The 128,607-nt window shown below is 40.0% G+C and overlaps 1 protein-coding gene and 1 long non-coding RNA gene across 2 annotated transcripts; both read right to left on the reverse strand.

The window, feature by feature from the left end:
• Positions 1-252: 252 nt before the first annotated feature.
• On the reverse strand, positions 253-68,272 carry LOC309792243. The gene is made up of 3 exons (XR_014291651.1): positions 68,212-68,272; positions 2,983-3,027; positions 253-297 (listed from the first exon to the last, which is right to left on the reverse strand). It is a non-coding gene; the product is annotated as an uncharacterized lncRNA (long non-coding RNA).
• A 31,916-nt stretch (positions 68,273-100,188) lies between these two features.
• Positions 100,189-110,326, reverse strand: RP1 (RP1 axonemal microtubule associated). Its single transcript, XM_082601716.1, has 3 exons — positions 109,658-110,326; positions 108,817-108,991; positions 100,189-106,713 (listed from the first exon to the last, which is right to left on the reverse strand). The coding sequence occupies exons 1-3, from the start codon at positions 110,294-110,296 to the stop codon at positions 101,105-101,107; spliced, it is 6,423 nt and encodes a 2,140-aa protein (XP_082457842.1). The 5' UTR covers positions 110,297-110,326; the 3' UTR covers positions 100,189-101,104.
• Between the last annotated feature and the right edge of the window lie 18,281 nt (positions 110,327-128,607).

Below are 128,607 nucleotides of genomic sequence, written 5' to 3' on the forward strand. Positions count from 1 at the left end.
AGAACAGAACAGGCTATGGAGTCAAACCACCTGGATTCAGATTCTAAATCTGCTATTTCCCACCTGTGTGGCTTCAGGCAAGCTAAACAAATCAAACAAACAAAAAGCTTCTCTGTCCTTTAGTTTCATCACCTGTACAATGGAGCAGTGATACTACCTACTTCATGTGTTATTGTGATGATTACATAAATGAATACATCTGAAACACTCAGCACCGACAGAGCAAATCCTGTATGTGTTCACTACTAATGTTGCCATTACTGCTTCTCCACGTTGTACCAGGGACCTAGACAGCATCTTAGGACAAGAAAAGGTGCATGATTATTCACACGTGATATGGCTGCTTTTCCAGATCATTCAAAAGTATCTTGTGAAAATTAGAATTAGAATTAATTTAAATGTACTTATTATTATAGGATTAATATAAACTTATTGGCATTAATAAGAGGGTTTAGTATAGTGGCTAGCTATAAGAGCGTTACACAGAAGGCACTGACAAGTTAGAAAATTCAATCCAGGGCTTCCCTGGTGGCGCGGTGGTTGAGAGTCCGCCTGCCGATGCAGGGGATACGGGTTCGTGCCCCGGTCTGGGAGGATCCCACATGCCACGGAGCGGCTGGGCCCGTAAGCCATGGCCGCTGAGCCTGCGCGTCCGGAGCCTGTGCTCCGCAATGGGAGAGGCCACAACAGTGAGAGGCCCGCATACCGCAAAAAAAAAAAAAAAAAAAAAGAAAAAAAAAGAAAATTCAATCCAGCAATATACATTAAAAATATTATCTCACGACCAAGTCCAGTCTAACTCAGAAATGCAGTTTTACTAAGGCAATGATTTTACCTATAGAATTATATTTATGTTTATAAGGTGTCAAGCTTTGGAAAATATGTCTTAGATAACTGTGGTAGTTCATTAAACATGGCACAGAGTTAGTGGTGGTACCTAATTGTACTTATTATTAATCACCCCAAAATGAAATTAGCTCAGCTGATGCCTTCTTTTTCCTTTCCTTCTACCATTACACTGAAATAGCATATTTTATGCAGCAACATAAAAAGGGATGAATTATGTAAATGGGCTTCATATACTTTCAAAATCTAAGGCTCATGGTTGCTCCTCAGCACTTAACCACAAGGGAACCCTGCCTCATCAGGTTAGACGTCCTAACTTCTCAAGGTTCTTGCCACACCATAATTTAGCTTATTCACCTAACTATAAGACTATCAATGTATTTCTAGAATCATATTGAAACGGAGCACGGACCCCACTTTCGGTAACAATATCCCAAGACATATTAAATATCATATTTTTCAGAATTTAAAAATGAAATAAAATAAAAGAGGATCACTCACAGACAAATGATAGTGTCTCACAAACTAAGGTCTGTGATTAATCCACATTAGTACTGTAAAAAACAAAGACAGACCTAGAGTCTGTCATATAGAGTGAAGTAAGTCAGAAAGAGAAAAACAAATACCGTATGCTAACACATATATATGGAATCTAAAAAAGAAAAAAAAAAAGGTTCTCAAGAACCTAGGGGCAGGACAGGAATAAAGATGCAGACATAGAGAATGGACTTGAGGACACGAGAAGGGGGAAGGGTAAGCTGGGATGAAGTGAGAGAGTGGCATGGACATATATACACTACCAAATGTAAAATGGATAGCTAGTGGGAAGCAGCCGCATAGCACAGGGAGAGCAGCTCGGTGCTTTGTGACCACCTAGAGGGGTGGGAAGAAGAGGCAAGAGGGAGGAGATATGGGGATATATGTATACATATAGCTGATTCACTTTGTTATAAAGCAGAAACTAACACACCATTGTAAAGCAATTATACTCCTATAAAGATGTTAAAAAAAAGAAGACATTTTAGTGAGGCCATAAGAAAAAACTAAAACCACAGAAATAATAACCAGAAAAACCACCTTATAATAGTTTATTTTAACAAAAATAACACTGATAAACTATATCTACCAAACTCCTAGGTAAACACCTCTGCTGTATAATGTAACTTCACTATATTCGGTAACACTTATATTGATTACATGGCTAATATTATTAACAAAGGAATTTCAACATTTCCATCCTTAATTAGAATCTTCAGTTTAAAACTATTAGCCTCTATTATTCATATATGCCCTGCCAAGTTCTGGAATTAATGGATAATTTTCTACTTAGAATGTCATTTCAAGCTTTGTTACTTAAGGGCTTATTGTAAGACACAGACCTTTTGAGACCCCTTAAAATTACTAAGTGATTCCAGAACATTAATAAAATTCTGTCCATATTAATACACACACAGGCTTTTCTCTATACATAACTAAAAAACATAAAGTAAAATATAAGCCAAAATGCAATTTCTAATATCAATAAATGCAAATGCTAATTATCAGCTTGGACATGATGCTTGCATCTCAGCAACCATCCTAGTCGGTACAGGACTTTATGAGTATCATAATGCTAGCATTAAACCTTGCCGGGCTTCAAATTACCACACACAGTACAAACATTTTTGAAAACATAGAGGTTTGTTGACTTGACATGCATATTAGGAATCCATATTTACCTCATTCAGATCAGCTTTAAAGTGTAAACATAATAACACAGTTGCAAGTTGATTTTAAGAGGATCTAATAGCAAAAGCTAATCTCAAAGGACTTAAAAACAAAACTGAGAAACCAATATGCAAATTTAGTGGTTAAAAAATGTATATTAATAGAAATTAATTCTTTGAAAAATAATTATTTCCCCATACATTTAAATTATTGAAGGGAAAAAGCTTTTGTGGCTAAAGTTGCTTATGCTCGTTTCTTTATAAATCAAGCTATAATTTAATACCTGTTTCTAGATTCATTTTAAGTATTTTTAATCAATAGTTTAAACTCAATAAGAATATATTAAAAATTGTACAAGGCAGGTAATCTTAAAAGAGAAATAAATTATTTCAGATAATTAAAAAGACAAAGGGTGGCAATAACACTTACCATTTGCTTCCTCTTGTATTTTAGCTTGATGATTTATTTGCATTTCTGAAAAAATAAAAGCGAAGTGCAGTTAATGATAGATCTGTCTGATGACATTATAAGTGGGAGAAAAAATAAGTGTGACTTTAGCAGGCAGGTTCTTAACCACTGTGCCACCAGGGAAACCCTGAGCTTTATTTCTTAAAGCTGGATTCCATGACAGTCACGTTCAAAATTGCCATTTCTAAAATTAGCTTTAATGAATTTCTCATCCTTGTAACCAAACCAGGATTTATTGACTGACCAATTAACATTTAAAAAATCATACTCTAGTCTTGTCTTTTGTTCAGTCTACCTATGGAATGTCTCTTCTATGATTTCTCTTCTTTCAGAAACTACTGGACTAAAGCAATGCTCTGGCCCTGAAAGCCACAGAGACCTCTGAGCACTAGATATCTACTAAAAATAACTCCCTCTAGATGGCTCCAGGTTTAGATTCTTATACACTTGAAATCATCAAAACTGTTAACTCTTAATTCCCTTCAGTGGCCATCATTTCTAAGGGATTTTTTAAAAATTAGTTTTACATTGCCATCAGATCTTTCCTCATGGACCATTTCTAATGAATAGAACAGGACAGATTTTAGCTACTTAGATGAGAGTCATTTGTAGGGCACACGTAGTTTATTCTGCATGTGCCTCTATCTACCTGCCTACGCACGTGTCTGCGCCGATCCTTCAATTTCTACCCCATCATGTGCTGCAAAAGAAGCTGAGTGAACTAGCCAAGGCCAGTGGTTGAGGACTGTGAACCACGTTTTACATCAGGATGCGAACATCCCCCCAAAGCCAGTGAACAGGTGGGAGTATTAGAGCAGCGAGCCTGGAGGGAGGCATGGTGATATTAAAGGAATGGAATCAAAAAGCCAACAGCAGGAGCTTGCTTGCCCAAGAACACCATACACATTATGCAGCCACAGCAAAAGCTCACTTCAATACCCCCAGGTCACCAGGGAGTTCCCTTTCACTGGGACAGCTAGGAAACACAAATACAGAAACAAACAAAAGTTCTCTAGTCTTTCATGATTAAAGTAGACAGCCATGGAATGTGTTTGTGTGATGTGGCCCTAAGACACGTGGGTTGTTTTTGGTGGAGAGGGGGTGTAAGAGGGTGGTAGAGATTAGATTTTTTCTGAGATACATTTCAGATATGGCAACCACTCACTCATGCTGCAAACAGCAGAAGAAGCCTAAATGCGTGTAAGAAGGCTCTGTGTCTCCACCCCCACCCAAAAAATGAGCAAGACGCATCCCTGCACCTCATTCTGTCAGCTTCCACCACCACCACTTGTCACTTTCATACCAGGGAATGGCTCAAACTGACAAAGAAGAGCACAGAAACCTGCAGCAGCACAAATACCATGCTCAGAATAGCAAGAAATGATTATAGTGGCCTCTTTCAGGAGAAAAAAATCAGTGAAGTTAAATGATTGCTCACTGTCTCATGATAATTTTTATTATTCTCTCTTCCCTATAAAAATAGTATTTTATATTTCTGTACTTTATCAAAATTTCAACATCCTTTCTTATCTATGTAACATCCTTTCTTATCTATGTAATTTATCATTTCCCCCTCTTTCCCAGAAAGGGAAAATAAAACCACTTGTACATGGGCTGAACTATTTTGAAAGTAAACAAATATATAAACAATTTTTGATTGACACATCTGAGGACTGTTACAGAGGGAACTGAGATTAGGTGATCGCTAAGGTTTTCTCCAGCTTGGGATTCCACTGTGTTTTTCATTATTCCTCCGTTCCTGACACTCCTTCCTTTCTTCCTTCTTTCTTTAACTACTGGCCAAGTCCCTACTTGGTGTAAGAAACCATGCTGAACAATGAAAACAAATGTCCATGAGCCTACCCTTAGGAAGCTTATCATCTAGTACGTGAGACGAACACGTTGACGACAACAGTGGCCGCCATCCTGTGTCACTACTGTGCAGAGGTCTAAGTAAAGGCTGGAGAACTTTCAAGAGAACAAAGACGAGTTCCCTTCTGGTTGGATAAGAGGAGAAAGCTTCACGACATGGACAGCACTTTACCTTGAGCCTCGAAGGATAAAGATGTCCTCAGCAAGCAGGGGAGAGAATAACCCAAGCCAAGACACGCAAGGTAAGAGAGTAGTAACGCCCCAGGAGGATGCCTAGGGCGGGAGCAGAACATACTCTACTGGGGAGAATTGGGAGGGGAGCCCAGAGAGGTTGATGGAGAGGCAGGAGGGATGCACTCATCTTAAGCCTGGCGCCAAGCTTCACACATGGCTGGCCTACGCGTGCAAGCTCCCTTGTCAGTGCAGGTGTGCCATAGAGGGGCGCTGCTCACGTGCGGTCCCCCTGGTCTTCTCCTGACCCTCTCCACAAAGACGCATTCAGACCTGAGCTGTGTATGACAGTTTATGCTTTACACACTCGTCAATTTAGCACATACTTCCTGAGCATCTACTATGTTCTGCTGTAGGTTTGTCCCATGGACACTGAAGGTCTTTGACTACAACCTGCCAAGGCCATGGACCTCCCTGTGTGATTTTCTTGGAGTAACTGCGAGAGCTGGCATGAAGTAGTCGAGCAAGGAAAACGCTTTGTGAATAATAATGGTAGGATGGGAGGAGGTGACTAGCAGTCTTGCTTCTGTTCAAGAATCTGTTGCATCAGGATGCAGCCCTGTTAGTGCTTGAGGCTGCAGAGATGGAGCCATAGAAGACACACCTCCCCTGCAAGACAGTGAAGGCAGAGAAGTCCCCGCGGCAGTTGACCAACCAGTAACTTCAGTTTTTCCAGACTGAGATATCTTGGAGTAGCTCTAACAAAGTGTGTTTTGCCTAAATATCTATACCAGTGGCACAGCAGACTTCTTAACTCCTGTGCTAATTCCAAGAGTCACTCTTTGGTACTGTATTAATACTTACAAATGAATATTCCGTGATAATTTTGTTTACACCTCTTAGTGAGATTAAGACGTATTTAAACCTTTTAGATTCCAGGTTCTAATTTCCAATCCCCTCTTTCATGTGATTTCCCTTAGGGTTTAAGGTGTCTTCACGAACACACGCCCTTCGGTTCCATTGAACATGCAATTTTAACCTGTTCTATTCCAGGGAACGTGGTGGGGCTGTAAGTAAAAACGGAGACCAACTGAGCTGACCTTGAGGAAAGTCTTCCGTGACTTGGAAGAGGAAGGCTAGACAGAAACACAGAAATAGGAGTAGGAAGCACCGGGTTAGGGTTATGGGCTTTGGGAAACGCTTACGGGGAAGCGGCACTTGGCCCAACCCGAGGCCGCAGGGAAGGCTCCAGGCAGAAGGGACACCCTTTTGGGAACTCACAGTAAAGACACCGTGAGGGCCCGCTAGGCTCCAGGTACCGGGGAGGAGCAGCAGCGGGGCGAGCTCAGGTGCAGCAGCACCAACAGAGAAGGGCACTGGAACCGCCCAGGAGCACAGGGAAACCGAGTCTGCGGCCTCTTGGCCTGGCAGCGGCCCCAGGGTGTGGCCGAGGCCGCCTCCAGGACAGACAGCCATCCCGAGGAGGGCGGGGGGGGGAGGCCGTCCTACCCGCCTCTACTCGAACGCTTGCCTCGCCGGCCTGCAGGGAGGTGAGTCCTCTTAACGGCGCAACAGACCCTCTTTCCAACATTAGCAAGAAGGCACTGAGGATTATGTAATGGGGGCGTGGCCTGGAGCGGGGAGTGGGGGGGGCATTCACCTTCGGAAAGTATCCAGGACTTGCTGGGGGTCTACGTCCGTAGAGGGCACCTTTCCTTCCATTTTCACACAAAGGAAATGATCTCAACCTTTCTCAAAAAATTTTTTAAAAAGCCTCCTGACCAGCAGCGAGGCTAGAACACTTTACAAGTGTCGGCTGCAACCTCAGCCCTGGGGACACTGTGCAGCTGCCTGTCCTCCCTCCTTAGGGCAAAACGCCTTGGGGTCACCCCACATATCTGACCATGAATCTGACCATGATTTGGTTTTGTGAAGACAAAGCTGGTCGTTCTGCTGTGCCCTGACAAGTCCAGCCAGGCAGCTGTTTTAGGTATCATTTATCTGTACTTAACTTTTCAGTTCCTGCATCCATAAATCTCCTCCCATTTAGAACTGCCCACAGGAGGCCTTTATTTCAGATAACCTGCTCGCACCCACTCACGTCAATGCCACTTCCCAGACCAGTCGGGAGGAATGGAAGGCGACACTGGGAAGCTGCCTCGTCCTGAAGCTGAAGAACTTTGCTACTAACTGTGTGCGAATCTAGACTCTTCTAGGTCAAGTGGGTTAATGAATATATTCATAAATGACATTGTTGCTATTTAAAGGTAGATACTAACTTCTTTTAAATGATTTCATGAAGGGTCTACACACACACACACATACATACATACACAGGCACGTGTACACAATACCACAAGTTTGATGACAAACAGAAAAGTCTAGAGATACCTAATTTACTGCTAATAAACTTGCAGTGGGTAATACACTGGGGGGTCCACTCAAATAGTACACTGGATTAAACAGTGCCCCCCAGATTCATGTGCGCTCAGAACCTCAGAATGCGGCCACATTTGGAAACGGCTCTTTGTAGATGTAATTGATTCAGATGAGATCAGACTAGAGCAGGGTCAGCCCTCAGCTCCAGGTCCTCAGCAGAATAGGAGGAGAGACTGTGACGACAGAGGCAGAGGCTGGAGCGACGCAGCTGCAAACCCAGGAGCACCAAGGACTGCGGGCCGCACCCAACCCGCAGCAGCGCTAGAAGGGAGCACCCCAGAGACTTCAGGGCCCGGCCTACCTGGATTTCAGACTCCTGGCGTCCAGAACTGTCAGAGAACACAGTTCTGTTGCTTTAAGCCACCAAGTTTATAGTATTTTGTTACAGCATTCATAGGCAACTAATACAAAAAGTAAATAAGAATATTTACTTCAATTCATAGTCAGTTGAATGTTTGCCCCATGCAAATGCAAATTTTGCTTGCTCCAAACCTCAAATAGCTAAATCTTATGTGTAAATGGTAGAAATTCAGTGCCGTATACTCTATTTTTGCAGAAAAGGCAGAAAAATAAAATCTTCAGGTATAGAAATAAAGCCATAAGGACGTGGGTGTTCAGTTGAAGAGGAGATGCAAATCGTCGCAGGAGGCGTCTGCGGTGCACGAAAGAGTCCTCGCCCGGTCGCCAGGCCTTGTATTTCGGCCAAGCCTCTTCCTCCCTTAAGTTAGGAAAGGAACGAAACGTCGGTGGGCTTTCTCTCTGCCTCAGTTCAGCTGTGCTGTACATTCTTGTCCGTGCGGAAGCTTCCGGGAGCACGACTGAGATTGCCTTTCCTTTCCCCCGCTGATGTGCGCCTCTGCTGCCTGCGCCCCAGATCTCATTCCCACAACGAGCGCGCCTCGCAGCCCAGCTTGGCCCCTGCCCCCCACGCCGCCCAAGGTGTGACAGGAGGCAGGTGGTTCAGGTCCCACCCCAGCGCCCGTCTCCTCAGCCGTCGGCACAGCCTTCTAGGCTGGCACCTGCCTCGGGGGAAGCTGTCCTGGACCTTTCACGCGCAGAGAGAAGGCTCTGAGGGCACAGCGGCAACCGCGAGCGGGTCAGGGCAGTCCGCTTCTGTTGTAGAAAGGGTCGGCTCCGCCTGAGAGCTACCTGGTGCCGCGGCGCTTCTGCTTCTCTAAGCAAGTGGGACCTGCCTTGTCTCCGCGTCTGCAGGCGGGAGGGAAGGGGGGCTGCAGCTCGCTCTCTTCAGCAGGTGCTGTGTGAGTGGCACCGGCTGCCGTTTCTTCGGGACCTACCGCGACGGGCAGAACATCAGAGCAGCGTTTGTTACGCCAGGACAGTGCGTCCCTGTTATATGACATGTGGTCCCTTAACGTATTTTATAATTAAAATTGTTTCAGCTACAACCCACTGAAACTAAGTTAAGCTATTACTTTGGTGTCTTCCTTCTAGTCGAGGCCATGCTGGCACAGTACAGACACGCGCTGAGGGGATGCAGGAGGTGATGGGAGCGGGAGGGGCTGGCGGTGGTGCCGGCACGGCAGTGTGATGAACGAATCCAAACTCTCTCCGGGAGATTTCACGTTGGACAGAAATCAGCTGTAACGTGGATGGGCCTAGGGATTATCACGCAAAGTGAAGTAAACCAGAGAAAGACAAATTGTACATGATATCGCTCGCATGTGGAATCTAAAAAAGTGATACAGATGAACTTACACAAAAAAGAGAAACAGACTCACAGACATAGAAAACAAACTCATAGTTACCAAAGGGAAGAGGGGGGAGGAGGGATAATTTAGGAGTTTGGAATTAAATTACACACACTGCTATATACAAAATAGATAACCAATAAGGACCTACTGTATAGCACAGGGAACTCTACTCAATAAATTGTAATAACCTATAATGGAAGAGAATGTAAAAAAAGAATATATATATTTATATATATGTATAACTGAATCACTTTCTGTAAGCCTGAAACTAACACAACATTGTCAATCAACTGTATTTCAATAAAAATTAAAAACAAATATAAAACTAAATAAATCAGCTGAGTTAATGTGATAAAGTTTGTCAGAACCTAGGAACCTGAAAAGAAAACCCTAGATGAATCACTCCCTAGCTCCTCTGCTGTGGGGAATAAATGCAGCTGCCCCCAGCCCCCAGGAGGCCCGGTGCTGGGGTGGGAGTGGGCTGGGCTGTGATGCTGAAGCCTCTTCAGTGCACCTGCCACTCAGCAGCCGGGGGCGTCTGCGCTGAGCTCTGAGTAAGCTCGGGAGGAGAGAGACGCTGTTGCTAATCGGGCCAATTCGCTCATGCGAGCGGGCGGACTCTGAGTGGGAACTAAAGGGTGGGCAGGGTCAGGACACTCAGAGCAGAGCGAGGAAGAGCGACCCGAGCGAAGAACAGCGCGCTCCGAGGGACTGAAGGAAAGCGGTGAGGTTAGCTGGTCTAACTCCACTGAGCTCCTGCAAGAGGACAATGAGAGCCGCAAACTGGAGGGGAAAGAAATGCAGTCAGTTGGTATGAAGCCTTGAATGGAAAGACCATGGAGTTTGGTTTTGGTTTTGGGAGGCAATGGGGATTAATACAGATTTTTGAACGGGAGGATGATGTAATTAAAACACTGCTTTAGGAACAGGATCTCCCCCCCCACGCTTTTTCTTGAAAAAATTTAGGGCAAAACTATACAATATAATGCTAGAGAATAAAAGTCATAACAGAGCAAAGGAAGAATGAAAGAGGAAAAGACAAGCTAGAGTCCGAATGAAGATCAGTACAGTAAGCACCAGAGTACACTCAGCTCGGACGCCGTGCGCGGGGTCGAGGGCGCAGAAAGAACCAGGACGGTCAGAAGACGGCTCAGACCCAGGCTGAGACACAAGGATGCTGACTAGGGCGGAGGAAGTGGCAACAGAGAAAGCGGGATGAATTCAGCGGGAACTCTGAGAAAGCGAGTGACTGCGATTAGCGCCAGCCAGGCGAGGAAGAGGCGGGCGAGCCGGCCCTGGTTCCCACGGCTCCATTCATGGCTCCATTCACTGCAGCCCCGCCAATCACCTTTGTGTTTGTAGTTTTTGGTGGTATATGGTGAGTATTTTTAGTTGAACTGACTCATTGTTTTTTACCCGCTTTTTGCTTAGTAATTAAAGTTATAGTGGTTTTGGCATCTCCAAATCTGCCCCCTTGAATTTTCCAGTGCCCCTGTCTGTGCCTCATTTCCTGTTGATTATCGGTTTGGAAAGATAATCTGTCTTTATCTGGAAAGATAAGGCTGGCCCCAACACTGAGGGTCCAAAAGTTCAGAATAGAGCTCAAGGATTCTCACTCCATATCCACGATAGATTGGGTTTTCATGGAGAAACCTGTCCTGTCTTGGGTCTGGGTCCCCTCCTGGCCCTGGCCGGCTGAAGCTGGGTTTTCCTGAGAAAGGAAGGGATCTAGAGAGCAAAGCTTAACCTCAAGGCTGTAGGGTCAGATCAGAAACAGAGGGAGTTGCTTGCGGTCTGTCCCTTATGAGGCCGGAGGGAAAGCCCGAGCTATCTAGGTTTCCATCTTTGTCTTTCTTATGTTCTGAGAGTTCCCTCTAAAAATCTCCTTGCTTAATTCGATATGAAATTGTTAGAACGCTACCATTTTAGTAATGTAAAGGGACCAATATTTAAACAAATATTCTCATGTTGTAGGCAGTAATTTCCAGTGTGAAACTTTGGGTCCTTTTGTGACTTAGAGTGTGTTGAAATAATAAGAAATTACAAGGTAAGATGTCCTTACAATGCTTAGCAATAGATTATTTACTGAAACACTCGAGTGATACGTGATGTGGAATACTGAGGAAATGACACAAATCCATGCACCTAAACACACACACGCACTCACACACGCTGCAGTTCCATCTTCTGAAGCGGCACGGGGACAGCACTACCTTTCACAGGAGAAGGTGGGCGCGGACGCAGCCCTGGCTCCCTGACCACCACCAGCTTGCAGCACCAGCCCTGAGACTTGTCACTGGCCTCACAGCGCCACAGCGCCTTCTGCAGTTTTCCAGGCGACACTGCTTCCACTTGAAATGTATCGACCCGGTGTCGAAGGCGAAGAAAACCCCACAGAGGATAGCGTGAGTCCAGCACAAGACGAATGGGGGCAATAATAACAGCCCGAGGAGTGCGGAGAGCAGCACGATACTTCAGCAGAGATGCTACTACAGTTAGCATCCAACGGGGCAGTAAGGAAAGAAAAATAAGCAAACTGCTTTTTTATCTATTAAAGATGTATTTCTGGCTATGCTTTTTTCTCTCCTGGAGTTTTATTTCCTCCACTGTGGTCGTGTCCAGTGTAACAAAGAAACAAACCCTAACACAGAGGCCTCCAGTTTGGCGCTCTTCTCTTGCTTAGATTCCTGCCCCCCGGGATGCAGTTTGCTAGATGGTCAGGTTGGCGACCACGGGGCCTGATAGCACACTTACTTTCCATGAATGCTGATTTTCCTTGAGGCACGGAGGAACAAGTCCCTCTTTCTCTCCCTCCCTCCCCTCTTTCCTTCCTTCCTTCCTTCTCTCCCTCCTTTCTTTCTCCAATAAACCTTCTTGTACACCTTCTTCTGTAAATAATGTGAAGCACATTCTCGGGTTTGTTGTGAAACAGCATCTTGGAACCTTCATTTTGTCATGTCAAAAACTCACTGAGGTTTCCAGAGACGCAGGACCTAACGTAGTTGCTATGCTGGTTGGAAGAGAAAGTGGTGCTACGCGTCACTTCCTCACAGATTCCTGCTGAGAAAAGACCACTTGAAGATCATCTGAGGAAAGGGTCAGGAATTTAATTAAGTCTGAGACGTTCCCAGAAGTGACAGTTGAATATTAACTACTGTTCCACTACTTTGTGGTAAAAGTGCAAATCCAGTATCACTTGTATTTTCTTGTGGCACAGGTTGTCTAAACAGCTGCCTGCACGGGTACTAGAGTACATTTCAATTTCATATTTGAAGACACACTACCTGGCATCAACTGTTGGTTCCACGTTGTTGATGGAAATCTTCTCTTGTTTAGGCCAAACCAAAACCATCACTAGTCCTGTGATATTTTGCTCACCAAATTGTGACTGTGTGTGTTCCTGGTGTCCCTGCACAGTCTCACCATCACTCTCCTGCACCCCCAGTGTGCTTCAAAAGGGACATTTCCTGATACATGTCACCTGTGGTGGTAGATACGACTGGGCCCCAGCCCTGCCCTTGGGGTCATTTGTGGGTCCATAGTGCAGGCGTGCTGACAGCTCTCCATCTCAGACCCCTACACCTCACTGCTTCTTCTCCTGAGGGTTTCACTGGTGGGGCAGTGTTGAGGGGTGTCCACAGGGTTTCTCTGAAATTCTCTAGCAAGAAGTCCCAGTAGCTACAGCTCAGTACTGTCTCTTCTCGGGCTTTTCTCCATTCTCTTCAGGTCACACTGGGATCCCCTCCCAGATCAACTACGCTGGTCTTCACGTTCTGCTTCGAAGCAAATCTGAATGAGGATACCTCAAGGTCAAGAAAGATTGCCTGAACCAGCTCTACTGTTTCCTCTTTTTTCTTAAAGTATCTTTAGTTTTGAAGACAGAATTAAACTAGTTCTATTATGTGTGCGGCTGCCTTTTGATTACACAGCGGTACACTTTGTAGAGAAAACGACAACAACCAGCCCAACAGTGGCTAAGGATGTGAGCTGTGGTTCGTGTGGAATCATTCTGGCAATTTAACTACAAGATCGTTGCCACAGTTTCTTGCAGCAGAACTCTTGAAACCATTTGGCATTTCCATTACATTCCATCCATTGAGGAAGATAATAGAGAACTCTAAAATGAACTAGGGAAGAAAAGCAGTTACATCTCTGACTCTAAATTATAAAACATGCCACTAAACCTACACTGTTTACTTTTTTTTTTGTGATACGCGGGCCTCTCACTGCTGTGGCCTCTCCCATTGCGGAGCACAGGCTCCGGACGCGCAGGCTCAGCAGCCATGGCTCACGGGCCCAGCCGCTCCATGGCATGTGGGATCTTCCCAGACTGGGGCACGAACCCATGTCCCCTGCATCGGCAGGCGGACTCTCAACCACTGCACCACCAGGGAAACCCTCTTTACTCTTTTTATACACTGGTTGCAATTATACTTCGTGTCCAGTATATAGATAGATAGATACATAGATACATAGATACATAGTTACATAGATACATAGATACATAGATAGATAGTTTTCAATCTATAATACACCCTTCTCACTCTCTGGGAGGTGCTGTTCACAATGATGAACTGAAGACGATTCACCACGAAGATGTTTCACTTGCAAAACCTTAGTTGGTAATCCCACACCATGCCGCGCAGGCCCACCCACCAGCAGGCGGCCAGGAGAGATGGCACCTTCACCAAGCACCACCAAGTGGGAGGGCCAAAGCGTCTGGGAATGAAAGCCAGGACAGCTTCACTGATCACTTGGTGTAATATTAATAATAATATCATGGCATCTAAAACTTTGTTTCTGCTCAAAATTAATAATTCACTTGTAACAGCAAAAGTTAGACATAATTTTGCATTTTCCCTCATTGTGATGAAAGCTGTGTAATCTGCACTGACAAATAAAAGGTTTAGGTGAGCTTTAAGAGCTCTGATGTTTCAAAATATTCCATAAACTACAAGTACAAAACAGTTTGAAAAATAGCACTCTCAAACTGGTTCGGGAGTCTTCTTTCTTAAAAATGTACTCATGCTTTAGATAATCCCTATTCTTAATCTCAGACCCCAAATAGTACTTTTTTTTCTATACACAACAAAATAACATTAAAAATTAACTGGGTTGATTACATACATCACTGCAATTCCTCAAACATCAACTACACAGAAAGACTCATATGTGTATATAAAGGACAAAAGGGAATATGAAGGGCTTTAAGGTGTGAAAATAATGTATTTGGCTCCATTCAAGATATTTTTTTAAAAAAGGGTATTGCACTATTCTGTGAAATATCCTATAATGGCCCTTCTATGACTTGGCCTTTTAGAATAAGGCTTTGTGCTTCCCAGTCCTGACAGGGTATGTTCACATATATTTTTCCCTGATATAATCTCATTTTTTTCTTTTACTTACACCCTCACTAATTTTTAATGTCTTTTTCTTTGTTCTATTATTCATTGCTAGTATAGTGTGTCCCATTTTTCTTTCAAGAAAAACTTCTAAAACAAAGCAAATTAGGAAGTCAGGTCAGGAAAACTTGTGCTGAAGATGTTCTAAAACAAAAACTTGAAGGGTGTCAAGCCCTTTTCAACTTTCAATCATGTATGGCCATATTTGGAGAGATTACTAAGAACATGGGAAAGTTATTTGTGCAGACACACCTGTCCTCTTTGAAATTTTACTGGCATGTTGGATTTGTACAGCAGTCTTAGACCAGAGTCTCACCTCTGAGACACAGTGTCCCACAGAGACACAGGGACACTTCGGCCTGCATTTCTGCTTGCTTCAGTTGCCCAGTATGGACGTCAGCAAGGTATCTCACTACTGACAAAGCAAAGGGGAGAGAAACAAGGAAATTAATCACCTGGGAATTCATACAGACAGAACCCAGATCCATGGGCCCGGCTACAATAAAAATCATTGTATGAGAATTCCTCTAATCTGGACTTGCTGTATCTATGGAGAGATTTTTGATCTTTCAATCATTAATTTTAATTATAAATGGGCATTTTTCCACCATGAGCAAATGCTCCGAAAAAGCAAATAGCTTTTTCAAAAAGACAAATGAAAGCTTTAAAAAAAAAAAAAAAAAAAGCTGTTCTTTTATGTATGACATAGGAGGATATTTCATAATTAGTATTTTATTGGCAAGGGTGACAATATTACTGTACGTGATGTTTAAAGTTTAAAATGATGTAAGGTTTGACGAGGAAATATATCAAAAGTGAAGTGGTGACATGAGGAGGCCAAGCAGCCACAGGCAAAGCCAGACAAGGCACAGACAGGACTTCTTCCTTCGCACGGCCTCAGCCCCTGTGACTGTATCTAACCATAAGGATCTTTCTGAGATTATGTTTAATCCCAGACCCACCAGTGACTCATTCTGTGAAGATGAAGAAGGCGCTTTTCTTTTTTTTTTTTTTTCTTTTTGCGGTATGCGGGCCTCTCACTGTTGTGGCCTCTCCCGTTGCGGAGCACAGGCTCCGGATGCGCAGGCCCAGCGGCCATGGCTCACGGGCCCAGCCGCTCCGCGGCATATGGGATCCTCCCGGACCGGGGCACGAACCCGTATCCCCTGCATCGGCAGGCAGACTCTCAACCACTGCGCCACCAGGGAGGCCCTGAAGAAGGCGCTTTTCAACGGGTCAAACGACTCTCTTAGAAGTAGAAAAAAATATTCTGTAACTAGATAGTTCAGAAGCAAATCTAAGCAGCTATAAAACATTTGCACATGCAGTATATGCTCTCAAAGGGTAATGACACACAGGGAAAAATAGCTGTCCTCCTTGTACCCCAGGGAGCTCACAGACAGCGTCCCCATCTGCTTGGATTCGAGACAACCACGCATTTGCTGCAAAATCTAGGGTCTTTTTGCTCTTCATATGCTGCATGGTCACCTGAGAGTAGAAAGAACAATGACCAACTTGTGTGGTTTCCAATTCCCCAAAGAGCCGAGGATTCATACTGCCCCCCGGGGTTGCCAGAACATGCTACACGTCCTGGGGCTGGTTGTTAGTAGTACCAGCAGTGGCTGTTGCTTATTAGGCAATTATTATTTGCCAGGTATTATGCTAAGTGTTGTGTTTTAACCATATCTTTTAACCATCACCAATTGCATTTGTAAATTTCTTATAACTTTATAGATAAGAAAACCGACACTTGGAGGTTTGAAATGGACTCTGTCTGATTCAAAGCTCTCGATTTCACTTACAGGAGTTGCTAAAAAAGCAATCTATATGAGGGACCCCGAAAGAGATTTTGTGTTCATCTTCCTCACCAAAGCAGGCATCCAGCAGAAGTTTTAAAATTTCGAATGCCCTGTAAATGTGTTCATAATCCCCGCAGGCTGAGGAGTAGCCCTCGCTGCCGCAGCCAGAGCACCTACCCTTCCCAGTGCGGTGAGCTGCCTTGGCCTCCCTGCTCGCTAACCCTCAACAGACCCACAGGAGCTCTTCTCCTTTGGTGTCTGTTTCACAGGAAGGTGCCCTTCCCTTCGTGTCTCAGCAGGTGATTTCCTGAAGGAATTTCACAGTCACCTGCCTTTCCTCCCATCACAGTGGACTAGATGCCGTCCTCCGTTTAAGATACCAGTTCGTCTCCTAAATAAGCCTCTGTCCTCCTGAACTTCCTCGGCTCCCCGGCCCTAGGAGAGGCCCCATAATTTCGCAGCGGGCTCATGCCCAGCACTGGCTGCACCCACCCACTACGATCTGGCCATACTGACCTGTTTATTGTCCCCAACCCGGCCACCTGCCTTCCCACCTCAGACTCTCCACACACTTGAACCTCTGCCTAGAACAGCTTTCCTCTGACTCATCAGCAGGCCCAATCTGCCTATCCTCTGATCACACAGCTCAGGCAGAACCTCTCCTTGGGGCCCCCAGTCTGGTTAGGTGACCCCACATTGTGATCCTTCGTGGTCTACTCCCTCGTGACTCTGACCTAACACCCGGTATCTGACTGACTGACTGAAGGCACCATGTCCTATTCCTCTCACGACTTCCACAAGCTTCTACAAGGAAGTCCTTAGGTTGTGTGTTGAGTGAATGATTAAATGAATAACAAAGTGAAATGGGTATTTGCCAACAAGGAAATTAAACTAAACCAGTCCCCCCTGACTCTACTTGGATGACTGGCCAGGGTACTTTGGGAAGACAGAGCAACGCCTCCTTCACCTCTCCTTCCCCAAAAGCCACCATGAAGTAGGTCTTCCTGCATCCTGCCCTCTTCTGGGTCCCACCCTGAATTCTCTAGCCCAGCAGTCGTAAACAAAGGCAAAACCCCTAACTTCAGAAAAACAGAGACCTCCGAAGTCTTGGGAATCCAAAGCTATCCTCTAAGCTCTCTCTTTTGCTCATCCCATCCCCAGTAAAGCACTAAGCACCTAGATTCCTAGTCATATAATCCTTGCGTGCTTTCTGTGAGGTGGTTCCCATTCTGATCCTTTGTGACGTCAGGCAGGAACACATAAGGAAAAGGCTATTCATTTTTCTAAACCGAAGGGCTGGCACTGTCCTAATGTCTCTCCATGGGTTTACCTCTTCTGCTCATGTCCTCCCTATTTGCCCCTCAGAGGTGGCCCTGTAGCCCTTTCCGTCCATGTCCTTAGGGCCTATCTTTAGTGCCAACCAGGACACCTGATGGAGGAAGGATGGGGTCCAGGCGGGTGGGAGCGAGGGCCATCACTGTGGCAGGGGCACACCCAATCAGGACGGCAGAGTAGGCCAGCAGCCCTCCTCCCTGGCCCAGGCTCACATCTTCATTTCCTGCCTGTGAGGACTCAGACTAAATGCAGTTCTAACCAACAACAATTACCACCACCTATATTTATATTCTACCTTGTTTTATGAAACACTCTTCACGTGTATTATTTAATCCTAAATTTAATCTTATCTTTTCTTGGAAGAGAAATGATATACAGTCAAAGTCAACAAACACATTCTTGAGGCTAGTTGTCTGCTGGACACTGGATATAAAATACAGAATGTATTAGGATGAGAAAAGTTGAGGAAGATGCTTTGAGAAATCCTACTCTGAAATATCATAAACTTTTGTTGTAAATATAAAGCAAAAAACACTTCTACTCTTATTATGTATTCAATTTGTCCAATGCTTCTTACAAATATGAATAATAAAGGTAACTAGTCACCAACACATTCTTGGGCACTTCAAGTGTTTATGGTGTTCTACAAGCTCTGGTAATAGGGACGGAGGTGCAAGTACTAATGCCAGTATTGATGCTTTCTTTCCGGAGTTGGAAAGCTGAAAAGAGAGTAAGGCTTAAACATGTTCTCAGAGAACACTCCAAGCATCGTTGCAAATCAGATACAAAGTCAAAGCCTGCTTCTAAGTCTCCTTATTTCTGGTCTGTTCCTTATGATAATACTCTATTTGTTTCAAGGACTATACAAGGAGGATCAAGTATGGTAATTGCAACTGACTGAGGAACTATTAAATGCATGAATTTATCTTTGGTTCAAATGAACTGGAACAACTTTTAGAACGTTTCTATAAACTTCTGGAGTCTTTTGAGATTAAACACTTGACTGGAGATTTTGTGAGAAGAGGAAGCTGGTGCTTCCTGCTATTCATTGAACTAGAAAATCGTCAAAAACAAACTATTTTTCTTACTGCATTTCAGAATTTGCTCTTTCTCTTTTGTGGTTCTTTCTAGAATCCTGAAGTGAAGAAGTAACTGAAAATGAAAAGGAACCGGAAATATTTACAAGATGCCTTAAAACTTCAAAAAATAAATAAATAAAGCAATGTCTTACCTAGTTTAGCTAATCTCAAGACTGCCTAGAGCTCACATCAAGTAGTACTAATTTTTAAATAATAACAAATACACGAAAACCTACATTTCAATTCAAAGGCTCAGAAGAATCAAGAAGTTTCCAGAGAGTTCCTATTCCAAGTGAGCCAATGTATCCAAGTCACATGTAGTACACGCTACAGAGACAGCCCAGACACTTGGAGAGAGTACTGGGCCAAGGGTCAGGAGGAGGGGCTCTGGCCTTGAAAGCTACTAACTCTGTGTGACTCAGCCAAGCCTCCAAAACTCTCCAGGCTTTGTTTCTTTATCAGATTTCTTGTTTCATACCATTGTGGTTGGAAAAAAATGCTTGATATGATTTCATTCTTAAATTTATTGAGACTTGTTTTGTGGACTAACATGTGATCTACCCTAGAGAATGTCCCATGTGCACTTGAGAGGAATGTGTATGCTGCTGATTTTGGATAGAACGTTCTGTATACATTTATAAAGTCTATCTGAACGAATGTGTCACTTAAGGGTGATTTTTCCTTCTTGATTTTCTGCCTGGATGATTTACCCATTGATGTAAGTGGAGTGTTAAAGTCCCCTACTATTATTGCATTGCTGTCAATTTCTCCCTTTAGGTCTTAATATTTGCTTTATATATTTCAGTGCTCCTATTTTGGGTAGACATATATTTACAAACGTTATATCTTCTTGGTGAATTGAACACTTTATTATTATATAATGCACTTCCTTGTCTTTTCTTACAATCTTTGTTTTAAAGTCTATTTTGTCTGTTATGACAGGTACCTCAGCTTTCTTTTCATTTCTTTTGCATGGACTATCTTTTTCCATCCCTCCACTTTGTCTTTGTGTGTCCTAATATCTGAAATGAATCTCTTGTACACAGCATATAAATGAGTCTTGATTTTTTTACCTTTTCAGCCACTCTTTGTCTTCTGATTAGAGAATTTAGTCCATTTACATTTAAAGTAATTATTGATAGGTATGTACTTATTGCCATTTTGTTGATTGTTTTCTGGCTATTTTTGTAGTTCCTCTTTGTTCCTTTCTTCTCTTTTTTGTCTTTTCTTGTGGTTGGATGACTTTCTTTAGTGTTATATTTAGATTCCTTTCCCATTTTCTTTTGGGTGTCTCCTATAGGTTTTTGCTTTGTGGTTACTGTGATGTTCACATATAACATCCTATGTATATAATAGTCTATTTTAAGCTAGTTTGCAACTGAAATTTGAACTCACTTCAAAACTCTACATTTTTACTCCCCCACTCGACATTTTATGTGACATTTTAATGTCACATTTTAATTTTATATACCCCTTAACTAATTATTGTAGTTTTTTTTTTTTTTTTTTTGGTACATGGGCCTCTCACTGTTGTGGCCTCTCCTGTTGTGGAGCACAGGCTCTGGACGCGCAGGCTCAGCGGCCATGGCTCACAGGCCTAGCCACTCCATGGCATGTGGGATCTTCCTGGACTGGGGCATGAACCCATGTCCCCTGCATCAGCAGGCAGACTCTCAGCCACTGCACCACCAGGGAAGCCCTAATTATTGTAGTTTTAGTTAATTTTACAACTTATGTCTTTCAACATTCATACTAGCTTTATCAGTGATTAACCCACTGTCTTTATTATATATTTACCTTTACCAGTGAGATTTTACTTTCATATGTTTTCTTGTTATTAATTAGTGCCATTTGTTTTCAGCTTAAAGATATTCCTTTAACATTTCTTATAAAGCCAGTTTAGTGGTGATGAACTCCTTTAGTTTTTGTGTCTGGAAAACTCTATCTCTCTTCCTATTCTGAATAACTTTGCCAGATAGAGTATTCTCGGTTGGAAGTTGTTTTCCTTTCAGCACTTTGAATATATCATGTCACTCCCTTCTGGCCTAAAAAATTTCTGCTGAAATATCTGTTGATAGCCTTATGGGATTTCCCTTGTGCATAACAAGTTGTTTTTCTCTCATTGCTTTTAAGATTTTCTCACTATCTTTAACTTTTGACATTTTAATTATAGTGTATCTTGGTGTGGATCTCTTTGGGTTCATCTTGTTTGGAACTCTCGGTCTTCCCGGACCTGAATGTCTGTTTCCTTCCCCAGGTTAGAGTAGTTTTCAACCACTATTTCTTCAAATAAGGTTTCTGTACCTTTTTCTCTCTTCTTCTGGGACCCCTATAATGTTAATGCTATCCTGCTTGATGTTGTCCCATACATCCAGCTATCTTCACTTCTTAAAATTCTTTTATCTTTTTGCCTCTCTGTTTGAGTGAGTTTCATTGCTTTGTCTGCCAACTCACTGATTCATTTTTTTACCTCATCCAACCTGCTGTTGAACCCCTTTAATGCATTTTTTAGTTCAATTATTGTATCCTTAAGCTCTGTGACTTCTGTTCGATACTTTATGTTTTCTGTCTCTTTATTGAAGTTCTCACCATGTTCATCAATTCTTTTTCCAAGCTCAGTGAGCATGTTTTTGACCATTACTTTGAATTTTTTATTAGGTAGGTTACTGATCTCCATTTCATTAAGGTCTTCTTCTGAATTTTTATCTTGTTCTTTCATTTAGAACATATTCCTGTTTCCTCATTTTGCTTGATTCTCTGTGTTTTTGTCTATGTATTAGGTGAAGTAGCTACCTTTCCCAGTCTTGAAGGAGTGGCCTTGTGTAGGTGATGGACCTTATTGTTCGAGCTTGCCCTAGCTCTTGGTGGTCTCTCAAACCTGTGTGATTGTCTAAGTAGCCTGGTTTATTCATGGTCCCTGTTGTTGAGGGTATGCCAAGACGTGTCAGTGTTCCAGGTGGAGTGATCTCATTTAGCACCTAGTTTTAGGTGATGGAAAGCCAAACCCTGAGGCAGCAGCTTTTAAAGTATGCAAATATATTTAGTCCTATTGGGTCACAATCATAAATCCTGCTGGTCTCCAGACCAGGAGAGCTGGAAGTGTCCCCTGGCTGAGTGTACAAGCTCCTTTCTGGGAGGTATTGTTACAGTGTAGTGAGGCCAAAGGAGTTAGCAAGGATGGTGTCTCCCTGCTCATGCTCCCTGAGAGCACGCCTGCAGCTTCTGGATGTGCAACAAACCTGAAGCCTGTCCCTCAAGCTGAAGCTCCTGAACCAGTAAACAGGCGTCTTTCACAGGAAGATTGGGGGGGTGTTTCAGTTTGCTGTCTGGGGAGTGCCCTGGGAGTGGAGCCTCCCAAGAACCGTCTTTCCAATTGTTACAATCCTGTGGAGTCCAGGAATTCAACACCCTTGGTCGCCAGGGCCAGGTAATCAAGGGCTGTCCTCCATGTGGAATGCATGTACCTGCCAGCTCTAGCAAGGCAGCTGGAGAGCACAGGGGGAGGGATACACTCCCAGCTTCAGCAAGGCAGCAGGAAAATACCTAGTCTGTGGGTGCCCATCCACTTTAGCAAAGAATCAGGAGGATGCTGTGATTGTGTGTGTGTGTGTGTGTGTGTGTGTGTGTTCAGCAGCCCCAACCGGGAGTGGTAAGAGTGATACAACCACCCGTGTTTGCCTGCTTCTTCGAGGCAGGATAGTGCCATGACACTTGTCCCTGCAGGGCTCAACAGGGAATAAGGAAGGTGCCATGTCTGCACATTCCTGCCTATGCTAGCAGGGTAGAGGGAGAGTTCAAAAACCGTGTCTATCAGCACCATTGTCCCTGGAGAGTCCCAATCATCCCCTGCCCCTCCAGTAGATGCTTTAAGATTAGCAAATGAATCCCCTTCACGTATAGCCTAGGTGCTTTTCAAACTGCTGCTTCTGTGCTGGGTCCCGGGCAAATGAGATCACATGTAAGCCCTTTGAAAGGAGAACTGGCCCCATTTGTTTCCTAAGCCAGATGTCTTGGGGGCTCATCTCTCCCGTGCAGGTCTAAGAGAAGCTCCTCTGGGAGAAGCTCCGGACTTGTGAGTCCATCCCTATTGAGGGATGCCACACTGGGGGTAGGGTTGTTGGCTACTTGCATCTCTGCCTCTCCTACCCGGTCTGATGTGTCCTTTTATCCTTTGTTGTGGAGGAGCAGTTCAGCTAGTTTTCAGGGTTTTTTCAGAGGGAAATGTTCCTCTGAAATGTAGCTGGAGATCTGGTGTGTCTGTGAGAGGAGGTGAGTTTAGGATCTTCCTGTGCCACCATCTTGGACTGTCCCCCTCCTTTTTTCAATATTCGAAGTTAATTCCTATATGAAGTGTTCAGTTAGAGCCATTTTATCTGGGCTCCAAGCTATCTGTTACCTGGAATCAATTCGGTGACTTGGATTAATCATTTATATCAGTATTTTGGAAGCTGGCGAGCACAATTGTATTAATGTGTTATTACCGTGACTGAAATAGCAAGTCAGACCTCCAAACAGGTAACTAAAGTATGATCAAGGAAAACTCTCAAACTGTGAATGATATAAAAATCTACCACTAGACCCCAAACTGCCAGAGCATCACGAAATGGGGCAGGTATTCCCTCCTGAAAATCTAAATGTTAAGCAAAAAGCATGTTTTCACCCATTTTTACTTGGGATACTAGGAATAATTCCAACAAACACGTGTCAGAAGCACTGCTTCCCTCAAACAGTAAAAATGTCCGGGAAGTGTTCTCATTACTCATCACAAGAAACTGTTGGCTATAAACAGTTCATCGTCATCAATGGGGGAAAAACCCTCACAGCACATATCCTAATAATGGCAGACTTTATAGATTTTCTCAGTCCACAGAAGGTAGCCTTTGATCAACATAGAACCAACCGTTCTTTTTTTGGAAACAGTATTTCCTTTTGGCTCTCAGACCAGAGCATCATCCAGTATACTTCTCTACTGAAAAAACCAAAAGTGCTGACTTTTGCTTTAGCTCTGAGACAAAGTTGCCAGATGTAAGTACTATAAAAAGTCAGTACGGCTGAGAAAAAAAATACAGAGATACTAAGGTTCAAAGCCATCTTCTGTTGGGATAGGTGTGAGGAATAAAAGGGTGAGTTTCCAAAAATATTTTTTCATTGAAACATACATTCATTTCCTCTTTAAAACAAACAAATAAACGTTTAAGGAGCAGCAGTGTCTTCATCATATGAAATCTTCAGCATTTGTTTTAATTTTTGAATGAATAGAAAGAATTTTAGGAACGGCTTCAGTAGAAACTAAAGTTCATTTGCTGAGCTCCCCCTACTGATTTACAGCAGTAAAAATTAGTCGTTTTACAAGAAAATATTACCATAAAAACTCACTCTTGCTTTCTTAGAAACCTAAGATTCCTGGATTACTTTAAGAAAGTTCAACCGAGTACATACATGTCCCAAAAATAGCTAACTGGAACAGCCACAAAGTGCTACTTACAAGGCCTGAATTAACACATCAGAATTCAACACTGAGGTTATAACACCTCAGTCAGGTTACCCACCATTTCTGCTCAGAACTTGAGAGAATGGCAGAAATCAATTAGCTCCTTCAATAAATCTTTTGGAAGAAAGATGTAGTGAGACAGACATTGTCTTGGATATATGACTATTAAAATTAAAACTCTGAGGAGAACTAAACCACAACCTGGTTTATAGTCAGATTAACTGTGGAATGAACTCATTGAAGACAAGAGCTGCGTCTTAGTCATGCTGGCACGCTCGAACTCCTGGCAGAACCCCTTCTACATCATGGGGGCTCCAGCATAACCTGCTGGAGTACTTGGAGCGTGAGTGCAATTATACACGCCTTTATGCGTCTGAGCTACTATTAACTTGAGCAACGAAGTCCAAAACAGAGAGATCTGTTGATCTGTTGCTCTCTTTCTCCCACTCAGGCATATTGAAATATAAAAGGAAAATTATCCCACCCCTCATAGAGAGGGTGGAAGGGAGGGAGACGCAAGAGGGAAGAGGTATGGTAACATATGTATATGTATACCTGATTCACTTTGTTATAAAGCAGAAACTAACACATCATTGTAAAGCAATTATACTCCAATAAAGATGTAAAAAAATAAATAAATAAAAATAAAAAGATTAAAGGAAAAGAAAAAAAAAGGAAAATTATCTTGGCCCTGCTCTGTCCTAAAATATAGAGCTAATTTAAGTAGGACTATGCTAGTCCTAATTAACAAAAAAAAGCGGGGGACGGGGGTGTCCTGGAAGAAAAGGGAAATACTGATTAAGAAAAATATGTAGAAGATGTAAGCATCACTGCATTGCTCCTCTGGGCAAGGCACAGAGATGACTAAAGCTTGTTATTGCACAGACTTGAACTTCCCGTGCAGTTGTGAAATACTGAGAAAAGATATAATGGCTGGAGGGTAATTATCAACAGAAGATGTTGGTCACAGACACATATTCCTTTCCAGGAATGCAAGACGTGGTGATGGAAGGTCCTTAAGTTAATGCATTTATCCACTGACTCTACCTAAACAAACTCAAGCAAATTGTGTCTGACAAACTCTAGACTATTAAAGTACCGTTCAAACATGAGGAAACTACTTCAGCTTCACTTTCCCTCACGGGGGAACAAGTCATTTTACGCACGTAATTATATAATATTTCATGATAACCCACATGCAGCACTGATAACTGAAGCAGGCCATCTCCAAGCAGCCTTCCACTCCCCGTCTCTCCCTGCTCTGCCCTTGTTCACACCTCTTCACCCCTCAAGGTCCTCCTTGTCCACAAACCTTCCCAGTTCCTCTAGGGCACACGTCTATCTCGTACTGGAAACCTACTGCGACTAGGGCCTGAACATGCAATTCAGCATTTAACTGCCCCCTACTCTGTGCATGTTTGCTACTTGATCTTCTTTCTCCATCCAGACTGGAAGCAGAAACCATGGTTGACTCTAATTTTGTATCACTGCAATGGCTAAGCCAGACCTGTGGTGAGTCCATCATTTTCTCTTGGATATACCATCGCAACCCAATAATTCACCGTGCTGTTTCCAGGTTAAAGATGGTCCCTTGGGATCATTTGGATCATCTCTCCTAGAGCTCTCCATAGGCCTGGAGAGCTCAAAAGAGTGGCTTAGACATTAGCTAGTCATTTTCCAAATCATATAAATTATAAACCCCTATATATTATTAACTATGATCGGATTCATATGAACTTGTCACATTTCCCAGCGTGGAATTGTTATATAAATGAGTCAAAGGTAACCTCTGTATACTGGCCCATAGGTTGATTATTTCTTCACTGCAGACAGAGACCCATTAGCTCAAAAACCCACTGGCAGCAAACTCAAATTTTATAACTTGAGAACAGCCCAAATGATTTTCTCCACACACACACAAAAAAATAGCTCCAACAAGCAAATCTGTAGCAATTTACAGTCTGCCTGCTTTGCATACCCCACAAAAACCTCACCCAACAGCTCTTACCTTGAGAAAATAGGGCCTTGCATTTATAAGGCCTCAATCTGCTGTCCTTTGGAGCTTGGGGACACAGAGACGCCCCACTGTGCTGCTGAGAGACGTCATCTAGACGTATAAACCCCCCTCCCCAGATCTTCCTCTCCCCAGGAGCTCCTGTGCCCTCTGCTCTTTCTGAGGAGGAACAGACTCCTGCTATGAGGGACACCGCCATGTGCAGACCTGGCAAGGTCTCACCCGGTAAGCTTGCTGCTGTTCTCCTGGTCATGCGTTTTTCCTCGATTGGCCCCCAAATACCTCAAACCTCTATAGTAATGCATGATACTCTATATTCATTTCAAGGGATGTTAATAGATTCTACCTGCAAAATATGGTCACATGGTGAATTTAGTTAGGAAATGCTGTGAGATTTTTTTACTCCAGGGCATCTCAGAGCCTTAGCCATATCAACAGGCATTGCAAATCTCCAAGAGAGGAATGAAAACTCAGTGTTTCACCATGGAACTATTTACTGGGAGCATCTTGTGCGTGCAGAGGCCTGGCCAGGTTTGGAGTCCTCCCTCCCCTCAGCACCCCTGCCCCCTGCCCAGGGATGCTTTCCCCTCCAGCTGGAGGATCACTGCGTAGTGATATTGCCATAACCCTGAACACCCTTCTCATTCCAGGGCCCCAGAGAAAGCACAAGTCATGCTAGTAACTACAGGCCAACTTGACAAATGGGTAGGTCTTTTCTAAGATGTTCTGACTTGTCTTTCCCAGTAATTCACAAGTACAGAATTTGTAATTTTGCTATATTTTGCAGGTTCTATGGGTTTTGCATCTTCTTCTTAAAAGGTCACTTTTTGTCTCTGCTTTGAAACCTTTCAAAGCTTCTGACTAGAAAAACTTTAAAGCCTCCATATGGTTTTCTCCATTGTCACCAGCATTTAGCACAACGCAAGTCATATATTAGGTGCTCGGAAAATACTTCTTGCCTAACTCACTGGAACATATTTACCTGCTGCTATACGGTAAGAATGCCAGTTTTCATTATAGTATTAGTTATGTGCTAAGAAATGCTACAATAAACATTTCAGCAAATTTAACGTTTTCTCATTTACTTTCATTATATGATCAAACACACAAGGTTAAAAACCACAGATAAGACTAAGAAACTTTTAAATGGAAAAATGATAAATTTTCTAGATTCTGTCAGTGGTTTTCAAAGTTTTAAACCTTAAAAAATTTTAAATAACATATCATAACATTCCTGTAAAGGAATCAGTGACAGACCCAGCATTTAAAGCTAGAAAGCAGAGATGTTCTGTGATTCACACCATGTTATCTGACCCTACAATAATTACTGCTTCCATACAGAAATCTCATGGCTTCCAAGAATTTAACTGCTCTCTATTTCTGAAAGCAAACTTGAGGCCCATGACGGTGCTTAGGAGCTCAGTCCCCAGAGCCCAAAATACAGTAAAACCACTTTTAAGTGACTTTGGTTCAAATTACTTTATTTCAAATTATTCAACTTTATTGAGCCTCAGTGTTCTTATCTATAAAATGGGAATATCAATGGCACCTAAATCAAAGAGTAGCTGTTAGGCAACAGAAACATGAGGGTATTTGTAAGGCAGTTGGTATATGCTGAGCACTCAGCACTTATGGTTATTGGTATCGCTATCATTGTCACAGTTGAGGTAGGGTTCCAAAGTGCACACATAGCATGATTCAGCTTCATAAGAGGGCGAGATATGTGTAAGTGTACATAGACAGTATATATCCTTCCATACGTGTAACATTTACATGTTTAGGGGGGTGTGTGTAGGGAGACAGAGTTCGTGAGAGAGACTCATAGAAAAAGGATGTGAAGAAAAAGAACCACTCCAGTGGTCACCTGATGATCAATGAATAACTACTTACTTTCACCCTTACACTTCACTGTATTCTTCAGATCTCCCATGAACGCACATTGCCTTTGCAAATACAACAGTTAAAATGCTACTTTTAAAAAACTCTCGAAAATGAACCATATGTATTTGAAGTGTAATATCTACAAAAATTTTGTTCACATTTTGCACGACTAGAGAAATACGTGATCTTTCTCATTGCTTTAATAATCCTGCTTATTTCTTTTCGTAATGGAATAACTATGAAGCACAAAATAAAAAACATTACCCTCTGTAAGCTCCACTCGGTGTCATCATGTCCTATCCTTATATATCTTACCAACGCTTTTTATTTCAACCTGAATGAAATGCAAAGAAAACATTAGAAGACTGTTTTAAGTTAAGCATGTTAAAAAATTCTTTCTCTTCTTAACGAAATGCATTTTTTGTTCCTCGTAGTTGAATAGCTCTCAGGGACCCTTTCAGAGTCTAGAGATTAAGCCCTCTCGAGAAGCTATCAGTGGGCACCACAGACACAGAATATGAGACAGAAATATCATGAGGCTTGACAAAAAAATATGCAGAAGGAGTCAGCTGAAAGAACAGGATAAGAGCATGCATATGCTCAGTTCTCTGACTACCGCAGTCTCACTGGAAGCCAACGTCTTCTGAGCTCAGTTCCAATGACAGAAAGATGGGCTCTTATTTTAAGAAGAAAAAAACCCAATTTTCATCAAAGTTAAATATAGCTATTTCTACAAGCTTAAGAAAAAGTACCAGTGAGTCTAGAACTTCCTTCTACTCTGAAAATCCTCTCAGTTAGACTCATAGGCTAAGACATAGATGTTTAAAATTCAAGGAAGAGAAACAAACTTGCACACACAGCATGTGCACCTGCTTAGTGTCTGACATGGTCCAAGACTACCTGTTATCCAGATGGCATTGTGGAGAACTGGCTTTGGAATCACTTTGGGCTCAGTTGGTATCTTGGACGTTGTGACCTGGGTAAAATAGGTTGTTTTACATCTCTGGTCCTCAGTTTCTTTATGGGTTGAATGGACATAATGTCTGTTGCACACAATTTTCAGTTCAACTAAATTAATGTTTATTTAACATATAATGTAGGAAATGTGCAAGGCCACAGGCATACAAAGATGAAAGTGATGGCATAGTTCCTAACTCAGAGAAATTTCTAGTCTAGTGAGGGAGATAGATTTATAAGCAGACATTTTCACTATAATAAGATATGTCTAGGCCATTGAACTGTGAGGATTCAAAAGGGCAATACAACTCCTTATTAGTTAATAACTTAAATAAGTGAAATAAGTCATACAGAGAAAGACAAATACCATATAATATCACTTATATGTGGAATCTAAAAAATAATACAAATGAATATATATGCAAAACAGGAGCAGACTCACAGACAGAAAACAAAGCAGCGGTTACCAAAGAGGAGAGGGAAGGAGGAGGGACAGATTAGTGGAATGGGATTAACAGATACACACTACCATATAGAAAGTAGATCATCAACAAGGGTATATTGCATAGAACAGGGAATTATACCCATTATCTTACAATGACCCATAATGGAGTATAATCTGCAAAAATACTGAATTACTAGGCTGTACACCTGAAACTAACACAATATTGTAAACCAACTATACTTCAATAAAAATATTAAAAGAAAGTAAAGGATGCAGAAAACCATTAGCGTCTACACAGATTACCTAGGGATCCTGTTAAAACGCAGATTTTGATTCAGTCTGTCTGGTGTGGGGCCCAAGAGCCTGGATGTGTCACAAGCTCCCAGGTGATGCCCATGCTGCTGGCCGAGGGTCCACAAGGCCCTAAGCTCCTGGGGACTTCTGCACCCATCCCTAACCTCTGCAGTTGAGGCAGTAGCTTAGAGCTGGGTGAGTCCTGCTCTCACTTCACAGCCAGTAGGAACATATGCTGGTGCCACTGGCCAGGAGAGAGTCTTCGGCAACTGTAATGGATGCCCACCTCCCAGGGGCACTGCCCGTCACACACATTCCCAGACAGTCTTTAAACCTCACGAGCCTTTTAAATAAGCAGAATTATTACCCACCTCCCCCTCTTTACTAGGAAGGAAATCAAAGATTAGTGAGAATAAGCAATCTGTTCAAGGTCACACAGAACTAATGAGTGTTCCATCTGGATTTGAAACTGGTCTCCATAACCCCAAGACCTCTGTTCTTAACCAATTTACTACATTCTCTATATGTCAATAGGATTTTTTAAATGTATATACATTTTCTCTTTTTGTCATCAGACTACCTTGGAATTTAGGGAAAAAACAGATATCATTTCCTCCATTCTATATGTAAATATAATCCTGGCCTGGAGAAAATAAGGGACATATTCAAGGTCACACAGTGAATACATAGAAAGCTAGGGCTCTGATCCAGCTCACCTGATTTGCAGTCGAATGCTACAACTGGGATGCTCAACCTTGGCTGCACTTTACAATCATTTGGGAAGCTTCTAAAAACCTCAGTGCCCAGGCTGCACCCTAGAATTGGAATGTCTGGAGGTGGAACAAGGAGGCTTTGGTGGTTCTTAAAGCTCCCCAGATGATTCCAATGTGCAATCAAGACTGAGAATCCACGCCATCCACTCCAAGATAGGACCCTGGGTGAACCTTCCCAGGAAAACCTTGACAGGATTTTCCGACACATTAAATACATACACCACAAAGTATACTCTCGGTAATAGACTTTTGTGGGGTTGCCCAGGGATCTAGCCATAACGCATGCATATTGAATTCTAAACAATCATCTTCAAATAATCTTTTGAACTGCACGTGTTGTATAAGATATGACTGCCTGTGAACTGGTCCAAAGTGCTCCTTCATGACTGCAGTCTTGACTGAAAACTTAATGGTTGCAAAAGAAGAATGCCAGGCTCAGGTCTGAAAATCTATAAACTACATGAGTATTAGTGATGGTCATGTACTGCAGCCTAAGCAGCCTTGGCTTCCTGGTGACTTGAGTTGGCCCCGTCATTCCCTATTCTCTGTCTAGTCTTAGGACACAAAGGAACATTTCCCAGGGAGAAAAACTGCCCTTGAACAATGCACCAAAGACCTGTTCAGCTTTCACCCTGTGGCAGTGCAGTGAATTAGCGAAGTGGAATGTAATTGTCCAAAGCCCTGAGGAACTGGGGGAAGCAACCAGCGATTCTCAAAACAATGCAGCTCAGTGTTCTCTGACACTAAGGAGAGAGATATTCAAATGAGCATTGGCAGAACCTCAACAAATGGCCTCTGAAGATGTCAAGAAAATGATTTCACACCCATACAGGTCAGCGGCGCAACATCTAAGAGTATACGCAAGCATATAAAAGGAGGGTTTTCATCATCAGAACCATCTCTAAATGGCTAATAATCTGGCTATAATTTGAGTTGAGGTTGATAGCTTATGGGGAGAGTTTCAAACCAATGGCCTAACATGAGCTGTTTTTAAAGAAAGCAATTTTCTTCTACAACTTGGCTAATATAAGATATGTAGGGGAAAAAATGCTTCCTTTGATAATTACAATAGGCATTAGCATAATTCACGGGGACTCTAGTGGACCAGAGGTTCATTTTGTATAAGGACACACACACAGTCACACTCTCTGTGTCACAGACATTCCTTTGAAATGTTCATCAAAACAACAGGATGGCCAGTGCTGCTCACCTGAAACATACCTTCCTGTCTGGGAAGGAACAGCTGCTCTGGGCTGTCCTTGCTGAGAGGGATTAGCCCAGCGACACCCCGGTCTCCGCACATCCAGAGTGGGACGCTGGCTCGAGTCCCTGTGTTTCCTGTCACACTAACACCTTCCATTCACCTTCCAACAGGGGAGTCTCACGGCTTTGGGAAGGTCTGATTTCTGCTTTGGGGGAAAAGTAGCACATCAGATGCAACATCAGGCTGACAGAATCTTTTGTCACCTGGAGCCCAAGGACATCAACCGTGAGCAGGGAGGGCTGGGGTGGGACAGGGAAGCTCCAAGCTGCTACAACTCCCGGGGGTTGATTTGTGCTTGTCTCCTCACAGCAAGGTTCTGGTCAACTGAAGCTCAACTGCTTGAAGTAAATTAAATTAGAGCATTAAACATCTAACATGCCTAGCAATCTTTCACTTGTCCTCAACACAACACGGGTACGTGCTAGAATTTGCAGTTTTTTCATAAATTTGCCTGCCTGACTTACAGATTTTTAGACAGAACTACTACAATATAAATTAACAAAAGAAAAGTGCAATTAAAACACATTTTCAAATGAGATGTAAGAATGACAAATGAAAGAGAGAGAAAAGTTTTTGAAATGTTTCTGGAAAAAAAAGTACCCTACCAGAGAGAACAGTGAAAGGATTTGGAACCAAAGGTAGGATTGTCACAAATGCAAATGGTTTCTGAGGTGCTTTGAGCAGGCTAGCCTGCAGTGGTGGGGGGAATAGGTCCTGCCCAGTAGCAGCCGCAGCCACTGGCAGTCACCAAACAGCCACTCCTCATCTGCACGAGATGCTTAGGAAGCGAGGCCCCAGTTACACCTGGGTTACAATTGCTGCCTTCTTTGCACTCGCTTTAGCCTGTACCCGCATCTAAGGAGATCCTGGGTGCCAAGCTACACTGCGCTGGTGTCTGGATGGACCCAAGAACCTCACGTCAGCTCTTCACTGATACTTCCAGGTAGAAATATTGCAGACTTAGGAAATGAGACAGATTTCCTCCGGTCAAATGGCTAAAAGGAAGCCAAGCCTCTTCCTTGAAACTACAGGCAACCCTAGGTAGCACCTGGGGTCTCACCAGTACAGAGCCAACAATGATGACAACAAACCCAGCAAATAACTAGCTGTTTCCTGCTCTAATGAAGAAATGTTACAATAAACACTACACACACACACACTGTAAGCCCTAAGAAAGAAATGCAGTCACTTTTAATAGCGGCTCCTTCTGTACTATACCGGGTACTGTCTGTCATTATAACAGCAGGCATCTTCTTCCCTTCAGTTATAATAATCATCATCATTTATCAAGCTCCTACTATATAGTAGGGTCTGTGTTGAAGACTTCATATTCATTTCTCATCCCATGAAGTAAGTCAAATTCCGATGTCCATTTTAAGATGAGAAAAAGAGGCAGAGGTTAACTGACATGCCCAAGTCATGCAATAAGGAAACGATGGGGTGTCACACTCTGAAGCCTCAGTGCTTCAACAAGCCAGGTGGGTGCTGGCTGCTCCACTAGACACGGTTCCCCGGGACACGAGACCCTTCACTCTGTGCTGAGCACTGTCCTAAACACTGAGCGTGCAGCATCACATCAACCTTGCTCATCCCTCACACTGTCCTAAGAGGCACTGAGCACTATTAAACGGGTGGCCAGAACTCAGAGGTTAAATCGTCTGCCCAGAGCTACACAGGCAGCAACAAAGAACTAAACTCGAACCCTGGGCAGACAAGCGTGAGCCCCATGCCGTCCTGGATGAAGTATCAAAGGTAGCTGCCCTGGGAAAGATCACAAAAAATCGCTCCAATGAAACTTGCTGACACAATCTACCCTTCAACACCCAAATGCTGGCTGAACACACGTGACTGCTCTTCTCGCTATATCTAGTCAAGCACCATCAGGAACCTTGCAAACCCACTGGGAACTTCTCCAGACGCAAGACAAGAGTGCGGTTGGATCTCTAGTGAGGAAACCTCCACAGCACATCCGTGAGTCCCAGAGAGTGACCAGTGATCCAGGTCAGTAAGAGATGCTGTAGGAGGCTAATCATTTAACCAGTATCTTAGTCATCTTTATTGCATTCAAGAAAACTTTATGTAGTTCCTATTATTTTGCTGGGCACTGTGTGTGGTTCATGGCTCTCTACATATTAATGACAGAGATTAAAATTTTGAAAAATAATGAAAATCTCAACCTGGAGATACACATTGCCTAGTGGGAAAGGCAGATGTATAGGTATTTGATTTCAAACAAGCAGACGCACTCACAGAAAACAAAAGAAATGCTATGAAGCTGAGATGTAGCAGAGAGCAGGGAGTGATTGGCTGTGGAGCGGCAGGCAGGAGGGCCGTCCCTGAGGGAACCACGTGCTGGATGTATGACGATGAATCAGAATTTTGCAGAAAGAAGAAGGGATGGGCGTTCCAGGTGGAGGGAACAGCAGGCCCGCACGTACAAAGGCTTGAAGCACCGGGCACGATGGGAGGACCACACGTGGTGACATGTGTCGACCATGACATCACACAGATGTCACGTGAGAAGAGGAGAGACAGTGAGACGGTAGGCGGCACGGGCAGGCGGGGAGGGAGTCGGGACACAGCTGTGCGGGCACCATCTGCTAAAGTCTGGTGGTGAGGTGATCGGAGTATTAGAAACATCGGCCTGAAACAGGTGAGCTGTATGGAGCAGGGAGAGACCCGGGCAGGAAGGCCAGCGAACGGACGATGAACCGGGAACCGCAAACAGACGAACGAACGCTGGGATGGGGTCCACAGACCGTGGTTACTTGGGTTTAGCTTTCCGGGTGTACACACACAAGTGTGTGTGTCTGCATGTGTGTGTGTGTGTGTGCGTGTGTGTCTGAGTTCAGCTTGTTTGTGTGATTTAACCTGCAAACAAGTTGCTAGTCTCCGAAGCCTCTTCTTCTCGTTCTAGCATTTTCACAAACATACAGCATTTGCACGAACATAGCACATCTTCAGAACGCATTCACCTTACAAAAATTGATGACTGAACGTGGTGTAACCTGTAATACAGAACAATGTATCAAAGTCTGTGCTGTTGTCAATTAAATATGAATTCAATCCAATGCCCTGATCTTTTGGAAATGAACCAAAGTCCATTAGTCTCAGACCATAAATTTATCCATTTGAGAAACATAAAAGCACTTGCTTTTGTCGACTGGAGATTTAAAATATTCTAAGCTGGAAGAATATTTGATGGGGACTCTGGATTAACTGACAGACCCCTTCAGAGTGTTTCTGAATAAAATCTATAGTTCTAAACAAACAAGATTAGGCAGATATTGGTAATTTTTGAAACTGAGCAATGGATACCTGAGGATTCATTATTCCATTCTCTCTACTTTTATGTATTTTTGAAATTTTCCATAATTAAAAATTTCTTTTAAAAAACAAGATTTCTTCCTTGAGCTCTACTTTCCCTAACAGAACCTGCAACGTAATCCAACCTATAGCCCTCAGGAGAGCACTGCAAATTCAGGCACTGCACCTCTATTTACCGCTACAAAAGCACTGTTTACTGTATATTCAGTATTATAAGTTCTAAATCTTTGTCTCCCCTTGATGTAGATGAGGACAGTCCCATTTTTCTTTTTTACTAAATGAGCATTTTGAATACAGAGGACAGGTTTATTTTATCTACAATACCTAATTCCCTGAACAATGAATGAACACCCTGCCCTACCCTGATAGTACACTGACAAACATAATCTCATTCTTCAGGAGATGAGAGTTGTTTCTGATGTCTTTGAAAGTATGAAATAAGTCTTCTGAAGTATTTTTCAACTAACATGATTTTAATATGAATGGCTAATGTAACCCAAATCTATCTAGAATGACAGCTAAATTGCAAACGCAAGAGGAAGGTATTCTTGTGAGAAACAAATTTTAGCGATGGTTTGGTAGAGGTGGAAAGAAGACAACTGAAGAGACTCATGATCTAATGAATCAGCAGTGAATGAGAGTCTTCTAGGTAATGTTCATATGGGAAGAGATGTTTTTCCACTTAAGTCATGGATGCTTATAAAAATCATTTCTACTGCAACCAGAAAAGGCAAAGTTTAAACAAGTCATGGGCATTTCATAGACGGCATTTGTATTAGGAGAGCTTTATCATCTGGATTTTCAGGATTTCATGTCCAAAACCAAAGTCTGTGCCATGTCAGCATTTAGAATAGCTTCATAGGGACTTCCCTGGTGGTGCAGTGGTTAAGAATCTGCCTGCCAATGCAGAGGACGCCAGTTAGAGCCCTGGTCCGGGAAGAGCTCACAAGCCTAGGAGCAACTAAGCCCATACACCACAACTACTGAGCCTGCGCTCTAGAGCCCGTGAACCACAACTACTGAGCCCATGTGCCACAACAACTGAAGCTCGCATGCCTAGAGCCCATGTTCCACAACAAGAGAAGCCCCTGCAATGAGAAGCCTGCACACCGCAACGAAGAGTAGCCCCTGCTCGCCTCAACTAGAGAAAGCCCACGCGCAGCAACTAAGACCCAACTCAGCCAAAAAAAAAAAAAGAATAGCTTCATAAATTACGCTCACTCTTCATTTCTACTGCATTGCCATCAACTATAATACAGAATTTATGTCTTTGCACAATGAATTAATGACAAATTTTATTTTGTGTCTAGCTTGCCTTAGATATTTTTCTTCATCTCATTTATCTATTTTTAACTGTATATTTCTGTGTAAAGGTTCAGTGCTTATCTGGCTCACTAGACTGAACTTCTAGAGGTCAGATGTTTTGCCCATCACTATATTTCCTTATATCTGACATTTAGTAGGCATGCAATGCATATGTGATGATTTATTAAATGAAAGAATGATTTGTACAGGTCCATATTTATCATGAAGCCTAATTTTATCATTTTTGAAAATTATTTGGTCTGTCTTGCCTCAGTATAAAACTTTCACTTTCCAATACTTGAAAATTTAACAATGGCATCAGATAAGGGATTATTATCCAAAATATATAAAGAACAACTCAATAACAAAAAACAAATAATTCAATTTTTAAAAGGACAGGAACTAAAGAGACATTTTCCAAAGAAGACAACCAAATGGCCAACAGGCACTTGAAAAGATGTTCAACATCACTAATCAGCAGCAGATTGCAAAACAAAACCACAATGAGATGTCACCTCACACCTGTTAGAATGGCTATTATCAAAAAGAAACAGCAAGTGTTGGTGAGGATGTGGCAAAAAGGGAACACTTGAGGAGGGACCTTCAAGATGGCAGAGAAGTAAGACGTGGAGATCACCTTCCTCCCCACAGATACACCAGAAATACATCTACATGTGGAACAACTCCTACAAAACACCTACTGAATGAACACTGGCAGAAGACCTCAGACTTCCCAAAAGGCAAGAAACTCCCCACGTACCTGGGTAGGGCAAAAGAAAACAAGAAAAACAGAGACAAAAATAGGGATGGGACCTGCCCCTCGGGAAAGGAGCTGTGAAGGAGGAAATGTTTCCACACATTACAAAGCTCCTTCACTGGTGGAGATGGGGGTTGGGTGGGGGGAAGCTTTGGAGCCATAGAGGAGAGCGCAGCCACAGGGGTGCAGAGGGCAAAGCAGAGAGATTCCCACACACAGGATCGGTGCCGACCAGCACTCACCAGCCCGAGAAGCTTGTCTGCTCACCTGCCGGGATGGGTGGGGGCTGGGAGCTGAGGCTCAGGCTTCGGAGGTCAGATCCCAGGGAGAGGACTGGGGTTGGCTGTGTGACCACAGCCTGAAGGGGGCTAGTGCGCCACAGCTAGCCGGGAGGGAGTCCGGGAAAGAGTCTGGACCTGCCTAAGAGGCAAGAGACCATTGTTTGGGGATGTGCAGGGAGAGGGGATTCAGAGCACTGCATAAACAAGTTCCAAAGACAGGCGCGAGCCACAGGTGTCAGCGCAGATGACAGAGACGGGCATGAAATGCTAAGGCTGCTGCTGCAACCACCAAGAAGCCTGTGTGCAAGCACAGGTCACTGTCCACACCTCCCCTCCCGGGAGCCTGTGCAGCCCGCCACTACCAGGGCCCTGTGATCCAGGGACAACTTCCCTGGGAGAACACACGGTGCGCCTCAGGCTGGTGCAATGTCATGCCGGCCTCTGCCGCCGCAGGCTCGCCCCACCTCCGTGCCCCTCCCTCCCCCGCGGCCTGAGTGAGCCAGAGCCCCCGAATCAGCGGCTCCTTTAACCCCGTCCTGTCTGAGCGAAGAACAGATGCCCTCAGGCAACCTACAGGCAGAGGCGGGGCCAAACCCAAAGCTGAACCCCAGGAGCTGTGCAAACAAAGAAGAGAAAGGGAAATCTCTCCCAGCAGCCTCAGGAGCAGCGGATTAAATCTCCACAGTCAACTTGATGTACCTTAATCTGTGGAATACCTGAATAGACAACAAATCATCCCAAAACTGAGGCAGTGGACTTTGGGGGCAACTGTAGACTTGGGGTTTGCTTTCTGCATCTAATTTGTTTCTAGTTTTATGTTTATCTCAGTTTAGTATTTAGAGTTTATTATCATAGATATGTTTACTGATCTGGTTGCTCTCTTCCTTTTTTTTTCACATATATATATTTTTTTTACTTTTTCTATTTTTGTGAGTCTGTATGTGTATGTTTCTTTGTTTGATTTCATCTGTATAGCTTTGCTTTTACCATTTGTCCTAGGGTTCTGTCTGTCCGTTTTTTGGGTTTGTTTTTTTTTTAGTATAATTTTTAGTGATTGTTATCATTGGTGGATTTGTTTTTTGGTTTGGTTGCTCTCTTGTTTCTTTCCTTCTTTTTTTATTACTTTTTTATTTTTTATTTTAATAACTTTATTTATTTTATTTATTTATTTTTGGTCTTTCTTTCTTTCATTTTTTTTCTCCCCTTTCTTCTGAGCCGTGTGGCTGACAGGGTCTTGGTGCTCCAGCTGGGTGTCAGGCCTGAGTTTCTGAGGTGGGAGAGCTGAGTTCACGACATTGGTCCACCAGAGACCTCCCAGCTCCATGTAATATCAAACAGTGAAATCTCTCCCAGAGATCTCCATCTCAACGCTAAGACCCATCTCCACTCAATGACCAGCAAGCTACAGTGCTGGACACCCTATGCCAAACAACTAGCAAGACAGGAACACAATGCCAGCCATTAGCAGAGAGGCTGCCTAAAATCATAATAAGGTCACAGATACCCCAAAACACATCACCGGATGTGGTCCAGCCCACCAGAAAACAAGATCCAGGCTCATGCACCAGAACACAGGCACCAGTCCCCTCCATCAGGAAGCCTACAAAACCCACTGAACCAATCTTAGCCACTGGGGGCAGACACCAAAAGTAACAGGAACTACAAACCTGCAGCCTGTGAAAAGGAGACCCCAAACACAGTAAGTTAAGCAAAATGAGAAGACAGAGAAATATGCAGCAGATGAAGGAGCAAGGTAAAAACCCACCAGACCAAACAAATGAAGAGGAAATAGGCAGTCTACCTGAAAAAGAATTCAGAGTAATGATAGGAAAGATGATCCAAAATCTTGGGAAAAGAATGGAGAAAATATAAGAAAAGGTTAACAAGGACCTAGAAGAACTAAAGAGCAAACAAACAATGAGGAACAACACAATAAGTGAAATTAAAAATTCTCTAGAAGAAATCAATTGCAGAATAACTGAGGCCGAAGAACAGATAAGTGACCTGGAAGATAAAATAGTGGAAATAACTACCGCAGAGCACAATAAAGAAAAAAGAATGAAAGGAGTTGAGGACAGTCTCAGAGACCTCTGGGACAACACTAAATGCACCAACATTTGAATTATAGGGGTCTTAGAAGAAGAAGAGAAAAAGTAAGGGACTGAGAAAATATTTGAAGTGATTATAGTTGAAAACTTCCCTAATATGGGAAAGGAAATAGTCAATCAAGTCCAGGAAGGACAGAGAGTCCTATACAGGATCAATCCAAGGAGAAACATGCCAAGACACATATTAATCAAACTATCAAAAATTAAATACAAAGAAAAATATTAAAAGCAGCAAGGCAAAAGCAACAAATAACATACAAGGGAATCCCCATAAGGTTAACAGCTGATCTTTCAGCAGAAACTCTGCAAGCCAGAAGGGAGTGGCAGAATATATTTAAAGTGATGAAAGGGAAAAACCTACAACCAAGATTACTCTACCCAGCAAGGATCTCATTCAGATTCGATGGAGAAATTAAAACCTTTACAGACAAGCAAAAGCTAAGAGAATTCAGCACCACCAAACCAGCTTTATAACAAATGCTAAAGGAACTTCTCTAGGCAGGAAACACAAGAGAATGAAAAAATTTCCAATAACAAACCCAAAACAATTAAGGAAATGGTAATAGGAACATACATATCAATAACTACCTTAAATGTAAATGGATTAAATGTTCCAACCAAAAGACATAGACTGGCTGAATGGATACAAAAACAAGACACGTATATATGCTGTCTACAAGAGACCCACTTCAGACCTAGGGACACATACAGACTGAAAGTCAGGGGATGGAAAAAGATACTCCATGTAACTGGAAATCTAAAGAAAGCCTGAGTAGCAATTCTCATATCATACAAAATAGACTTTAAAATAAAGACATTACAAGAGACAAAGAAGGACACTACATAATGATCAACGGATCTATCCAAGAAGAAGATATAACAATTGTAAATATTTATGCACCAACATAGGAGCACCTCAATACATAAGGCAAATGCTAACAGCCATAAAAGGGGAAAACGACAGTAACACAATAATAGAAGGGAACTTTAACACCCCACTTTCACCAATGGACAGCTCATCCAAAATGAAAATAAGTAAGGAAACACAAGCTTTAAAGCATACATTAAACAAATGGACTTAATTGATATTTATAGGACATTCCATCCAAAAACAACAGAATACACTTTCTTCTCAAGTGCTCATGGAACATTCTCCAGGATAGATCATACCCTGGGTCACCAATCAAGCCTTGGTAAATTTAAGAAAATTGAAATCCTATCAAGTATCTTTTCTGACCACAATACTACGAGACTAGATATCAATTACAGGAAAAAAATCTGTAAAAAATACAGACACATGGAGGTTAAACAATACACTACTAAATAACCAAGAGATCACTGAAGAAATCAAAGAAGAAATCAAAAAACACCTAGAAACAAATGATAATGAAAACACGATGACCCAAAACCTATGGGATGCAACAAAAGCAGTTCTAAGAGTTCTAAGCAGTTCTACCTCAAGAAACAAGAAACATTACAAATAAACAACCTAACCTTACACCTAAAGCAATTAGAGAAAGAAGAACAACAACAAAAAAAACCCAAAGTTAGCAGAAGGAAAGAAATCATAAGGATCAGATCAGAAATAAATGAAAAAGAAATGAAGGAAACAGTAGCACATATCAATAAAACTAAAAGCTGGTTCTTTGAGAAGATAAACAAAAGTGATAAGCCATTAGCCAGACTCATCAAGAAAAAAAGGGAGGAGACTCAAATCAATAGAATTAGAAATGAAAAAGAAGTAACAACTGACACTGCATAAATACAAAGGATCATGAGAGATTACTACCAGCACCTACATGCCACTAAAATGGACAACCTGGAAGAAATGGACAAATTCTTAGAAAAGTGGAACCTTCTGAGACTGAACCAGGAAGAAACAGAAAATATAAACAGACCAATTAGAAGCACTGAAATTGAAACTGTGATTAAAAACCTTCCAACAGGGCTTCCCCGGTGGCGCAGTGGTTGAGAGTCTGCCTGCCAATGCAGGGGACGCGGGTTCGTGCCCCAGTCCGGGAACATCCCACATGCCGCGGAGTGGCTAGGCCCGTGAGCCATGGCTGCTGAGCCTGCGCATCCAGAGCCTGTGCTCTGCAACGGGAGAGGTCACAACAGTGAGAGGTCCACATACCACAAAAAAAAAAAAAAAAAAAAAAAAAAAAAACCTTCCAACAAACAAAAGCCCAGGACCAGATGGATTCACAGGCAAATTCAAGCATTTAGAGAAGAGCTAACACCTATCCTTCTCAAACTCTTCCAAAATACAGCAGAGGGGGAACACTCCCAACTCATTTCACAAGGCCACCATCACCCTGATACCAAAACCAGACAGAGATGTCACGTAAAAAGAAAACTACTGGTCAATATCACTGATGAGCATAGATACAAACATCCTCAACAAAATACTAGCACACAGAATCCAACAGCATATTAAAAGGATCATACACCATGATCAAGTGGGGTTTATACCAGGAATGCAAGGATTTTTCAATATACACAAATCAATCAATGTGATACACCATATTAACCAATTGAAGGAGAAAAACCATATGATCATCTCAATAGATGCAGAAAAAGCTTTTGACAAAATTCAACACACTTTTATAATTAAAAAAAACCCTCCAGAAAGTAGGCATAGAGGAAACCTACCTCAACATAATAAAGGCCATATATGACAAACCCATAGCCAACATCATTCTCAATGGTGAAAAACTGAAACCATTTCCACCAAGATCAGGAACAAGACAAGGTTGCCCCCTCTCACCACTATTATTCAACATATTTTTGGAAATTTTAGCCACAGCAATCAGAGAAGAAAAAGAAATAAAAGGAATCCAAATCGGAAAAGAAGAAGTAAAACTGTCACTGTTTACAGATGATATGATACTATACATGATTTTGCCAGAAAACTACTAGAGCTAATCAATGAATTTGGTAAAGTAGCAGGATACAAAATTAATGCACAGAAATCTCTTGCATTCCTATACACTAATGATGAAAAATCTGAAAGAGAAATTAAGGAAACACTCTCATTTACCACTGCAACAAAAAGAATAAAATACTTACCTAAGGAATAAACCTACCTAAGGAGACAAAAGACCTGTATGCAGAAAACTATAAGACTCTGATGAAAGAAATTAAAGATGATACAAACAGATGGAAAGATATACCATGTTCATGGATTGGAAGAATCAACATTGTGAAAATGACTATACTACCCAAAGCAATCTACAGATTCAATGCAACCCCTATCAAACTACCAATGGCATTTTTCACAGAACTAGAACAAAAAATTGCAAAATTTGTGTGGAAACACAAAAGACCCCAAATAGCTAAAGCAATCTTGAGAAAGAAAAATGGAGCTGGAGGAATCAGGCTCCCGGACTTCAGATTATACTACAAAGCTACAGTCATCAAGACAGTATGGTACTGGCACAAAAACAGAACTATAGATCAATGGAACAGGATAGAAAGCCCAGAGGTAAACCCATGCACATATGGTCACCTTATCTTTGATAAAGGAGGCAAGAATATACAATGGAGAAAAAGCAGCCTCTTCAATAACTGGTGCTGGGAAAACTGGACAGCTACATGTAAAAGAATGAAATTAGAGTACGCCTTAACACCATACACAAAAATAAACTCAAAATTGATTAAAGACCTAAATATAAGGCCAGACACTATAAAACTCTTAGAGAAAAACATAGGCAGAACACTCTATGACATACATCACAGCAAGATCCTTTTTGACCCACCTCCTAGAGAAATGGAAATAAAAACAAAAATAAACAAATGGGACCTAATGAAACTTCAAAGCTTTTGCACAACAAAGGAAACCATAAGCAAGACCAAAAGACAACCCTCAGGATGGAAGAAAATATTTGCAAATGAAGCAACTGACAGAGGATTAATCTCCACAATATACAAGCAGCTCATGCAGCTCAATATCAAAAAAACAAACTACCCAATCCAAAAACGGGCAGATGACCTAAATAGACATTTCTCCAAAGAAGATACACAGATTGCCAACAAACACATGAAAGGATGCTCAACATCACTAATCATTAGAGAAATACAAATCAAAACTATAATGAGGTATCTCCTCACACCGGTCAGAATGGCCATTATCAAAAAATCTACAAACAATAAATGCCGGAGAGGGTGTGGAGAAAATGGAACACTCTTGCACTGTTGGTGGGAATGTAAATTGATACAGCCACTATAGAGAACAGTATGGAGGTTCCTTAAAAAACTAAAAATAAAACTACCATATGACCCAGCAATCCCACTACTGGGCATATACCCTGAGAAAACCATAATTCAAACAGAGTAATGTACCACAATGTTCACTGCAGCTCTATTTACAATAACCAGGACATGGAAGCAACCTAAGTGCCCATTGACAGATGAATGGAAAAAGAAGATGTGGCACATATATACAATGGAATATTACTCAGCCATAAAAAGAAACAAAATTGAGTTATTTGTAGTGAGGTGGATGGACCTGGAGTCTGTCATACAGAATGAAGTAAGTCAGAAAGAGAAAAATAAATACCATATGCTAACACATATATATGAAATCTAAAGAAAAAGAAAAAGAAATGGTTCTGAAGAACCTAGGGGCAGGACAGGAATAAAGACACAGATGTAGAGAATGGACTTGAGGACATGGGGAGGGGGAAGGGTAAGCTGGGACGAAGTGAGAGAGTGGCATGGACATATATACACTACCAAATGTAAAATGGATAGCTAGTGGGAAGCAGCCGCATAGCACAGGGAGATCAGCCTCGTGCTTTGTGACCACCTAGAGGGGTGGGATAGGGAGAGTGGGAGGGAGACACAAGAAGGAGGGGATATGGTTATATATGTATATGTATAGATGATTCACTTTGTTATACAGCAGAAGCTCTACACCATTGTAAAGCAATTACACTCCAATAAAGATGTTTAAAAAAAAAAAGAAAAGAAAAGGGAACACTTGTGCACTGTTGGTGGGAATGTAAATTGGTGCAGTAACTATAGAAAACAGTATGGAGGTTTCTCAAGAAGTTAAAAATAGAACTGCCATACAATCCAGCAATTCCACTTCTGGTTATTTACCCAATGGAAATGAAAACAGGATGTCAAAGAGATATATGTACTCCCATGTTTATTGCAGCATTATTCAAAATAACCAAGATGTGGAAAAAATCTAAGTGCCCCTAAACAGATGAATAGAGAGCAAAAAACATATATAATACATAAATAATAATGTATATAAAATATTATTCAGCCATGAGAAAAAAGGAAATCCTGCCGTTTGCAGCAACACGATGGACCTTGAGGACATTATGCTGAGTAAGGTATGTCAGACAGAGACAAATATGATAGCACTTATATGTGGAAGCTAAAAAAACCTGAACCCGTGAAATCAGAAAGTAAAATGGTGGTCACCAAGGACAGGGGTTGGGAGGAGGGGGATAATAAGAGAAATATTTAAGGTACAAACTTGCAAATAAGACCTGGAGATCTCGTGTACATTATTTGGATTATAGACAATGATATTTTATTATAAACATCAAACTTACTGAGAGACTAGATCTTAATTATTCCCATCACAGAGAAGAAGTAAATAAATGACATTGTAGAGGTGTTAGCTAATGCTACAATGGCAATTATATTGCAATATATAAATGTATCAAATCAACATGTTGTACACCTTAAACTTAAAAAAAAATTAACAATGGTAACATTTTTAAATGTTTCTGCCAGAAAAAATCTGCATAAAATATATAAAAGATTTTCTGTTAAGCATTTTGCTACTCATAAAAAAAATATTCCTAGAAATTTCAGTTAGCATGCTATTTTCAACCAAGGAAAATTTTACTTCAGGTGGCTTTCCCAGATTTAGTTGCCCTTACTTCCTGACACAAGATTAAATTCTCCTTCTGTGAAAAATTTAACTAAGTACATGTTTCTCATGCAGTGTGATTTGTCACATTGCTCCATGGATTCATGCCATGATATAGAAATATAAAACTGGGCCTTGGGAGTTCCCTGGTGGCGCAGTGGTTAAGAATCCACCTGCCAATGCAGAGGACATGGGTTCGAGCCCTGGTCCGGGAAGATCCCACATGCCGTGGAGCAACTAAGCCCGTGTGCCACAACTACTGAGCCTGTGGCTCTAGAGCCCATGAGCCACAACTACTGAGCCTGCGTGTCACAACTATGAAGGCCACGCGCCTACAGCCCGTGATCCGCAACAAGAGAAGTCACCGCAATGAGAAGCCCACGCACTGCAACAAAGAGTAGCCCCCGCTCGCCACAGCTAGAGAAAGCCCTCGTGCAGCTATGAAGACCCAACGCAGCCAAAAATAAATAAGTAAATAAAACTGGGCCGAGACTTCCGGGTAAGATGGCGGAAGAGTAAGACGCGGAGATCACCTTCCTCCCCACGGATACACCAGAAATACAGCTACACGTGGAACAACTCCTACAGAACACCTACTGAACGCTGGCAGAAGACCCCAGACCTCCCAAAAGGCAAGAAACTCCCCACATACCTGGGTAGGGCAAAGCGGAGAGATCCGCACACAGAGGATCGGTGCCGAGCAGCACTCACCAGCCCGAGAGGCTTGTCTGCTCGCCCGCCGGGGCACGCAGCGCTGGAAGCTGAGGCTCGGGCTTCGGTCAGAGCGCAGGGAGAGGACTGGGGCTGGTGGCGAGAACTCAGCCTGAAGGGGGCTAATGTGCCACAGCTAGCCGGGAGGGAGTCCGGGAAAACTCTGGAGCTGCCGAAGAGGCAAGAGACTTTTTCTTCCCTCTTGGTTTCCTGGTGCGCGAGGAGAGGGGATTAAGAGCGCTGCTTAAAGGGGCTCCACGGATGGGCGCGAGTCGCGACTGAAAGCGCGGAGCCCAGTGACAGGCGTGGTACGCTGGGGCTGCTGCTGCCGCCGCCAAGAAGCCTGTGTGCGAGCGCAGGTCACTGCCCACACCGCCCTTCCGGGAGCCTGTGCAGCCCGCCACTGCCGGGGTCCCGGGATCCAGGGGCGGCTTCCCTGGGAGAACGCACGGCGCGCCTCGGGCTGGTGCAACGTCACGCCGACCTCTGCTGCTGCAGGCTCGCCCCGCACTCCCTGCCCCTCCCTCCCTCCCGGCCTGAGTGAGCCAGAGTCCCCGAAGAGGCTGCTCCTTTAACCCTGTCCTATCTGAGCGAAGAACAGACGCCCTCCGGCGACCTACACGCAGAGGCGGGGCCAAATCCAAAGCTGAGACCTAGGAGCTGTGAGAACAAAGAAGAGAAAGGGAAACCTCTCCCAGCAGCCTCAGAAGCAGCGGATTAAAGCTCCACAATCAACTTGATGTACCCTGCATCTGTGGAATACATGAATAGACAACACATCATCCCAAATTGAGGAGCCCGGAGTCAGTGCTGTGCCTCTGAGGTGGGAGAGCCAACTTCAGGACACTGGTCCACAAGAGACCTCCCAGCTCCACATAATATCAAACGGCGAAAATCTTCCAGAGATCTCCATCTCAACACCAGCACCCAGCTTCACTCAACGACCAGCAGGCTACAGTGCTGGACACCCTAAGCCAAACAACTAGCAAGACAGGAACACAACGCCACCCATTAGCAGAGAGGTGGCCTAAAATCATAAAAAGTCCACAGACACCCCAAAACACACCACCAGACGTGGACCTGCCCACCAGAAAGACAAGATCCAGCCTCATCCACCAGAACACAGGCACTAGTCCCCTCCACTAGGAAGCCTACACAACCCACTAAACCAACCTTAGCCACTGGGGACAGACACCAAAAACAACAGGAACTACGAACCTGCAGCCTGCAAAAAGGAGACCCCAAACACAGTAACATAAGCAAAATGAGAAGACAGAAAAACACACAGCAGGAGAAGGAGCAAGATAAAAACCCACCAGACCTAACAAATGAAGAGGTAATAGGCACTCTACCTGAAAAAGAATTCAGAATAATGATGGTAAAGATGATCCAAGATTCTATTTCCCAGATACAAAATCTTGGAAATAGAATAGACAAAATGCAAGAAACAGTTAACAAGGACCTAGAAGAACTAAAGATGAATCAAGCATCGATTAAAAACACAATACATGAAATAAAAAATACTCTAGATGGGATCAATAGCAGAATAACTGAGGCAGAAGAACGGATAAGTGAGGTGGAAGATAAAATAGTGGAAATAACTGCTGCAGAGCAAAATAAAGAAAAAAGAATGAAAAGAACAGAGGACAGTCTCAGAGACCTCTGGGACAACATTAAACGCACCAACATTCGAATTATAGGGGTTCCAGAAGAAGAAGAGAAAAAGAAAGGGACTGAGAAAATATTTGAAGAGATTATAGTTGAAAACTTCCCTAATATGGGAAAGGAAATAGTTAATCAAGTCCAGGACGCACAGAGAGTCCCATACAGAATAAATCCAAGGAGAAATACGCCAAGACACATATTAATCAAACTGTCAAAAATTAAACACAAAGAAATCATATTAAAAGCAGCAAGGCAAAAACAACAAATAACACACAAGGGAATCCCCATCAGAATAACAGCTGATCTCTCAGCAGAAACTCTACAAGCCAGAAGGGAGTGGCAGGACATACTTAAAGTGATGAAGGAGAAAAACCTGCAACCAAGATTACTCTACCCAGCAAGGATCTCATTCAGATTTGATGGAGAAATTAAAACGTTTACAGACAAGCAAAAGCTGAGAGAGTTCAGCACCACCAAACCAGCTTTACAACAAATGCTAAAGGAACTTATCTAGGCAAGAAACACAACAGAAGTAAAAGACCTACAATAATGAACCCAAAACAATTAAGAAAATGGGAATAGGAACATACATATCGATAATTACCTTAAATGTAAATGGACTAAATGCTCCCACCAAAAGACACAGAGTGGCTGAATGGATACAAAAACAAGACCCATCTATATGCTGTCTACAAGAGACCCACTTCAGACCTAGAGACACATACAGACTGAAAGTAAGGGGATGGAAAAAGATATTCCATGCAAATGGAAACCAAAAGAAAGCTGGAGTAGCAATTCTCATATCAGACAAAATAGACTTTAAAATAAGGACTACTAGAAGAGACAAAGAAGGACACTACATAATGATCAAGGGATCGATCCAAGAAGAAGATATAACAATTGTAAATATTTATGCACCCAACATAGGAGCACCTCAATACATAAGGCAAATACTAACAGCCATAAAAGGAGAAATCGACAGTAACACACTCATAGTAGGGGACTTTAACACCCCACTTTCACCAATGGACAGATCATCCAAAATGAAAATAAATAAGGAAACACAAGCTTTAAATGATGCATTAAACAAGATGGACTTAATTGATATTTATAGGACATTCCATCCAAAAACAACAGAATACACATTTTTCTCAAGTGCTCATGGAACATTCTCCAGGATAGATCATATCTTGGGTCACAAATCAAGCCTTGGTAAATTTAAGAAAATTGAAATTGTATCAAGTATCTTTTCCGACCACAATGCTATGAGACTAGATATCAATTACAGGAAAAGAGCTGTAAAAAATACAAACACATGGAGGCTAAACAATACACTACTTAATAACGAAGTGATCACTGAAGAAATCAAAGAGGAAATTAAAAAATACCTAGAAACAAATGACAATGGAGACACGACGACCCAAAACCTATGGGATGCAGCAAAAGCAGTTCTAAGAGGGAAGTTTATAGCAATACAATCCCACCTTAAGAAACAGGAAACATCTCGAATAAACAACCTAACCTTGCACCTAAAGCAATTAGAGAAAGAAGAACAAAAACATCCCAAAGTTAGCAGAAGGAAAGAAATCATAAAAATCAGATCAGAAATAAATGAAAAAGAAATGAAGGAAACGATAGCAAAGATCAATAAAACTAAAAGCTGGTTCTTTGAGAAGATAAACAAAATTGATAAACCATTAGCCAGACTCATCAAGAAAAAAAGGGAGAAGACTCAAATCAATAGAATTAGAAATGAAAAAGGAGAAGTAACAACTGACACTACAGAAATACAAAAGATCATGAGAGATTACTATAAGCAACTCTATGCCAATAAAATGGACAACCTGGAAGAAATGGACAAATTCTTAGAAATGCACAACCTGCCAAGACTGAATCAGGAAGAAATAGAAAATATGAACAGACCAATCACAAGCACTGAAATTGAAACTGTGATAAAAAATCTTCCAACAAACAAAAGCCCAGGACCAGATGGCTTCACAGGCGAATTCTATCAAGCATTTAGAGAAGAGCTAACACCTATCCTTCTGAAACTCTTCCAAAATATAGCAGAGGGAGGAACACTCCCAAACTCATTCTACGAGGCCACCATCACCTTGATACCAAAACCAGGCAAGGATGTCACAAAGAAAGAAAACTACAGGCCAATATCACTGATGAACATAGATGCAAAAATCCTCAACAAAATACTAGCAAACAGAATCCAACAGCACATTAAAAGGATCATACACCATGATCAAGTGGGGTTTATTCCAGGAATGCAAGGATTCTTCAATATACGCAAATCAATCAACGTGATACACCATATTAACAAACTGAAGGAGAAAAACCATATGATCATCTCAATAGATGCAGAGAAAGCTTTCGACAAAATTCAACACCCATTTATGATAAAAACCCTGCAGAAAGTAGGCATAGAGGGAACTTTCCTCAACATAATAAAGGCCATATATGACAAACCCACAGCCAGCATCGTCCTCAATGGTGAAAAACTGAAACCATTTCCAGTAAGATCAGGAACTAGACAAGGTTGCCCACTTTCACCACTCTTATTCAACCTAGTTTTGGAAGTTTTAGCCACAGCAATCAGAGAAGAAAAGGAAATAAAAGGAATCCAAATTGGAAAAGAAGAAGTAAAGCTGTCACTGTTTGCAGATGACATGATACTATACATAGAGAATCCTAAAGATGCTACCAGAAAACTACTAGAGTTAATCAATGAATTTGGTAAAGTTGCAGGATACAAAATTAATGCACAGAAATCTCTGGCATTCCTATATACTGATGATGAAAAATCTGAAAGTGAAATCAAGGAAACACTCCCATTTACCATTGCAACAAAAAGAATAAAATATCTAGGAATAAACCTACCTAAGGAGACAAAAGACCTGTATGCAGAAAATTATAAGACACTGATGAAAGAAATTAAAGATGATACAAATAGATGGAGAGATATACCATGTTCTTGGATTGGAAGAATCAACATTGTGAAAATGACTCTACTACCCAAAGCAATCTACAGGTTCAATGCAATCCCTATCAAACTACCACTGGCATTTTTCACAGAACTAGAACAAAAAATTTCACAATTTGTATGGAAACACAAAAGACCCCGAATAGCCAAAGCAATCTTGAGAACGAAAAATGGAGCTGGAGGAATCAGGCTCCCTGACTTCAGACTATACTACAAAGCTACAGTAATCAAGACAGTATGGTACTGGCACAAAAACAGAAAGATAGATCAATGGAACAGGATAGAAAGCCCAGAGTTAAACCCACGGACATATGGTCACCTTATCTTTGACAAAGGAGGCAGGAATGTACAGTGGAGAAAGGACAGTCTCTTCAATAAGTGGTGCTGGGAAAACTGGATAGGGACATGTAAAAGTATGAGATTAGATCATTCCCTAACACCATACACAAAAATAAGCTCAAAATGGATTAAAGACCTAAATGTAAGGCCAGACACTATCAAACTCTTAGAGGAAAACATAGGCAGAACACTCTATGACATAAATCACAGCAAGATCCTTTTTGACCCACCTCCTAGAGAAATGGAAATAAAGACAAAAATAAACACATGGGACCTAATGAAACTTAAAAGCTTTTGCACAGCAAAGGAAACCATAAACAAGACCAAAAGACAACCCTCAGAATGGGAGAAAATATTTGCAAATGAAGCAACTGACAAAGGATTAATCTCCAAAATTTATAAGCAGCTCATGCAGCTCAATAACAAAAAAACAAACAACCCAATCCAAAAATGGGCAGAAGACCTAAATAGACATTTCTCCACAGAAGATATACAGACTGCCAACAAACACATGAAAGGATGCTCAACATCTTTACTCATTAGAGAAATGCAAATCAAAACTACAATGAGATATCATCTAACACCAGTCAGAATGGCCATCATCAAAAAATCTAGAAACAATAAATGCTGGAGAGGGTGTGGAAAAAAGGGAACACTCTTGCACTGCTGGTGGGAATGTGAATTGGTACAGCCACTATGGAGAACGGTATGGAGGTTCCTTAAAAAACTACAAATAGACCTACCATATGACCCAGCAATCCCACTACTGGGCATATACCCTGAGAAAACCATAATTCAAAAAGAGACATGTACCAAAATGTTCATAGCAGCCCTATTTACAATAGCCCGGAGATGGAAACAACCTAAGTGTCCATCATCGGATGAATGGATAAAGAAGATGTGGCACATATATACAATGGAATATTACTCAGCCATAAAAAGAAATGAAATTGAGCTATTTGTAATGAGGTGGATAGACCTAGAGTCTGTCATACAGAGTGAAGTAAGTCAGAAAGAGAAAGACAAATACTGTATGCTAACACATATATATGGAATTTAAGAAAAAAAAAATGTCATGAAGAACCTAGGGGTAAGACAGGAATAAAGACACAGACCTACTAGAGAATGGACTTGAGGATATGGGGAGGGGGAAGGGTAAGCTGTGACAAAGTGAAAGAGCGGCATGGACATATATACACTACCAAACGTGAGGTAGATAGCTAGTGGGAAGCAGCCGCATAGCACAGGGAGATCAGCTCGGTACTTTGTGACCGCCTGGAGGGGTGGGATAGGGAGGGTGGGAGGGAGACGCAAAAGGGAGGGGATATGGAAACATATGTATATGTATAACTGATTATATTTGTTATAAAGCAAAAAAATAAAATAAAAATAAAAAAAATAAAAATAAAAAATAAAAAATAAAAAAAAAAAAATAAAACTGGGCCTAGTCCAATGCAACAAAAATCAAAAGGCTAACTTCCCTTCCCTCTGGTTGATGTGACGGTAACCCTGGGTTGTCAGCAAGAGACATCTATTTTCTGTTACTGTCTGAGAGAAAAGAGAGCGCACCCAGTAACTAATTTTCAAAAAGCACTTTTTTAAAAGATAACATTATATCTTTCTCTCAAGATAGGTTTAAAAAAAAAAATGGTTCAGAGACAGTGGTCAGGATTTCATTTTGCCCAAAGATGACTAGACTCTGATGCACAGAATCTGTCAGAAAGCATTGATTTTACTTCTCAGTCAGATGGAACTTAATACATTTAAGAGTAAGAAAAATAATCAAACATACTAAGAGACGGACTAAAAATTCAGACCTCTGTGGCCTAGAGTACTTTCTTCATGCCTCAGTTTCTATATCAGGGAAATGGCGGGGGTTATTTTTGTTGTTGCTTAGACTTTGGTGAGAATTTGCTGTTATTCATAAAACATTCATAAAATAGTTTTAAGTGATAGTCCCATAGGATGTTATAATTTACTACTACCTTCCTTTCAAGTATTGTTCTAGAGTGAACACTGAATTCAAGGGAAAGAAATAAACACATTTTAAAATATACATATTCTTTGCAATATAAAACCAAAGCATGAAAAAGCAAGGTAACATCTTAAAAGCAAGTTCACGTGGTATAATGTCACCTATATTATTATAAAAATAATTCGGTGTTCTCCCTGAGGTGGCCACAAAAAAAGAAGTGCAAACAGACAAACCAAAAGAGAAAAACAGCTGTTTCTCACTTGCAGTTGAAGAAAGAAAAGCTCCTCTGGCCTCAGGTTCTGGTGGCATTTCTTGCTGGTTTATCAACTCAAGGATCTTTTCCTCCTCTTGGCTGGGTGCTGCAGACATACCCACTGGGTTTTCTCTGCCAACTGAAATTAAGATTTTAAAAGATTCTACCCTCTCAAAACCACTTGTTTCTTCTCAGAAAACTCACCATATGTTCAGCTCTGCAAGTTTAAGTTTTGCTATTGTTTCCACCTCAATGCATAGTCAAATCTCTTTACTCTGTATTACATAGTGACCAGAAAATGATTTTTTATAGCAGCAGGTTGCACATGAGTGGTATTCCTAATAAATCTATTCACTGCTTTGTAAATCCAAGCAATAATTTAACGCCACAGTATGAATCAGATGACTTATTCAAGATGTTTTTCTTATAGGTTCTAAATTGGAATTCCTTTGATAATGTACATTGCCTTCATCAAAAGGGAAAACTGATGAAAACGTCATTCAAACAATACTTCATGTGACTCTACTGAAATGTGAAAATGAAAGAAGTATACATATAAGTGAAGAAAGCATTAGCTATTTTTCTGCCTTTTATTTAGAAGCAAGCTGTTTTGGTGTCTTGTTCAAAAAAAGATATCTCCAACCTAGCTGAATAATGAGCCCAATTTCATAGTATATGCTCATGAGTGCTATCTGTATTTAGGATTTCAAAGTTCAAGTTGTCTGTGTTTCATTTTTAATGATCAGGCATAGTACAGTCATTATTTAATGGTAGTAATTCATACTGTGATTGTCAGATTTTAGAGGCCTCATCAGTGACAAAAAACTATATAGATGTCTGATTGTACATAATAATAAATAAGAGCAGCTACTTCTTAATACCACAATGCAGTCAATAATTTAAGATGGTTCATAAAATATATGTTGGCGTGAAAAGGCATAACAACCTCATAGGTATGGCTAATGGAAATTAGCAGCACTTAATCATGTAGAATGCTGGCACAGACCATACAATACTAGTGTCTGAAGGACTGCGCATGACCATATTGTCATTTATATCCTGCAAGTATTATATCACTTTAGACAATAATAAGCTTTTAAACATCAAACCCTATAAAACAGAAGTTTTTCCATATGGTTTATTTATAATGCAAGACATAGACACTGGAGATTGATGTTAATAAAGGAACTTTAAAATATTACAAGGAAGATCAGAAATAACTAGAAATATGTCCACTTAAGGTAAACAAACACTTGGAGAGGAAAACCATCAAAAAAGATTCTAAATATAATTTAGGGTCCATTTTATTATTGTCCAATTAAGGAACCCATAATTAAGTGTCTATGTTATTTATAAATAATGTAGAAACCCAGGATTTACAAAGACAAGATAAACTCTTGCAGTCATTGCCAGAAGCATAAGAATAAATCAACGCATAAGACATGGCTTTGACATTGATGGGGCTGCAGCCCAGAAGGAGAATACGTAAACAATGACCTCTGGTATATACTGATGAGTGCTATAATAGACACATGCACAGAGTCCCTAGGGAGGACAGAGAAGAAAACAATTAATGTGACCATCTAGAAATTAGAGGCAGGCACAGAAAGGGTTGCACACCAGGGTCAACCTAAGCAGATTGTGAAATGGGATAAGCATCTTTCATCTCTCTACCACCCCCACCACTGGCTGCTCAAGATTCTACCTCACCCTCAAAAACAATGTCAATATTTTATTATAAACATGATAGTTGCCTTAATAGAAGGAAATTCAGGGCTTGGAAGATTTTTTCTGGAAAGGTCTTTCAGGAGGTTCCTGTCCTCTGCAGAAGGCTGTATGCTCTGCCTTTGGGCCAGGTAGGTTACAGATGGAGGTCCAAAACCCAAGTACCAAATGGCCCTCCAGTGGAGTCACAACCTACTCTGAATTGGAGTAACTCTTACTGGTATGCTCTTTGTCTCACTTTCACAGTTGATAAAGGACTGTGAAAATATATCCACTATAACATAAAATAAACCCTGTGATGAAGGTCACACAACCAGAATTGTCTGGCTGGAAATACTGTCAACACGTCTGGACAGTATTACACATACAGCTGGAAGTAAATGATTCATGTACCCACTTCTGCTACTGTCTCAGTATATGCAAAAGCTTAATAGTATCAAGATCCACCAGACAAAATGGCGGCACTTCAACAACGTGAACCAGTGGAAAAAAAAAAAAAAAAACGTTTGGTTTATTGAATACCAGCTACTTAAAAATTAAAACAGTTACAACTTACAAAATAGTAATGGGTCATGTTATTGTGGCATATGTATTTTCAATCCAGGAAGTCTATTTTATTATCCAAAACATAGTTTTCCATATTTTCCAAACTAAGAACATAATATACATACTCAAGATCTGATGAATCAAGTATATAACAGTATTTCATTTAGATTTTGAAACATGAGTGATTTTAGAAGACAAGCATGAAGCAAAAATGAATTTTCCAAACATATTTCAATAAAAACTTCCATAAATCTTGAACCTGAAATTCCTCTTAGTGCAATAAAAAATGTAACATCTGAACCATATCTTTGGTGCTGCAGTTTTTCATGTTACTAATACCCAGAGCCTCACAATTTGTATACAGAGGATGCCTAATACCATAAAACTGGGCTGGAATTAGAGCAAAAGGATTATTATGCATAATTACAGTGCATAATTTAAGGCTCTGTTATGACACCTATAAAACTCAGATATGTTCACTATTACCTAGATGTTCTAAAAAAGTAACAGGACACTGAAGTTAAGGAAAAGTCACAAGTTACGTCGATTAAACATTCTTTAAATGATACCTGGCACAGTGTGGTCTTATATGGAATTGTAAGGATGGGCCTATTATCTGGAACAGTAAGAATGAACAGAACTTTCAAATCATCCATATACCCAGATAATCCATTGAGAACCGTCTCCATGGTTGCAATAGTAAGCACATGAAGTCAGATCTCTTCACACTTTCTCCTATACATAAGGTTCATAGGACTGTAAATGTAAATTCATGAAAGAGGAAATGAAGAAGTTTTGCTGCACCAGCTAAATAGTAGTAGAATAAATGGCTTTTATTATAAAGTCTCAATACACAATTAATTAATTAAACCAAATCCTAACCAAATTGTAGATGAAGAAACCAAGTCACAGAGAAGTTAAGTAATTTGTCGATAAAAGATTAAAAGAGGGAATGAGAGGTATCTCTTGTCTTCCGAGAACCTACAAAGTCTATTTAAGTTGTAAAAGACACACCGTAATGAAGTAGAGTGGAAACCAATGGAGACGGAACAGAAAGTCAATAGAGAAGATCAATGAAACCAAAAGCTGGCTCTTTGAAAAGATGAATAAAATCGATAAGCCTCTAGTCAGACTAACTAAGCAAAAAGTGAAAAAACACAAACTGCTAACATCAGAAATGAAAGAGGGGGCATCACGATATATCCTATGGACATTAAAAGGATCATAAAGGAATACAATGAACAACTCTATACCCACAGAGTTGATAACCTAGATGAAATGGAGCAATTCCTTGAAAAACACCATTCATTGAAGTTCACACAAGAAGTAGACAATTTGAATAGGCCTGTATCCATTAAAGAAACTGAACCAATACTTGATAATCTTCTAAAACAGAAAGCATCAGGCCCAGATGGTTCGTTGAAGAATGCTATCAAACATTTAAGGAAGAAATTATACCAATTCCAATTATCCAAAATTTCTCTCAGAGGATGAAAGCAAAGGGAATACTTCATAACTCATTCTATGAGGCCAGCGTTACCCTAATACCAAAACCAGACAAAGCATCACAAGAAAATAAAACTATAGACCAATACCTCTGATGAACACCAATGTAGAAATCCTCAACAAGATATTAGCAAATTGAATCCAACAATCTATAAAAATATTAATATACCAGTATCAAGGGGGATTTATCCCAGGTATGCAAGGCTGATTCTATATTCAAAAATCAATTAATGTGAGGAATCTTAGGTCAGTAAAAATATTCTGTAGATACCATAATGATTGATGCATGTCATCATACATTGGTCCAAACCCACAGAATGTACAACACCAAAAATGAACTGTAATGTTAACTATGGACTTTGAGTGATTATGATGTGTCAAGGTAGGTTCATCAGTTTGTAACAGATGTACCGTCTGATGGGGGATGTTGATGGGAAAGGCTATGCATTTGTGGGGCAGGAGGTATATGGGAAATCTCTGTACCTTCCCCTCGATTTTGCTGAGAACCCAAAACTGTTCTAAAAAAAAAAAAAAACAGGCATACTTCATTTTATTGCACTTTGCTTTACTGCACTTTGAAGATACTGCATTTTTTACAAATTGAAGTTTTGTGGCAACCCTGCACTGAGCAAGTCTATTGGTGGCATTTTTCCAAGAGCATTTGCTCACTTCATGTCTCTGTGAAACATTTTGGTAATTCTCACAGTATTTTAAACGTTATCATTATCATTATATTTGTTATGGTGATCTGTGATCATGGATCTTTTTTAAATTTTAAATCAGCTTTATTGAGATAGAATTTACATATAATAATTTCAATGAGTTTTGTCAAATAGTACCATCATGTATTTGCATCTAATCTAAGGATAAACTCTAAGATCTAAGCATGATACCTAATAGTCCAAACTCAGCACAAGAGGAAGCTCTCTGCACAGCCAAGACAAACGAGAACCTTTAGGTGATTCACCACAGGACTGACTAGTGCCAAAGCCCCACTTCTCATCGCTGAGACTGCTAGTATCGCTATGGGACATTCAGATTTAAAAGGTCTATTGTACCTAAATTGAGCCAACAATTCCTCTTCTGGTAATTTATGCTAAGAAAAAATTTCAGTCTACTACAAAAATATGTATGTACGTGAATGATCATCCCAGATTGTTTATAATAACAAAAATTAAACAATAAAATATCCAACATCAGGGGATTGGTTAAATAATTTGTAATAAATGCATCAATGAAACTCATTTGAAAATATGGTACAAATCTGTGTGTATTGATGAAAATCATTTTTAAAATAAAAAGGCAGATAAAATTGCTTTACATATACAAGACTGCAGCCCAATTTTATGTTTAAAAATATAAATACTTTGAGTATATTTATAGAAAAAAGTTGATAACTTCATAGAAAAATAAATCATGAAAATATATACCTCAAAATGTAAATAGTTTTTATCTCTGGATAGATTTTTACATGAGCAAATTTTCAAAACTTTCCACAATTCCATGTATTATTTGTATAATAAAAATAATAAAGGGAGAAAATCAATTATATAAACAGATTACAGAGGTCTATCAACCAGTTTAATCAACATAGCATCAAAAGAATCAGTCCCAGCTCTATTGGCTATAAGCTTTTAAAGCTAATTCACATCACTGGGATATTCAATTATTTTTTCAAAAACATTATCAAATAATAAGAGTTCAGTTTCAAAACACAATAAAAATAGTATACCTACTTTTCAAAGTGACATAAAATGAGATAACCCATGCTTTGCAGCGTCTGCATTAAAAGAACTGCCCACAAATGTTAACTATTATTACTGAAACAAGAACTTTCATAGACAGTTACTCCTTTGATCCTCACCAGCTCTCCAGGGGAGAGAGGGAAGTTACTGCTGCTATCTGGGTTACACAGACACAGAAACCAAAGCTCTCCCATGTTAGTTGGCTTCACCAAGACAACACAGCTGCTCTACAGAGAAGAAAAGTCAAATCATCCATGCTCTAGTGAAAGAACTAAATTGTAGAGCCTATAAAAAAGAATGACTTGGTTTCTCTTTGTTCTGTTTGTCCTGATACCCTAACTAGGCAAACACCGCCTTTTATGGTCTCTCTCGTTTATTGCCACAAATAACAATTATTTTTCTTCTACTCTTCTCCTTTTCTAAATTATTGCTGTCTCTTCTTGCTTATCTTTTCCCCACTGCCCCTTCCTCTGTGCCAGCCCTCCTTCCCCTCTGTGCTCTTCCAGTGCGGTTGCTGTCCCCTGCTAGCTATTTCTCCCTGCTTTCTCGACTACTCCACCCTGGTCTTTCTGCTATCTCTCAAGAGCTCCAGAGACAGATGGCAAACCCATTTTGTTGAGTAGGAGTGCCACTCTGTGCCAGCCTGTGGGAAACGGAGGGTGGAGGGAGTGGGTGTGGGTGGCAGTCAGTTAAGGTGTACTAGCCCAAAAATTTGCAAAATTTTAAATATGGCAACTAAAGGCTGAGAAGGAATTGATGCCGATAACACAAAGAACAGGGCCAGATACACCATCATGTTAAATCAAGCTCATTATATTCTTATTTTAAACCATCATAGTCTTATTTTAAACTATCTTCTATAGGATATTGTATATATAACTATATACAATGATATATAATATAAATAAAGATATATAGATATAGGTATATTACCCTAAAGATATATATTATATTTATATATCACCCATCTGATAGGATATATATTTTAAAACTTACAGAATTTTATATGTCTCCCTATAAAGTATAGGTAGACCTTGCTAAGAAAAGAGAAGTTAAATAAGAGTCAGACTGACTAAGAAAATCATCTAGATTTTGATTAAGCCAAAATCCATGGAACTAAATCAGGTAAAAATTAGATAGTAAACTGAGATTTGAGGTAATTTAAGAACACAATAGAGTTACCTCATTAAGCTTTGTTCAGGCAAATACATTCTAAGCTTAAACTGTTTAAATAAATTCCTCAGATCCTTACTTCAATTTGCTAGATAATCTGAACTTAAATATGAGAGAAACCAGTTTCAAAATATTCACATTTCTGTCCTATCCTTAGACTTTTGTCCCAAATCCTATTTTTAATTCAAATCCCATTAGTGTTGATATTTTTATCTCCTTTTACACTATGAATATTAAAAATTAATAGCAATGAAGTTGAGAATGTCTCTAACAGCCCCATCTCCTCTCAGTGTATACGGAGACATCCTTAAATAACAAAATACAAGTGCACACGCACACACACACACACACACCCAATTTAAAAAAATGCACACACCCAATTTAAAAAACTATAAAGGAGCTTAATGTAGCAAAAACTCTATACCTAACATTAAATATCTGAGAATTTGAGGCAAGGGTCTTCATTATGGTGTTTTTCACTGTTTCTAGAATAACAAATAGGAAAATATGATGAGATTATCAGACACTGTACACAAACCATCGCAAAGCAAACCAAAACAGAAGTATTTCAGGGTAAACGTACATTTGATGACTTGTGGATAGAAGAAAACATTCCCATTCTCGGTATACGCAACTGGTTTTGCCTGTCTATCTGCCTGAAGTCCAACAAACAACCCTGGGCTCTTTGCAGATTCCAGGCTTATACATGCATTTTCCAAGTTCTTCTTAATTTTAAAATGACAGTCAGTGTCTCCTGTACCCTACAATCAATAGAACATTATTTTATAGATATGAGCAAACACTGAAGGACAGAATTTCAAACCAGTCATTTCACAAGAATATAATTTTGCTTCATTTTCAAGTCCTCATGACAAATCTAGAAGATGCTTCACCCTGTTCCATAAGATCCAGAAACAGGGACCATGTGATTAGCTGAGAAAGAGGACAAAGGGCTCTGAATCTCAGAGAAGCTGCATGTAAGCTGAGTGCAGTGTGTGCTGATTCCCTCCATACTGCCCACCTCTGTAAGTGAATAGGGGATGCTGAAATGTGAGATTTCCCTTTTGGAAAACACTCTAAAAGATTGATGAAAAAGAGGACAATTCTTACAAGTCCGTTTACATTTAAACGTAAACCAATTTTCACCAGTAAACAGAGTTCACACAAATTACTCAAAGACTGTAGAGCAAAGCATTCAAGAATTAGATGATTATAAATTATAGGAGTGGTCTATACACCCTTCAGATCACCAAAATCACCTCGCTTTCACGGCATTTATAATCTTAGAAATCATTTCACTTTTTTCACCTTTTGTTGCTTTAAAAGGTTTTCTTATAAGATTTAAGAGTTCTAGAAAATAAGTTTTGTGAGCATGAATTAAAATTTCCAATAGCATCTATTATTTTATTTGTAAAAGATAATTGTATTCTGATCTCTGCCCTCCAATGTGAGTTTCTTGTAGGTAAGAACCAAATGTCTGTTGTCCATCTCTCTCTTATAATATAAATTAAGCAACTTCTACCTTTTGTTCTTGTTATGGATATAATAAAACTCTGGCTTTGATTTGTCCATGGCCAAGTAGAGGACACAACCCCATATACAAATAATAATATAATATGTAAGGTCAGCATGATAAAGGTGAATTCCTTGGGTTTGGGGAGAGAAAAGGCACTAAACTCAGGAGAATAAGGAAGAAACTCAATAAATGTTTTGTTAGCTCTAAAAAAATTTCTCTGTTTTGCTAATTTCTGATCTCATAATTTCTTCATGTAATGTCTTTTCCTCTCCTTTTGATAATGAAAAATGGGATTATTCCCTGTAAAATTCACCATTCCAGGTGATCGGGTTTAGGACACACTACCCAAAAATATGGCACCTTGGTGTACTGAATATTTCAAGCTGGCAGGTGCAGGAAGGGCTTCCTGACCTTCCCATGAAGCAGGTCATAAGACCCTCATGTGAGAGGTGTCCTCCCAGAGCATCCTACCTCCCAAGGCAGAGGGACTTTGATGGATAGATCTTGCTCATTCCCCAGTCCACCACATTTAGCTCATACCCTTCTTTGTCCTCTCACTTCTTTCCTCAACTCTTTATCACACCCAGCGTAAGAACACTCAGGTTTAACCACTACTTCAGGGCTTCACTCTGTTCTTCTTAACATAGGAAAAACTAGTTACCCAGAGCCTAATCTTTTTAGGTATTATCAGAGCCCAATTGAACTAGGGGAAGGGAATTATCCAGCTCCAGCCCCCTCTAGCCATCCCAGAACTAAGAAGCACTTGTGAAGTTCACAGTCCAGAGGTGATGAAATAAAAATTCACATTTTAAGGCAAGACAAGAAAAATTTAAAATAAAACTTTTTCTCTGCCCTTTGGCTTTCTCTTTGCCTTCTAGTGTGTGTTGTGCATCTTCATTATGTATTAACCAGACCTCCCCAATGGCAGAAATACCTGCTCAACCATAAAGATCAATTTTTCTCCTTCTGGAGTTAGCCTTATAAGTCTTTAGAAGATAACATTTCTTTCTCAATCCTATAAGGGGTCCCGATGACCCACCACTCACCCTGTATGTGCAGACATCTTTGGTGAACTTCATGTAAAAGGCCAATATACCATTTCCCTTCAAGAGAGCAATTAGTGCAGAACTGACCAGTCAGAGGACCTGGGGAGACCCTGGGCTGCACCTAAGTTCTTAGCTTAAATACTTACTTATGACCATATTCATGTTATTAGCTACATTACTTGCCTATTTTACAAGATTACTGGTTCTTGCATTACCAAATGTGTGACTAAGCCTCAGATAAAATTAATGATGACTAGGCAACTTGAAACAATCAACCAAATATATAGTTCTATAAGATCAATGATTGTAACCGTGTAACTCTAGCTATGGGAGGAAGCAATGAGAGGAAAGCATTTCCTGGACCATAACATACTAGTAGGACAGGCAGCCGAGAGGCTTTTGGTTACTGTTAACAGGGCCTAATCCAGGAACAGCACTGATTGGCTTATCGATGAAATCCTCACCTGACCTGGGAATGAGCGTTCCTAGCACCATGGGACAAATTGATCACTAAATGCCTTCCAAACCTGGGTCAAAATTAAGACCAAAAGGGAGGGGATTGTAAAATAAAGAATGTTGCCCACCATCCAGTTCTACAAGAATCAAGTCATTAGCCACCACAGCCACTGACTTACAGTACATCCTGAAAGGAGTTCAGGGTGAAGATCAGGATGAGGCACTCTGTGCTCTGGGAAAACTGCAGAACAGACCTTCAGGAGGTTAGATATGTTCAGGAGAAATTTTTTATGAACCTGGATTTTTGCATCTTCCCATACTTCGAATAGCACTAAAAACATTAACTAAGATATCTCTTCCTTATAACCAGCAGCAAACTTCTGCTGGGATTCAGATTTGACTGCACGGTACCCCTCCTCCAAAATCACACACACACTGACCTCCCCCACTTACCTCTTTGGAACAGTTCTCAGAGCTCTCTGAGAGGCCGTCTCCCAGACTACAGTCCTCAGTTTGGCTCGGACTGTATTTTCTATTTTCTATTTCTTTCTTATATTGACTATTGATTAATTTTTTTCATTGACAGAGACACAGACCCACTAAAAACATGATTTATCATTATTTGTATGAAACTAAGTAAGTCTTTCACTGAATTTTATACTTTTCAACCCACTGGTCTAGCACTGTATATACCTAGCCCATCTATATGTTTCATAAGCAAATTGGTCAAAATATGAATAGTCTTTAACTTTTTAATTATTTGCATGTGTAGAAATATATTTTGAGTGAAGAGGCAAAATTAGATAAATCTGAGATGAGAGAATCATTCCTAGTTTCTACAAACTAGACCCTCACCCACAAACAAGGATCCTACCAGTATAGGGTGTATCTGTGTGTGCACTGTCTTTGATATACTGGTCACTCTTCAGCTTGTCTTTCCTACAAATCCTACACCTTTTTTCCCTTTGTATTCATGTGTAGTGACAAGTTCCACCCATGTTGTTTTGAGGCTTTTCTTCTTTAAATTGACAACCTTACAGTTGTTGCTGGTGAATGGCACACTGTTTGCATTCATGCTAACTTGAATCCCTACTCCACCCGAGTCTGTTAAAGTGACTTATTCCTACAGCATAACAATTCTATGGCAACAGAAATAGAAACGTTTGTTTGTTATCCGATCAGCATTGCTTGGTTAAACATAAATGTGTTTGCCTATGAGAAACATATAATGGCAGACACATTGGAAACATTAGTGCTTTTATTCAATTCAATTTATACAATCAGCATTTGTTGAGTTGCTACCAGGACGGAGGCACTGTTAGGTATTTAAGTTATAGTAACATGGGCTGCATCTTAAATTCCTTTGGAGATGTAAGCAAGCCTTATCATAGGCTCTATGCAAATGAGGGTAATTAAGATAATTGTTACCATTCTATTTTCAAAAGTAAAGTCATTCCAGCCCAGGGACTTCTGGTCAGATACAGTGAAAGTGAACAATAATATGCCTGTTGTTATGCATCTGTACTATATCCTAAGAGCAAAAAAGCACATGCATTTTGACTAAAAAGACCCACTACTGAGACAGGTTGGAACCTGGGACCCTTTGCTGCAGTGCTGAAATGCTTGCGCCTGGACACACCTCTCCTCAAGGAACAAAAACACAAAGAAACTATATGGGACTAAAAATAACTGCGTGCATGCACAGTTGGGGCAAATTCTGGACAAAAGATACAAAAAGACCAAAAAGCCCCAACTGCTAAATCTGAAGAGCCAGGAGCAAAAGCAGGGTGTTGGAAGCAAAAGCAGGGTACTGCGCCCTGACATAGAGCAGCCATCAATGGTTTAGAGCTAAAAACTGATTTACTTTGGTTGTCTGGTCCTTCCTTTCAGTTCTAGGATCCCACACCAGAGACAAAAAGACTTGTTTTTTGTTTTGTTTTTTGCGGTATGCGGGCCTCTCACTGTTGTGGCCTCTCCCATTGCAGAGTACAGGCTCCGGATGTGCAGGCCCAGCGGCCATGGCCCACGGGCCCAGTCGTTCCGCGGCATGTGGGATCTTCCCGGACCGGGGCACGAACCCGTGTCTCCTGCATCGGCAGGCGGACTTTCAACCACTATGCCACCAGGGAAGCCCAAGCAGACTTGTTTTTGATTGCCATTGTCAATGTTGGTACAGTGTTGTTTTTTATACTTAAGAGCTTGTAATCATAAAATGAAGCCCCCTGTGGTATTTCAAAGGTCTTCTCATGCTGAGTATCTGCTTTTAGGTCCACTATTGCCAAGAAATGTTTCAGCAGCTCTCAAAGAAATGAGCATTCTAACTCTCTGAGTATGGAAATAGCTAAATTCACAACCAGCTGGATAACAAAATAGAGGATTGGCACGTGGTGATAAAACAACATTTTTTGTGGAGTGAAAATTTAAGCCAATGTATCTGAGACATATTCTTAAAATATTTTCTTGAAAAGATGTTCATGGGTCAGCATTGTTCATCACAATACTTTCCAGGCATGTGAAAACTGATTCATGAGGATGAATTTACAGGACACTGTGCATAACATCAGGAAATAATGCTGCAAGTAATTATCACACATAAAAGACCTCCTGCTGCAAATATCAGTTATGCCGAAGAAAATTACTCATCCTATCCTGCACCTGCCTTTTCTAGGACTGCTCATTCTACTCTGTGTATTACAGGACTACCATATTTAGATGCTGGGAACATTTAAGGGTAAAAGTTTCTCTATTTTCATCATCTACCGGTTAGTTCGTTCTACACAGAGACTCACACACCTGGGTGTCAGTGCTGGCTGCAGGACAGAAATCCAACTGGGGCTGTCAGAGCACCACTTCTTTCCCAGGGAGCCTCTCTGCAGAGCTCTCTGGGCTTATTCATATGATGAGGGCTAGCTGCCATGAAGGACTAATCCAAGAAGTGCAGGTAGAAGATGCAGACCTTGGGAGTTACAGAGTTGGTTCATCTGCATTTTATTAGTCAAAACCTGTACAAAGGGCTGACCCAGTGAGGGATGAGGAAGTCGCTCCACTTCTTGATGTGGGAGTGGTAGGTTCCCTTTATAAACCAGCTTCTTGGGGTGAGTGTTAGAAGACAATTCTCCCTACATTTGTGATTTTCCTGCATGGTCCAGTGCCTCTGAATAAAGGCATTTGCAAATGTTTGTATACGGAAACATTCCAGCATAGTAACGCTTAGGTTTCTACTTCTCTCCCTCTTTCCCTCTCTCTCAACATTCCAGGGGAGTAAAGATAAAGACCTTTCCTTCCCTTCCCTGGAGAAGATTTGTTTAGATTCCAGAATAATGGTAGGTCCTCTCTGTCTCTGTATCTCGTTTTGTTTCTCTTTCTCTAGAAGGAAGAATGGGCAACTCTGTATAAAATCAGAGTTTCCTAACTTGGGGATTTCTCTCCTTTAATGTACCCACCTACATATGGTCGTAACATCAGGCCCTCACTTCGTGATACAGTGAGATGGGGGCTTGGGGAACCAGTGTAAGATGTTGTTCTGGCTGCTGCATTTGCTCTGAGAAATAATGGTCTTGGTCTTTGACTCAGTGCTCTTGTGTTTTCTGCAAGTAGGCTAAAACTTAGATCCTTCACAGTTTCTGATTTAACAATGGAAGACATTTCTGTGACCACATTCGGAAATACAGTCTACTATATTCAATAAGGAAAAAGAGCATCAGCATTGGCACCAGGGGCCCCGGGGAGCAGGATATGAAGGACCATTCTGACTGATCTAAGTAGATAAGTGATCCCAAATGGAAACCGATAGGCAAGAAAAATGTCTAAGAAATAGACTCATTTTGAAAAGAGAAGCTACTAGGACATATTCTTAGATTCCCACATATTTTCATAGAAGAGAAAGTTGGATTATTCCCTGGGATCTCTAATATGAGGTGGAGGTTACATTTTGGGGAAATGCTATAGGTTAATGTCTCCTGCACATCCTAGAGGCTATTTGAATGGCAGTTTCTAACAAAGTACAGCAAGGTTACATCCATAGATGCAGCAGGCAAATTTTGTTTAAATAGTGAAGGTGTAAATTTCAAGAGGAGTTGAAGGTTTGGGTTCATGGTGAAAGTCTACCATTATTGGCTTACTCCTTCTTCATTGATTTTTATGGTCATGGCTTCATGACATGCTATTAAACAACAAATCCGGGGCTTCCCTGGTGGCACAGTGGTTGAGAGTCCGCCTGCCGATGCAGGGGATATGGGTTCATGCCCCGGTCTGGGAAGATCCCACATGCCGCGGAGAGGCTGGGCCCGTGAGCCATGGCCGCTGGGCCTGTGCGTCCGGAGCCTGTGCTCCGCAATGGGGGAGGCCACAACAGTGAGAGGCCTGCGTACAGCAAAAAAAAAAAAAAAAAAAAAAATCCAATTTCTCTTTGCCTAGTTTTCCCTCTGTATTTTCATTATGACACTATAAACAGCCAGCCATTATTAGAACTGTTGTATGTGTTTGTCTTCTGTATCAGATTATGAGTCTCTGGAATTCCAAATAATGTCTTTGCCATTTCTGTGGTCCTCAAATTATTCAACATGGTGCTCTGACATAACAGGTACTCGGTGTTTAGTAGAACCACCTGAATTCCTCAAATGGCCATACAATTCAAGAGCTACAACTGCTGTTTTTTATGAACACTTTGTTAGTTGCCTACATTTTATTCTTCATGTAAGTAATACTAAATGTAAGTTTTTTCATGGTGTGCTGTCTGCATAATTGTATTGTCTGCCCAGGTTTAGAGTCTGTTGTCTATGGACCATTTGTATTAATGTAGATAGTGAATCATTTCAATGGTCTAAGACTGGTATAAAGCTGTCTGAGAAATACGAAGCAAACTTTAAGCTGGGTCTGGAAACCTGCTTTCCTCTAGCTCCCAAAATTGCCACGGCACCATATTCTTTGCCCAGTGATTTTACCATATTTGCCTGTCTTCTCTCCAACTGCATCAGCTGTGCCATCTGGATGCAGACATAGAACTGAAGAGTATCTCCTTTCATAAACTTCCAGCTTTCCACAGCCCACTATATAGAAAATCAAAACAAACAAACAACACCAGTATGAGAAAACAGAAGAAATAACTAGGAAACACCCCTTACTAAACATTATATACTGTCTTAACACATCAAATAGCTGTTCGAACACTGTTTTGTACCAACTGATTTAAGGCCGAAAGTAAAATCTTACTGTTTCTTTTCTCTTAACTTCCAGCTTCTGCCCTGAGGACATAAAGGAGAGAGAGGAGCATTAATTTCAGCAGAGCCATGCTTTCCTCAATCATCATGAAACATAATTTTCCAGCAAATGTCTGACACTCACTTGCAGAGATGATACTGTTATCCCTGGCATACAGTTCTCTGACAATTTTACCATTATTTTCCCCTTGATCCAGCCATCTGTGGAAAGAAAAATTTATCAAGTATATTCTGAATTTATATTTACACTAACCACTGGCAATTATCTAGCCGAGTCAGAAATATTGGATACAGGAATTAGAAAAAGCCATAGATACCTAACTGGTGAAAGCAGACTAGAAATTGGAGAAGGAAACACTTTAAATGATTATGAGAGTTCAAGAGAGATAGGAGAAGCTGCTAACAGGTAAGGATGAAATATGTTTTTCCCTAACTCACAAGTGAATTACTCAACCAGTTAGCCTGCCAAAGTCATAGATTTTACATCCACTGGACAATTTATTTTATCCTGTTTTTTGGCCACCAACTACAGGTCAAACTATAGCCAGTTATTTAATGTACAAATATTATTGGTTGTAAGGAGAGTGTTGAAAAAAAGAGCAAACTTATCACTACTGTTGGGACAATAACCCAAGAATCAAGACTTAGTGACCGTAGGTCAGCAATGTCATGGTTGTATAAAAAGTCCCATGCAACATTTATTTTGTACATTTATTATTTTTGAGCTATTTGAGACTCAGTCCAAAGGGAACAACTTTTCTTACCCAAGATTTTCATTCTCCTTATTGATGAAGAAAGAGAAATCATATTTTTAAAATCTATATTAGTTTACCAAAAAAGATTTAAATTTGTATCATCAGGAATGATAGAAAACATAATGGATATCTTTCTAAATAGAAGAAGCAGCCCCTAAAATTAATGTTCAAAACAGTTACCCAACAAAGCATTGGTGACCAGGAATGATTGAATAAGCTATCCATTTCTCCAAAATACATAAACTTGGAACTGACTAATATGAAATGAATTTGTTCAATGCAAAGCATGCTTACAAGCCTGTGGCAGAAAAAGGCATATACGTGGTTCATTGTGGGATCCTTGATTACAACATCATCAAGAAACCAGCCGTTTCCTAAACACAAATTAAAGAAAGAAAAATGTGGTGTGTATATATATGGACCAGGTGTTACTGGAAGTTTTGAGAAAGAGGCCCTAGCTTCCAAATATATAAAGGTCTTGTTCACCTTTAAGCTTTAATGCTTCAAATAAAGCAAGATACAAGAGAGGTAAACTGTAAGAGGCATTTAAAAATATTTCCTATACATGTAACAAAAGCACAGCATATTTCAAGGCTTTGTGTTTTCAGTATCTACTTCAATATGATTTTCCAAACATTGAAAAGAGAACAGTTCTGCAATTGCTCTTCATTTCATAAACTGCATTTATAATCCTGGACCTAACATCTTCCAAAAAATATATATCTGATGAGTTAGCAATACTGTCAATGTCCAAAATGCATACACATAGAAAGTTATTAAAGTTCAAATCTGGACCAAGTCTACATTAATTAATTATATATGTATGTGTATATATATGCTAGAAAAATTAACGATTCTTCGTGCCCCGGTCTGGGAGGATCCCACGTGCCGCGGAGTGGCTGGGTCCGTGAGCCATGGCCACTGGACCTGCGTGTCCAGAGCCTGTGCCCCACAACGGGAGAGGCCACAGCAGTGAGAGGCCCACGTACCACAAAAAAAAAAAAAAAAGAAAAAGAAAAAGAGGGAGAGGACTCAAATCAATAAAATTAGAAATGAAAAAGGAGAAGTTACAACAGACACCGCAGAAATAGAAAGCATCATAAGAGACTACTACAAGCTATTCTATGCCAATAAAATGGACAACCTGGAAGAAATGGACAAATTCTTAGAAAGGTATAACCTTACAAGACTGAACCAGGAAGAAACAGAAAACATGAACAGACCAATCACAAGTGATGAAATTGAAACTCTGATTTAAAATCTTCCAACAAACAGAAGTCCAGGACCACACAGCTTCAGAGGTGAATTCTATCAAACATTTAGAGAAGAGCTAACACACATCCTTCTCAAACTCTTCCAAAAAAATTGCAGAGGAAGGAACACTCCCAAACTCATTCTATGAGGCCACCATTAATACTAAAACCAGACAAAGATACTACAAAAAAAGAAAATTACAGACCAATATCAGTGATGAATATGGATGCAAAAATCCTCAACAAAATACTAGCAAACAGAATCCAACAACACATTAAAAGGATCATACACCATGATCAAATGGGATTTATCCCAGAGATGCAACAATTCTTTAATATATGCAAATCAATCAATGTGATACACCATATTAACAAATTGAAGGATAAAAACCATATGATCATCTCAATAGATGCAGAAAAAGCTTTTGACAAAACTGATCACCCATTTATGATAAAAACTCTCCAGAAAGGGGGCATAGAGGGAACCTACCTCAACATAATAAATGCCATATACAGCAAAGCCACAGCAAACATCATTCTCAATTGTGAAAAACTGAAACCATTTCCTCTAAGATCAGGAACAAGGCAAGGATGTCCATTCTTGCCACTATTATTCAACATAGTTTTGGAAGTCCTAGCCATGGCAATCAGAGAAGAAAAAGAAATAAAAGGGGGCTTCCCTGGTGGGGCAGTGGTTGAGAGTCCGCCTGCCGATGCAGGGGACATGGGTTCATGCCCTGGTCTGGGAGGATCCCACATGCCACAGAGTGGCTAGGCCTGTGAGTCATGGCCACTGAGCCTGCACATCTGGAGCCTGTGCTCCGCAACGGGAGAGGCCACAACAGTGATAGGCCCATGTACCACAAAAAAAAAAAAAAAAAAAAAAGGAATACAAATTGGAAAAGAAGAAGTAAAACTGTCACTGTTTGCAGATGACATGATACTATACATAGATAATCCTAAAGATGCCACCAGAAAACTACTAAAGCTAATCAATGAATTTGGTAAAGTTGTAGGATACAAAATAATGCACAGAAATCTCTTGCATTCCTATATACTAACAACAAAAGATCAGAAAGAGAAATTAAGGAAACAATGCCATTCACCATTGCAAAAGAAAGAATAAAATACCTAGGAATAAACCTACCTAAGGAGGTAAAAGACCTGTACTCAGGAAACTATAAGACACTGATGAAAGAAATCAAAGATGACAAAACAGATGAAGAGACATACGATGTTCTTGGATTGGAAGAATCAATATTGTGAAAATGACTCTACTACCCAAAGCAATCTACAGGTTCAATGCAATCCCTGTCAAATTATCAATGGCATTTTTTACGGAACTAGAACAAAAAATCTCAAAGTTTGTAGGGAGACACAAAAGACCCCAAATAGCCAAAGCAATCTTGAGGGAAAAAAACGCAGCTGGAGGAATCAGACTTCCTGACTTCAAACTATACTACAAAGCTACAGTAATCAAGACAACATGGTACTGGCACAAAAACAGAAATATAGATCAATGGAACAGGATAGAAAGCCTGGAGATAGACTTACACACCTATGGTCAACTAATCTATGACAAAGGAGGCAAGGATATACAATGGAGAAAAGACAGTCTCTTCAATAAGTGGTGCTGGGAAAACTGGACAGCTACATGTAAAAGAATGAAATTAGAACACTCCCTAACACCATACACAAAAATAAACTCAAAATGGATTGAAGACCTAAATGTAAGACCGGACACTATAAAACTCTTAGAGGAAAACATAGGAAGAACACACTTTGACATAAATCACAGTAAGATCTTTTTTGACCCACCTTCTAGAGTAATGTAAATAAAAGCAAAAATAAACAAATGGGACCTAATGAAACTAAAAGCTTTTGCACAGCAAAGGAAACTATAAACAAAATGAAAAGACAACCCTCAGAATGGAAGAAAATATTTGCAAACGAATCAGTGGACAAAGGATTAATCTCCAAAATATATAAACAGCTCATGCAGCTCAATATTAAAAAAACAAAAAACCCAACCAAAAAATGGGTAGAAGACCTAAATAGACATTTCTCCAAAGAAGACATACAGATGGCCAAGAGGCACATGAAGAGATGCTCAACCAAATATATTTACAAAATTGAATTAGTTGCCATATAAGTGTTAGTTGGGCATATTAACACATCCTTTTATTGTTGTACCAGAGCATTCACTGTCCTACAACCCTGCCTGACTCCCTGCAGAAATGGAATATTACCTTAGTATTTACTGTGGATCGAAGCCCAATTTCTTTAAAATTAGTTGTCAACTGACAGAAAAATAAGATGCAAAAGACTTGGGTCTGGTCAAAATATAAATGAATATTGCCCAAGAGAGAAAATAACCTCAAAGTTATGTTTTTATTATCTTAGGACATTAGCCATATCTTTAATTTAATTTATCAATCTTATTTGTCATTCTTTTTGTTTCACTGATTATAAGTATATATTTTTCAGTTTTGTGTAATGTCTTTTGAACCAGCTTTGTCAACTGGCTAATTCCCTCATTATTTAAACACATGTCCACTATATATTGGTATGAGAACTTTGTTCTTAACATTTTGAAAGTTTTAGGTTGACACTTTTAAGTAAAAGAGTTTATTGTCTTGTTTCATGTTTGGGGTTTTTTTTATGCTTTTTGTGGTATATGCACTTTTGTTAAAGGATTTTGTTTATCTTATGGCAATCTTATACAGTAGCAGAAAATGAAAATACTGGTCATCTCACAAAAATGTTGGGAAAACTGAGATAGAAGCATGAACAAAATGGCAGCAGAAAACACAGCAAGGCTGCCAGGACAGTCTCCTGAAGGTGCCACTGCTGGCACCATCATTAGCACTTAATGGACTGTCACTGCCAGAGGACACTGCCGCTATGTCCTCCAGCAGAATTCTGGAATATTGCCACGTGCCACAGCGTATAAATCCCAAATTCCCCCAGTTTTTATGCATCATTCTTTCTAGCTTTCTAGGCAGAGCATCCACTTGAAAAAGCCTACATAATTTTGAAAAACAATACATCCACTTAAAATTTAAAGAATATTTGGGACAATATTTTAATTTCAGATAGTCAATACTTAGAGATCAGTTTGTTATGAGTTTTCCACAATTATTTTCTAGATTTGTAGAGGACTTCACATGAACAAAGCAGAATAAGACCTTGAATATCTACCTGTGGAAGACTCTTACCTGGTCCAAGCCCATCATGGCCTATGACAATCTTGTACAAATTCTCAAGGTTCATGGCTTCTAGGGAGAAGGTGTCAATCTGTAACAAATCAAAAAAGTATAGTTAGATCCAGACTATGAGTCTGATTTCTAATGAGTATAAATTAAGATACAGAAAAAATTCATTGTGAAAGGGATTAGGTTCATTCAGTAAATACACAAATCTGTCTAAATTAAGACAGTAAAGGTAAAACAATAATATTAATTTATAGAACATAATAACAAGTTCTCTAATTCTTCCTTCTTGCCCATTTTTCATTATAAAAGCATAAATTTGAGGACTCTCTACAAATATGTTTTCAAATAATGATAATATAAATGTAATAATTATAAAGTATACTAAATGTTTCCACTCATTTGAATTTAACAAACTCTTATCTGTCCTGAATGGAATTTTTTAGCAATGTTTATGGGTCATTTGCAAAAAATAATGTTTCTAAAGTAATTTTAGAATATTGATGCAAACATTATTGAAAATTTATAACATTTATCTGGAACAATGTCCCAATGCACTGCTACAATCAAAACTGTTCATGTTTGTGCTCCAGTGGTTTGTGTATTCAGAATATGGGTAAAAGTGAGGAGCCAGAGTTCTTTTGATAAAACCTACGATAATGATACGGGTTAAAATGCAAGAAAATACTTGATGTAGCATAGCAGTTGAAAAGTAATTCAAAAACAAAAAATAAGCTTTGCATTTCAGAGTCTTATATGTTTTGAAATATTTTCACACATAGCGATATTTTATCCTTAAAAGTCGCTCAGTGAGAAAAAAAATATATCCACTCTACAGATAAAGAACAGTGAGGCACAGAACCAGGATTAGAGCTCAGTTCCTCTGATAGGTAATAATACTACCTTCCTTTGCAATCACTCTGCCTCTGCATAAGTGGACTATAAACAATGTAAGTAACAGATAAAGCCATTAGCATTTATTTACAAAGAATAGAGTCAATGCCTGATAAAGGTTAATGGATAACACTGCCATCTCTTTATCATGAAAGAGATCTGCTAGAAAAGGAGGACATCCTATGCAATAATAGAAAATACTAGCAAAGAAAATCATGAGTTACAATATTTATGATGATTGATGTAGAGAATGCTAAGAAAAAAAGAGGAAACGTAATGAAAATATGCTGATATACTTAAAACTATTTGGATTATCACAGAAAGCTGAGATAACTAAAATACAATGGGCCCTCTATAATTTACTCAGTTAAAAAAATTAAATATTACTTACATATTAATATTAGTAATAGTAAAAAAATAACATATTCAGTTTCTAAATTTGACAATGAAAGTTGTTACACAGTCAATCCATGAACAGCACAGGTTTAAACTTCATGGGTCCACTTATACATGATCTTTTTCAATAAATATGCACTACAGCACTGCAGAATCAGCGCAGTTTGGTTGGATCCTCAGATGCGGAACCATGGATGTGGAGGGTCAACTGTAAAGTTATATGCAGATTTTCAACTGCATGGGGGTCAGTGCACCTAACCTCCTGTGTTGCTCAGGGTCAAGTGTATATAGTAATCCTCATTTAACAATATAAAAGTAGGTGTAAAAATCAGACAATTGGGAATGACTTCAGCAAGATGGTGGACTAAGGAGAAGCAAGCCCTCATTCCTCATGGAGACACCATTTTAAACACAGTGTATGAACTAGAATACTTCTCTGAAAATTCTGAACACCAGATAAGAAGCTGCAGCACCCAGTCCAATGCATAATGAAGAGGGGACTCCATCAAAATGGGAGGAAAAAGAAACAAAGTGAAGAAAAGTGAAGAGAACCTAAGGGACTTTTGGAATACCCTCAAACTGAATAGTATATGCATTGTAGGAGTCACAGAAGGAGAAGAGAGAGAGAGAAAGGGGCAAAGAGCTTTTATGGACATACAAATTCCAGATCAATGAACCTGAACTAAGATAAACCTAAAGAGACCCAAACCAAGACACACTATAATCAAATTGTCAAAAGTCAAAGACAAAGAGAGAATCTTGAAAGCAGCAAGAGAAAAGTGACTCATGATCTGCCAGTGAGCTTCTGTAAGTTTATCAGTGGATTCCTGAGCAGAAATCATGCAGGCTAGAAGGCAATGGGATAATCTATTCAAACTGCTGGAAGAAAAACCTGCCAACTATGAATTCTATATCAGATGAAACTGTCCTTCAAAAATGAAGGTGAAATTAACACTTTCCCAGATAAAACAAAAGCTGAGGGAGTTCATTTCCGGTAGACTGCCTTACAAGAAATGCCATAGGGAGTCCTTCAAGTTGAAAAAAAATAAAAAGGATAATAAATAGCAACACAAAGCTATATGAGTTGGAGAAACTATTTGCAAATCATATATGTGACAAGAGATTAATATCCAGAATATACAAAGAACTCCTTCACTCAACAACAAATAAATAACTTGATTTTAAAATAGCAAAAGACTTGAATAAACATTTCTACAAAGATGATATACAAACGACCAACAAGCATATGAAACGATGTCAACCTAACTTAACATTAGAGAAATGCAAATCAAAACTACAATGAGATATCACCTCACACCCATTAGGATAGTTACTGTCAAAAAACAGAAAATAACAAGTGTTGAAAAGGATGTGAAGAAACTTGAACCCTTGTGCATTGTTGGTGGGGTTGTAAAATAGTGCAATCGCTATGGAAAACGGTATACTGTTTCCTTAAAAAAATTAAAAATAGAACTTCCATATCATCCAGCATTCCTGCTGCTAAGTATATACCCAAAAGAATTGAACTGAGGATACCAATTCAATGGTATGCAGAGGACACCCACTGCATTATTCACAATAGTCAAAAGTTTGAGGGACTTCCCTGGCGGTCCAGTGGTTTGGACTCTGTGCTTCCACTGCTGGGGGTCCGGGTTCGATCCCTGGGCAGGGTACTAAGATCCTGCAAGATGTGCTGGTGTGGCCAAAAAAATTAAAAAGTAAAAAAACAAAAAAGTTTGAAACAACCAAAATGTCCATCAATGGATGAATGAATAAAGAAAATGTGGTGTATACATACAATGGAATATTATTCAGACTTATAAAGGAAGGAAATCTTGTTAGATTCTACAACATGAATGAACCTTGAGGACATTATGCTAAGTGAAATAAGCTAGTTCACAAAAAGACAATCATTGTATGATTCCGATTATATATTCAAATTCAGAGAGCTAGAAAGTAGAATCATTGTTACTAAGGGACGGGGGAAAGGAGAATGAGGAGCTGTTATTCAATGAGTATAGAGTTTCAGTTTTGCAAGGTGAAAAATTTCTGGAGATCTGTTGCACAGCAAGGTAAGTATCCTTAGCACTACTGAACTGTGCACTTAAAACTACAGTTGATTGGGCTTCCCTGGTGGAGCAGTGGTTGAGAGTCCACCTGCCGATGCAGGGGACATGGGTTCGTGCCCCGGTCTGGGAAGATCCCACATGCCGCGGATTGGCTGGGCCCGTGAGCCATGGCCGCTGAGCATGCGCGTCCGGAGACTGTGCTCAGCAATGGGAGAGGCCACAACAGTGAGAGGCCCGCGTACCGCAAAAAAAAAGAGAGTCAAATAAAAATTTTTATCCAAGCCTGACACTTAAGAAGGCCTTTTCCCTTTTTTTTAGTAGAAGTCGTTGAATACTTGACAAGAAAAGTGTTAACTTCTTCTTTTATTGCCATCTCAAGTACAATGGCATTTCTTTTCTCTATTTTGAAATTTTTCTATTTCTAATTTCTCCATATTGAAATACTAGACATACCAATTTCCTCCCAAATTTTCTAAGTGCCATCAATATTTTCCTATCTAGAAAGAGATGTTTACAATTTTAAAAAATCGATGACTTCCCTGTTCCAACCTCTTAGTAATGAATTTCTTTTTACTTTAAAGTGATTTTCTAGAACACTAGCATGAGCTTAGATTCCATGCACTACAGATTCAAATTAATATAGTTCGCTCCTTGGGTCCCTAGCAATTAATGAAATTCAAGCTATAATTATTTATTTGGGTACCTGTTATACCATATTATATCTAATCCATTCATCCTGGACTTAATCAAAGATGTTAATAAATTCTGATAGGTTCAGATGAATGCCAAACATCATCGAAAAGTAGAAATATGTTTTCTGATTCTAAAATCTAGCCTTTCATGATAAGGGTATTATCATTCTTTTAAAAACTTCTGTGAGGTATTGTTTTATCTGTTAAATTAATCTCACTGTCTTTGAAATGCCTTAAATCAGAGATTTTCAACTGTAATGTGTTTAGAAAATCATGTTGTTATGAAGGTAGATTTTCAATCCTTAAACTTACTATGTTTGTGGATCTTGGTAAGGCCCAGAAATTTACATTCATACATTCACATCAAGTGTGATTCTGGAGCAATCACACTTTAGAAAGGCTCCCTGAGAGCCGCACAGAGTTACCGTTGGTTTGCAAGGTTAACACTGCTGCCACCACTATTTGATTTGGTTTTTAGATTAGAGTCCAAGGCAGATCATTTGAGAAATACAAAAAAATCACCATTCAAAACGTTTTAGTTTGTAATCTTCCTTAACGAAACTTAAAGAATCAAGATTAAGTTCATAAAAGTAATGTGATTATTTTATGGATTGTGGAAATGTTGTATCATTATTGCTATAATGGACTCAGGGTTTTAATTCAAATCCCTTCAACGTACAGGCACAAGTTGGCTTACTTAAAATTTTTAATTTCGAACTTCTAAACTGTATTATAAAATTTCAACAGAAAATTCTAAACTCATTATCTAGCATCTTAATTTTGCCAAATGGGTAGATTATATACGGGCGTTATATACTCAGAATAAGACTTTGGATCAAGAATATCTCCTCTTGGAGGCTTCCCTGGTGGTGCAGTGGTTGGGAGTCCGCCTGCTGATGCAGGGGACGCGGGTTCGTGCCCTGGTCCGGGAAGAACCCACATGCTGCAGAGTGGCTGGGCCCGTGAGCCATGGCCGCTGAGCCTGCGCGTCTGGAGCCTGTGCTCCGCAACGGGAGAGGCCACAACAGTGAGAGGCCTGTATACCTCAAAAAAAAAAAAAAAAAAAAAGAAAGAAAGAAAAAAGAATATCTCCTCTTCACTGGTACTGAAGGACAGGTGAGGTAAACCTCAGGCAAACACGTAGCATTGCAATGACAGAGTACTCGCCATAGAGAGAAAGACACCAAGAATTTTCAGCCCGATTTTTTTGTCTTTCCTCTTCAATATTATGTAATTTCTTCAGATCACTTAACCACTGTCTCAGCATCCCAGCTTCATAATGAATATAATATGCTTATTGGTTACTAATCAAATGAGGTGAGTGTTAATTTTCATAAATTAGTTTAGCTTACTAGGAGAGAAAAAGTAAAAAATATTATTATCATATATGATCACTTACATATCAGTTTGAATACTATACTTCAAAAGCTCTATATATCAATAGCATAAAAGAGAAAATTATTTCATATATAAGCCAAGTAGTAATTTTGAATTTTGAAATCTAGCATCTACATTCTGTATTTTCATAAAGTGAGTTTCATTGATTCATTCTGCTTCAGAATCTTTTGTGACTTTAATGTAAAGAAGATGGCATTACTAACAACTGTATATTTCTGCTAATGAAAGAAAAATATGTTTTTAAGGGATTACTCATCTTCCATGAATTTTTCATTAATTTTCTCATGTATTATAAAACTGTGGAACAAGTTTGCCAAGAATATCAGGGGTTTGACTAAGTGTTCTTTGCATTTTGAGAACTTGTTTAAAGATTATTTATTCTGAAATGACAAAAGAGGGAAATACACCATACACAAAAATGGATTACAAGCTGCATGATATCCAGTGTTAAAGACATGCAATATTGGCAATCACAGTAATAAGTAAAATTTTAAATTCTGAACAATGTAGAAAATTTAAGCCTCTTTTTGCTCCTAAAAGTACTCAGGGGGCATTATCTCACTTAGCATGAGTAGACTAAATTTGAGGGCTGGCATTCAAGTCTAGTAGATAATTATTTCACCAACAAGAATGGGCTATTTTACAGCCCTTCTGAAGCAGGTAACAACCTCCTAGTCACGTTTTCATCATTATTGCAACCATATCAAGAAGCAATGTGAGTTCATCCAGATTCCCAAGTATTTTCTTTTCTTTGCAAAGAGGCAAAAGGATTGCTTGGTTGAGGTGCTTCCCTCAATTAATTAGCGATTACAATTATTAATAAGGGCACATGATGTTGCTGCCTTGAGGAATACACTGACTAAAAAGTCCAGGTTTGACTCCATCCACTCGCAATAGGTATGAAGTGCCCCCTTGAGGTTTGATTCTTAAGCAGAATTTATGAGGATCTTGTAAAGGATGGAAGTACTGATATGTATTTACCTCTTTACAGTGCCAGGAAGGGGAGACTCCAGAGTTCGTATGACCAATACGAATCTTAAAGAGTGTTCCAATGTCTCCAACTGTGATCCATAAAGGAACCAAGAGAACTTCTTTCAATGTAATTTCACAAAATCCATTGTTTTAAAACCTTATATTAGGACATTATATTTTGATAAAGTAATTAATCTATCAACAAGATTTTAGAATTATAAAAATTTATACACCTAATGACAGAGTGCCAAAATATATGAAGCAAAATGGACAGACTGAATGGAGAAATAGTCTACAATAATTGTTGGAGACTTTAACACCTCACTTTGAATAATGGAAAGAACAACTAAACAGAAGATCAATAAGGAAATAGAGGACTTGCAAAACATTATACACCAACTAGATCTAACAGACATTTATAGAAAGCTCCTCTCAATAACAGCAAGAATACATAGTTTTCTCAAGTGCACATAGAACATTCTCCAGGATAGACTATATGTTATGTCAAAAAAGAGGTTTTGAAAATTGAGTAAGACTGAAATCATACAGAGTATCTTTTCTAACTACAATGAAATGAAACTAGAAATAAATACAAGAAAGAAAACTGGATAATCCACAAATACATATAAATTAATCTACATACTCTTAAGCAATGAATGAGTCAAAGAAATTGCAAGGGAAATTTAAAAATACCTTGAGATGAATGAAAAAACATACAAAAACATAGTGGATATTGCTGAAAGCAGAGGTCACAGGGAAATTTTAGCTGTAAACCCATAAAATATGAATGTACTTAAAAGGAGGAAACCATTTCAGGTGAATGTCCCTCAACTAGATTGGCAAGCTTGCTGTGAGAGAAAACTTCTTTGGAGATTTTGATCCAATAAATCCAGAGACTCTAAGGAGAGGGAGAAGGAGGAGGGGGAGGAGAAGGGAGGGAGAGAATGAAGGAAGAAGAGGGTGCAGGTAGGAGGAAAGTGGGAAGAGGAAGAAGAGGAGGAAGAGACCGGAGGTTCTCAGATAAATAACCTAACTTTACAACTTAAGGAGCTAGAAAAAAGAGGAGTAAACTAAATGCAAAGCTAGCGGAAGAAAGGAAATAATAAATTAGAATGGAGATAAAATAGAGAACAGAAAAACAGTAGAATCAACAAAACCAAAATTTGATTCTTTGAAAAGAAAAACAACAAAATTTACAAACATTTAGCTAGCCTAAGAAAAAAAAAAGAAAACTCAAATTACTAAAATTATAAATGAAAATAGGGACATTACTACTAACCTTACAGAAATAAAAAGGATTATAAAGGAACATCATGGACAATTTATGCCAGCAAATTAGATAACCTAGATGAAATGGACAAATCTTTAGAATCACACAAAATATCAAAATGTACTCAAACAAAACAAAAGAAAAAGAAAGTCTGAAGAGGCCTGTAACAAGTTACTGAAGCAGTAATCAAAAACTTCCCAACAAAGAAAAATCTAGGACAGTTGGCTTCACTGGTGAATTCTACCAAATACTTAAAGAAGAATTAATACCAACTCATCTCAAAATCTTCTAAAAAATAGAGGAGATGGGAACACTTCTTAATGCATTCTACAAGGTCAGCGTTACCCTGATACCAAAGCCAGACAAAGACATGACAAGAAAACTAGAGACAAAACCACTTGTAAATATAGAGGCAATAATGAAACTTAAAAGCTTTTGCACAGCAAAGGAAACCAAAAACAAGATGAAAAGACAACCTTCAGACTGGGAGAAAAATTTTGCAAATGAAGCAACTGACAAAGGATTCATCTCCAAAATTTACAAGCAGCTCATGTATCTCAATATCAAAAAAACAAACAACCCAATCCAAAAAAGGGAAGAAGACCTAAATAGATATTTCTCCAAAGAAGATATACAGACTGCCAACAAACACATGAAAGAATGCTCAACATCATTAATCATTAGAGAAATGCAAATCAAAACTACAATGAGATATCATCTCACACCAGTCAGAATGGCCATCATCAAAAAATCTACAAACAATAAATGCTGGAGAGGGTGTGGAGAAAAGGGAACACTCTTGCACTGTTGGTGGGAATGTGAATTGGTACAGCCACTATGGAGAACAGTATGGAGGTTCCTTAAAAAACTACAAATAGAAGTACCATATGACCCAGCAATCCCACTACTGGGCATATACCCTGAGAAAAGCAAAATTCAAAAAGAGTCATGTACCAAAAAGTTCATTGCAGCTCTATTTACAATAGCCCGGAGGTGGAAACAACCTAAGTGTCCATCATCGGATGAATGGATAAAGAAGATGTGGCACATATATACAATGGAATATTACTCAGCCATAAAAAGAAATGAAATTGAGCTATTTGTAATGAGGTGGATAGACCTAGAGTCTGTCATACAGAGTGAAGTAAGTCAGAAAGAGAAAGACAAATACCGTATGCTAACACATATATATGGAATTTAAGAAAAAACATAATGTCATGAAGAACCTAGGGGTAAGACAGGAATAAAGACACAGACCTACTAGAGAATGGACTTGAGGATATGGGGAGGGGGAAGGGTAAGCTGGGACAAAGCAAGAGAGTGGCATGGACATATATACACTACCAAACGTAAAATAGATAGCTAGTGGGAAGCAGCCGCATAGCATAGGGAGATCAGCTCGGTTCTTTGTGACCACCTAGAGGGGTGGGATAGGGAGGGTGGGAGGGAGAGAGACGCAAGAGCGAAGAGATATGGGAACATATGTATGTGTATAACTGATTCACTTTGTTATACAGCAGAAACTAACACACCATTGTAAAGCAATTATACTCCAATAAAGATGTAAAAAAAAAAGTGATTCAAAAAATATTACTTGCACACAAATGTTCATGTCAGCATTATTCACAATAGCCAAAGGGTAGGAAAAAAACAAATATCCATCAATAGATGAATGGAAAAACAAAATGTGGTATTTCCATAAATGAAATATTATTCAACCATAAAAAGGAATGAAATATTGACACATGCTACAACATGGACAAACCTGGAAAACATTATGCTAAGTGAAAGAAGCTAGACACAAAAGACCACATTTTATATGATTCCGTTTATATAAAATATCCAGAATTGGCAAATCCTTAAAGACAGAGAGCAGATTAGAGGTTGCCAGGGACTGGAGAAAAGGGAATTGGGAGGGACGGCAGAGTGAGGTTTCCTTTTGGGGGTGACTAAAATGTTCCCGAACTAGGAAGCGGTGATAATTGAACAATATTGTGAATGTACTATATGCCACTGGATTGTTAACTTTAAAGTGGTAAATTTTGTTTTGTAGATTTTACCACAATAAAAAAGGAAAGAAAAGATCTATACAAAAAAACTGTAAGGAAAAAGAAAAGGAAAGGGGAAAACAAAAGCTTTCTTAAAAACCCTTACAATAAAACAATTCATGAGAATAAATGAACACTATGATCAAAATCAGCAACAAATTACTAAAGTGAATGAAGCCAACACTTCTACAAACAAGACATAAATGTAGCAATCCCAGGGTCAAGCAAGAGAGACCAAGACAACAGAAACAGCTGAAATGCAGGTAGCAGTGCTAAGAAAAACAGAAGCATCAAACTATGAAAATGGTTTCCTGTGGGAAAGGAAAAGGGAATGGGGGTTATAGGTGCTCCTATCTTACTACAGAATTCACCTTAAATTTAATGATTAACCCTACACCATGTGAAGGTATAATTTGATTTAAAAGTAAATGTGAAACAATAAAATAGCAAAACAAAAACAGCTCAGACTCTTTTGGTACAATCACTTCTAAAACTATTTCTTACTCATGCAAAATAACAACAAAACCTTCATTTTTTATTTTTACTCGTTAATGACCACTGACACAAGAAAGAGTTTATTCAAATACTGACTCATATAGAAAGTATGGAAAGAACAGTTCAAATTAAACTATTAGTTTCATTCTAGATAGCTCAACCTCTTCTGTGACGTATGTGGGCTGAGTACACAGGTTGTAGTAAATCAAACACCCAGGACCGCATGGAAGGGGTATTGTGTGAAGATCAAAGATACTTAAGGACCCTTTTTTCTGATTGTGACTTCATCCTCTGTCTCTACCCGGTTCTAGTCAATCCCTCTGTACCTCCAGTCGTTGGTTCCACGGACATCGTTAAGCACCTGAAGTGCAAGGGGCTGGGCTGACATCAAGTCCTGCCTTTGACTGTGAGTCTTTCTATCTCTAGTTTAACAATGTGACCGGGTCCCCCCTGCTTCATCTTTGCTACCTCTGTTTCTCCCTAGACCTTGATCTCAATGTGTCCAGCCAAGACATAATAATGTGATGACAACTTCTTCGCCTTCCTTTATTTGATCATTTATTTTTCCCTTTTTGACCTTGACTTTCAGGCTCACCTGTTAGAGCCTCAGACAGAAAGGCACAGCCCTTGCTCCTGACAGCCATAAGTATACAAACAGCAAATGCTGGTCATCCAGTACTTCTCTCTAGCTGTTGTCTCTTATTGTATTGCAGTTTTATTGGTGTTTTAACCCACTTGAGCAAAAACTGCCATGAATTACTTTTGATTGATCTTCTACAGGACACATTGTTATAATAAGCACTCAATTCCATAGATTGCATTCATTCCAAACTGCCTACTAGCTGTATCCCTTATGTTACCAGGTTTTGCTCAGTTTTATTTCTTACAGTAAATATGTCTTCATGGCCATGAAATCGAGCTCCATCTGTTCCATAAAGATATATGGGGGCTGAACTTCTATGATGTCCATAAAATATAATATAAATCTGTGAGCTTGTCCCAGCATTTGGCAAGTCACTGGTGATTATGGAAACATTCCATTTACCACCTATAAGAAGCACAAATAACACAGAGAATTACAACAACTTATAAAAATGGAAGACTCAGAAAAACAGGTCATCATAAAGCTGGGAGAGTTTAGCCTTCCCTGATGGCTCAGTGGTTAAGAATCCGCTTGCCGATGCAGGGAACACAGGTTCGAGCCCACATGCCACGGAGAAACTAAGCCCATGTGCCACAACTACTGAAGCCTGCACGCCTAGAGCCCGTGCTCCACAACAAGAGAAGCCACCGCAATGAGAAGCCTACGCACCGCAAGGAAGAGTAGCCCCCGCTCGCCACAACCAGAGAAAGCCCATAGGCAGCAAGGAAGACCCAACACAGCCAAAAATAAATAAAATTTAAAAATAAAATAAAATTTTAAAAAATTAAAATTATTAAAAAAAGAATATCCTTTCTAAAAATAAATAAATAAATACTCAATAAAATGACTATGTCCTACAGTGTAACTGGGAGAATATTTCTAGAAGATCTTTAATAAAGTTGTCATAGTTGATCATGCCTGGACAACAAGAGAGTCACTATATAAGTTCTCTCAAGTTTCCAGCATTTTAACAAAATATCTCCAATAGTCTTAGCTCTGACATATAATATTGGGTTGGCCTGAAAGTTCATTCAGGTTTTTCTGTAACATCTTATGGGAAAACCCAAACAAACTTTTTGGCCAAACCAATATGTGCATTCAGAATTATACCTTTTAAGATCTTTTGAGTTTAGGTGTTTATTTTCCAAAATTAAAAATTATGTAATAATTTATATAAACATAAAAATTGGAATCAGATAAGTTAGGAATTCAAAAGTCATCTGGTACAATTTCTTCACTTATTGTTTTAAGTATTCCTAATTAATAGATAAATTAACCTGAGTTCCACAAATGTTAAATAAATTTTGTATCATCCAGCAACAAATAAAAACAGTGCTAGAAAATGTATGGTTCCTGGTGAACATAACTGAGATTAACTAAACATCATAACACATTGATAGTGCTATGATGTTACTTCTTACAATTTTAATTTAATTTTGCCACGTTTCTTTGGAGTGAACATCAAGAGTTGATCAGTAAGAGAACTGAAGTAATGAGAAATTATGGTAATACACTCAAGCTTATATTAAAGAAGAAAGAATATGATGCATAAAATTAAGAACTATGGACTTAAATAACATTCTACTCTTTAGGCTGTGATTTTCTCTCTCCCATATTTGAACTAAAGTGTATTTTCCCATCTTGATCCTTCAAATAGCAATCAAATTCTAGATTTAAATTTTACTTATATGGTACGATAAATATATTTAAATGAATGTCTATTTTTAAAAATCCACTTTAAAACAGGAAATTCTACTTTATTTTTCCAACACATAGTAAAAAGCCATGTTAGGCTACCAAATCATCTTGGTAGACAATCAGTTAGTAAATAAAAACATCATTTTAAAAAATTGAAAGAGATGAATAGGCTATCTTTAACAATAGCAGAAGAAGCTAAATTGCAATTACAAACTATAGAGCTGGGAAAATCCTAGCTGTTTTATGTAGAATAACTAGTATGTTAGTGCTTGTTTGAATAAAATGAAATAAAGCTCTTCAGCTTTTGCTCTCTTAGAAATGCAGCAAAAGAGTTCAGTTCAATACTTGCTAAATGTACAAGGACCAAATCAATAGGGGAAGAAATTGCATTTTCCAACAACTAAGACGGAAAAGGATGAACTGTATAGGAATAGAAATAAAAATGAAAATAATGAAATATGATGTCTGCTTACCACATGTTTTTAAACCATTTACCTCTTTAAATCATTAAAACCTTAACCTTGGGAGGAAATATTGTAAAAACTGGAGCAGAATCTAAAGATCATGAACCGAGATTCATCTTTTAGTTTGTATCTTCAGTCAATCGATAGCCAACAAGTCACTGAGTCACTACTGGGTGTCCAGTGTCATGAGGAGTAGATGGAAATCACAGAATGATGTCTTGGTCCTCCATTAGCCTATAATCTATATGAGGTAGGAAGGCCAACACACCAAAAAGGAAGAAATATCAGAACATTCTTAAGGTAGGATTTTGGTGAAGTGGGCCCAGGTCACAGAAATGTTAGCAAAACTAATTTTTTTTAACTTAAAAAAAATAACTAGCCCCCCCAAAAAAATCAATAGAAATTAAAGAAAGAAGGTACAAAACCTTGTCCTATAATCTTTGTAAAATAGAAGCCAAGAGAAGAGTGAGACACAATTTCAGGAATTTATAGGGCACCTAACACAACTTTCTCAGCAACATTATGGGAGAAAGAAGGTGAGTAGATAAAATTCTAAAAACCTTGTTAATATTCATACCCTATTAGGCCTCAATTTGAAAGAGTGGGTTGAAGGGGTGAGTAAATGGGCTGGAGAAAAACAGGATGCAGGGAGTGGACAAATAGCTTGATAAAAGATTCAAATTATCATAACATACACAAAATAACTAGGAAATTTCAATAGTCCTTTATCTTTTAAAAAATAATTATTAAAATTTATAGTTAAGTCATTTTCACAAAGAACTACAGGCCCAGATGGTGAATTTTCTACCAAACCTTTAAGAAACAAATAATGCCAATCCTACACAAATCCTTTGGAAGAGTTCCCAACTCATCATGTGAGATGAGCATTACTCTGATACTAAAACCAGACAAAGGCATAAAAAGAAAACTACAGAGAAATAACCCTCATGAACATAAATGAAAATATTTTAACAAAGAATATTAGGAAATCAAGTCAACCACAACCTTCAGGTTTATATCAGGAATGCAAAGCTTTTTAACATTTAAAAATCCATGTAATTCATTACATTAACAGAATAGGAGAACATGTATCTGATCACCTCAATAGATACCAAAAAAAAACCAGCTGGCAAAATTAAATACCCATTCATGATAGAAACTTACTATTGGAAATGATGAAAATGAGAAACACTCTTATTAGAAACTCAAGTAAAGGCAATTTTTGTTATAAAGTGACAGAGAACTTGACTGAATTGTGCTCTATTATTCAGTGGAGGAAATAGTACTTATAGGTGATGAACTTACATGTTTACCTGAGATTTCCAGTCAAAATGTGGAAGGTGTGCCCTGGTTTCTCCTTGCTGCTTATGGTAAAAGTTCAGGAGGAAAGGGATAAATTGAGGAAGAAATTGTTAAGCAAAAAGGAACCAGCACTTGATATGGAAAATTCTCAACCTATCCAGACACGCTGTTCTGGAAACAAAGCCAAGGGCCTGCGACTTAGGAGCCACTCAGCCATCTCAGCAGAAGCCAGGAATAGAGACAGAGTTATCCAGGAAGAGACCCGTGGAGAACTCTTGTGTCTAATGATGTGAGCACCCATGACATCCACTGAAGACCAGCAAGGTTTTCAAGAATTTCATTCCAGCAGATGAAAGGGGCAGAAATTGGATGAAATAAAGGAAGAATGATTCTGAGGGCAAAGACGGTGGAGTCAGTGCCCTGGTGGGCTGAGGGGGCAGGGCTTCAATCCTGGGGGGGCCATGAGGAGGGGGCTGCTGCCCCAGCAGGGCCCAGAGGACAAAGCAGTAAACCACAGAGGATTATTCCAGGCCCTTAAATCTAATGGAATTTGCCCTGCTGGGTTTCAGACTTGCTTGCGACATGTGACTGCCTTTTTCCTTCTAATTTCTCCCATCTAGAATGGGAATATCTAGTCTATGCCTGTCCCACCATTGTAATTGGGAAGCAGATAACTTGTTTCCTAGTTTCATAGGTCTGTGGATGGAGAGGAATTTGGGCCCAAGATAGATTACGCCCAGTGTCTCACCCATACCTGATTTAGATATCAAAAATGGGATTCCAAACTTTTTGAGATGATTATATGATATTATATGATAAGTGATATTTTGGACATAAGTTGATGCTGGCATGATTAAGACTTTGGGGAATGTTGGGATATGATCAATGCATTTGGCATACAAGAAAGGCAAGAATTTCCAGAACCAAAAGGAGAACTATTGTGAGTAAAACTGTGTCCCCAAAAAGATATGTTCAAGTTCTTACTCCTGGTACCTGTGAATGTGACCTTATTTGGAAACAGGATCGTTGCAGATGTAATTAGTTAAGGTGAAGTCACACTTGAGTGGGGCAGGCTTAGTCTTTTAAAAAGAGAGGAGACACAGAGACAGAGACAGAGAGAAGAATGCCGGCAGAGACTGCAAATATGCAGCTGCAAGCTGAAGAATTCCAACTCCTAGCATCCAGAACTATGACAGAATAAATTCCTTTTTTGCAAGCCATTCTGACTATGTTAATTGTTACAGCAGTATTCGGAAACTAATACAAAAAGTGACTATATATGCAAACCGTGTTACCTAAATGAATACAACTCAGCAATTAAAAGACATAAACTACTGATACATAGAAAGATTTGGATGAATATCAAGCTTTATGCTGATTAAAATCCTAGTCACAAGAGTATACACTTTACGATTGCCACAGGAAGTTCTAGGAAAGGCAACCTTATCTGCAGTAACAAAAAACAAATAAGTTATTTCTTAGGGCCAGGGATGGTGGAATTTTCTGCAAAAAGCGTGAAGAAACAATTCGGAATGATAGAAGTATTCTACGTCTTGACTGAAGTGGTGGCTCTACAGGTGAACTTGGCTGTCTGTAGACTTAAACACTGTAGACCTAAAATGTGTGCATTTTGTTTATATAAATTATACCTGAATACACTTGATTGTTTTAAACAGCAAATAAACAAAAACTTGTAAAAGCCATAACTTAAACTGATTAAGTTGGGGGTAAAAAAAAACTGCCACACAAATGAAAAAGGATTAATTTCTTTCATTTACAAACAGCTCATACAATCAATAAAGCAAAACTAAACATGGATTTCACAACAGAAAAATGGGCAAGAATACGAATAAGAAATTCATTAAAACACACATACAAGTAGCAAAGAAACAGAAAATATGCTTAACTTCCTTGTAACTAAAGAAAGGCGAATCAAAACAAGACATGGCTTTTCATCTATCAGATTGGCAAAATCTTTAGTTTTAGAATATCTAGTGCTGCGAGAGTGAGCCTTCTCACACACTGTTTGGCCTCATGTAGTTTCCTATACCCTTTTTGAAGGGCAATTTGTCAATATCTATGAAAATTCATAATTCACATACCCTTTGATCTAACAGTCTTACTGCTATGATCTACTGTACAAATATACTCACAAAGATACCAAACTATGTGTAATAAGAACATTTTTCAAAAAACTCCTTGGAAGAGTGAATATTTGGACACAGCCATATATTCAGCGAAATTGAGTTATTTGTAGTGAGGTGGATGGACCTAGAGACTGTCATACAGAGTGAAGTAAGTCAGTAAGTCAGAAAGAGAAAAACAAATACCGTATGCTAACACATATATATGGAATCTAAAAAAAAATTAAAAATGGTTCTGAAGAACCTAGGGGCAGCACAGGAATAAAGACACAGACATAGAGAATGGACTTGAGGACACGAGGAGGGGGAAGGGTAAGCTGGGATGAAGTGAGAGAGTGGCGTGGACATATATACACTACCACATGTAAAATAGATAGCTAGTGGGAAGCAGCCGCATAGCACAGGGAGATCAGCTTGGTGCTTTGTGTCCACCTAGAGGGGTGGGATAGGGAGGGTGGGAGGGAGATGCAAGAGGGAGGGGATATGGGGATATATGTATACATATAGCTGATTCACTTTGTTATAAAGCAGAAACTAACACACCATTGTAAAGCAATTATACTCCAATAAAGATGTTAAAAAAAGAAAAGAATGACTAAAGCAAAATATGGCACAATTTGAATACTACATTCTCAAGTTTGTAAGTAAAAAAGATATCCACAGATACATTTACACATGCTAACAAATGCATTTAAAATTTAGGGGGAAATTGGAACTATCTTGGAGTAGAATTTAGAAGATGGAGCTGGGGGCACGTTGATTTTTCATTTTATTTTTGTCTCCTCTTTTTGATTTTTATCATGTGCCATATTTCATTTACCTTCTTAAATAGGCAAATATGTAAAAGGAAAAATCGATATAACGTTAAATAATGAATTGTCTGTTATAGATGAAGGGCTCTTTAGGAGTATCAGGATATAGGAAAATTGCATCTGAATTCTTCCAAAACAAAATGTTTTGAACTTGTGGTTATAAAAATACTCTCTAGAATTATCCTTTATATATTCAGAGTTCCTTATCATCACTTGCCAAGTGTTCTTCCCAGTAAACTATTAGCAATTCACAGAACAAATATAAATAAATAAATAAATAAATAAATAAAAATATATTAAAATAAAGAATTTATATATATACATTATATATATATATATTGACCTACAAGCAGTGCCAAACAGGAAGGACAGAAGCACTCCTAGAAGCCCCACACTAAACTGTATATCTCTGACCACAGAATGACACGACTTTAAAAGTTTTTTTATTTTATATTGGAATACAGTTGATTAAAAATGTTGTGTTAGTTCAGGTGTACAGCAAAGTGATTTAATTATACATGTACATATATCTATTCTTTTTCAAATTATTTTCCCATTTAGGTTATTACAGAGTACTGAGCCGAGTTCCCTGTGCTGTACAGCAAGTCCTTGTTGGTTATCTGTTTTAATATAGCCGTGTGTAGGTGTCAATCCCAAACTCCCAATTTATCCCTCCCCCACACGCTTCCCCAGTAGCCATAAATTCATTCTCTAAATCTGTGAGTCTGTTTCTGTTATGGAAATAAATTCACTTGTATCATTTTTTTAGATCCACGTATATGACTTTTCAGTTAATTTGTATAGGATCATTGTGAGGAGTAGAGAACGGGAGAACCCTTGAGGTCCACACTGAACCCCCTTGAGATCCACACTTTGAAACTATGTTTTAGATGAGGTAACAACCTCTCCATCTCAGTTTCTTCATTCAGAAAACAGAAGTTATACACTCAGGTTTTTATGAGAGCTATACAGGATTAAAATTTGTTAAGCACATAGTACAGTATCTGGTGCATGAAAATCACTTAACAAAGGAAAGTTATAATCATTGTCATCTCTGTAGAATTACCTCTTTTCTATCAAGTAGACCACGCCTTCACAGCAAGGGAAATATCATTCCCAAAGGAGGAAAACTGGTTCTTGGAGGGTGAAAAGCTTAAATATTGCAATGGTGTGTGGCTCTTCTAAACTCGACCCTACCCAACAAAATATTATTCCTTAGTACTTAATTTCTCTCACTAGTAGAAGGCAATAATGAAAAAAAATAGTTGGGGAAGAATGAAATAGGCTAGTAACTTGCTTAAGAATTATGTATAAATGCTATTATCAACTTTATAAATTTCAAAGAATAAAATGTTTACATAAATGAAAGTTAATCTCCTGAAGTACGAAGTTAGAGAAATAGTGCCTGTTTCTGTCTACACACTTAAATGATTGCAATTCGTGCACATAGCAATAAGAAACATGAAAGAAACGGGATCAGCCTCAGGACATAGTTATGTATGTCGCTGGATGACAGTGGTGTCTATAAGGAAATTTATATTGGTGGGTGTTAGCCAAATATAAACCACAAATACTTGTGATTAAACCATTGGAAATCTTATTCCAAGCAAGGCAACAAAAAGAGTGTTGCATCGTAGCTACTACTGTATGAGGAAGATTGATTGTGTGAAATCAGAAGTAGCAGTAAAATAAATAATTTCTGAGTAGTAGGAGACATAGAACTAATGGAAGAGAAATGTTTCTCTAGTCCTGCCAGAAAAGACTTTCTTTTAGCTGTCTGCCCCTAAGTAGCAAAACGCCACCGTGAGAGTCCAAAACAATGATGGACAGCTTGACACATGGACAGGGTCGCTGTGTGTGGTTCTCTGTGGCACTCGTCTGCACACTGCCTCTGAGCACTGAGCTGACTGGGCTCCCGTATCTCTTCATGGTTTCTATCTACACCCAGAGTATAAGGCCCAAGGCTACTTCCCTGGCTGCGTACTTGGCAGTGGTGGAAAACTCCAAGCGAGGCGCTCAGGGCTTTGGTCTCCAGCTGGTTGAGCAGGTCTTGAAGAGGGAAACAAAAGATAGACTAACAGTGCAATTTTGAAAGAGAACAAAGTTGGAAAATTTTGCACTATCTGGTTTCAAGGCTTATTATGAAGCTACAGTAATCAAGACGGTGTGTTTTGGCATACAAATAGACACACAGATCAATGAAATAAAATAGAGAGTGCAGAAATACTCCCACACATACATGGTTGAATGATTTTCAACAAAAGTCCAGACTTTTCAATTCCAAATTCCAAGTATTTCAATGGGAAAAGAATAGTCTTTTCAACAAAGGGTGATGGAATAAATGGATATTCATATGAAATAAAATGAACCTTGGCCCTTACCTACTACCATATACAAAAAATAACCTTAAATGAGTCAAAAGGACCCAAGATAAGAACTAAAACTGTAAAACTCCCACAAGAAAACATAGAAAGTCTTATCATTGGGCAGAGATTTCTTAGATAGGACTTGAAAGATATAAACCATATATCTTATAAAATATATAAAAAGAAAATAAATAGAACTTTACCATAATTTAAAACTTCTGCTAATTTAAAGTCTCACCAATAAGAAAATTAAAAAGCAAGCTACAGACTGGGAGAAAATATGTGCAAAACATAGATCTGAATATGTTATACCCACAGCGTATAAAGAATTCTTACCACTCCAAGACTGCAAAGACCCAATAGAAAATAAGATTTGAAAAGACACTGTGCCATAAAAGACATATGAATGGCAAACATCAATAGTTATTTGGGAAATGCAAATTAAAACCACAGAGATATCACTAAACACAAACTAGAATGGTTAAAATTTAAAAGATGATAACACCAAGTGCAAGCAAGAATACAGAGCAACTGGAATTCTTATACATTGCTGGTGGGGATGTGAAATGGTACAGCTCCTTGGAAAGCGGTTGGCAATTTCTGGTAGAGTTAAATATACAATTACCATACATCCTAGCAACTTCACTGCTAGGTGTTTACCTAGGAGAAATAAAAACATATGTCCTGTAAAAAAGACTTGTACATAAATGTTTATATAATTTACATTCATAATAGCCAAAATCCAGAAATAACTCAAGTGTCCTTTAATCGGTGAATGGATAAACAAATTGTGGTATATCCATATAATGGCATACCATTCAACAAAGAAGAAAAACAAACTGTTGATTCAAACAACAATATTAATGAATTCCAAAAGCATTCTGCTAAGTGACAGAAGCAGACGTCAAAGATTACATATCAGGCTTCCCTGGTGGCGCAGTGGTTAGGAATCTGCCTGCCAATGCAAGGGACACGGGTTCGAGCCCTGGTCCGGGAAGATCCCACATGCTGCGGAGCAACTAAGCCTGTGCGCCACAACCACTGAGCCTGTGCTCTGGAGCCCGTGAGCCACAACTACTGAAGCCTCCACGTCTAGAGCCCATGCTCCACAACAAGAGAAGCCACCGCAATGAGAAGCCTGTGCACCCCAACGAAGAGTAGCCCCCACTCGCTGCAACTAGAGAAAAGCCCATGCGCAGCAACGAAGACCCAATGCAGCCCAAAATTAATTAATTAATTAGTTTTTTTAAAAAAGATTACATATCATATGATTATATTTACATGAAATTCCAGGAAAAATACCATAGCAACAGAAAGCAAATCAGTGGTTTCCAAGGGCCTGGCAAAGGGGAAGGGGACTGACTGCAAAGGGGCACAAAAGAACTTTTGGGGGTGACGGACATGTGCTATACCTTAATAATAATGGTAGTTATATGGCTGCCTATCTCAAAAGCCATTAAATTGTAGACTTGAAATTGAGGGGTTTATTGAATATAAATTATATCTGAATAAGGTTTATTTTTTTAAATGATTAAAAAGGAAATACAAAAGAAAATTAAGAGATTAAATCAGAGGTTCATCATCTTCAGAGGATATTCATAGTAGGATTTCTAAAATGAAAGAACAAAGAAACAGAAGCGGGGGGGGGGGGAAATCAAAGAAATAACATAAAACAAATTCCAGAACTGAAGAATATGGGTACTGAATGCTTAGCATAAAAAATGAAAACAGTGCCTAAATCAATGTGCATCTATGTTAAATTTCAGAATATCAGAATAAACAGAGGGTCCTAAAAGCTTTTGGGAAAGGGAGGGTGGGGAAGTTACACACATAGAAGCAGGAATGAGAATGGCTTAGCACTTTTCACACTGGGATTAGGAGACAGAAGACAAATGAAAAGTGCTATTTCCAACATGTAATGCTATATCATTTTTATCAATTAAGCATGAGAATAAAGGCAGTTCTAAACATTTAAGACATGAAAAGTTCCTCCATGCATTCTTCCTTATAACCCATCAGAAAATTCATTCCATCAAAACTAAGGCCTAAACTAATAGTAAGATAGGGGTTTCAGAAACAGGACATCCAATACTGAGAAGGAAACGAGATTGCCAGGATACTGCTGAAGGAAAGCTTCAAGTTGATGGCTGTGCAGCAGGCCGGGAGATCCAAAAGTCCGCTTTGGACGAGAAGGGGTCCGGTGAGGTGGGAGGGGGCTTTATGAAGAATGCCTCCAAGACAACTAATGTCCCCAAGGGGAAAAAAAATGGTCCAATGGAAGAACTGATACGCACTTCCATGATGATAGGGATTTACCACCATGGAAAAGGGTTTGGTAATGAGTGAGCAGTGGTCAGTTTTAAAGTTCAGGGAAAACAAAGAATAGTTCAAGAAAGGAAACATAGTCAGAATACACTAAGAGGCTCATTTCAGGAATAATATTCGCATGGTAATTAAAATAAAAGTTCAGAATAGTGTTTGTTTTTTTAATTATAACATTACTGGGAGGAATGGAGACAGGAAGTAGAAGGTGGAGGCGGAGGATGTCAACAGACAGACAAGATCCAAAACGGAAAAAATGCCGGTATCTTAGACATACATAAATAGAAGAAAGAGCTAAAAGTTTTAAAGATAAATGCCTCTGTGGAGTGGAAATTACGTATGTAAAGGGTCAGAAAGTGGTCTACATTTTTTTATATTGAGCCTTGTACTTCTACCTGGTTCTTAAAAACTATTTATACATGTATAATTTTAATTAAAAAATTAAAATGCAAGGGGAAGGATTTGTCATCCAAAGAAGTAAAACTTCTGAGCCGGACCACCTGCCAGTGCAGGCCCACCTCTGGCGCTAGTTCCTTTCGCCCGGCAGAAACCAGCGGGCACGGCTGCATGCGGTGCCTGCAGTGTCTGCAAGTCGGCAGTCACTGTGGATGGACCCCATTCCCACCCCACTCAAGGCCGCTCAAGGTTTAAGTCCGTTCCATCAAGACATTCCACATTCTTCCTATCAGTCAGCTTAAGCCCATCTGGTGACCCCCGTCAAGGTCTACATTATAATTACGCCTGGTGGGCTGCCAATCAAGCGACCTTCCCTGTGAACCTCCAGAAGGAAGAGAGCATCACCCTGAACTCCCATAAGGCCATCCTATACCATAACGTCTGGAAGGGTGAGAGGGGGAGCGTAAGTTCTGTGAAACGCAGGACAGAGTTCACCGTGCACACTGGTGCGTACTAATGGGTGAACAGGGCGAAAGTCAGGAAAGGCACAGAACCACCAGACTAGAGCTTTCCGCTGGCCCCGGTCATTCTTCACGTAATTACTTGATCTTTTTGACTGAGAATGTCCACTGCCTAATCGTCCTGTGTCTAAATGTGACTGTAAAAGAGTTCCCGATATCATACAGATGATGTGGAACTGGGGTTCCCGATCAAGACAGCAGAGCGGGAAGATCCTGCGCTCCCCTGCTCGCACAGACACACCAGAACTAAAACTACACGTAGAGCGATTATCTCTGAGAAAGGCCTGGAGGCTAGGGGGACAGGTGTTCTACAACGAAGAGTATAAATAAGAAAAGACCGCTTCAAGACGGGTGGGAGGGGCAGAGATGCGGTCTAGTCAGAACCCACCCCCAGCCCCCGTGTGGCGACCCCCAAGTGTGAGGGACGTCACAGCCATGGGGGTCCCCCCGGAGAGCAAGGGGTCCAAGCCCGGGTCGAGCTCCCGAGCCCAGGGAAATCGCCCCAGGAAACAAGCCCTCCCCACGCCTGGCTTTTTTTTTTCTTTTTTTTTTTTATTAGTTTCTGCTTTATAACAAAGTGAATCAGTCATACATATACATCTGTTCCCACATCCCTTCCCTCATGCATCTCCCTCCCTCCCACCCTCCCCATCCCACCCCTCCGGGCGGTCACAAAGCACCGAGCTGATCTCCCTGTGCTCTGCGGCTGCTTCCCACTATCTATCTACCTTATGTTTGGCAGTGTATATATGTCCATGCCTCTGGCTTTTAACAGCAGAGTTGACACCCAGGAGAAGCCAGGCTCCGCTCTTGCGGCGCTGGTCCATGTCCCGGCACCTGGGCGGCAGCTTGAAAAGCGCTGGGTTCAGCACGGAGAGTCCCTGACGGAAGGTGCCTTCAGTGGGGCCGGATGGGGAGCATCGCCTCCGGGGGGCCGCGAGACGTAGCCGGTGCTCCGGGCCAAGCTCTGGGCCTCGAGCCTCACAGCCTCTCTCGCCAGAGCCTCTCCGCCGTCCCACGAGGCGGCTCCTCACGGGGCCCCATTTTACGGATGAGGAAACCGACAAATCGAGCGCCGCCCGCGTGGACCCCGGCGTCAACACCCCAGGCTAAACCTTGAAAATGGGACACGGGTTGCGTATCACTGAAAGGTGAAGAGGTAAGACGTCTGACAGCTTCATGTGAGCGCGACCACTACCCGCCGGGCCAACAGCTCGCTCACTGAGCTTCCGCTCGACGTAGGGGCCCGTCTGCGCTTTGCTCCCACTCTCCCCAGGCTTTCCTTGGCGCCGGCTCCGAGGATCCTTGACAGCCGGCGTTCCCCGTCAGAGCCCCTCCATTTGCGAACTTAGACTCCTTGCTGACAGCGCCTTTCCTTTCATTCCGAATACTTCTATACCTCCGGGCTTTAAGACCTGGGGCTGCCTGCACAACTGGGTCCTCAGCTCTTTGAAGCGGCAGCAAACAGCCCCCCCACCTCCGCCCGCCCGTCCCGGGCCTGAGGTGCTGCGGGTGCTCCCGCGAGCCCGGGAAGCCTCCCCCCGAGGGGGCCTGAGCTCCCGGCCGCACGGGGCACAGCTGCCATCTAGTGGGCGCAAGCAGGAACTGCATCAGCCCGCCCTGGGGACATTCCCCTGAACGCAGCAGGCTAGCGCCCCTTCCTCTGCCGCAAGCACTTATCTCGAAGGCGGGCAGGTCTGGGCAATATTCTTAAATTTCCTCTAATGTCTCATTTGGTCTTCTAAAGTTCACAGCGTTTCAAGGTTTTTTTTAAATGTAAGCCTTGTGGAAAAAAATCCTTTGAATGTTTAAAAGAAAAAAAACATTTTCACGTTCTTTTAAAGATGACTGGAATATTGCTTCAAAAAATATAAGAAACTTAGTTCTTCCCTCAGCATCTTTACATATCTTTCTACATGTGTGGATTCGAAGTTAATAAAGAAAGAGCGCTCAAAAGCACTTCTTATCCATTCAACACACATTTACTAGGTGCTTACCACATCCCAAGTAATACGCTAGATCTGGGATATCAACATGAGTAAGACCTGGTTCCAAAGCTCAGACAGAATTCAGTGCCTCCGAACATGTTCATTTTAGACAAGTACATTACACAGTCGTGCATTACCCTTTCATGTCTGTCACTCCCAGTTTCTTCTTCCCAATATCGCCTGGCTCTCCTAGGACATCATTTGATGTAGTATTACTAAAAACCATATGCTACATGCCACATTTTCCTAAAAACTCCTCGTTGTTGTGAGTGATTTCCCCAATCTCCTTGGTACATCTAAATATCACTCCTTCCAAATTAAAAAGAAGAATAATTTCCTTGTCTCTCTGCTCTGGGGAGAGTGCTAATAATTTTTAAAACATCGTACTCCTTCTTCCTCACGTGAGAAGAATAAAAATGTAGTAAAAGTAGCATTGACTTTCAAGCACAAAGGGACTGGGTTCAAGTCCTGACACATGTACTGTGCACCACTGACAAAAGTACTTTACCTCCCTGCTTCTGGGTTCTCTCATCTATAAAAAGGGAGCAACAAAGCTAAACTCACAGCGTCTTTATGAGGAAGGGTTACAGATAATAAATCCGTAAGATTACCATAGCCCCTGGTATACAGTTAGCACAACTTTAGTGTTAATTCTCCTCCCCTTTCTATCACAGGAATACCTGGGAGATACTGCAGGTTCGGTTCTAGACCACTGTAATGAAGTGAATGTCACAATAAAGGAAGTCATACAAATTTTTTTGTTTCCCTGTACACGTAAAAGTTATGTTTACACCATACCCTAGCATTACATCTTTAAAAACTAATATACATGCCATAATTTTAAAATACAAAGCAAAAAACTTGCAACAGTAATATCAAAGATCGCTAATCACAAATCAACAAATATTAATAATGAAAACGTTTGAAACACTGCAAGAATTACCTAAATATGACAGAGACACAAAGGGAACAGGTGGAAATGTTGGGAAAATGTGCCCGACACACTTGTTCGACACAAGGTTGCCACCAACCTTCAACCTGTAAAAAAAGCAGTATCTGCAAAGTGCAGTAAAGCTAAGTGCATGCGTATCTCCACAGTTTTAGCCCCTTTATTTCACCAAAATTTCTCATTGCTCATTACAGAAGCTTACATAACTTCCATATTTCAATTAGAAGAGTGCATCACAATGTAGAAAAGTCATACTCTATGTAGAGGTAGACTTCCTCTGGTTAAATAAATAGCAACTCATAATTTTTTATGAATTTATGACTCATGCTGAACTGAAACCAAAGGTATTCCTTATATAGGTAATTACTTTTACTTCCCCAATGCCAAATTTATGTTATTTTAGCACCTCCATGTGTGGCTCCAAAAACATTAATTTTTCTATATTGAGTCAGTTCCAGACAAGAGACATAAATTTCCACGTTTTATAAGACTTGTTTCTATACCATCAAATAGTCATGAAGAACAAGGAACCCTAAAAGATACCCTGGTTAAGCCCCAGGCAAAAATAACAAGTATTCAAGAGACAATTTATGGTTCTTAGTCTAATCAAATTTATTTATCCTTCTAAGCAACATGTTTTTATTTATATCTAATTAAATATTTTATTAATGCAGGTGGACACAGAAAGAAATCTGTCAAGTTCCTCTCCACAGCAGTTCTTTTTCAATTTTGAGAACTCTGGGTGAAGTCACCCTTCTCTTTTCTTTTCCAAGTTAAATCATTCCAGTTCCTTTCATTTTTCTTCACAGAGCATGCCTTACACTTTTCCGTTTTTTTCTGACCTATCTGAATTTCTTGACATTTTACTAATGTTTAAGAGATCATTAATTTCTAGGCAAAGTACTGGAGAGCCAGCTTAGTAGTACAGCATCTTTTTCTAGTCATGAGGAAAAACAGTGAATCCTCTCCCATGGAAATGCTTGTAAGTACATTAGACAGATGTTCTGAGGAAACTAGATTCAACACATTTGGCACACACACACAAAAAAACTTATGAGATTGTTGTTGAGATCTTACAATCATACTTTTATCAAATCAGCAGTTAAAATTAATAAATGAAGTAATTTGAGGCTATGTCTATTCCATTAATTCACCAATATCTTCAATACACATTTTGCACTAAGCTGACAACATAACAAAAAGAGGGGGATATAATTCCTGTCCTCAGGGCATTTATGATGTCTTAGGAGAAAAATAACAGAAACAAGAAATTATACATGATCAAGAAAAAAACACACAGAAACTTCAAAAATAACAGAATAGAAACTGAGTCTGTAATTGCTGAAAAAATGAAGAACACAGAAATGATGAAAGTCAAATTGGATAATCCAGTGGCAAGATTTCTAGGGTAAGCTCATTTTGAAGAAGTGGCAAATTCCTAGAGGTTATCTAATCCACATCCATCCCATGTGCTTCATCTTTCTCATGAAGAAAGGCCGTGTTGATATCGAAATGAGAGATCTCGTTCATCACGGCTTTCAAGATCAGTTCAATTTAATTAGTTTTCCTCTTCCCAAATGAAAAGATTTTCATCTTCAAAAATATAAAATATTTTTAATGTGCTTCTGCTGCTGATATCTAAGGATGCCTCAACTTGGCAAAATAGGCAGGCTTGGCCAAGCATTTCAAAGGAGCAATGATAGTTATTTTCTCTTACTACTTGGTTGAGATTTGTTCTTGAGTTCTGGAATCTGTTATTTACAATGTTGTTATTCCCATCAACTACTTCAAAGATTTCATTTGTCTGATTTCCGGGGTCTTGTATATTTGAATTCACATGACCCACAACTAGCAACAATGCGTGCAAGAAATTCTTTAAATATGATTGAAACTTATTTAAATTATTTTCTTCCTCTAAGCCCAAGAAGTTAATTCTTTTTAATTTTCTCCTTTTATCCATCAAGTCAAATGTGCTATTAAAATAAAGCCAATCAAATGTACTGCCAATGGCATTATCAATAAATGCTTTTCTACTACTTGCTTTATTGTTTTTATCTCTGAACATGTTTTTGTTTGACTGTAGTAAACATGGGTGTATTTTCATCCATAATTGGAGACTCAAAGAATTTTCAATATCAGAATCTTTGCAATATGCAAATCCTCGGTGTTCCTCATTTACAGGCTGGTTAATAACAGTTAGTATTGGGCAATGTTGACCACAAATATTATAGAGTTTATCCAAAGAGTCACCTTCCTGAAGTGCACCGTGAATTACATTATTACCAGGCAATGGTTGGTTTTTAATAGTATCATCAGAGACAGGATGAACTTTGTTATCAGCAGATGTGAAGACATGAGTGACAGATGTGCATACTCTCTCTGACCTATGATTACACTTCTCTTCTGCATGGTGGTTTGGTATTCTCTCCTGAGAACAAGTTTTATTTTGAACATCCAGCAAATCCTCACGAAAAGGCTCAGAGTCGCTACAATGAGGCATGTTAAAATAATTGCATCTCAGTTCAGGAGGTTGAGTCAGTTCCTCCAATTCTGAAGAGGAGAGTTCAGCCATGTTTGGGCCTGAGGCCCAATTTCCAAAATGTGAATACGGTACCTCACTGCTGTTATTATCAAGTAGAGTATCCACTGATGTGGTGTCTGCATTGCCACACATGCCAGAATTTTCAAGAGATGATACTCTTAGCAAATGATTTTCTTTCAGGAGCCACTTGCCCTTGTCAATCAGTACCCCCTCTTCCATGTCTCTGAGAATTCTGTTATGACCATTTTGTTCAGTACCATGTTCTACAATGTCTTCCCCATGGTAACTGGCCCTCACATTATTAAAATCACATTTATCTCGCCTTTCCTCCTGAAATTTCTGCAACACAGTTGAATTACTAGATACCTGTTCAGAAGAGCCAAATGACTGACCTTCAGAATCATAAAGACCTACTTTCCCAGCACCCCGAAATTCCATAGAATCATAAGGACAAACCTGAGATGTGTGTGTAGACCCAGAAAAAAAAGATGGTTTCATAATCTCTGCTTTACCATAAAGTTTTTCTATCGTCCTTTTAACAAATCCTTTATCATATTCTTTCTCTTGGGCCATCTCCTCACCACCATCACTGGATGTTTTATATGACTGTTCATTCTCACTGTCTTGTCTATAATCTGACCAACCAGAAGTCCCTGACCTTTTGAAGTCATTTTTAAAATTAAGGAGAGACTCTGCAAAACTTCCAGTTTCCATGCTTTCCACCATCTTTTTTACTCTCATTTCAGTTTCTCCTTCAATGAGCTGCTTTTCAGTATTTTGCTTAGAATCATAGCAAAATACTAAAGATGGTGGTGTTGCCAGCCTCCTACTGATTGTCTCACAAATGACACCATTCCTTCCTTCTTCTTCTGTAATGTTCCTGCTAGAGACTTTGATCAATTCCAAATTTTTACTAGCCTCTAACTCCTTTTGGATCAATTCTTCAGTAGCTTGCTCTCCTGAATTTATCTTTGTATTAAAGGTATCAGTGTTCTGGTTTTCTAATTCTTCAGAAGATTCCAATTCTGAAATGTTTCTTTCACTTGATGTCATGCTGTTGGTTATTGAGCCTGGTTCTTCAGAAGTCTTTGAGTCTTCCTTATCAAAAGATGTATATGCATTTTTATCCTGAAATTTCTTTAATGAACAGTTTTCAAATTCATCTAGAGAACTACGTTTCCTATGAAGTTCTGGTTCAGTTGCATCTTGGAAAAAGCCACCGTGGCTTAAATTACTGACATTTTGGTGTGACACCAATATACTAAAGCCATGTTTACACCCAGGGTCTGCCAAAATATTTAGGTCTTTCTGAACTTCACCAACTCTTTCTAACTCTTTGGTCAATTCCAAATTATCAGTATATGTGTTTTCTTTGGAATTTAAAAAGTCACTGGTATTGCAGACTTTGATGGGAATGTAGGCCTGATCAACTGCGCAAGCCATCTCACAGATACGGTTTTCCTCATAAGCGCAAGCCTTATGAGAAGACAGAGTGTCAGTAAGTGAAGAGACCTCTCCTAGGAAACAAGCCTTATTCATGGAGGTCTGATCCGTGGTACAGCCATCACTGGGGAAAGAATCATCACTGAGGTTCCAAGTCTCTTTTGGAGGATAAGTCTTATTCACAGTGCACATCTCACATGGAGAGCAAGTCACGTCTGAAACACAGACTTCAGAGACACTGTCCTCACTGGCAGAACAGCCTCCATCTAAAGAGACTTTCTGTGTTTTCTCATTTTCAATGCATTTAGGAACTATCTGAATGTTGGGTGTAGAACAATTTGCAGAAAGATCTATTGGAACCATGTCCTGTTCTTTCTCAGTGAGTCCAAAGTGATTTGTGGTTGATTCCACTAAACTGGCAACAGCAGACTTCAAGTCATCTGCTTCCTCTGTGACAGCAACGTGCTTCAGAACCTCCAACAACGCAAGTATTTCTGAAGTTCTGCTGGTAGTCTTGTGAGCATCACCTCGACAGAAGCTATTCATACCTCCCTTTAGGTTTAGCACCAGGAGCCAAGCTAGAAGAACATTAGTGGATGAATTATATATCGGAGAAGGAAAGGGAATATCTGCAAGTGAACCTGGCATTTGAACAACTCCATTCTGAGTCTTGTGACTACTAGGAACGAAAGCTTGCAGTTGGCGAAGCAACCAGACTGGTAACAGGTGTTTTGGAGTGTCCTCTTCCATAAGATCTACTTGAATGGCAGCCTCTACACTTTGCCCTTTTGTACCTAGGTTTATGTCTTTGTAAACAAGGCTTACCTCTTGTCCTGACTTTTCAGCAGATACCTGACTTTTAGTATTAGCATCATCAATAGCTGACTGTGACAAAGTATGATATTCATGGATGGAAAGCAAGTAAGCATCCTTCAGAGATTCAACCTGGCTCCCATAGAGATCTTTGGTAAGTTCTTCACTGTTATCTTTGTCAAAACACGTACCGACCTCTTTCCCTAGATTATCTCCTGTCAAACTGGCATTTTCAGTTATATGTTTATTACCTTCCAGGACAAAATTATTTCCTTTTCCAGAACTTTTGTGGGAATGATTTCTTGGAAAACAACTGTTATAACCCACCACACTCCTTTCCTTTGTGCATATTGGAGCTGACTGTCTAGGTTGCAAAGCTGAATCTGAACTTATATTCTGCAACCATCTCTGTACATAATTTTGAACTGAATGATGGGTAAGAGCCTCAGGAAAAACAGCCTTTTTCAAAGAAGCTAAGGAATTTGCCCTGGTTGTGACATGTTGTTTACTTAGAATAGTATCTGATTTCAACCTATCCCCTTTTTGTTTTTTCTGGCTTCTTAAAGTTATGTGTGAATTATTAACTTTTGAAACTAAACTCTTCTTTGACGTTCCTCTCAAATACCAAGATGCTATTTCTGCTTGAGCCTGTGGACCACAAAAAGCATTGGGTTTCTGCTCAAGAAAGTTAAACATGTGAAATAAATTTTGATTTTCAAAAGTATTTTTGCAATATCTGAATTCATTATGGGAAAACACTTTTTCTCCTTGACCAATTTCTCCTTTTGTAGGTCCTCCTAAGTTTACTTTGTTTAGTGGTCTGGATTTTCTTTTGGCTAAAAGTCCCTGAACCTTAGGATTATGAATAGTATTTAATTTATTTCTAGGGAGATTCCTGGAATTCACAGCATTATTACTTTTGGAAGAAAAATAATTTGATTCAATTACCATATCACTTGCATGGAGGTCTTTCTCACAAAGTATCTCTCCTTTAAGGGGACTACGTGAATCTTGCAGTATGGTTTCCTGTGCAACTCTACCTCTTGTGTTTATTCTTTTACTCTTCCTGGGGATTCCTTTCCTTGCAATCTCCCCACCCTGATGCTTGGAATTTATCACATGCTGCTGAGATTTCATCTTCTTTTTGCTGGCAACAGACGATGAAATCTGCTTTTCGTTTTCTGGAAGTTTTGTTAAACCACACTGAGAAAACTCACTAATTAGTTTGTCAATTCTTGTGGTGACAGTAGAGGATCCTACTGAAGCTGGGGTCTCTGAAATAGTTTTGTCAGTTCCAGAGTTGTTACCTGAAGAATGAGTTGCATCTGCTAAAAAAGGACTGGATCTATCACTGGTGTTACCATAAGTCCTTAAATTCTTGACACTAGTTTTGTTGTCTGCTGTTACACTATCACCTATGCCTTCCTCCACAACTGAGTTTTCTGATGTAGTCTGTGGCAAGCCATTATTATGGGACGTCTCTAATATCTTCTGACTTGTAATTTCTATAACACCAGCACTTAGTGCATTCGATTTGAGCAGTCTGCTTTCCTTTTTTCTTTCTGAAGATGACTCTACCTGCTCATTATCATCAACTTGAACAAGTACTGGTCTGTTGGATACTGAGGACATTTTACTGCAAGAATGTGTGAACATGTGATACTCGGATTTGTTTTCCCCATCTTTCCTTTCTTCACTATAGGAAAACTGCCCAATCATTTTCTCTTGCACTTCAGTTTCAGATACTAAGGTCATACTCCCTATCACAGATTTCTTTTGTCTGACTCTCCTTGGTCCAGGTGTAGGGGGCCTATAAAAATGATGTTTCACTTGATCCTGAGTTCCCAGGGTGGCATTTGTGTCCATAGCAGCATTCTCCCAACTAGCAGAATTGCAAGTTTCAGTATCCTGATCTCTCATTGGACTATTGATCTCCTCTGCCAAACTGCCCTCTTGATTATTGCCTTTCTCCAGAGGTGAGACATCGGCAGACAATGAACATGCTGTAATCTTTAAACCAGATGATCCATCCTCTGTTCTTCCTGGGAAACTGCTTATCTCACTCTTTTCATCATTATTAGAAAGATCAGCTCTACAGACAGTGGTTGTCCATTTTATGGTTTCCTCCTCTTTTATCTTGAATCGAACTTTCATCTCAACTGTCATAGTACCATCTTGATTAAAAATAATTGATTTCTCAACATCATCTTCAGAAGGATATATCAATAAATTCTGAGAATCATTTTTTTCTAAGGCCAAGTAATTTTCAGAAGCAAAAGAAAGGTCTGAGTAGCAATCATTACTCTGCATTTTGTCAGAAGAAACAGAATAAATTTGAGACCTTGGGCTTGAAGGTACATGTGTGCTCACTTTCAAGATTTTAAAAGTAACAGATGCCCCACATCAAAATATAATGTGGAAGACAGAGAAGTTATAAATATCCAATAGAAGAGGCAGCAAAGAAAGAAAACAAAAAATAATTAGTATGAAAAATAATATATTTTCTAAATTGCATAGTAAGATGTTGTTAATAAGTTTCTCACCTCTATATATTCATGGGTCAATTTAGTTCACTGTAATATCTGGTACATTTCTACAAACTACTCTTTAAAAGAGAACTTATAACTCTACTTCAATGAGGAAATTCACAGAATTTTAATCTTATCGAGTTTAATAAGGCAATTTTAAAAAGGAAAGTATAAAGTAGAAATTGCTAAGGATTCTAGCAAAAATAGATTTTTGTGGGATTTGGTTTTGTTGTTTTATTCTGTTCACCAGTACTGAAATTGGGGTTTAATCAAGTGCTGCTTACCTATTCATATAAGCAAGTAATAATTTACGGTGGTATTCATTTTCCTACCTGTGTATATCGAAGGGAGATATCTATACCATTATGAAAGTAAAAACATTTTTAGAATATATTTTAAAGGCTAGGTTAATCTAGTAATAATTATTAATTTAGCATTCATTTTGTATAATCAGTGCATTTAATTTAATATCAGTCACAAAAGAGAACAGAGCTAGTCAAAGACCCAGATATCTAGGTATTTTTTTTAACGTGTACCTCTAGAGATAACCTTGGAACTCATGCTTTCTAAACTCAGTCAAATTAGTAGTTTGTATAGATGTGCACATGCTTACCATCAATTAAATACTTTAGTTTCAAAGTATAAGCCTAGAGATACTTCCTCTTATTTTTAGTATACGTTCACCAAAATTATAAATGAAAATGTCTCACTCATCATTTTTTAAAGTAAAACTTAACAAAGCCCTCAGATTCCCTGAAGCCATTAAAAATCATGCTCAGAAACCCACATCAGACAGAAGACAATAAAATCATTTTGATGAAATGACCAAGGTGAACTAGCACTACCCTGCACATAAGATATTGGGCAGCTGATGCCTATGAAACATACACATGAACAATTGGCTATTTAGTATATCCATGAAATAACTAAAGAACAACACTAAGGAATAGTTGAGTCTGCCTAGTTTAGCAATAAGTAAAGGAATTAACACCACTTAAAATGTGTATCATTCCATGTTTACATAAAATAAAAATTAAAAAGGAAGTGTAAATGGCAATCAACACGTTCGCCTGGAGCTAAAATACTGAGCACTGTAAATAATGAGATTAGCTCTGCCTGAAAAAGGGAATTTACAGCCTATCCCACACTCTTGGGTGTCAAGAGGCACTCCTCCCCTATCCAAAGGATAACATCTCATTGGACGGCATTTCCTAAGGAACTATCAACCCAGAGTACTGTTAACCAGCATGAACTGGCTATATGAACCTTTCTTTTTTAATAAATAAAAAGTGGATTTAAGGGCCTGTGATTTTTACTGGAATAACTTCAGAAAGTAGAGCATGTATGTAGTTAGAGGTTTCTTTTTTTTTTTTTTGATCACACAGTGCGGCATGTAGGATCTTAGTTCCCTGGACAGGGTTTGAACCCGTGCCCTCTTCTGCAGTGTAAGTGTGGAGTCCTAGCCACTGGACAGCCAGGGAATTTCCAGAGATTTTTTTTAAATACGTCGATCAAATAACCTGAGCTCAGCTATCATCTGCATGGTATTATTTAGAGAAAACTCTGCAACTACCAGAGAGTCACTTAGACATATTCCATGGAATTTAGGATTCCTCTCTAAATCAATGGTGGCACTTCGATCTTTTATCTAGGTATTAGATGCAAAAACAAAAACAGAAAACAAACCAAAAAAAACCTCATCAATTTAAACAGATATATCATTGACTGATTGACTTCAAAAAAATCTTTTTAAAAAAATTATCAGATGATCTCTACGACTCTCTCCAGGTACAAATATAACAAATTTCAGTTTAGAAGGTTTTGGTCCTCTCCTTTTCTGTGATGAAGGAAATCGGTCATTTAAGATGAATTTTTGTTGTTGTTGAGGTTAAAAAAAAAACAACTCAGGGCTAAAAATAAGGGCTATATATTTAAGTGACTTACTCTTTCTGCTATCTGACCTAGCATTTCCCTTGGGGTACACACGGTGAGAGATTATCCCCGGTACTCTAGCAGGAAGCAAGTACTTTTGGATGTCATAATTTCCTGGTTTAAATGGCTCCCTTCCTGCTGCCACCACAGCTCCAGAGCTCAGGATCACAGCCTGGAGACTGGGAACCTAGGGGGGAAAAATCAAAGAGTTATGGTCCTGACATAAGCAGCACGAAGTTTTGTTCTTTCCATACGGTGAGTTTATAACTTATTAACTCAATAGCCTCCTGGGTTTGAAAGTAATAATCACCCACCACTCGCTGGGCACCAAATGACGTAAACAAAATACGGAAGAACCAAGGGGGAGAGGGAAGGGGGTGTTAGACCAACACCCGTCTTCAGCCCACAGCTGGCACAGGCCGACCGGTCTTCTGCCATCATAACCAAAGAAACCTTTCAAGGGTACACAGTACTGCCCCTGTCCTCCCCACCCAAGCATCCAGCTGGGAAAGGGCCTGACGGACACACCAGGACCGGGAAAGTGACACACAAGTCACAGGAAAAGGCTTTCTGTACCCAACAGAATGTCACTCTTGGCCACGCCTTTTCAAGAAATATCGTCTAGACAGATTCTGTGCCAACACATTCTATAACGCGAGACTCAGGGAACGGAGCATGCGAGGAAAAAAAAAAGAGGCCCACGGGGCCCACGCCTCGTTGCATTGACCCGGAAACGAAGAACAGCCACGGTGGGGTCGAGGAGCAGGGAGCACGCACAGACGCACGCATACGCACAGGCGCGGGAAAAGCCTTTCTTCCCCGGGGCCGCCATCACGTCCCTCACGATGCTCACCTTCCTTCCGTCCGTGGCGTAGAGCTTGGTCACCGGGCGCTGCATGACCTCCGTCAGGTGCTGCAGAAAGACCTCGAAGCTCTGCATGACCCTCCTGCTCAGGAGAACTGCGCGCCTCGTCTTCGGGTCGCCATTCCTGAAGACCACTAGCCGCCGCGGCGCGCGCAGCATGCCGGGAGCGGCGGGAGCGGCGGAAGCAGAGGAAGCGGCGGCGGCGCGTGCGCGCTGCGCGTGCGCGCTGAGGGCCCGGCTGCTGAGCCAGGGAAGCGGGCGCCGGCGGGCCTTTTCCAGGTCCACCGGCTGCATCTTCTTGCCGTGGGAGCACAGGTACGACTGGCCGTCCTCCAGCTCCTCCAGGCGCGTGATGCTGTGCCTTCCTCGGGGGGTGCTGATGTTCCTCACCCCGAAGGGTAGGGGCACCTTCCCCGACAAGTTATCCAGCAGAGCATCCAATGTCTTGAAAGAACGAGGGTTCAGCACCACCCGGACACCGCCAAACTGCGGGTCTCCACTCTTGTAGAAGCTGATCCTTTTGGCCACGACAGGCTGAGTGACGCCCAACTGGCGCGGAGAAGGAGCCTGACTTTCAGAAGAAATCCGACGAATCGTGGAAAAACTGGTGGAAGGAGTTTCACTCATTTTGGTTGAGACCTGGAGAGGGAAGGAAATTATTCACCTTCACACCGTGAAGATTAGGTGCTAATGCTAAAGCCAGCTACCGATAGCTGTTCCTCGAATTTCATTCATTCATTCATTCATTCATTCATTATACCTACCTATTTTGAAAGATAACTTTCGGGGCTTAAAATAAGACATAAAAGCAGCAGTTAAGTAAGGGTATTTATAATTGAAATATTAAAAACAACCTAAAGACACTAATAAGGGCCTAGGTAGATAAATCATGATTTATACACCCATGGAAAACTATGAGCCATTGAACATGGCTTTATTTATTGGCATAGAAAAATGGTCATGACCTATTTATTACTAAGTGAAAAAGCAGCTTATAGGATACACATGCTATGCCATTGCCAATGTGTACAATATTTATTATACTAGAAGGAGAAAGTCTAAAGTATATACAGCCCATTGTTGATGGTGGTTATCTCTGATGGCAGAGCTATGGATAATGTTTGTGTTTTTTATACATTGCCAAATTTTGTGAATCTTTAAAATGAGCAGGTATTATTGAACAGTTAAAAAAAATCAGAAACCATCATCCAATGAGAAAAGAGAGTTTTGCAACTGATCGATTTAGTTCTGCATGTCCTGGCAGTTAAAGAAAAGGGAGAAAACAGGAAATGTTTATAAAGTTCAAATTGTCTGTTGGATGGAATCAAATGAACTCATCTAGAGGAAATTGGCTCCTGACATTAAATTCTAGAAGGAATGTATCATATGTATCCTTACATAAGGGCCATGTTAAGGTAGTGTAAGACGTTTCCATTACAGATAGTAGAACATTCAGGTAAATTATCTCACACATTACTAATCTTACTTTGGGAAACGCTGCATTAAACAAATATTTTTAGAATGAATGACATTACTATGGGCTGCTTAAAATGGTGCAATCTGGTTACTACTCCCCATAGTGGTTCTAAAGTGAGCACTTCAGGGGGGGGAATTTAAGAGCCATTTTCACCAATCACTGAGGTTTTTCTGTCTTCCACTTTCCAAGTGAAGCCAGAGTCTGACTGACAACTGAGCAGCTTGTGGGAGGGTTTATCTGATGCTGGGCTTGTTTTTCACTGGTGGCATAGTGTGGCTATTTTCTGTTGTTTTAAATCAATGTAATTATTGGTGTCTTTTGACAGAGTAAGAATGCCCTGCAGCCTTGAAGACAAACTGAACAAACTAAATAAATATGATCAGTATTACAGAGATGAACAAGGCATGTCTGTCATTATAAATCAGCTATAAATCTGGCCCAAATCACCTAGTTAAGTGTTTGCAAGCTGTTTTCTAAGACTCTTCATTTATCTCCAGTACGATTTACAAATCTCATTTATATGTAACGTAGGAAAATGCATTCAAAGATCAGCCTAGAAATTAGATGTGTCTCCCCTTCTCCCTTCCCAAGCAGCTTAAAGTAATGATACCACTTAAGACACTAAAGGCAGCTGTGGCAGGCATGCACGGGAGGAGCCGGGGAATCCAGGTTTGCAGTGGAGTCAGCAAAACCTCAATCTCCCCCCATCCTCAGCTGGCAAACTGTGCCACGCCCTGAATCTCCAGGCCCTCACCAACTGTGAAAGGGATGAATTCCTTCAGTATTTAAACAAAAGACTTCAGAATTCTTTGCCTCTAACTACTTTTTAGGTTGGTTTACTTAGTATTTATTTGAAAGTATTTTACATGAATAATGTTTGAGACACATTTTTCACTTAATTTTGGAAATTATATTTATCTAAATGGAAGTGCGTAGTGAGGTTTTTAGTTCCAGTAGTTTTCTGCCTGGATCTCACTATTTGGAGAGCTGTTGACCTGGTCGGCATGTTGAGAACACAGTTATGTGAGCCGATATGCTAAGGGTTTTGTTTGGGGGGTTTTGTTGGTTTTGATTTCTTCGTTTTGGGCTAAAATAAGAGAAAGGAGATTTTGAGCTGGGACCAGAAAGGAGACCATGGAAGATAGGGTCAACTGGACGGAAGAAATGGCCCCCATTGTCCTTATCCCACTGCTACCCAGTCCTGATCATTGGTTTTGAACCTGATGCATGAAGGGAAGAAGCTAAAGTTACCACATTCTGGGAAGATGCCATATGCCCAGCAGTGGAGGAGCATTTACAGAGCAAGTACTTGCAGCAGGGTAGTTGCCAGGCACCTTGAGGAGGAAGCTGTAGCAAAAGCAAAGTGAAAATACAAGTTCCTCTTGCCCTAGTTGCATGTAAGAGGATCTCTGGGAACTCCTAGGAGTCACCGGGGGAAGTTTTGGAGAGGGTTGAGATTTTGCATACATGTGGGTACGGTTTAAGAGCCTATGGTGAGGTGGGCACTGCACAGAGCATAGAGAAGAGTCAGTGTTACGGGTGAATAAAAGGATCTCTGTGCATACAGTGCGCAGTATCGTCACTGGGGAACAGAGCGCAAAGTTGATTCGTTCCAGAGGGAGTGTTTCAGCCTTCGCCTTGACATCATCATATGTATGTCCTACAGTGTCCATGGGAAAATCACAAATTAATTCAGTAGCACAACTGAGGAAGAGTCACGGTACCATGAAAACATCAAGGAGAGATGCTGAGGGTGGGAAGAGGTGGCGGTCTCCAGAGGAAGAGCTGTGTACATCTGAGATGCCAGAGGCACAGAGTGGGGGGATGCCCTCCAGGAAGAAGGCAGGGATTAGCGCAGCTTCTGCCAGTGCACGCGAGCAGACCAGCGACGCGGTCAGTCAGCCTCCACAGTAGGGTGTCCGCTTTTGTGAAACAGAGCTACCAGCCTCCACAACTTTTAGCTACCCTGTCTTAGTTGTGCACCTTTCATAATCAGCTTTAAAGACTAATCGGAATTATTTGGATGGAAAAAATTTTAATGTTCCTTTACATACATTTTAGATAACAAGGTTTATTCTTTGCCCTCTGAAATCGGATAAGGCAGTAGGATACTTAGGGGCTATGTAGGGAACAAAAAAAAAAACTGAGTTCTTAAAGTGGTCTAATTCTTCTCCCAGCAGGTTATGCCGAGGGAGGAGAAGGGGAGGTGGACAGAGGGAAAAGAGGAAGCTAGGATCTTAAGGCTCTCTACTTTCCTCACCACTGACTGCCCTAGAGGTAGCAAAGGACCCAGTTAACAGTCTCTTGCCTCCAGCCCAAATTATATTGAAATCTTCTAATGGCCTGACGATATCTTCCCCACTTCTCTGCAAGCTCTTCATTGCCTACAGTCAGACCACGGGCCTGTCATGGATACTTGCATTGCTTTTTAACATAAAGCGGATTTTTTTTTAACACCCTTGGTTTCACTAGGTTCAACCACTGTTATGCTGATCCGTGCCTTCATTGGTCTGAATCATCAGTGCTGCTCAGAGCTAAATAGTTGCCTCTACCAAGAGGGCTGTACCTTCTCTCCACTACTCACTTGACAAAACAGATGACGGATTCACAAGATGCAGGTGCATCATGTCCTAATTATATTTTTAATTTACTTTTCTAGCATGTAGTAGGAATTCAAGCAATTCAGAAAGAAAAATGAAGTAGAAAACAAAACATAAGAGAGGTATATTCATAATGTTCTATAGCAGTTCAGATCTGATGCTGCAAGAAAAAGTAGTTCATCTCACAGGTCATAACGCTGTGGGGCGGCCTTGGGGGTGAGGGTCCAGAAGAGAATTACACGGCAGCCACAGCACTGCTGAAGCACAAGCAGCTTTCTCCTTACAGTATTGCGCAGGTCGCTCTAAAGAGTTAATAGAGCTTTTATAATCAGAAGAAAACAAAACTTTACCCATATTTTAATACACTCGGATTGCTTGATTTCCTGATACTGAAGTTCCCTCCTACTTTAATATCAGCATATTGTAAAGGTTTCTTGCATATTTGGGTAAAGATAACATTAGCAGTGTTTAAATAGTTTTTCTAATGGTTACATACAGAACACAAACATGTAGGCTAGATATGTAAAGTAAAGTCCAACTGGCTAAAACAGATTATTTTCAAAATAAAGATTTTAAATAGTTTTGTACTTACCAGAACTTGAAACTTCCCTTATAAAGGAAAAGATGGGTTAAGTTGTTTGAAAAATTCCCATAAATGTTACCGGATATGTAACCTGCTTGTTTTGTGCAAGGAAACTAATGTCTTTGGATGTATTCTTAGTGCATCCACTCAGGGATTGAGTACAGCCAATTAATTTAATCCGAGGTGATGCTAATCACCAGACAGAATTCACCTTAAGGGGACCATAGCCAGAAACAAGCCAGTTCCCAGCATGCTCCGCACTTCTCAAACCTTCCTAATTAGTTGCCCTTGCATTGCACCTTACTTACCTAGTATCATTCTCAGGAGAAAATACTTCACCAATTCATAAGCATTTCCCTCCCAGACAGCCTTAAGTCCTCATTTATTTTTATTAAAGAGAAAATGTTGTTACGCTGCTAAAAATGACATTTTGTCATTCTTTGATAAGCAAGTCTGAGTCAGTATTTACTCATGGTAGTCATTAAAAAGAAAAGGACCTAAGCCGTTTGCTTTTGTTTTGTTTTGTTTTGTTGCTTTACTTTTAAAACTCTAGGTTTTTTTTTAATTGGAGTATAATTGCTTTACAAAGTTGTGTTAGTTTCTGCTGTACAATGAACTGAATCAGCTATATGTATGCTTATATCCCCTCCCTCTTGGGCCTCCCTCCCCCCCTCAATCCCACCCATCTAGGTCATCACAGAGCACCAAGCTGAGCTCCCTGTACTATACAGCAGGTTCCCACTAGCTATCTATTTTACACATGGTAGTGTATTTATGTCAAATCTAATCTCCCAATTCATCCCACCCTCCTCTTCCCCACCACCATGTCCACACATCCATTCTCTACATCTGCGTTTCTATTCCTGTCCTGCAAATAGGTTCATCTGTACCATTTGTTTAGATTCCACATATATGCATTAATATATATTAGTTTTTCTCTTTCTGATTTACTTCACTCTGTATGACAGACTCTAGATCCATCCACATCTCTACAAATGACCCAATTTCGTTCCTTTTTATTGCTGAGTAATATTCCACTGTGTGTGTGTGTGTGTACACGCACACACACACACACACACACACACACACCCCACTTCAGACTATATTACAAAGCTACAGTTATCAAGACAGTATGGTACTGGCACAAAAACAGAAATATAGATCAATGGTACAGTATAGAAAGCTCAGAGATAAACCCATGTACCTATGGTCACCTAATCTATGACAAAGGAGGCAAGAATATACAGTCTCTTCAATAAGACACTGGACATCTACATGTAAAAGAATGAAATTAGAATACTACCTAACAGGACTTCCCTGGTGGCGCAGTGATTAAGAATCCACCTGCCAATGCAGGGGACATGGGTTTGAGCCCGGGCCCGGGAAGGTCCCATATGCCACAGAGCAACTAAGCCTGTGTGCCACAACTACTGAGCCTGCTTTCTAGAGCCCATTAGCCACAACTACTGAAGCCCGTGCACCTAGAGCCTGTGCTCTGCAACAAGAGAAGCCACCACAATGACAAGCCCCCACACAGCAACGAAGAGTAGCCCCCACTTGCCACAACTAGAGAAAGCCAGGGCATAGCAACGAAGGCCCAATGCGGCCAAAAATAAATAACTTTATAAAAATAAAAAAAAGAATACTACATAACACCATACACAAAAATAAGCTCAAAATGGATTAAAGACCTAAATGTAAGACCGGACACTATGAAACTCTTAGAGGAAAACATAGGAAAAACACTCTTTGACATAAATCACAGCAAGATCTTTTATGACCCACCTCCTAGAGTAATGAAAATAAAAACAAAAATAAGCAAATGGGACCTACTTAAACTTTAAAGCTTTTGCACAGCAAAGGAAACCATAAACAAAAGACAAAAAGACAACCCTCAGAATGGGAGAAAATATTTGCAAATGAAGCAACGGACAAAGGATTAATCTCCAAAATATACAATCAGCCTTTGTTTTTAATGTAAGCACTCTTGCTTATTATGGTATCAATGTAGTTCTATGAAAATGGCTGTAAATGTAACAATTTGGCTACTCAGCATACCGGGACACATGAGAGAGGCACCACCGAGAAGTGATGTGACACTTCTGCACACACAGCTCTCCCACCACTCTGCTTAATCATCATGGGGTTTGAACGTGTTTCAGGGCTTTGTCCCACATGCAGTCCCCAGATGACACGCACTGCCTCTGATGGCTACCTGTAGCCTAATCTGATTTGAAGATACCTCACCTAATCAGATTTACCAGGCTTCCCGCCTCAGCTCTGAACCGCAAAGACAAGGTCCTCTGGGAAAGAAGGACCAGGTTCACGCTTGTGCTGCCAGGCATTGCCTCCAAACAGATCACAAAAGGAAAAAGATGATAAAGCTGCACGGTTTGCCTTGTAAGTGCTGCCTTTGTAACAAGTGACCAATTAAAAAGTAAAACGAGTAAGAAAGGGAGGGAGGGAAGAAGGGAGGGAGGGCAGAGAGAGAGAGGCACTGAGTGAAGGAAGGAAAGACAGAGGGAAGGAAGGGAGGGGGGTAGAAAAGAGAAACAGTAGTGTTTAACTTGATACAGACCTCCATTTATAACCATCACCACCACACAAAGACAGGGCAATTGCGTCATTTAAAAAAATGCATGTTTACAGGGTAGCAATAGGCATGAATGGCATTATTACCAGCTCAAAATTGAAGTGTCAATTTTAAAAGTTTGGAGTTAGATATAATCTGCTCCTAAATAGCTAAGGACTAATGAATCCTATAATCCACGTCGGATAAACCATTCACATCCATTGGTTCTATTTCAACAATGAAGGACTTTCAACTAAAGAAATTCCTTTGGGGCATTTCTAGAAAAAGTAAAATTTCATACATATAAGTCAGCATGAAGGGGCCCTCCCTTTCCAAGCATCCCCCCTAACACACGTTCCACTCCCATGACTCCAGTCAGGAACAGGGACCAGTACACTGGTTGCCCAATCATGCCACCATGCTGTCTTCCCAGCATCCCTTGTCTCTGGCAGATGCCACTGTAGGAAGTCTAAACCACTGCTTCTCAAGCTTGATCATACACACAGATCACCTGGGGATATCTGTCCCATTCTGTCTGGTCACCACTGACCAAGCAGCCAGGCCGCGGGGAGCCAGTGCACCGAGGTTAAGCATGTGTGCTCTAAAGTCAGACCTCAGTTGAAATCCTGTCTCTTCCTTCCAGGCCATTCACTTAATTTCTCCGTGACTGTTTCCCTGGCTGTAAAATAGCGGGAAACACCCACCTTCTAGGCTCATTGTAAAGACTAAAATATATATTACATGGTAGGCCAAGTGCCTAATGTCCTAATGTGTTCAATAAATGTAAATTTTTATTTTGCCATGTCAGTATTCTTTTAAAACACTTCCATTGTTCTCACATCCTTTAGTAAGTACTCCCACACCCTACTATACCACACCGTTTGTGGTCTGACTCCAGCTTACTCTTCCAATTTCATCTCATGTGTCTTACTCAACAGTTTGAATCACTTGACAGTTCTTAAATGTGGCTCCACACTTCTGCACACATTGTATCTTTTACTGGGTATGCCTTCTCTAGCCCTAACCCCCTGCCCTACATTACCGTCCACCTTTCCATCCCTTCCTTCAATACTCAGCTCATCTCGGGAACGTTTCTTCCACCCTTGCCTTCGCACTATGCAAGCATGCTCTGCTGAGTAGATTCCCTCCACTGTGCTCACTTGCCTGCATAAATATATACTCTCTCTCACACTTGTCACCACACTGCCGTTGGTGGCTTCTTAGTTAATACGCTCATTAAGCACCATAAGTGTAACCAATTTATTCCCTCAGAATGTCTAGAAACAGCTCAGTGCCTCGTACACAGCAGACACCCGATAAGTATCTGCGAAAGGAATGATCCTCTGCTTGGCTTTAATGCAGCGTGTTATAGAGACATATATGCCTGAAGAACCCTGCCTCATTTTAACTGCTAGAATTGACCTCTCTAGGCAGATCCAAGGAGCCCAGGGAAGGGCTCAGATTTCCTCAGGAAGCATAATCATTTGGAGCAGTTAGTATGGAACATGCCCTTTGTCATTCCCATCCAGCCCACATGGAACTCTGTGTAAGGTCCATTCTGATGAAGTTAAATTACTAGATGTTAAACCTGGATGGTCTCTACCTTGGAAACAATTCCCCACACTACTGATCTCCTGGATTTTGAAACGGGCATCTGTCATAGTTCAGGCTGCTGTAACAATACCATGAAGTGGGTGGTTTAAACAACAGACATCATTTCTCACAGTTCTGGAGGCTGGAGAGTCCAAGATCAAAGCGTCAGTCAATGTGGTTCCTGGTGAACCTTCACTTTGGCATATCTGAATTGCAGCATCACTCCTCTTGTGCTCTGGGGCCATTATTAAGTAAAATAAGGGTCAGCTGAACACAAGCACTGTGATACCACGACTGCTGATCTGATAACCAAGCAACTGCTAAATGACTAATGGGTGGGACACACAGGACAGAGGGATGATTCAGGTCTCAGATGGGATGGAGCTGACAGTGTGAGATTTCATCACATTACTCAGAATGGTGCACAATTCATAACTTATGGATTCTTTATCTCTGGAATCTGAACAACAGAAAAAAATAGATTTTTTTATAATTAACAGAGCCTCAGGGACCTCTAGGACTATAACAGAAGAGCTAACATTTGGGTCATCAAGAGTTGCAGAAGAATAAAAACAAAAATAAGAAAATCCCACAAGGACTCAGAGGCAAAAAATATACAAATCAATGTTCACTGCAAAGTAAAGGAGCTGTTACAGTGGAGGATTACTGGACTGAATGTCAATATTATGACATAGTATGAGTGTGTTTCGTGTTTGGTAATTGCAGTCATTTTTGCTTTTGTTGTGGTCATCCATTTACAATTCTTGGTGTCAGTTTATTTATCTCCTGTAAAAATAAAATACAGTGTGTGTGTGTATGAAAAAAAAAAGAGTTGCAGAAGAAAAAGAGAAAGTAGGTGGAGCTGAAAAAAAAATATTCCCAGAAATAACAGCTGAAAATTTCCCATATCTTACAACAGAAAAACTGTGATACAAGAAGCTGATTGAATCCCAAAGACAATAAACTCAAAGAAATTCATGCCAAGATGCATCATAATCAAACTTCAGGAAGCTAAAGACAAAGAAAAAAATTTGAAAGCAACTAGAGATGACATATACATACAAGACAAAAACTATTTGAATGACAGCAGATTTCTCATCAGAAACTACAGAGGCCAGAAGGAAGTTATAACCATTTGTCAAGTACTAAAATGAAAGCTGTGTCAACTAGAGTTCTATACCCAGTGAAAATATCCTTGAGGAATGAAGAGTAACCCAAACATGCTCAGATGAAGGAAAGCTAAGAGAATTTGCCACCAGCAGACTTACTCTGAAAGAATTTATTAAGAAAGTTAACTAATAAAAAGGAAATTATGAAAAGAGGAATCTTGGAATGTCAGGAAGGAAGAAAGAACAACGGAAAGACCATAAATGTGAATAAATACAATAGACTTGCCTTTTCTGGAATTTTCTAAATTTTATTTGACAGTTGAGGCAAAAGGCATAATACTGTCTTACATGGTTCTTGATGTATGTAAAGGAACTATTAAAGATAAATGGGGGAGGTTAAGGGGAGCTAAGTTTTCTACACTTAAACTGGCAAAATGTCTACATCAGTAAACTGATAATTATGTATGTACAGTGTAATACCTAGAGCTACCACCAACATACACAAAGAGATATGCTCAAAAACAATATAGAAAAAGCAAAATAAAACTCTAAAAACCATTCATGTATCCCACAGGAAGGCATGAAAGAGAAAACAGGGAAATGAAAAAACAAAGAGAACAAAAAATAAAAAATAATATGGCAGATTTAAGCCCTAAGATATCAATAATTAGATTGAAGGTAAGTGGCCTCACATACTGTATGATTTTGTTTATACAACATTTTTTAAATGACAAAATTACAGAACAGATTGGTGGTCGTCAGGGTTAGGGATGGTGTGGAAGAATGGTGGGTGTGGTGACTGAACAGTTCTGTGTCTTGATTGTGGGGTGGTTACACATGTGATGAAATGGCAGAGAACCAGACACACACATTTCCATCAACCCAAAAGGACACTTTGTCCCCATTTGCAGTCATTTCTCATTTCCACCCATACCCCAAAGCAGCCACTAATCTACTTCCTCTCTCTGCAGACTTGCCTATTCTGGATATTTCATATAAACGGAATCATACAGTATGGAGTCTTTTCTGTCTGGCTTTGTTTATTTATCAATAGAATGATGTTTCTGAGGCTCAACTATGTTTTAGCATATATCAGTACATTGTTTCCTTTTATTGCCAAGTGCTGGTGTGGTGCATGAATATACCATATTTTGTTTATCCATTCACCAATTGATGGACATTTAGGTTTTATTACTAATCCCGTAAAGCAAGCAGTCACATCAATTTTTAATGTGCTCCATACAACACAACAGGCATAGGCCTCCGTCTGGAAATAACTGCTAACGAGAAATACACGGGAACTAAATGACATGGGAGCCATAATTCCCGGTGCTGTAGCAGACTCACATTCCAGCTTCTAAAGTTTATAGAGAAGAACTGAACTGATCCCAAATTCCATGTATAAACGGCATCTATTTATCTACCCATCTAGCAATGCTGTAGTAACAAGAACAATAATAGTAACAATAATAATAATAATAATAAAGCGTATTGATTACTTACTTTGTGCCAGAACCACGCTTAATGCTTTAACTAAATTATTTCATTCAATCCTCGCAACAACTCTATGAGGTATGTACTATTATTATCCCTGTTTTCCAGCTAGGAATACCAGGGTCAAGGAAGGAATAGTATTTTACCAAAGGACACATAATTAGTAAATAGTGAAACCTCTTAACCACTTTGCAGTAATGTTCTCTATCTAATGTTAAAGTCTATATATGTGTTGAGGGCATACTGTGGAGGGTCAAAAGACCTGGCTAAGATAAAAAAGAATGAAATAATGCCATTTGCAGCAACATGGATGGACCTAGAGATTATCATACTAAGCGAAGTAAGTCAGAAAGAGAAAGACAAATACCACATGATATCACTTATGCGTGGAATCTAAAATATGATACAAATGAACTTATCTATGAAACAGACTCACAGACATAGAGAACAGACTTGTGGTTGCCAAGGGGGAGCGGGGTGGGAGAGGGGTGGATTGGGAGTTTGGGATTATCAGATGCAAACTATTATATACAGGATGGATAGACAACAAGGTCTTACTGTATAACACAGGGAACTCTATTCAATATCCTGTGACAAATCAAAGAATATGAAAAAGAATGTATATATGTATATATATGTGCATAACTGAATCACTTTGCTGTACAGCAGAAATTAACACAACATTGTAAATCAACTATACTTGAATAAAATAAAATGTTTTAAATGCCTGGCTAAGGAGTTTTTGTTCTATTCTGTAGAAGATGGAAATGCACTGAAGACTTTTGAGCATGGAAATGACAACATCAGAACCCAACATTTCACTGACATTGCTAAGTCAGATGATTTGGAGCGAGGAGGCTGTGGTGACAGAAACTGGGGAGGTGGCCCTAAAAATAGTTAAATCAAGAGCTCCTGAGGGTCTGACTTAGAGTAATGAGAATAGAAATAGAAAGGAAGGAAGTTATTTCCAAAAATTTCAGAGGTAGACCCAAAATAACATAACAATAGGTCGATTGTGGAAGGCAAGGAGATAGGTAATTTATTTAATCCTTTAAATGAATAATCTACTGTAACTAAAGAAGCCAGTACAGAGCATAGTTCAGCAAAAGTTGTGTGAAGCAGGCAGAGCAAAGATGACAACAGGAGTTGGCTTTTTATCAAGTATTTGCTGTAGCCTCGTTTAAATGGGTAACAAGTTTTTCAAGCCTGGAAAAAACTGTAATGTCAATAACAACAATAAATCTACATAAGAGGAGAGACTGTTAAGTCAGGAATTGTCTAAATCCATTCCATTTCTTTTTTTTTTTTTAACATACTTAGTTTGAGGTCACAGAAATGATCCAGGTAGTGATGTCCAAAAAGCAGTTATTAATATGACATTCAAGATTGGGAGAGATCAGAAGAAGAGAGATTTTAGAGGCATTCAAGTAGGGGCTGTAATTTGTGTCTTGGGATCACTGAGAGAAATAATTGTGAAAGTGGTAAATATTATTCATGTAATGAAACGGGCAAACTCTAGAAGTTATACAGTATTTACAGTTGTGATATGGACAGAGCCCATGATGGACTTGATAGTCTAAGTTATGGTGAGATAACAAAAAGACCCCAAATTCACAGTGGAATTTCACATTTCCATCATTGGCTGACCAGATGAAACTGATCTAGATGTACCATAGATTAAAATTCAAAATATCCCGATTAGAACATCTTCAAGCCTATTATAGTCTTATGGAGAAATAGTATTATTGAAGCAGAATTCTATATATTCCAAGAATTTCTTAAACTATACTAACTTGAAGTTTATCATTTCTGTGACTAATATTTATTTTTAGTTCAGGACAAATTAATGAGTTATAATCTCTTGGTCAGAATTTGATAAGTACTATTTACTAAATGAAAGACTGAAAAAAAATGGGTTGCTTTAAAAAATTTGCCTGTCAGGGATAAAATACCTTTTCCATAAAATCTTCAAGAGTGTTCAAAGCACTGTAAAGGGGTATATTTTACTCTACCAAAAAAGGAATAACTTCATCATTAGTGACAGAAAATGCAGCTATCATCAAAATGTACATAACCAAGCTAAGGTTAGAGACAAGTCAATCCAAAAAACGTATTTCTAAATGTCTTGACAGAACAAAAAGCAAAACCTCTGCTTAGAAAAATCAGGTAAGTAGATCCTCAGTTTACACTTTGCTCTCTCAGCTGATAAGCAGTTCTTGGGATTTCACATCAATGATGGGAAACAGCCAGTTTAAAAAAAGCGATTTGGGGTAAATATCCCGTGGTGTGTTCTTAGCACGCTGCCACAGGGAAGTATTTAGATGCTCGAAGATTCCAACTTGCTGCAAGAGATAAAAGTAGAAAATTTCATTCTGTCCGTGTGATTAGATTAAGTTGTTATTTTAAAATAACAACTGCCTGTGGAAAGATCTTTTATTCCTTAGGGGACATAGACATTCCTGAATAAAACTGCACTATGCCAAAGGATTTACTTATTTTAAGATAGATGTTGGTTATTTTTTAAAAGTGAGAAAAACACCTTGAAATGCTTTTCGACTGACTTGACATTTTTACCTTAAAAAGGAAGTCACTTGGATAGTGTCTCCAAATAGCAGCTTCATGCTAACCCTTACCACTAATGCTATCATCAGGAGCTTTCCCTTCCTGCTGAAGAAAATTTTTTTAAATCTCAAACACGGTCTTTTCAATTCGTTCTAAAAATGGAAATTTCTGATTTCTAGTTTAAGTTCTTAGCACATGTACTTTTTAGTGACGGGTAGTTGACTTACCCTACTTACTTCAGATATACAACATAATGATTCAGTATTTTTAGGGATTGCACACCATGTAAAGTTATTATAAAATACTGGCGATATTTTCTTTTCTGTGCATTACATCCCTGTGACTTATTTATCTTATAACTGGTTTTGTACCTTCACCTATTGTGTCCCTCTCCCCACCTCTCTCTCCTTTGGCAGCTACTAGATTGTTCTCTGTAGCTCTGAGCCTGCTTCTGTTTTGTTATATTTGTTCCTTTGTTTTTTGTTTTTTTAGATTCCACATATAAGTAAAAACATACATCTTTAATTAACAACTTTCATAACACTTGCAGTGGCCCTCTAGCGGCCCTTTACTTGTCTTCGAATTCTGTGTTTCTCAGTTCTTTCCATCCTAGTACCTCTAAGGAAAGGGGAGGATGAATACGTAATCATAGACTGGAGTTTTAATCAAAGTTTGAAACTGAAATTTTAATTTTGCCTGAAAAACAGCATGACAATTTTATATTGTAATTTTGTAATGTTTCATTATAAAAATGGTTCAAGTTTCTTTTCATCAAATAAATTGAGATGTATCAGAATTGCCCCCCATGGCTTTTCAGAATCTCCCTCTAAGCACAGCAGCAAAGAATATGTTTCTAACCAAAAGTGCAACACTTGTATAAGTACAAAGAAGGCAGGCAGGTGGGGCTACCAGTCCCCGCCTGACCTGACTCGGCCTGGCTGCTACACTGAGGTCCAGCAAAGTGCAGACTCAGCCTCCCCAGGCTGACCCTCCATGGTCTCATCCTCTCTAGAGGATTAAGAATGGCTGAGTGCCTGCTCAGCGACAGGGCCCTGAACTTCAGCCTTCCCTGTGGGCCAGATTGTGTTTCAATCTGCTGTTCTTGACTTTGGTTCATGCTCCCCTTCTCTGGGGCAAAAAGACTGCAGTGGACCCCACTGATTGGACAGAGATAGCCCTTGCCTTGCAGCCCAATCAGATCCCCTGCCTGCTATAACTTCCACTGATGAGACTGTAGACTAAACACAAGGTCAAAGTGAATGGCGACTGCCCACCCCTTCCAACAGAGCAGCATGGCAGCCCGTCCTAATGCTGAGGGTCTTCCCTAAATCAGGTCTCGCTTACTTGCTTCCCTCTACAGCCTTCTGCCTTGGCCCAGCGAGCCCTGCAGCCTGTCCTCTGCATACTCTGGATATGGCAGCCTACACCAGATGGCCGAGAGATTAGCCGTATTTGGGAGTGATTACCAATTAAGCTGGTGATGTGGGGAGGTAACAGACAGCTAATGCAAGGAGTTGCCTCCCAGGCTGAGAGATTGCATTTACTACCACAGAACTAATACGGAATTTTGAGAAAGAAAAGGACGAGACAAAAATGGCATTCAAGATGATCTTCTAGTGGCAGAATGTAATGTAGACAAAGGATGGAAAAGACCGGGGAGAGAGATATAGGATGGAAACAAATCTCTAATCAATAAATCTTTAATAATTGGCCTAGAATAAAATAGGGGTTCTGTCATGAAAGCAAAATACAAGACAGATTTTGAAGAAAGAATCTCCGGCTGTTGGTAGCAGATTAAAAATCAGTTAGTCAATGAATTTTGAGGTCCTGTGTTTGCCAGGCCCTGTTCTAGGCGCGGGAGAGACAGCAATGAGCGAAGTTCAACCCTACCTGCCAGGAACCGCCCTTCTAAAGGGGGAAGCTAATGACGCAGCAGCCAATGGTCATCATCTTACTCGGCACACATTCTCAAGCTCTCTCCATTCATACCTTCCTCCCAGGGGTTAAGAAGCCGGATACTTCCCAGCCTCTCGCGTCAGTCATCTAGGTGATCTTGTTTAGGCCGAAGCTGTGTGAGGGAAGATCTGAAGGAGCTCTTGTTGAAACTCTGGCTTTCTCGACAAAGGAAACAGACACAGCAGGTGCCACCGCATTTTCCCTCTTCCTGCTTGCAACTTGGAAGTAGTACAGGGAGCTATAAGAGGCAACACCTATGAAGACAAAACAGTAACACACAGAGGATGGCCAAGTCGAAAGAGAGGCGTGGTCCTGAGGGCTCCGTGAGCAGCTGGGCTAATCTGGTAACCTCCTGACTCTTCTCATTATGTAGGAAGAACTAACCCTATTCCTGACACCGACTTCTGGAACAGAGCCCTCCCTGGCAAACAACTAAATCTGATCCTGGGGATTACACACAAAAGGAGTCTATCGAAAGAATACTGAATGCCTCACAGAATCTCTGAGAGGTATAAAGAATACAGCTCAAACTTAAGGTTTCAGAAACAAACATACAAAACCTTTCATCATACTGGCCTGATGAAGAAATCACCTGGATGCCACAGACCCCAAGCTGTTATGGCTGGTAAGCTTGCCAATTTCCCACCAGGAACACAATCATACTGCAGATAAGACCAACCTAGGTAACTGACTATACTGCTGAACTGAATGAATAAGCATTTTCAGAACTCTAATGGAAAACTGATGAACTCAGAAAAGTGCTAACAAAAGATCAAGATGAAAAAAAAAATTAATTACATGGAACTGAGTGAACGGATGAGGATGATTATAAATTTTGTGACTTTCTGTTTGAATAAAAAAGAAAAAATCCCACAAGGACTCAGAAGCAAAAAATATACAAATCAATTTTCAATGCAGAGTAAAGGAGCTGTTACAGTGGAGGATTACTGGACTGAATGTCAATATTATGACACAGTGTGAGTGTGTTTCGTGTTTGGTAATTGTAATCATTGCTGCTTTTGTGGTGGTCGTCCGTTTACAATGCTTGGTGTCAGTTCATTTATCTCTTGTAAAAATAAAATACAGCGTGTGTGTGTGAAAAAAAAAAAAAAAAAGACCAACCTGGCACAGTCCCCTTTGCTGTCACCCTAACTGGAGAATCAGGTTCCCAGGGAGCCTGCTGTCGCCCCTTGCTCACTGCCAACCTGCACACATACCTATGCCCTTAGTGCAAAGAAATAGACAGAAACTATGTAGCTCGTTCGGCTCCTACAGGAAGAAATCCTCTTGGCTCTCCAAAGATTCGTAAGGTGGGTCATCTCCCAAACTCAAAAGGTGCAGGTGCGAATAATTTACAATGAATTTTTGCAAATATACGCTGTTAGGGTAGAGACTGCCTGCAAGAATGAGTGCATTTATTCCTTCCCTACATCCTCACCCCTTTACAATGTGACCTGTAACTCCTCCCTCAGACGTGCTGTCTGTCTCCTCACTGCTTGAATTTAGGCTGCTTTGACCAATAGACTGAAGCAGAAGGACATTATGGCGGCACCAAAGCTAAGCCTCAAGAGAACGGGTACACGCAGCTCTCCTGAGACTCCTCTGTTATCCACGTGAATAAGCCCGAGCTCGCCTGCCAGGTGATGCGAGAAACCTAGTCCAGGTGCTCCAGTCACGCCAGCCAACAGCCAGCTGACCCTCGGAAACAGAGCCGCCTACCTGACTACAGACACTTAAGTAAGCCCAGTCGAACCCAGAAGACCACCCATCCGAGCCCAGTCCATCCAAAGAATTGTAAGCTTAATAAATGCTTGTTGGTACTTCCCTGGTGGTGCAGTGGTTAAGAATCCGCCTGCCAATCCAGGGGACACAGGTTCGAGCCCTGGTCCAGGAAGATCCCACCTGCCGCGGAGCAACTAAGCCCGTGTGCCACAACTACTGAAACCCGTGTGCCTAGAGCCCACACTCTGCAGCAAGAGAAGCCACCACAATGAGAACCCTGCGCACCACAACAAAGAGTAGCCCCCGCTCGCCGCAACTAGAGAAAGCCCATACGCAGCACTGAAGACCCAATGCAGCCAAAAATAAAAAAATTATATATATATAAATAATGTTTGTTTTAACCACTAAGTTTGGGGTGATTTTTTTATGCTGTAAAAGCTAACTGATGGAACTACAGAGAGCAAGAAAGAAAAAGGAAAAAAAAAGAAAATTAGTAAGTAAGATAATTTCAGGTACAGAAGTGATTTTAAAAATATAAAGTAGGGTAATTTGGTAGAAAGTGATGAAGATCAGTCAATTTCTTGGGGAAATCCTCTCTGACAAGGGGCTGTGTAAGAAGAAACTAAATCTGAAGGAGAAAAAACGATTCCAAGGTGTAGAAGAAACATATGCCAAACAGCAGGGACAGCACGTGCAAAGGTCCTGGGACAGAAATGAGGCCAGAGAGGCTGGAAAATACAAGCCCAGTGGAGAGTGAAGAAAGGTAACATCAGAGGAGGAGGAGGCGCCGGGCCTCCAGGCCCGGAGGCGTGTAGGGCTCCAGGCCGTGGTGAGGGTTTCAGAGTTTGTTGTGGGGAGGAACTCGGGTTTACACCGTGGAGAGACCACCCTGGTTGCAGCAGGAACAGAGGCCGGAGCCTTGATAGGCAGGTACTGGGGCAGTAATGGGAAATCTCTGTCCTGCTGCTCAGCTATGCTGTGGACATAAAACTGCTCTAGAAATAAAGCCTATTTTTAAACATCATAGAAAAGTGGATTTAAAGAGATTAGTAGGAGAAAAAGAAAGAGATGCAGGGAGACAGGAGGCCGACAGCATGTAATGCTTACTGAGAGCCACCAGGCACCGAAAGGAAGCAGCATGTGAGGTGAAAAGAACAGGATTTTAGAATCAATGGCTAAAGGCCACCACTGGGACTTCCCTGGTGGTCCAGTGGTTAAGACTCCATGCTTGCACCACAGGGGGTGAGGATTCGATCCCTGCTCGGGGAAC

Source organism: Mesoplodon mirus (assembly GCF_964341445.2).
Source record: "Mesoplodon mirus genome assembly, chromosome: 16".
NCBI classification, from domain to species: Eukaryota; Metazoa; Chordata; class Mammalia; order Artiodactyla; family Ziphiidae; genus Mesoplodon; species Mesoplodon mirus.

Bases quoted from the DNA above. Each gene is read 5' to 3' on its own strand.
- RP1 (XM_082601716.1), bottom strand. From the start codon at position 110,296: ATGAGTGAAACTCCTTCCACCAGTTTTTCCACGATTCGTCGGATTTCT. The intron at 108,992-109,657 runs GTGAGCATCGTG...TTTCCCCCCTAG, and splicing joins ACGCCACGGACGGAAGGAAG to GTTCCCAGTCTCCAGGCTGT. The intron at 106,714-108,816 runs GTAAGTCACTTA...AAATCTTGAAAG, and splicing joins TAGGTCAGATAGCAGAAAGA to TGAGCACACATGTACCTTCA.